The sequence below is a fragment of the Clupea harengus genome, chromosome 12, assembly GCF_900700415.2.
Source record: "Clupea harengus chromosome 12, Ch_v2.0.2, whole genome shotgun sequence".
Taxonomy (NCBI): Eukaryota; Metazoa; Chordata; class Actinopteri; order Clupeiformes; family Clupeidae; genus Clupea; species Clupea harengus.
Genome location: NC_045163.1, coordinates 645,449 through 767,344, shown reverse-complemented (window position 1 = coordinate 767,344; position 121,896 = coordinate 645,449). Strand labels below are relative to the sequence as shown.

At 41.3% G+C, this 121,896-nt stretch overlaps 4 protein-coding genes and 1 long non-coding RNA gene across 7 annotated transcripts; 3 read left to right on the top strand and 2 right to left on the bottom strand.

Moving 5' to 3' along the window:
- The first annotated feature begins 901 nt into the window (after positions 1 to 901).
- On the top strand, positions 902 to 18,882 carry LOC105902434 (uncharacterized protein KIAA2026). Its single transcript, XM_031577849.2, has 9 exons — positions 902 to 3,042; positions 3,655 to 3,855; positions 4,095 to 5,557; positions 9,795 to 9,974; positions 12,960 to 13,039; positions 13,560 to 13,649; positions 14,388 to 14,503; positions 14,609 to 14,790; positions 14,870 to 18,882. Exons 1-9 carry the CDS (start codon positions 2,420 to 2,422, stop codon positions 18,139 to 18,141), a joined length of 6,207 nt encoding a protein of 2,068 aa, XP_031433709.1. The 5' UTR covers positions 902 to 2,419; the 3' UTR covers positions 18,142 to 18,882.
- Positions 10,789 to 12,063, top strand: LOC122133370. 2 transcript variants are annotated; one of them, XR_006152717.1, is made up of 5 exons: positions 10,789 to 10,807; positions 10,882 to 10,921; positions 11,034 to 11,073; positions 11,306 to 11,345; positions 11,384 to 12,063. It is a non-coding gene; the product is annotated as an uncharacterized LOC122133370 (long non-coding RNA). The 2 variants fall into 2 exon arrangements; XR_006152716.1 differs by lacking the exons at positions 10,789 to 10,807; positions 10,882 to 10,921; positions 11,034 to 11,073 and adding an exon at positions 11,255 to 11,271.
- On the bottom strand, positions 18,433 to 21,650 carry mlana (melan-A). Its single transcript, XM_012830003.3, has 5 exons — positions 21,239 to 21,650; positions 20,964 to 21,040; positions 20,319 to 20,415; positions 20,011 to 20,130; positions 18,433 to 19,370 (listed from the first exon to the last, which is right to left on the bottom strand). The coding sequence occupies exons 2-5, from the start codon at positions 21,029 to 21,031 to the stop codon at positions 19,302 to 19,304; spliced, it is 354 nt and encodes a 117-aa protein (XP_012685457.1). The 5' UTR covers positions 21,032 to 21,040; positions 21,239 to 21,650; the 3' UTR covers positions 18,433 to 19,301.
- A 13,865-nt stretch (positions 21,651 to 35,515) lies between these two features.
- Positions 35,516 to 66,822, top strand: LOC105902417 (endoplasmic reticulum metallopeptidase 1). The gene is made up of 15 exons (XM_012830002.3): positions 35,516 to 36,018; positions 38,888 to 39,192; positions 43,212 to 43,339; positions 43,798 to 43,903; positions 46,432 to 46,578; positions 46,727 to 46,819; positions 53,059 to 53,271; positions 54,170 to 54,390; positions 61,807 to 61,981; positions 62,081 to 62,271; positions 62,551 to 62,703; positions 64,514 to 64,716; positions 65,581 to 65,696; positions 65,829 to 65,992; positions 66,177 to 66,822. Exons 1-15 carry the CDS (start codon positions 35,747 to 35,749, stop codon positions 66,342 to 66,344), a joined length of 2,655 nt encoding a protein of 884 aa, XP_012685456.1. The 5' UTR covers positions 35,516 to 35,746; the 3' UTR covers positions 66,345 to 66,822.
- Positions 66,823 to 74,531: 7,709 nt separating this feature from the next.
- ric1 (RIC1 homolog, RAB6A GEF complex partner 1) lies at positions 74,532 to 118,894 on the bottom strand. 2 transcript variants are annotated; one of them, XM_031578337.2, is made up of 26 exons: positions 118,226 to 118,894; positions 111,027 to 111,134; positions 109,916 to 109,995; positions 107,182 to 107,289; positions 106,084 to 106,226; positions 104,081 to 104,217; positions 103,458 to 103,549; positions 103,151 to 103,239; positions 100,613 to 100,757; positions 100,432 to 100,480; positions 99,712 to 99,849; positions 99,183 to 99,389; positions 98,898 to 98,936; positions 98,456 to 98,566; positions 98,162 to 98,251; positions 97,005 to 97,165; positions 93,413 to 93,551; positions 93,112 to 93,228; positions 84,091 to 84,822; positions 83,479 to 83,637; positions 83,152 to 83,324; positions 81,743 to 82,038; positions 81,269 to 81,463; positions 80,968 to 81,145; positions 80,490 to 80,678; positions 74,532 to 78,816 (listed from the first exon to the last, which is right to left on the bottom strand). In XM_031578337.2, exons 1-26 carry the CDS (start codon positions 118,364 to 118,366, stop codon positions 78,537 to 78,539), a joined length of 4,296 nt encoding a protein of 1,431 aa, XP_031434197.1. In that variant the 5' UTR covers positions 118,367 to 118,894; the 3' UTR covers positions 74,532 to 78,536. The 2 variants fall into 2 exon arrangements, with proteins under 2 accessions (XP_031434197.1, XP_031434198.1); XM_031578338.2 differs by having other exon boundaries at positions 83,152 to 83,288.
- Positions 118,895 to 121,896: the final 3,002 nt, after the last annotated feature.

Genomic DNA, 121,896 nt, shown 5'->3' with positions numbered 1-121,896 from the left:
CCCTTCACTGGGGTGTGCCCCTTCAGTGTCAAGGGATTGAAATCTTTACCTGCAAAATGGGACACCACTCGATGCGTCACTGTAGGCTACGTTTGCCAAAAACTCAAGGCAAACAGTGTTCCTATGTTTGCGAATTTGAACACACGTCAGGTTTTCAGGTTTTGGCAAACATATTTACCCACGTCATAATAAAATAGCGTTTTTTACATCCTAACGTTAACGTTACTCAGCTACTCTCAGCAGCATAGACAGACGTTAATTTGTGAAATAGCGATTTTTTTCTAACAATCATATTCTACTCAACTGTAAGGAATATTATTTTGCATAATGATCAGCTAGATATCCCGATGTGTTTCACATTTTTTAATAGTTATTTGCGAAGATATACTACATTTGTAAACTTCTTTTTCTGCTCTGGCAGCCATCTTTCTTCAAAATGTTTGGAGTCAGTGGGTTACCAAGGTGTTCGCAAGGCATCCTGGGAAATGTAATCTTTCCCTTCAGCCGTAGTCTGCCTCTGATCGCACTCCGTTTGAAGGGGTTGTTTGAAGGGTTGAACAACACTTCCCCTTCGGTCTAAAAGAATTGGGACACCCTACCCCTTCACGCGAACGCGCAAACGAAGGGGAAGGGCGAAGTGCTAGGGTGAAGTGGTAGTATTGGGACGGAGCCATAGACTGTGCCCAAAATCACCAATATTCTAGAACATTTTGCCCTCTTTTTGCCAGAACTGAGCCCGGATGGATCTAAATATCTGTATGATGTGGCCACTACATTGGCATGTCAGTCCCAGTTCAATACAAATCGTGCAGCACCTTGGCCCAGTTCAGCAGAAAAGGTGACCAGTCGAATACAGTCGATTCTGCAATAGATGAAATTAGAAATTAGTAAGCCTGTGTCAATGTATTGCAGCAACCTTAATGGCCATTTGTTCCCTCGCTGATGACAATTACATACAGTAGCCCAGAATTAAAATTTTGATTGATCATTAAGTCCTTCATTTCCTAAATGCTGTATATAACAACAGATCCGCTAAGTCTGGCAAGAGGTGAGACTGCTGTGTCATGTATGACGTCTATTAAAAGCCATGCGTGAGTGATTCCCCCATCTCCTTGCATCCCTTCCTTGTTTCTTTCACGTTTTTTCGGAGGGAGGGACTAGGACATAACGAAAAGAAGGAAGGGAGGATTGACAAATAAGGAATTGAAATGTATCCTATATGTCTACGGTGACAACAGGGCTTACGTCAGATCCTCACGCCAGAGGCGTAAAGAGTACTGTAAAGGGTTGTGGGTTTTAGCATGTCAGTTTTGCAAGCTATCTAGCTAGATCGCTTTGTAGACGTCTGCTCAGAGTCTTCATTGTGTAACGTCATAGCATTTGTCATCAGTGCGCAAATCACTTTTGTTTTGCTTTTCAGTGTGTTTTTTGTAATACAACTTGTGTCGGGTATATAAGCCGAGTAGCTAGCTTTGGTTGGCTAATGTTCTCGAATTAAATGGGGTCGTATGTCTTACGTTGTTTATAGTTAATGCAAGCAGTCAAGTTAACGTAACCGGTCTAGATGGAAAATGTTCTAAACAGTATGACAGTCCTCACTGTAACCAAAGTAAACGTGACCGAGTCAACAAAGATTAATATTAAATCATGAAAGAAGTTGGGTTGTGTGTAACGTTACTCATGTACCTGGAGAAAGTCTAGCAGGCCTCAGAGTTTAAACAATAACATCCATATCTAGGCGGGCTAAGCAACAGCTGTAGCCTGAGCACGAGGCTCTATCTCCGGTCCCTGAGACCAATCGAACGCGCCGACTGAGGTATGAGAAATGGCCTTTAAGAGATGACATATCCTAGCTAACATAGCATACCTGGCTGACTAGACAAGTAGCCGAACTGTTTTTGTAGCTCGGTGCAACGAATGTGGGTATATTTAGTTAAATTGGACTATTGTGTAATCATGTCTTTTAGCGTTAATGTACTTGGCGGATAGCGTTACAGGGTTTTAACGTATTTGTCGATTCATGAAGTTTGTACTGGACTGTTGGCGTTAGTTACAGGCTGACTTGTGTTTGACTTCATGCTAACTTCTATTCTGAATTATATGGTGAGCAGGCTAAACTGACAACACATTTTTAAAGGGCTGTTGACCACTTACGTCATTCGGGCAATGTTATCATTAGCACTTTGTTTGATGCTTCGCTAGCTTTTTTTTTTTACCGAAACAAGCCAACGGTTTGTTATGTGACAAATTGTGCACGATGATTACAAGTATGAGCCTATTTGATGCTAAATGATCATCTGTAACCACGTTCCTTTTCTGCGTTGTCCATAACAATCAATATGCCCATACTTTTCTGGCCTGTTCATTATGTTATCGGTGTGTGTCAAGCTGTTGTAGGAAGCTGCTTAACTACACAGTTATGAAGGTGCAAGCTGACACAAGTCAGGCAGAATCTGGTAGCTTTTCAGATGTATCCTCAAGCCACACGGTCTACCAAAAAGATATGGCCGAGAAGATCGACTGTCCTAGACGCCTTGTTTTTCACAGTTCCAACATAAGCTATCAACTTCCCAATGGGAGCTCAGCTTCAGGCACGATGGTGAATAACACAGCTCACAGTAAATGGAATGACTTGGATATTAGGGATGAACTGACAGTAGACTCAGAGGACAGCGGGTCTTTGTCTGAGGTTTGCCCATCGAATGCATCCAGAAATGATGACTTAAGTTACGAAGTGCAACAAGCCTACAGAATATTCCATGATTTCCTCTTGGAGAAACACAAGGCCCTTACAGCTCCCTTTTGGAACCCAGTAGGTGTACAGGAATACTCACTTGCAGACTCTGCGCAACAAGGAATGTGTCTCAGGAGAATAGATGAAAAGTTTGTGAACCGGGAATATGACAATATCACAGACTTTGTGGCTGACTTCAGGCTGATACTTGAGAACTGTTACAGGTTCCATGGGGTTGACCACTGGATTTCCAGACAAGCACAGAAAGTGGAGATAATTCTCGAACAAAAACTTACTCTGCTGTCAAGGTAATCTGCTTGCATTATCTTCAAGTTCAAGTTCAAGGAAACTTGTGTATGATAGGCTGTTATATATAAGTGTATATGTACACTTTTTCTAACAACCTCAGATTCATTTTCATGGTATTGGGTCATGTCAATGAGTGAGAAACTCACATTGTATTCCCACTACCTTCCCAGGCTACTCACTATGTATGTTTATGCTCTGGGTAGGAAACGTCGCAAAAATGTGCGCGATGTTGCCAAATATGTCACTGAAATACATTAGGTAGCCAGCTAAGAAGTGTTTTTCTTTTCTTTTAAATCAGTTTTTTTTATATGGTGTACACACACACACACATGGAATATTCATCTCTGTGTAGAAGCTTCTTGTTCAATGAATACAGCAGGGTCCCATTTAAATGTTAGTTGCTGATTGCAGACCCCTGGAGTGTCGGAGGCTCAAAGAATCTTTTCTCAGTGAATGGCCCTGTGAGCAGGAGCTTCAAGTCTCAGCGTACCTTAGAGAATGGAGATCTGTGCTTTTCATTGGGCTTTCATCTTTTCCCATATGACTATGCTATGACCACAGACGAATGAAAGTCATTTGAATCATTAACTGTCTTTTTCTCTTTCTCATAGGGTCCTCCGGGGGAAAACGAGTCTGACAATAACATCTAAAGGCCGATTTGGCACGGAGGATGAGAAGGGACAGGTGGGCTCATCCACCAGGCGAAGATCTGCACCTCGTAGCTTGGCCTCCATAACACTGGGAGGCAGTGAGTCCATCATGGTGCAGGTTCTTCGTTTAGAGGAGCAACAGAGAGCTAAAGAAGAGAAGAGGTATAACGCTACCCTGTGCTTCACAAGCAGTACAGTTCAGTCATTCATTTGAATAAGTATGAAATATTATAAATGAAGTGTACTTGCTCTGTTTGTATGTTTTGCAAATAAAGTGAGTTAATGTTGGTAGGTAGTTATTGTAATCCAGATGGGTTAACTGGAGAGAACAGTATTATAATGACAGTGTTTACAATGCCAAGTTACATTGTTGCCCTTTCCACATGGTACTCTGACCACAGGCAACGAGAGCAGGAGAAGAAGGAGGCTGAGGAGGCATCAGCGAAGGAGGTGGTGGAGTGGGAGCTACATCTTCTATCTCAGGCGGCTCCGTGGCCTCTTGATACCCTGTGGGAGCTTCCTGCTATCGGCCACTTTCTTTGCCTGGCCCAGACGGCCCTCAACCTGCCTGAAATAATCTTCTTTGAGTTGGAGCGCTGCCTGCTCATGCCACGCTGCAGCTCTTTCTTGGCCAAGATCATGACCTCACTGCTTTGCCAGCCCTACCGTAGGTCCACTCTGCAGCGCAGGCCCCCCCTCACTTATCGCCGCTGGGAGGCTGAGTTGCGTCAGCAAGTACTGGGCTGGTACGACTATATTGGCCAGGCAGAGAACCAGGTCGCCTGTGCTGAGCAGTTGGGACTCTGCAACCAGTTCTTCCAGATACTTGGAGAGACGAGTCCCTTAGAGGAAGCAGCCTTCCACCTGCTGCCATTCAACCAGCGTGTGTGGCTCTTGAAGGGACTCTGTGACAATACCTACCAAACGCAGAAGGAGGTACAGGATGCTGTGTTGGGACAACCCATTCACGAGTGCCGGGAGTCCATCCTTGGATACGACAGCCATGAGAATGTCTATATTCACTTTCCACACTTCTGCGGAGCTGACCTGCGGATCTACTGCCAGAGCCCCTGCAGCGCTCCTGATGGGCCCCTGTCCCCCATCTGTGTGAGGAAGGTAGACAGTAACAGACCAGTCAAGTCATCTTTGGGATCTAGTGACATTATGGTAAGCACTGCGTCTGAAGAAAAGTGTGACTATGAAAAGCACAGAGGAGATTGCTTCCGAGAAGGGGGAAAGGAGAGAAGAGCTAGCCTAGATAAAGTTAATGGTGTGGGAGAATGCAGGGGTGAGGTTGAGCATAAGAGACACAGTGCCTTCCTGATTAGCTGCAGAACAGACACGTGCAGCTCTTGGGCTGCCGAGGAGGAGCAAGAGGGTGTGGAGAAGAGAGTGCAGCTGAAACAGGATGTGGAGCCCTCTTCTAAAGGTGAGCCGTGGCTCCTGATGGGAAACCACTGCTTTACAGGAAAGTCATCACCAAACCTCTCAGCCACTAAGTTCCAGGATGGGTTATTAAAAGCTGAAGAAGTGTGTTCTCGGGCAAACTTACTCCAAGTGAGAGGCCAGGGCCCTTGCCCTGAAAGTTCCAGAGCTGCTGGGGCAAAGTCAGAGCATACCTCCTACAGTTGTTGTAAGATCCAGCTTGATCCCCTAACCTCCAGGCCTCACCAGCAGGCAACCCAGCAGCAAATACACACACAAAAAAAAAGAAAGAAAAAGACAATCAAGGAACTGGGGACCAAAGAGCTTCAAGACAAAGCAGGTTCAGTGAGGATCAGACAGGTCATAGCAGCCAAGAGCACTCTGCGAAAAGCAGCCTCTACTATTAAGAAGAAGGACAAGAGGAAAAAAAGAAAGCTAGGTAAGCAGGGCAGAGTACCTATATAAGTGTGTCTGTGTGTGTGTGTGTAAAAAAAAGAAAGCTAGGTAAGAAGGGGAGACTACCTATATAAATGTGTCTCTGTGTCTGTCTCTCTGTGTGTGTCTGTCTGTCTGTGTCTGTGTTTAAAAAAAAAAAAAAACTGTTAGGAAAGTTATTGGCAAGCTAGCCAACATAGCTATCACAAATAACATTACAAAGAAGCCGACGCAAGAGCACTTATTGCTAGCATCAATGTCCAAGCGTGTTATAACAAGCTTGCTAACAAGATGACTTGCTAGCGGCTAAACTTAGCGAAACCTGTTGAAATTTGCTTACTTTGTTTATGACAAACTAGCGAGTCAACAACTTTCCTAACACAGTCAAACATCAAGCAAGTGCAACACAAGACAAACCAAGACAGCAAATAAGTTATTGAATAGTCCAACAGAAAGTAGCCCCCTACCTGGCGGCTCCAGAAACTCCATAGTGTTACTTTAAAGATTTGAATCCAGTGAACTTCAGCAAATTGCTACTCACGGTTGTCTAGCTGTCTGTTGTGTGTGTGCATTCAAGAAAACACCGGTGTTTGTACTAGGGCTGGGCAGTATATAGACGAGATAAAGATATAGGATGACAGTGTACCATTCACAGCGATATAGTTTGATGTTGCATTACATAACCCATTCCTTCTGTCAAGCTGAGTTTGCTCCTCTCTCTTCTCTCACACTCTCACCCCCACTCTCCCTCTGCGTCTGTGGAGGAGAGAAGGAGAAGAGAGAATCAGGAGCAAGCAGATGGATTCATCCACGTATCAGAGGATAAAACATATTAGCACACATACGGCATACCTACATAAGACATGATTCCATGAAACAAAAGAAAGTGTTTATATATATGAAATATATAGAATTAATAGTGGATAAAAATGGAGAGAGCCAGCATTCAAAGTATTGGTTGTAGAACACCTTAGTGGGTATACAGTGTCCTCATAAGGTTCCTACAGCTTAGTGGGTATACAGTGTCCTCATAAGGTTCCTACAGCGAAGTGGGTATACAGTGTCCTCATAAGGTCACTGTTACAGCTTAGTGGGTATACAGTGTCCTCATAAGATTAATATTACAGCTTAGTGCAGGGGTCGGCAAGTAACTTGGGCCGCCGGCCAGTATTTTTCCTCGCCACTAGGTGGCGGGCCAAAGTCTGGGTTACTGCATATTAAGACGCTGCGATAGGTGCACTCGCAACAACTAGGCCTACATGGAGAATGGATAGGTCTACTACAAATAACTAATGATAATAAACCATGTGAATGAGCCCATTGGATGTCTGTTTGAATAATTTAATTATTTTAACGAACTCTGTCTTAACCCCCTGTCACTATAGCCTTGCCTATTGTGAATAATAGCAATGACGAAGTTTTTTCAACATTGAGCCTCCTAATTAGACCTAGGCTACTACTTAGAGTCCATCTTAGACTACTTTTATTTCGAAATAGTTGGTTGACGCACCTCCTTACAATGTTTATTGTTTGGGAAAATAGTGTGCAGAGAGAAATTAGCATACAATGTCTTTGTCAAAAGGTCTGAAGAGGAAAGTTGACAACGACAACAGAGCCTATTACACTTTGCCTTCATCTTACCCGGCTTCACTAATGGAAAGCCCATGTGTCTCATCTGCAACAAAGTTGTTGTGGTTTGCAAAGGGTACAATGTCAATGATCAGGCTATGTCTCTTCAATTTAAGGAGTGATGAGGCTGGTGCACTCAATAGCACGCTATCGACTAACATTACCTCAGACAAGGTAGCTAGCTAGCAGGTTAGCTGGCAAAATAGTCTTACAAAACGAGATGACGATACAAATTTTAAAAGACGTTTTTTCTGACTTCCATAAACAGAAAACACAGCCGATTACCCACGTTGTCATTATTGGTGCACAAAAACAGCTCTCACTGACGTACACCGGTGCTTGCTTTGTAGTAACAAAGTGACTTGTCATTTCTATGAGTGAGGTAACGTTAAAATTCGCTTTATTGAACGTCCTTCAAAAGTCCCCCAATAGAAGTGTCATGGGTTTACGATCCATTTAAATTTCATTGATCTACCGATGTCAATTCAGAGATGCTAGTTATAAACCAACCGACACTTCTCTGTGACAGCCATACGAAGACGTTACGAGAGGGTTGCCTTGCCAGAACAAACAGGAGGATGCTAGATAATATTACTATTTCTAATACGTTTTTGAAATTTGACATCAACATGGTCTGTCATCCAAACGTGGTGGCTCGTCATCGTTGGTGCACATAAATACTGTCTCATCCAGTGAGAATAGACGCGGGCGTTTAGGATTACTAGCCATAACTGTAAAACACACTGTTTCTCCTCAGGCGATCTGTCAGTAGTGAGATGTAGCGATAAAAAACTTCAGAAAAGTCAATGACAGGAAACCCAGTTTTCGGTTTCAAAATAAAAGTAAAATGTTAATCTAACCATTAGCGGGGTATTATTTCATGAATTAATGTTGTAGTATTAAAAACTGTCTCTTTAAAAAAAACTGCTACGATCGGAATAATTTGACGGGCTCAAAAAATGAACTGGCGGGCCACAATTTGCCCGCGGGCCGCCTGTTGCCGACCCATGGCTTAGTGGGTATACAGTGTCCTCATAAGGTTACTGTTACAGCTTAGTGGGTATACAGTGTGTTCATAAGGTTCCTACAGCTTAGTGGGTATACAGTGTCCTCATAAGGTCACTGTTACAGCTTAGTGGGTATACAGTGTGCTCATAAGGTTACTATTACAGCTTAGTGAGTATACAGTGTGTTCATAAGGTTACTACTACAGCTTAGTGGGTATACAGTGTGTTCATAAGGTTACTACTACAGCTTAGTGGGTATACAGTGTGCTCATAAGGTTGCTTTTACAGCTTAGTGGGTATACAGTGTCCTCATAAGGTCACTGTTACAGCTTAGTGGGTATACAGTGTCCTCATAAGGTTCCTACAGCTAAGTGGGTATACAGTGTGCTCATAAGATTAATATTACAGCTTAGTGGGTATACAGTGTGCTCATAAGGTCACTGTTACAGCTTAGTGGGTATACAGTGTGCTTATAAGGTTGCTTTTACAGCTTAGTGGGTATACAGTGTCCTCATAAGGTCACTGTTACAGCTTAGTGGGTATACAGTGTCCTCATAAGGTTCCTACAGCTAAGTGGGTATACAGTGTGCTCATAAGGTCACTGTTATAAGGATAAGCAGAGCAATGTATGATGGCATTTGTGTATATTACGGTTAACTAGGCTGGCATACAGTGTGTATTAGAAGCAGAGTAGAATTTGTGCCTAATCGTTTGGTGGGAATGGGTTTCTATGGAGCTAAAATAGTTTAAAATGTCTCACAATTCACAAATGTATTTCCTGATTCACATAGAAATGTCACGCCATTCACAAATGTAAACCCTGTTACATTTCTGTACAGACTAACGAACGTGCATTTACAAACTGCTCATCATTTGTGAACATCCCTGCAGTTATTCCTTTCTTGACATGGCTTGATTCACAATGCTTTTAAAAAAAATAAATTCAAAAGGACATTCTCTGCTGCATATCGAGGGTATGACTGAATGTGACCACTTTCCATTGGGTGGACTACTTCCCCATAGTGGACATGTGCACACAACTGATTACACAAAGTATAGAGTTGGGCTGAGGTCCACAAGTCTGAGACCTTACAGCCCCGAGGTGACTTTGCTTTAAAACCGTTATTGCATTATTTGAGCTATGTATGAAGTTAAAAGAAGGTCGTTATTCTTCTATCCATCCTGCCCAGCAGTTATCGACATGCACTGGAAAACAGGCTGATTTCAAAGTGAAATAAAGGTTTGTATATACTTTTTTTGTATTTTGTATTTTTTTTTAATCCAGCACAGACATGCACTTTGTGAAATGATTGAATGCTAACATTAGCTAATGTTTGATGATAATAATAATTAATTTCATTTGTAATGCACTCTTCATTCAGAAGAATCTCAGAGTGCCATAATGCTTAACAGAGCTAACATTAAACGCCATATAGTGTTATCCTGATGTAAAGCCTATTTTCAAAGTGTCATGTTGGTCCAACTAAATCAGTGAGATTAATTTAAGAGACATTTAAGACTCACTATGGTAGAAGAGCTCCTTTAGCCATTTCTGACGAATGTAAACAGTGACTGATGCCTGCCTATTTTGTGTTTGATTGACAGGTGGTCTAGTTACACCAAAAATGGATGGAAAAGTGGAATTCTCCCTCATGATGGAACGTTGCATTTGCTTTTTAAAACCAGGCCTGTTATGTTGTGAAATAAAAGTCTTTCTGTCTAACTTGTTAGATTTCTCCAGCGGCATGGTTAAAATAGCAATGTTAACCCATTTGGATGGGTTAGGTTGACTCATTATTGGGTTGGTCCTAATTACCCACCGGCTGGATGAAAATAGCAGCTGATATTTGCTGTGTTAGTCTAATGGTTACCCAGCGGTTTAGAGTGCACTCTGCAGCTGCTCTACTTCAGAGCAACCTGCTTGAGATGGCGGGTCGGATGATTGGTCATTCTTTCAAATATTATTAGTTCAAGAATGTTCAATGACGAGGGGTTTAGTTATACTGTATTCCCACTTAGTGGTCAGCTACCAGATGCCATTGAAACGTAGAATCCTCTTTTTGTAATCAGTTGTGTGCAGATGTCTGTTATGGTGTAGTAGTTCACATAACTGGACACTGCTCAGATGTAAAACAGTCTGGTCACATTCATTCCTGCCCTTGAATTTACGCTCATGTGGTTGGCTGAAATGATTGGAGACACCTGATAGGCTGCAGCGAATGTCCTTTTGAAAAAATGCATTTGTGAATCGAGCAGTGTCAGGGAAGTGTCAGAAATCCACAAGTAAATGCAGGGATGTTCACAAAGGGCGAGCGGTTTGTAAATGCACATTCGGTAGTCTGTCTGTCAATGTAACAGCATTTACATTTGTGAATCACATGACATTTATTTGTGAATTGTGTGAAATGTATTTGTGAACCACAAAATACCTTTGTGAAGCATGTGACATTTATTTGTGAATTTTGAAACTATTCTAACTCCATAGGTTTCTGCAGGTAGATTGGGTGAAGACTTGGGCAGTATCCCACAGTGGAGATAGTCTAGAGTAGGAGGGGCAGACAAGAGACAAAATGAGTGGACAGAACGAAGTTGCCTTATAAGTGTATATGTAATTATAGGTTATGGTGATGAGCCTTATAAGTGTATATGTAATTATAGGTTATGGTGATGAGCCTTATAAGTGTATATGTAGGTTATGGCGATGAGCCTTATAAGTGTATATGTAATTATAGGTTATGGTGATGAGCCTTATAAGTGTATATGTAGGTTATGGCGATGAGCCTTATAAGTGTATATGTAATTAGGTTATGGTGATGAGCCTTATAAGTGTATATGTAATTATAGGTTATGGCGATGAGCCTTATAAGTGTATATGTAATTATAGGTTATGGCGATGAGCCTTATAAGTGTATATGTAATTATAGGTTATGGTGATGAGCCTTATAAGTGTATATGTAATTGTGGGTTATGGCGATGAGCCTTATAAGTGTATATGTAATTATAGGTTATGGCGATGAGCCTTATAAGTGTATATGTAATTAGGTTATGGTGATGAGCCTTATAAGTGTATATGTAATTATAGGTTATGGTGATGAGCCTTATAAGTGTATATGTAGGTTATGGCGATGAGCCTTATAAGTGTATATGTAATTATAGGTTATGGCGATGAGCCTTATAAGTGTATATGTAATTAGGTTATGGTGATGAGCCTTATAAGTGTATATGTAATTATAGGTTATGGTGATGAGCCTTATAAGTGTATATGTAGGTTATGGCGATGAGCCTTATAAGTGTATATGTAATTATAGGTTATGGTGATGAGCCTTGTAAGTGTATATGTAATTATAGGTTATGGTGATGAGCCTTATAAGTGTATATGTAATTATAGGTTATGGTGATGAGTTGTCACAGCCATCAGCATTTGTAGATAAAGGTCCTACTATATGGGACACAACAGAGACAGGTCAGTAAACAGAATATCTCTTGGAATGACAAGAAGACCTGCACCCTGTGTGAAGGGGTCTTGGTGGGCAGTAGGGGACAATTCATTCCCATTTTGTGCTAGGCCATTTAGAGCTTTGTATTAGAAGAAGTACTTTCAAGTCAGTTCTACTTTTGGGAACCAGTGCAGAGAGGAGTGTACAGGTGAGATGTGTTCAAATCGTTTTAGTTCTAGTAATGTGTGAGCAGCGGCGTTCTTTATTAGTTGGAGGCTCCATCTGCTTAGATTGAATAAGTAGGCTAGCTGCTTTCACTATTACATTTGGACCATACAGGACTCACACATTTCCTCCCTGACACATCTGACTTTTTCACCTGATAATGAGGCCTACTTCCATTAGTTAGCGTCCTGACACAACTGACTTTTTCACCTGATAATGAGGCCTACTTCCATTAGTTAGCGTCCTGACACAACTGACTTTTTCACCTGATAATGAGGCCTACTTCCATTAGTTAGCATCCTGACACAACTGACTTTTTCACCTGATAATGAGGCCTACTTCCATTAGTTAGCATCCTGACACAAGGTGGTCGGCTATTACTACACTGAATTTTGGGAGTGTGACACTGTCACACGATGAAGACAATTATTCTTTGCCTTCATTTATTTTTATTATTTTTAGCCATCATTATTAGTTTAATTCAGTTTTACTTTTACATTTTCTTTTAATTTTATTTCAGTTGAAGGGGTAATGTATAATCCGGTGGTCAAATCTAATCAGAAAGTTTCAGGTGTTCCGTAGCAACATCTTACTCGCTGAATGTGATTGAAGAAGATGTGAATGAGAAGCAAGAAACCCAATGCCAATGGCAACGGTCATTCATTTTTTGCTGTGGTCACTATAAAGAAATATCAGACCTCCGAATGTTGGGTTGGCCCATTCAAATCAATAGAACATTCTGCATCAAGAGCTGTATAATAGGTGATGATAATGTCTACAGTGAAATGCCTGTCATTATTCATACATCATAGAAGTATGAATGCTCTATTATGGAAAACAGATTAGTCATATATTTGAAATATTTTAGTGAGTTGTCTTGATTGTATATACTGTAAGTGATGTATCACATTTGTATGTGTAGTTGTCAACAGCATGTCAGAGCATTAAGAAACTTGGTTGAAAGACACAGCACTTGAGTGGAATGCTTTATTACTGAACATTAAAACTACAGCATACATACATCAGTAGTTGTGTTTTTAACTCATCTTTAGCTATAGCAACTGCTGTTGAAAACTGCTGACGATAATAGGCTACTCTCCCTTCACAGGGAAGAAAGTAGAACGCAGAAACATGGCAGGAAAGAAGAAGAAAGAGGTTCTGTCTCTGCCACTTGAGCCCACATTTAAGGTACTGCTCAAAGATGTGTTCTGGGCACATACTCTTCTTTGCCCTCGCAACTGAAATGAATATTGTGATTACCTGGAATCCCCCCTTTATACTAGGAGATAGATATGATAGGTATTCAACATACAGTATGGCCATGGTAAGTGCTCAAATATGTAGTGTAGACACATTATATGTATTTAGTTATTGTGGTCTTTGCCTGTAGATTTTAAAAGTATGGGCGCTACAGCTATCATTTTGTCACATTAGAATTTCACTGAGGAAAGCACAGCACTTTATGACACTTTATGGCACCTCTCTTGTGAAGAAAAAAACCAAGACCACCTTATCATTCAGTTAATAATGACAAAATACTTAACTGTACTGTAGAGAAATAGTTTATTTTGTGCCTATGATTAGGGTTGCTGGTTATTTGTAATACTGAATGATTTGTCAACCATTATTAATTAAAAAGTAGGCTAATGTGGTATTATGAGTCCAACCCCATGCATGTACACAAACACACATGTGTTTCTGTTTGCAGTTGGTGTGCACCAGTCTGCAGGAGCTGAGGGAACTCATCAGTAAGACGGAAGATGAGATGGATGAGCTGGAAAGCACCAAAAAGAAATCTGTAAGTAAGAAAGGGAACATTGCCGTTGGAGGCATATCGTCCTTTATTCTATATCCTTAGACTCATTTGACATGTTATACTTAATGGCATTGTTTTTATACTCAGTGGCCACTTTACTTATCCCACACATATCCCATTGACCACCATCATATACTGTATGTTGATATTTGAACAAAAACCTAACAAATCTATATGTGTGTGTTTTAATTCTATTCTGGCATTTTTTCTTATTCTATTTACCATTTTACCATATCATACTTTCAATGCAAATTGTCTGTGCCTATGTAACCACTATAACATTTTTATTTTTAAAGCCGGTATTTAACCAGTTTGAGGTATATTATTTGTAGGTCACCAGTTTTTATAACATCCTATAATGTATTTTGATGGTATATGGTCATATGAAGGGACGGTTAAAAACAGTAGTTCTGTGATCTAGATTTGAAAACCCCGCAGAAATTTAAGAATAGCTTTTACAGCCCAGTGTGAAATTCTTAACTTATGGAAAGCAGTTTGTTTACCTATTTTGTGTAAAAGACCTTTACAAATAAAGTGTATTATTATTGTTGTCATTTACATGGCAGGCAAGGCAAATTGGTGTTAGTCTTGGGAAGTTTATACATAAAACGCAAACCTTTAAAAAGACATGTCATAAATGTTAGTCGCTGTGGCTTGCTAAATACAGTATTTGTATTGAACTCACTAGGTTAATGTGGCCATTTATTTCATCTGTCTTAGGGGAGGTGGCATTACAGAAGAGAGGCTGTGAAAGAATTACACATCACCCTTATTAGACTTCTAAATGAACTGTCTCCCTGGGAACCCAAACTCATCAGAGCCTTTCAGAAGAACAGGTTAGAAAGAACACATGTCTTGTCTTTGCCATAGAGCCGGAACTGTCTTTGAGCTTTTCTTATTTATCTTATGTTTCTTCTTATTTTGTGTCACTTCCTTCTCAGGGCACGATTGAAGAAGGACAATGATGATTTCAGGAAACATCCCGACTATGATGATTTTGTTCGAGAGGAGTTGCAGGTGGAAGAAGAGATCAGGCCAACCAAATTCCTAAACTCACCAGTTGGTCTTCCTAAGGGGATTGAAGAGAATGACAGAGAGAAGAATCTTGGGGAAATAGTAGTTGGTACGTAAATTGTCGTAAAAATGAATGTCTTATTATCAGTAGTTAGTGTAATTTCTGATCATACCACTGCTGTTTTCAGATGGTTCACAACTACTTGAGGCAGAAACTATGGGGAGCATCTGTGCTGTCAGACAGGATCCCCTCACTCTCACCAAGTACCAAACATCCATACGCAGCTCTGAGCATCAAAGCGAAGACGACCAGAATCAAAACAAGATCAAGGTGAGCACTGAAGACTCTGCAGTCCTTTGCAACAAGATGGAAGACTGGTCCAAAAATGAAAATTCAACCACACCCAACCAGCAGTTCTCTGACACAAACCCTGCTTTGAGCATACCAGTGGCAGGTGTCCATAGAAATTACACACCAATCCAAGCATTGCTAGCAAAGAGTGTGGGAAACAAAGTGACCTTAATTAGGCAAACTCCAGCAAAGGCTGTACATCATATGCACCAGATTGAAAGCAAGGTTTTCCCCCTTGCACAGGTAAATAAACTCACACAAAACCCTCAAATTGAACTTCCCAAATCAGCTCCATCTATCAGGCTACCTATCACATCTACATCGGCACCTGTTCCAAAAAGCCCATTGCAGATGGTATACAAGGTACCAGGGGGGTTGGGTCTCATCAGAAGGGATGGCAGCCCACTGAAGTTCACAGTTCAACCAGGGATAGAGCAGGTGAATGGAGGAAAAATAATGCAGAAGGTAGTTATCTTGCCTGCAAATATGCTCATCCAAAAATCAGAAGACTGTAATTCTGGAGAACGAGGGGGAAACCCTGGTGGTAAAACATCCTTCAGCAGCACTCCTGGACTCAGTGTACCCGTTCAGCATGTCGCTCCACTTCAAGACTCCCACGTTGAGCAGGTGGCCTCCCCATTAGGCTCTTTGAATGTGCATAGTTCACCTACACTGTCCTTCAAGGGGAACAAACCCCTTAAAGTTGCAGCTCCTGAGCTCAATTCAAATAGGTCCAGTTTGGGTTCCAGTGCAGATCCGAGGCCCAGTGAATCTGGTGATGCCAGGCAAGAGCTGAAGACTGTGTGCATCAGAGACTCGCAGTCTATCCTCGTCACAACCAGAGGGGGAAATACTGGCGTTGTTAAAGTTCAGACGTCTGACACAGCTGGCACGTTGTCTGCTAATCCTGTTTTCACTCTTTCCCCACAATTCCAAGCTCTTTTAGTATCCTCGTCATCTGTGGCCGTCCGCTCGTCAGCAGAACCTGTGACGACTAAGACAATATCTAAGCCCTCCACCGTAAATATCACTTCCTCATGCATAGGAAAGCCAGCTAACACCTTTGGTAGTTCTTCTAGCATAACTACTCAGAGTGTAGTCACTAGCAAATGCCTATTACCTGTGATTTCACAGGCCAGTGTAAATCTATTGGCATCAGCTGTTACAGATTTCCCACAGATTCCCCAGAGCAAACGTGTACTCCAGGCTCCCCAGAAGAGGGCACATCCAGAACACAGGCTTGCAGATCAGGTTCCATTTCAAAAGATTTTCCTTGTCTCACCCTCAACAGGTGACTCATCAAAGAACATTACCCACTCCACCGTCACATCAGTCGCACCAGGATCAAGACTTATGTTCATTAGTCAGAAGTCTGTCTCCTCTCTCTCTACAGTTACCATTCCCAAACAAACCGTGGCGGCAAATGACATTGAGGCCCCAACTTGTGGATTGCATACAAAATTATCTGCTGATGCTTCAGCCCCTGGCAGCAAACTTGGACTACCTGAAGTATATGCCAAGAGTGTTCCAGTCTGTGTGTCCGGAGCAGGTGCAAGTTCAAGTAGGTTTGTGTTTGTTCAGAGTGCCACAAGCAGCAGTCCACCTTTGACGGCAAACGCTAAAAGAAAAGCTGATACTGACCTCTTTGGAGCTCCTCCGCTTCTATTAACTGCTGGACATGCGCCACCATCCGACCTCAGCTCCTCCAAGCTGAATGACGCCTCCTCCTCAGTAGTCCCCAGTCTTTACAAGACAACAGTGCAGACTTCAAGTACTTTGACACCAGCTGTTGTTGCCCCACCACCCACAAGTAACCTGAACATTAAAGACCAAGTTCTTTTGGGGGGACCACATATTCCTTCCCTTGTACCACACTCTCCTCTTAAATCATCAGCAGTAATACCCCTCAGGGTTGTTCCCCCTCTATCTGTGGGCAGGAACACTGTTGCCTCTCAAACCACCTCCATCAGGCCGTCTGTTGAACCCAAATCTTCAACTACTCCCATGCCACAGAAAATAGTGATAAACACCAGTGCTCCTCTTGCCCCTGGCACCCAGATCCTTATCAACAATGCAAGATTTGTTGTGCCTGCCCAGGGCCTTGGACCTGGCAGCCATGTTTTATTGATTTCTAGCCCTTTGTCTGCAGCAGAACCTCGACAGGGTGCTAATCTCACTCCAGCACCTCCTCAAGGGGGGGTGAGTGCTGCAGTTTTGCCCTCATTACAAGGACATAGAGTTGTGACACCAAGAACCCAGCCCCCACATGCAGTGCTTAAACTACCCGTACCCCATGCTGTAAAGGTGGGCCAGCTGGGACCTATGCCTGTTGCTCTTGGTCCACCAGGAACACCTGTGAGAGCACCATTGCCAAGCAGCAGTTCTTGCACTGCACAGATTTCACATTTATTAGGGGCAGCTGTGTCCGCAGGGAAACGGAATATGTCAAATGTATTTAAGTTTCCCCCTCTGTTGACTTCTGAAGAAAAATGTTCAACTGCTACATCTGTTGGAATGATGAGCGACAGTGTGACGCAGATGTCCGCCGCACCCTCACAGATACAGGGAAGCCCTCCTGCTGTAACCAAGCTAACCCCTTTGCATGCAGCATCTGTGAGCACAGCACCTAAAGCCCAACTGGTGTCCATGGTGGCCCCATTTGGGAGTGTAGCGACAACAGTTACTATGCCTTTTGTAAGTAGCTCTGCATCTAGAATGCAGGCAATGCCTGTTGCCACGGTACGGCCTATTGGTAGCACCCTCAACAATAGACAGACAACACCTATCACAACTGTCTCTCCATCAAGCAACACAATCATTATGGGCCCATGCCAACCTGTTAGTAATGTCACACCAGAATCCATTGATGGGGCTGTGGTTCTGGGAAACTCTTCACAGAATAAAGGAAAGACTTCATTCCAGATATCTGCTCCATCAGTGCTAACAGGCCTGTCACACAGTAGACTTCTGCTCAGTCCAGATGGAGCCATTTTGAACCCCATCAGAGATCCTGCACTCGCTAGCATACCTGCTGTGCCCACGGCAGCACAGGGGCATGAGCCCCAGCACTCTAGGTGGTTTGGGACAGACAGCCTACACAGGACATAGTAAATCAGTTGAAATGATCACAACCCACCCAAGGAGGACCCATCAGATGAAAAGGATTATGGTTAACATACCCGACCAACAATATTCCAACTTTGATAAGCCAGTAAAAATAATCTCTTAGTGGAATCCTCCAAACCCTCAAGTCCGACTGAGGAAGCAGCAACACAAATGCCACTTCAAAGCAAGTACATACAGACACATTTAGGCAAACAGATATTTAACTGTTCATTATTTTACAAAGAAAATGTACTCTGATGCTTGAAAGAATCAAAAGGCCAGTAACACGTTTAATTGTGGTCAGGAATATTTTTTTAATTTAGTTTAATGCCAAGAAATAGGGCTATATGTAAAGCATAAAAAAACACTGTGAGGTTTATTTCACAGGCCTAACACAGTCCTGAACATCATAAATACTTCATTCTCTGGAAGGCTTGGCATCATTGTTCTTATGACCTTAATTTGAGTGAACTTGGTGGTGTATTTGTACTGAAAATTATTTCATTTATATTTCATTCAAGGCCAATCTCTTTTCACAACAGAATGACTGGAAGTACAGTAAACAAGCATTTCTGAAAATGGGGGTACATGACTATGTAATAGTATGTTTCTCAAAGTTTCAAGTCCCTAAATGCTTTAGTCCAGTTATTTATTACATTTTTTTCAAGTATTGTGGCTATTTTTGGACCACTTGCATTATTGCAGATGTTGCTGCATTGAAATAAACAATGCTTTGTACTCTAACATGGTTGCTGCTGTTTCAGTGAAATCACTGTTTTCCAGATTGACATCCAAGATAAATTAAATGTATGTGCTCTTGGAACTGAACTAAAGCATATGTTGTAGACGTACAATTCACTGCAAAAAGGTGATTTGCGCAGTTGTCACTTCTGCTCTTTTATTATACGGTTGCTGATAAAAGGTCTTTCAACATCAAGGTCTTCCAACAACATTACTGTACATTTTGTGTAAGCTGCTAAACTGATGCAAGGTATATACATTAACATAAACAGGGTAAGTACATCGTAAGGACTATCTAAATATTGCTCCAGATAACTTTACACTGATTTGTTTGGACTATTTTTATCATCAGCTTGGCCACACTACTTGTTAAAATGGGAGTCCAGATAAAAATCAGTTTGTTTTGATCTGACGCTCCCTCATCAAGGTGAGTAAGGGGGAGGTGGTAGGCTTGAGGCTATCTTCTCATAGGCTGGAGGGGCGTTGGGTACCTAGGGTTAAAAATTGAGAAAATCATGTCACATTAAACCCTTAAAAATATGCCCTTTTAAAGATTTAAAGTCTTTGCTGGCGAAAGCTTGTTGATATTTAAACTCAACAGCCAATCAAATTTTTTACTGAGTTTGACGGTGAGAATTTTTCACTGAATTTGACAGTGTGATGGATTATAATCAAGGACAGCACCTTTAAGCAGGCCTAGAACTCTTATAAATGCACCATTGTAAATATGCTACTGAAAACATTTTTATTGAACAGTTCACCATTTACCATGTAATTTTACATGAAAAAAAGTTATTATGTCTGAACTATGGACCAAGCATTTTTGAGAGTGATTACAGAGTGATTATTCCCAGTCCCCCTCCCCCTAAAATCCACCTCATGTAATCCTGGCTGTCCAGCAATGTAACACACTTGCTTTTCTACTGAGAGCATTGCAAAAGTCCACGTGCCTTCCTCATTCCACAAAGCATAAAGTAGGATTGAGGGACAACAGGCCACAGTCTAAGCAGCCTAACTGGGTTAACAATGATTTTGCTTTTGAGTTTTAGTCAGGATGCTTCACAGCACAGAGGAACTTTGTTCTGTTTTAAATCTGAAATAATCATTCTGAAACACTTTAAATCAACCTACCACAGGTTGCAGGTTACCAAAGTCAGTCATTGGAACTTTGTTCTCCTGTGCGGCTCCTCCCTCACTGTACTGACCCGTATTCATTGTGTTTCTCAATGGCTGGACACTGCTTCTGGGATTCTGTGGTGGAAACAAAGATAGTCCAAATAAAAGATGGCAGATTTTGCTCAGCAATACCCTAAACTGTTGTTTGAATGTGCCTTTACACTGAATACAACAGGGGAAACCAAAGCTGCTGATGTGAAACCACAGGGAACAACTCACTGATCAGGATATTTGAGATTAGGTAAATGTAGCCTACATCTTACCCGTATCATTTTGTAACCACTCCTCCTTTTGAAGTACCAGCATCCCAAGAGGAGAAGGGCCACCAAAATAATCACCAGAAGAGCTATGCCTGCCGCTCTGCACACAAATACTTAAAATCTTGGTACAGGTAAAATATGGTACAGAGCCACACCAACATGGCAATGCAGGCATACAGAAGAGTAAACTTCTCATTTTCATAATAATATTTTCTGAATAATTCTGCTTTTCTTTAAGCAACGTGTAAAATCGAGGCACAGTGAAGAAAACACTTAGTGGAGCAATAAGAAACACAAGATTGTTTTAAGATGTCTATTGACAATTCTAAAAGGGGTGTACTGAAAACACTTATTGGAGCAATAAGAAACACAATATTGTTTTAAGATGTCTATTGACAATTCTAAAAGGGGTGTACTGAAAACACTTAGTGGAGCAATAAGAAACACAAGATTGTTTTAAGATGTCTATTGACAATTCTAAAAGGGGTGTACTGAAAACACTTAGTGGAGCAATAAGAAACACAAGATTGTTTTAAGATGTCTATTGACAATTCTAAAAAGGGTGTACTGAAAACACTTAGTGGAGCAATAAGAAACACAAGATAGTTTTAAGGTGTCTATTGACAATTCTAAAAGGGGTGTACTGACTCTTCTGCCCGAACGTAACCACCGTGTCCTCTGCTTGCAAAGTGGACATTGAAATCGCCGCGCGGCATTCTGATCAGCTGGGGAAAAAATTCTATATTAGTCTAGGCTACAGAATAGTCATCCGTTATTGAGTTTGTGGAGTTAACCATAAACACATTACGCTTATTTTCCATTGCCGTCGTTCTCACTCAAACTAATGTAAAGCTAAATTAGATTTAAATTATGTCTGCATCTCAAGAAGTGTTTTGTTGTGACTGGATCAAAAAAAATCTTACCTTGATTGGATAATTAGATTGAGGAAGGAAACGGGCAGCTTTGTAAGTGCAGAACGCGTCCCAAAGAAGTCGGTCCTCTTCAACTGGAATCTTTACTTGGTCGGTTAGGAGGGAGAAACCCTCGCAGCAGAAATCCTCATGACCGTCACGGGTTCGACGCTCAAACTAAGCCATTGAAGCGAACTAATTAGCGTGACAGACCCTGTGGTTCAGAAGACCACATGGGACTCGTGCAAATTGTCTGATGACTCTCAGAGCCTTCGCCTTACAGCTTCATAAAATAATTACGACAAGTTTACTTATCGAAACTGTGGTAGCCTTAGCCTAGATTTGGCTAGGCTTGCATCTCACTGGTTCAGAGATTTAAATAATTTCTGATCTGTATATTTCCCCACTATCAGAGATTGGCACACATAAAACAGTATCAAATGTACTCAAATAAAATAATAGCAAGGCATTTAGCAGAGGCCCTTTTCAGGAGCAATTAGCAGTAAGTATAGTAGTAGAAGCAAATTTCCTAGATCTCTAACTTCACAAGCAATGTCTCTGAAACGCTGTCGTATAAAGTTGCATTTTAACATGGACGATTGAGGTTTGATGTGTTACTGCCAATGTTTGGCGCGAATGTGCTTTTAAGCAGCAGAAAGTTGTAGCACAGTGTTTGGTTCGATAGCATTGGAACTGATATAGATCAGCATCGCTGCTGTTTGGTGGCAACAATACATTATGAGGCAGAAGGACACGATACAGTACACGGCCCAATTCTGTTAAGCAACCCATTGTGTTTCTACCTTGCTGCTTATTCATTTTCATCTTCTTTTTTCTGCCATTGGAGTCTATGGAAGCCCCTAGAACCGTAATGTAAACAGTTTTTAAATTTGGCACCTTTACTGGGGACAGTCTCATGATTCTTTTCACCAGGTTTCATGACTGCGCCTTGAGAGCTCTAGCGTCACCAACAGGTCAACTCACCCAAGTATGCCTGATGTTCAAAAATGAAGTGCCGTTGGATTCTTTGTATCAAGCCAAGTTCACCATATGATGTCACCTTATGCCATATTGTATTTTCTGAAAAAGTTTAATCATTTTTCACAGGTCACATTTTTTTTAAAATCTTCACCAAAATTGACACAGATTATCTTCAGACCAACCTTCACAAAAATTAAATGGATTTTCAATTTTCGAAAGCATTCGTCCATAACAGCCAATCGAATTAGGTGGCAAAGCTGTCAAACAAGAAGTGAGGTCATATCTCAGCAACGCATTGATGTATCAAAACCAAACTGGGTATTTAAACGAGGGAAATCAATTGAGGAAGTTCCAAAAAGTGTCGTTCGAAGGCCATGGGGAACTGCATTTTGGCTAATAACTGTTGTTTTGTGTTTGCCTTAAAAAACAATCATTGTGTCTGCCTGGTAATAGCCCACTGTGAGAAGTCCCAAGGCCGAGACAAGGCAACTTGTCATGTGAACATAATTGATGCGGCTTCCATATTGGATTTTATCAAAAGGTTTAAAAAACTTTCACAGGCCAAATATTTAGTAAAATGTTCACCAAAGACCAAGCCTCACAAAAACGATCATATGGATTTTTCATTTTTGAAACCGCTTCTCTTTAATAACAAATTGAAATTGCCGGCAAAGTCGTCAAACAGGTTATTAGGTCATATCTCTTTGATATATTGACTTGGGACCCCTTCTTGAGGAACAAATGACGCATTTGACCACTGGGGGTCGCTGCTGCAATAGGCACCTTATAAAAGTCGTTGTTAGGTGTTGTGATATCTTGGGATATCCAAAGGATGGGACGTGACAATCTATCGTGTTGACCAAATTTATGTTGCCGCAATATTGGATTTAATCAGAGACCTTAAAACGTTTTCAGCGGACACAATAGCTGACAAATCTTCACCAAATCAAATCAAACCAAAATCTTCAGACAAAGCTTCACTAAAGTTATTTTTTTAAACGTCCATCTATTACAGCCTTTCAAATTTCGCAACAAAGCCACCAAACAGGAAGTGAACTCAACAGTGGTCAGATGACATGAAACTTGCTGTGGGTGCTTGCTGTGGCCTTGACATACAGTAATTACATCAAGTGTCCATAGCAACTATTCCCTGCTTGGTTGCTTAGCCCCCTCATTGCTGCTTGCAACTATATTTTTGAATTTCTTTCCCTCCTAAAATGCGTTGGGCTATGTTTGGCCGTTTCTGGGCCACAACTGGCCCAGGGACCAAACCAACACTCTTTTTACAGTGTGTGGGCCAGATCTGGACCAGAAGAAAACAACAAGTGTCATTTTACAGTGTGTGGGCCATCCATATCATGAATCTTACATGTTCGTCATACCTGTCCATCCATATCATGAATCTTACATGTTCGTCATACCTGTCCATCCATATCATGAATCTTACATGTTCGTCATACCTGTACATCCATATCACGAATCTTACATGTTCGTCATACCTGTCCATCCATATCACGAATCTTACATGTTCGTCATACCTGTCTCCTAGTGTGTACCTAGGTCTCTAAACATGAAAAAAAAAAAGTTTAAAAAAGAAATGAGAAAACACGTCTTGACTGAGGATACCTCTGGGTATTAACAATATGTCTCATATATTCCAGATATGGACCAATTATGTTCTGTATCTGTGGCGTGTCATAAGAAATATGTAGTCAAAATATCTTGCCTGCACCAAATATTTGCTGTACCTTAGGCTTGTTAAAAGTACAACTTTGTACCCTTTGCTGTCAGCAATGATTTTGTACCATTAAAAGCAAAGGTCTGCAATTATCACCTTAATGACCATTTCCGTACCTTACAAGGTACTTTTCTGACAGCTGTACCTTTGGGTACAGAAATTATATCTGGATTGCGCACTGCTATTGTATCCTGCCACCCTTGCTATGCTTGTATAACTAAAAATCCCCATACACCTTTGCCTGCTAATGCCAGTGCCTGTGAACACATTGTTCCTCATCACCATATCCATTAAGTACTAATACGCATATTGGCAGCTGAACTCTACCCACTCACTTTGTCTCCTTCTTCCCCCTCTAGTCAAGACTATCTTCGCTGTGGGATACTGCTGTAGCCTCTCCGCCTAATCTACTGTAGAAACCCTCGGCCTACATTTACTCACCCCCATCACACTGTCATATACATATACCATTTACATAGTTTTCTGTTCCATTAGCCTACTTACCCTTGTAATAGTAACCTTACGAGCACACTGTATACCCACTAACCTGTTCTCCAAAACTTGAATGCTCTCCCCCCACCTTATCCTCTACCAATTTTGTATGTATTATGTTTATGTATGTATTGTGTACATTTATCACATGTATGCTAGCATGCTCATCCTGATACGTCTATGATGAAAACAAAAACATATCAATTCAATTCAATTCAATTTTATTTATATAGCGCCATAACAATAATTCAATTCAATTAAATTTTATTTATATAGCGCCATAACAATACAATTGTCTCTAGGTGCTTTACAGAGCCCAGAGCCTGAACCCCCTTAGTGCAAGCACAATGGCAACACGGGCAAGGAAAAACTCCCTGTTAGTCAGGAAGGAACCTTAAGCAGAACCACGGCACATAAGGGGGGACCCATCTGCTTGAGGTCGGCCGGGTGGAGATAGGAAGGGGGGATGGGGGGAGGGTTGTGTGACAGAAGGGGATGGGGAAAAAACAGGTGTTGTACATATCTTGCATTTGGTAGGTGTACATAATATATATACAGACATCCGGTGGTAAATACATGATACAAACAAGACCAGTTTAGTGGGTATACACTGTGCTCATAGGTTTACTGTTACAGGGGTAAGGGGAGTAGGAACAGAGAAACATGTTGATGGTGGCAATAATATATATTGTATATAAATGCTAGCATAGAGAGACTACAGCAGCGTCCCATAGCGAAGATAGTCTGGATTAGGAGATGAAGAAAAAGAACAGAGTGAGTGGGTAGAGTTTGGCTGTCAATATGAGTAGATGAGGAGTAGTGGGGGTGAGGAGCAATGTTTCCACTTCCATCAGCAATTGGAACATGCTACAAGGGAGAGAGAACATTTTAGTTAGTAGACATTTATTTCAGAAATAGATAAGGAGATACCTTTGGGTAGTAGATTTACGCGCCCCCAGAATGGGCAGGGCAACCTCCATGCCTCCAACAAGGAGGAAACAAGAAAACTAAACCAAACTAAACAAACATACATATACAAATAGTGACAAAACACAACAAACAGAAGAAGTTAACAGTACTAAAGAGAATGTGTGTGTATGAAACCAAAAGAAAACAAAAAACGCCCATCTTTTATTATTATTATTATTATTATATATCTATTAGGGCTGTCAATAGATTAAAAAAAATTAACTAATTAATCGCAAATTTTGAAATTAATTAATCGCGACTAAAAGTTTTTTTTTCTTCTTAAGACTAAATCTTATAAATTAACGAGTAATCACTTCATACAGCGTGTATTTTAGACACTGTTGTTTAATTGTAGTTTTTTTAAAAAACACAATGGTGCCCCTCGACGGTAAATCGTAAGAATTTCCCCTGAAGCAATTCGAATCACCTCAATCAGCCCACTGTCCTCAACTATGTTGATGGGCCGACAGTCACCGGCAACCCAAATGGCAACCTTTTCACGGACTCGTCTAGTTATTTTCCTAGAGAAGTCATGGAGTGTGGGTTGGCGATCATCTAACCTGGGACTGCTTTCTGTCAGGTGCTTTGCATTAAGGTGATAACTTCAAGACGAGCTGCTTCTGTGATAGCTAAATTCAGCTTGACAAATGCTACATACAACTTTAGGTTTGTCGATTGTTCCGTCATTTTGGCTCTTAAACAGAGACTTTCCGCCCAACAATCCCTCAGCTCTCTCCATCTTCAACTATCACAGTGGTTCTCAAACTTTTTCTGTCTTTCCCCACTTTGAACAAGGGGGGCTATTCAAGCCCCACCTGTCCCTCATCGCTCCCATAAAATGGTAGGCCAAGTCTGGCCTGATGTAATTCCCAATCCTCTCCCCACCTCTTCTCCGCCTCGCTTCCTGTCATAACTTCATGTCCTTTCCAAATAAAGGCATTTAAAAAAAAATATATATATATTATTATTATTTGTTTCTCAAAAAAAAAAAAAAAATATATTATTATTTTTTTTTCTCAAAAAAAAAAAATATGTATATTATAATTTTTTTTTTAAAGTTGCGTTAATTGCGTAAAAATATTTTATCGCGTTAATCGCGGCCGCATTAATCGCATAGATTAACGCGTTAACGCTGACAGCCCTAATATATAGATATTACCACAGGTATATATATATATATATTTTTTTTTTAACTCCTCAGTCAATTCCAGTGTTCCAGGAGAATACGTTTTCCCCATTTATGTGTAACCCTATCACTCTCATCCCCAGCAATTATGGCTTCCAACATATAATATTGTTTAACATATTTCTTAAATATAATTTGATTAAGCTCATTCTTATTTTGAGATTTAAAAATGAATGCCTTGGCCAGAAGTATTACTATGTTATGCAACCCATTGCCACCCATCTTCAAATCACCCACAAGAACTATACTGTACCTGATTGTTTCCCCTTCCCTTCTGCCCCCCCCCCCCCCCCCCCCCCCCCCCCCCCCCCCCACACACACACACTTTGTTTCTATCTCTACCCGGCAGGCTTCAAGCAGAAGGGGCCCAGGGAGTTTTTCCTTGCCCCTGTCGCCATTGTGCTTGCTGTAAAGGGGTTCAGGGTCTGTAAGCGCCCTGTAAAACTCTTTTACCATCTATGCTCCAGACCCGCTGGAGACGCATGTGGAGATGCATTCTAATGCCAGGTATGACCTGAGGTAGTACTTACAGCTGTCCACTTGTGATCGGACACCCAAGACGTATGTGAATGCCAAGTGTGAACTGTAATGTTTAGCACTGCCATAAGAAGGACCTTTATTGTGAAATGCACTTGAACCGGAAACAGGGCAGTAGATTGTTCAGTTCCGTTTGTCGCTACACGATGGTAGTCTCCACCCGGTCTACCCGTAGAAACCCTCGGCCAATTGCACCCACCGCCACCGCACTGCCGTACACTTACCCTACCTCATACCCTATGCTAGCATTTATATACAATATATATTATTGCCACCATCAACCTGTTTCTCTGCTCCTACTCCCCTTACCCCTGTAACAGTAAACCTTTGAGCACAGTTTATACCCACTAAACTGGTCTTGTTTGTATCATGTATTTACCACTGGATGTCTGTATATATATTATGTACATCTACCAAATGCAGGCTATGTACAACACCTGTTGTTTCCCTTCCCCTTCTGCCACACAACCCTCCCCCTTCCCCCCTTCCTATCTCCACCCGGCCGACCTCAAGCAGATGGGTTCCCCCTTATGTGCCGTGGTTCTGCTTAAGGTTCCTTCCTGACTAACAGGGAGTTTTTTCTTGCCCGTGTTGCCATTGTGCTTGCACTAAGGGGGTTTCAGGCTCTGGGCTCTGTAAAGCGCCTAGAGACAATTGTATTGTTATGGCGCTATATAAATAAAATTGAATTGAATTTAATTGAATAGTCCTTTGGGGGATCGTAGTCCCTCACATTGCGCATGCGTCATTTTGCGACACTGTCGACTGCTGTCGACAGCGAAGCCGTGCGCGCATGCGTCACAACGACAGATCCGTTTTCAATCATGGGGAAAAGCGACGAAAGGCAGTTTTTGAAAACATGACCATTTATTTAAAAACAAAGAAGATGTCACAGTGGACAAAACAGATGAGGTGGAGGATCAAAAAGTCTCTCCCCAGTTTAGTTTCATATGTTGACGTAGAGCCTTATGCAGTTAGCCGTTTACAACATAATTAAATATAACATTAAATATACCCACATCATGCGTTAAGACAAGCCCCATATGTTGACGTTCAAATCGTTTACAACATTATTAAATATTACGTTAAATAAACCTACATTATGCGTTAAGACAAGCCAGATATGTTGATGTTGATGTTGAGCCTTATGCCGTAAACCGTTTGTGTCTGAGCATGCGCAATTTGAGGGACTACGATCCCCCAAGGACTACCATCGTGTAGCGACACCGTTCTGCTAGCAACGATAACCCACAATAACCCCAGGAAGTAAAACGAAACGAGGAAGTAAAATTAGTTTCTTGTATCAAATGAAAGGTTTTTACAACAAACAACCCTGTTAATCGACTGGGTAATATAAAAACCTTTTTTATGCAACGAGTTTTATTGTTCCATTTGTCCTAATGATCGGGAACATAGTTAAAAGCGTGTCTGAAAGTTATAGTAGCCTATTTGTCATTATAAAGTCCTAATCTGTCTACTCGCTAGATCAGACTTTATAATGGTATTTTGTTAACTGTGCATTATATTAACTTGCTTTAAAACAAGGTAAGATATAGTGAGTTAATTTTAAGTGTACAGGATACTTTGATAATGACTAAGCTGTAGCTGAAAATTGACAAATAATATAACTTTCATAGTAACATCAAAATGGGTTAAAAACGATTCACTGATGTTACAAAAGTATGATTTTCTTGTTTAAATATAGGGAACACTGACTAAACAGGCATCATTGCAAATATTGTAGTAAGAAACAGTAAAACACACAACAATCTGCTGATAAAAGGATTATGTCTTCATTAAAGTTGGTTGAACATGTTCAGAACACTGTAAAGAAAGGGTAAAAAATGTTTAGCAGTAATTATTCTGGCCATTCACTGTGAAAAAACACTTGACACACAGATCACACAGGTGAAAAGGGATTATCTCCAATGCCAGGGTATTGCCATGTGACACGTATCAAACTTTGCTGATGAAACTAAAGATTGTGTCTCAATGAAAGGGGGCTGGAATATGTTTAGGACATTCCAAACATTAAATAAAATGTGTGAAGTAGTTGTGATTTACGTCCCTGAATGCTCCACAATACTTTAAACATAGGCCTACACGCAGACGAAAATGTATTATCTTCAATGGCAGGGCCATATGACACGTTTCACACTTTGCTGATGAAACTAAAGATTGTGTCTCAATAAAAGGGGGGTGGAATATGTTCAGGACACTCCAAACATTAAATAAAATGTGTGAAGTAGTTGAGATTTACGTCCCTGAAGGCTCCACAATACTTTAAACATAGGTGATCAGACAGGCGAAAATGCATTATCTTCAATGGCAGGGCCATGTGACATGTATCACTTTTTGCTGATGAAACTAAAGATTGTGTCTCAATAAAAGGGGGGTGGAATATGTTCAGGACACTCCAAACATTAAATAAAATGTGTGAAGTAATTGAGATTTACGTCCCTGAAGGCTCCACAATACTTTAAACATAGGTGATCAGACAGGTGAAAATGCATTATCTTCAATGGCAGGGCCATATGACATGTATCACTCTTTGCTGAAAAAACTAAAGATTGTGTCTCAATGAAAGGGGGGTGGAATATGTTCAGGACACTCCAAACATTAAATAAAATGTGTGAAGTAGTTGAGATTTACGTCCCTGAAAGCTCCACAATACTTTAAACATAGGTGATCAGACAGGCGGAAATGCATTACCTTCAATAGCAGGGCCATGTGACACGTATCACTCTTTGCTGATGAAACTAAAGATTGTGTCTCAATGAAAGGGGGGTGGAATATGTTCAGGACACTCCAAACATTAAATAAAATGTGTGAAGTAGTTGAGATCTACGTCCCTGAATGCTCCACAATACTTTAAACATAGGTGATCAGACAGGCGAAAATGCATTATCTTCAATGGTAGGGCCATATGACATGTATCACTTTTTGCTGATGAAACTAAAGATTGTGTCTCAATAAAAGGGGGGTGGAATATGTTCAGGACACTCCAAACATTAAATAAAATGTGTGAAGTAGTTGAGATTTACGTCCTTGAATGCTCCACAATACTTTAAACATAACATAGGCCTACACACAGGCGGAAATGCATTGTCTTCAATTGTAGGGCCATGTGATACCTATGACACTTTGCTGATGAAACTAAAGATTGTGTCTCAATGAAAGGGGGGTGGAATATGTTCAGGACACTCCAAACATTAAATAAAATGTGTGAAGTAGTTGAGATTTACCTCCCTGAATGCTCCACAATACTTTAAACATAGGTGATCAGACAGGCGAAAATGCATTAGCTTCAATGGTAGGGCCATGTGACATGTATCACTCTTTGCTGAAAAAACTAAAGATTGTGTCTCAATGAAAGGGGGGTGGAATATGTTCAGGACACTCCAAACATTAAATAAAATGTGTGAAGTAGTTGAGATTTACGTCCCTGAATGCTCCACAATACTTTAAACATAGGTGATCAGACAGGCGAAAATGCATTATCTTCAATAGCAGGGCCATGTGACACGTATCACTCTTTGCTGATGAAACTAAAGATTGTGTCTCAATGAAAGGGGGGTGGAATATGTTCAGGACACTCCAAACATTAAATAAAATGTGTGAAGTAGTTGAGATTTACGTCCCTAAATGCTCCACAATACTTTAAACATAGGTGATCAGACAGGCGAAAATGCATTATCTTCAATGGTAGGGCCATATGACATGTATCACTTTTTGCTGATGAAACCAAAGATTGTGTCTCAATAAAAGGGGGGTGGAATATGTTCAGGACATTCCAAACATTAAATAAAATGTGTGAAGTAGTTGAGATTTACGTCCTTGAATGCTCCACAATACTTTAAACATAACATAGGCCTACACACAGGCGGAAATGCATTATCTTCAATGGTAGGGCCATATGACATGTATCACTTTTTGCTGATGAAACTAAAGATTGTGTCTCAATAAAAGGGGGGTGGAATATGTTCAGGACACTCCAAACATTAAATAAAATGTGTGAAGTAGTTGAGATTAACGTCCTTGAATGCTCCACAATACTTTAAACATAACATAGGCCTACACACAGGCGGAAATGCATTGTCTTCAATTGTAGGGCCATGTGATACCTATGACACTTTGCTGATGAAACTAAAGATTGTGTCTCAATGAAAGGGGGGTGGAATATGTTCAGGACACTCCAAACATTAAATAAAATGTGTGAAGTAGTTGAGATTTACCTCCCTGAATGCTCCACAATACTTTAAACATAGGTGATCAGACAGGCGAAAATGCATTAGCTTCAATGGTAGGGCCATGTGACATGTATCACTCTTTGCTGAAAAAACTAAAGATTGTGTCTCAATGAAAGGGGGGTGGAATATGTTCAGGACACTCCAAACATTAAATAAAATGTGTGAAGTAATTGAGATTTACGTCCCTGAATGCTCCACAATACTTTAAACATAGGCCTACACACAGGCGAAAATGCATTATCTTCAATGGCAGGGCCATGTGACATGTATCACTCTTTGCTGAAAAAACTAAAGATTGTGTCTCAATAAAAGTGGGGTGGAATATGTTCTGGACACTCCAAACATTAAATAAAATGTGTGAAGTAGTTGAGATTTACGTCCCTGAAGGCTCCACAATACTTTAAACATAGGCCTACACACAGGCGAAAATGCATTATCTTCAATGGCAGGGCCATGTGACATGTATCACTCTTTGCTGAAAAAACTAAAGATTGTGTCTCAATGAAAGGGGGGTGGAATATGTGCAGGACACTCCAAACATTAAATAAAATGTGTGAAGTAGTTGAGATTTACGTCCCTGAATGCTCCACAATACTTTAAACATAGGTGATCAGACAGGCGAAAATGCATTATCTTCAATGGTAGGGCCATATGACATGTATCACTTTTTGCTGATGAAACCAAAGATTGTGTCTCAATAAAAGGGGGGTGGAATATGTTCAGGACATTCCAAACATTAAATAAAATGTGTGAAGTAGTTGAGATTCACGTCCTTGAATGCTCCACAATACTTTAAACATAACATAGGCCTACACACAGGCGGAAATGCATTGTCTTTAATGGTAGGGCCATGTGATACCTATGACACTTTGCTGATGAAACTAAAGATTGTGTCTCAATAAAAGGGGGGTGGAATATGTTCAGGACACTCCAAACATTAAATAAAATGTGTGAAGTAGTTGAGATCTACGTCCCTGAGTGCTCCACAATACTTTAAACATAGGTGATCAGACAGGCGAAAATGCATTAGCTTCAATGGTAGGGCTATGTGACATGTATCACTCTTTGCTGAAAAAACTAAAGATTGTGTCTCAATGAAAGGGGGGTGGGATATGTTCAGGACACTCCAAACATTAAACAAAATGTGTGAAGTAGTTGAGATTTACGTCCCTGAAGGCTCCACAATACTTTAAACATAGGTGATCAGACAGGCGAAAATGCATTATCTTCAATGGCAGGGCCATGTGACATTGCTTTTTGCTGATGAAACTAAAGATTGTGTCTCAATAAAAGGGGGGTGGAATATGTTCAGGACACTCCAAACATTAAATAAAATGTGTGAAGTAGTTGAGATTTACGTCCCTGAAGGCTCCACAATACTTTAAACATAGGTGATCAGACAGGTGAAAATGCATTATCTTCAATGGCAGGGCCATGTGACATGTATCACTCTTTGCTGAAAAAACTAAAGATTGTGTCTCAATGAAAGGGGGGTGGAATATGTTCAGGACACTCCAAACATTAAATAAAATGTGTGAAGTAGTTGAGATTTACGTCCCTGAATGCTCCACAATACTTTAAACATAGGTGATCAGACAGGCGAAAATGCATTACCTTCAATAGCAGGGCCATGTGACACGTATCACTCTTTGCTGATGAAACTAAAGATTGTGTCTCAATGAAAGGGGGGTGGAATATGTTCAGGACACTCCAAACATTAAATAAAATGTGTGAAGTAGTTGAGATTTACGTCCTTGAATGCTCCACAATACTTTAAACATAACATAGGCCTACACACAGGCGGAAATGCATTGTCTTCAATGGTAGGGCCATGTGATACCTATGACACTTTGCTGATGAAACTAAAGATTGTGTCTCAATAAAAGAGGGGTGGAATATGTTCAGGACACTCCAAACATTAAATAAAATGTTTGAAGTGGTTGAGATTTACGTCCCTGAAGGCTCCACAATACTTTAAACATAGGTGATCAGACAGGCGAAAATACATTATCTTCAATGGCAGGGCCATGTGACATGTATCACTCTTTGCTGAAAAAACTAAAGATTGTGTCTCAATGAAAGGGGGGTGGAATATGTTCAGGACACTCCAAACATTAAATAAAATGTGTGAAGTAGTTGAGATTTATGTCCCTGAATGCTCCACAATACTTTAAACATAGGCCTACACACAGGCGAAAATGCATTATCTTCAATGGCAGGGCCATGTGACATGTATCACTCTTTGCTGAAAAAACTAAAGATTGTATCTCAATAAAAGTGGGGTGGAATATGTTCTGGACACTCCAAACATTAAATAAAATGTGTGAAGTAGTTGAGATTTACGTCCCTGAATGCTCCACAATACTTTAAACATAGGTGATCAGACAGGCGAAAATGCATTTCTTCAATGGCAGGGCCATGTGACACGTATCACTCTATGCTGATGAAACTAAAGATTGTGTCTCGATGAAAGGGGGGTGGAATATGTTCAGGACATTCCAAACATTAAATAAAATGTGTGAAGTAGTTGAGATCTACGTCCCTGAGTGCTCCACAATACTTTAAACGTACGTGTCACATGGCCCTGCCATTGAAGACCATGCATTTTCTCCTGTGTGTAGGCCTATGTTTAAAGTATTGTGGAGCATTCAGGGACGTAAATCTCAACTACTTCACACATTTTATTTAATGTTTGGAGTGTCCTGAACATATTCCACCCCCCTTTCATTGAGACACAATCTTTAGTTTTTTCAGCAAAGAGTGACACATGTCACATGGCCCTGCCAATGAAGATAATGCATTTTTGCCTGTGTGTAGGCCTATGTTTAAAGTGTTGTGGAGCCTTCAGGGACGTAAATCTCAACTACTTCACACATTTTATTTAATGTTTGGAGTGTCCTGAACATATTCCACCCCACTTTTATTGAGACACAATCTTTAGTTTTTTCAGCAAAGAGTGATACATGTCACATGGCCCTGCCATTGAAGATAATGCATTTTCGCCTGTGTGTAGGCCTATGTTTAAAGTATTGTGGAGCATTCAGGGACGTAAATCTCAACTACTTCACACATTTTATTTAATGTTTGGAGTGTCCTGAACATATTCCACCCCCCTTTCATTGAGACACAATCTTTAGTTTTTTCAGCAAAGAGTGATACATGTCACATGGCCCTGCCATTGAAGATAATGCATTTTTGCCTGTGTGTAGGCCTATGTTTAAAGTATTGTGGAGCATTCAGGGACGTAAATCTCAACTACTTCACACATTTTATTTAATGTTTGGAGTGTCCTGAACATATTCCACCCCCCTTTCATTGAGACACAATCTTTAGTTTTTTCAGCAAAGAGTGATACATGTCACATGGCCCTGCCATTGAAGATAATGCATTTTCGCCTGTCTGATCACCTATGTTTAAAGTATTGTGGAGCATTCAGGGACGTAAATCTCAACTACTTCACACATTTCATTTAATGTTTGGAGTGTCCTGAACATATTCCACCCCACTTTTATTGAGACACAATCTTTAGTTTCATCAGCAAAGTGTGATACGTGTCACATGGCAATACCCTGGCATTGGAGATAATCCCTTTTCACCTGTGTGATCTGTGTGTCAAGTGTTTTTTCACAGTGAATGGCCAGAATAATGACTGCTAAACATATTTTACCCTTTCTTTACAGTGTTCTGAACAAGTTCAACCAACTTTAATGAAGGCATAATCCTTTTATCAGCATATTGGGGTGTGTTTTACTTTTTCTTAATACAATATTGTCTGTTTAGTCATTGTTCATTATATTAAAACAAGAAAACCATACTTTTGTAACATCAGTGAATCGTTTTTAACCCATTTTGATGTTACTATGAAATTAATATCTCTGATAGTTTAAGAAAACACGGGGCTAATAAGGGACTTTTATTTTGAAAAATCGTAACCGGAAGTCGCTCGAGCTCATTTGCCTATAGTTGCTCACTGAACGCTGCTAGATTGTTCCATGCACGGCCTGAGGAATAAAAAGAACTCACAGACATTGCGTATACCTGGTGGTTATTTATAGTATATCTGTGACATCTTAAATTGAGAAAAGATGCTGACTATGCCTGTGTCAAAGGAAAACAAATTTGCTGAACGTGCAAACAGTGATACCATCAAATGAGAATCCACAATTTAATATTTATATTTGTTCTATCTATTCGCTTTCAGCTCATACTACATGCATTATAGCCTATCAAATATTTTCAATACTGTCGCGTGTATCCACACATGGATACACTCGTAATCTTGCTATCTTCCTTCACGATATTTGTCCCTCGGCGTGTGCCGTCCGGAGTCCGCCCGACTGACGCAAGTTTGTCTACCAGTAGTAAAGATGGAGAATGACACGACTGTTAGGAGAATAAAACTGAACGCTATACAAAATAATTCATTAAAAAATACAAAATATGCCCATGACCAATATGATAACAACGGCTATGGGGACGTACAAAAGAAGTCCGAAGTCAACTCGTTCTTGTTAAGCGAAGTAGGGTCCGCTGTATTGGTGGTTGTATTTATTTTGGTTTTGTGGGGACTGGTTCATTTATCGTTACAGCAGCTTGTACTAGGGAGATCGACCGGGGAATTCAATGCAGTCAGAGCAAGGTAAATCACATCTTTAATTTCATAGTATGTCATTGTATTGCCTTGATAATTTGACTAAAACTGGTGTGAGAACCTGTGGAGAACTGGCTAAACTGACCTTATTCTTGCCTCTCAGGTGGCGAGCTATAGCTACTAAAATTGAAAGCAGGAAAAGCAGTGAAATGAGCATGTACATTTCCGCAACAATCTAGGAATGTAGTTATTGATTCATTTGTGAAAGTGAGTTGGCAGTAAAGCCTTCCTAGTTTTCTTGAGCCAACGTAGTAGGCATCCAGAACTTTTTATATGTTAGCTACTGACTTGCTTTTGACTTGTCACATAGAAGATGCATTTAGCAGTGTTTTTACGGTTTAACACGAAGGTTTCAATATAGTGTACTATATAGCCTACTATACTAGATTTAGCTGCCCACACGGTATTTGCAGCCTTTTGCATTTGTAAACACGACTAGGCTAGTTGGTTCACTATCCAAAATTAGGTTAAATAACATGCCACTTTACAGTAAACTGTAAATATCAACCTTGTTTGAATGAGATCTTTGCTCAGTGTCACCAAATCAAGTGAGATTTAGCTGTTTAAAAACACTGAAGGGGCACTTCTTGTATTACTTCGTGATCAACATGTGAAATCTGAGTGACATGACCCTGAGAAAATGGGAAATGAAAGTGTTTGGCGTCTCCGATGTTTAGAGGCCACTCCCAGGCTCCCCTTTGGTGCTGGTTCCTAGGTGCTGTGAGGTCTAAGCATTTTCTTACTACACTATAGGCGAAAGTATGTGGACATCAGTTCTAATTATTGGGTTCAACTGCCTCAGCCACACCCATTGCTAAAAGGTGCAAAGGTGAAGTCAAATAAACAGCTATTCCGTCACCACGGATAAACATTTGTATTAGAATATGTTGTTGTTATGTTGATCAGTGTCTTTGAATGTGGCACAATTCAAAAACTATCATTAATCTGTGTAGTTTCTGCCCCACTACATTTTCACAGTAAGGGCAGTTAATATGCATTAAGGACATCCAACAACAGCTCAACTATGAGGCCGCGGGTCACACAAGAATGGGACCACTTAAGCGGGAAGTATACTTCTGTTGACACAGTCTGTGCACATGACCCAAATTTCGTCGTCTGCACAGACTGTTGGTGCAGCACCAAAATATTGTGTCAGTACAGACTTGTGCGCGTTGACTGCACATGTGCGAAACGGACCATGCAGAATTTTGCCAATCCAGTAGGTGGGAGTAGCTGTAGATGGTGACCAGGTAGTCGAAGTGTGAAATGCAGAAGAAGGCTTTAAAACCACTGGGCTGGGAATGAGAGAGAGCAAAATAGAGGATGGATGCTTTTGACGAGCAAGTCCTGGAGGAGGTTAGGAAGTACCCTCACCTCTACAACCCAAGCCCACAGGAGTAGACCTCTCTCAGTGTTATGATTCCTGGAAGGAAATTGTCCGGACCGTGGGCAAAGAAGAAAACATCTGTCTGCACAAATGGAGATATTTGCGCAACAGATTTCTTAAAGCGAGGAGGAAAACGAAGGGCAGAATCAGCGACGTGCGTTATACTGTGATTATAGCCCCAATCTTTTACATTGTACAACGTATGCACCTTTTTATTCTTAGTTGTATTTATTCAATACGTGCACACTTTATTTATGGTTTGTCATTGCTCCACAAATGGAATTGCACGCCATTGTCTGGTTTCAATTGTGTTCGAGTCTATAAAGAAATCAGTGTTGAAAAGTTCAAGAACTGAAAAAAAAGAACTTTGTTTTCTTTTTCCTCTCCCATTTATTATCTCATGATCCCTAAGATATATCTGGTGTCCCTGTATATTAAACTGTAAATAAAGTAGTTCAAACTAGCTCCACTTCCAGCAGCTACAACAGCGACATGCCTACACACTGATGCTTCAATATTAATAACCTAATTATGTCATATACTTAAGCACTTTTACTTCAGGAGGATTTTTCATGCAAGACTTTTACTTGTGATGAAATAGTTTTACATTGCTGTAACCAATACTTAACTTTTACCGACACAAACACTTTAAGGAGTCATGTGTTTCTTTTATTCTTTATTTATTCTGGAATGATTTAGTCAACAAGATAAACCAAAAGATAAGGATTTATTCCCTGATTCTCTCTCCGCCTCCCTCTCTCTCTCGTGCACGCACTGTAAAAAGGCAATTGTTTTCTGTCACATCATCAGCTCAATATCCCAGTGTGAACTACATATGGACTAGCTAAAGCACATCTACTATACATTTTATGTAGTAGTGATGTCCTTATACCATGGTCCTATATGAGCACTGATTTCATTGTGATTGGCTTTCTAGAGCTTAAAAGCTGTAAAAGCTTAAAATGTAACATCACAACATATTACTAGCTGGTTGTCAAATAATCTGCTGAGTGCCTTTCCAATATGAGGTTTTAAATATATTATAAATGGTTATCTTGCTCTTGATTGTGTCTTTAGCTACTGTTGTTACCATGAGCTTACAGCTCAAAGAAGAATGGAGAGAGGATTTGAATAAGTAGTAGAGACGAACGAAGAATAATTACAAGTGAGAATGACACAAAGTGACTAATTTTCAGTTTTTTTTTTAGTAAGTTAGGCCTGGCCACTGTAGGAATTCACTCCTCTCCCTTCAGCGTGTAGTGTATCAGAGTAATTTACAATTAGGGATGTCTGTCCCAGAGATACTTCTGGTTTCTCTGAGAGCATCTGTTATTGTAGTCGTTATCGGATTATAAAATCAGGTAGCGCAAGTCCTGGAAAAGGGGGTAAATGTTAATTCTGTGAATGTGATGTTATTTCATGGTCTATGTTTGTGTATCCTTAACTGCCTATGGGTGTCTGTCCTGGCAGAAAACACCTGGAAAGCATCACCAGTGTGGGTCCTCGACCAGTGGGAAGTGTGGAGAATGAGGTGATCACCGTGGGTTACCTGCTGGCTGAGATAGAGTACATCAGGGAGGAGAGCAAGGCCGGCCCCCACGCCATTACTGTGGACGTGCAACGGCCCACCGGCTCCTTCAGCATCGACTTCTTGGGTGGCTTCACCAGCTACTATGACAAGGTCACGAACATTGCTGTCAAGCTGGAGCCTAAGAGTGGCGCAGAGCACTTCATGCTGGCCAACTGTCATTTTGACTCTGTGGCTAACAGCCCAGGTACAGTGCAGACTGGCAGGAGCTTCTGCATCGTCTATCTCTTCTTCTTCTTCACACTAGAGTTTCTGTCTTGCTGTCATAGCTACATGAGAATATAAAAGTGTCCTTTTTTTGGAAATGAAAATGTATCAGAACATTCATGCAAATGATAGTTTAATTTAATATGAACTGTTAGGTAGTACATAGTCAAAACCAAGAAATGGCGTAATATGTACTTTTTGGTACCAAAAAATGGTTAAATTGCGACTTGTAAGACTTTTTATTGTTGTCCTGAACATGGAAGAATGCATAAAATCCATAGAATGTACAGGGATACTGGGAACTGGTGGGTCTAGACCAGGGGTATTCTACAATGATACCTCCTCCCCATCTAAGGTTGTGTGGGGGGAGGGGGAGGGAAAGGGAAAAAAGGCAGAATCAGAATTAATATCCTGCATATCTCCACTTCCCTCAGCACAATAGTAGCATTAGGCAGTGACCTCTTTTTAGTGCCGGTAAAACATTGTTTTTTATATATAAATTAAATACATTGTAAATATAAAGCACAAGACATTGTCACACATAATAAATACATTCATTTAAACAAAAATCGAAGCTGTGGGAACCCTACTGCTTTTCCGATTCCGATCTATTTTATTTTCTCCGCTAAAAGGATTCATGCAGTGAAAACCGTAGACGCAGAAACATGAGACCTGGCTGATGGGTTGGAAATTCCACCCAGTACTCGGGCACATCAAATGACACACATTGACCTCAGGGTGGCACTGTAATAATCAATTTTACGTTTCCGCAATTATCTCAAAAACTGCTTTGCTTAGAGTCAAAATGATTTCGTCATTTCAATCTCTCGACTCATCTGCATCTTTGCTTCACTGTATTCTGCTCTAAAAATGTCCAATTTTGTGACTTTCTCTCAATTTTTTCAAAAACCTATTTTCGGCATCTCATCACAAACTGTTGGGCCCATCATCGCAAGACTTATTCAGAATCATCTTCAGACTTAACTGATCTTATGTATTTATTGACATTGCAATACGTTGATCCGTTGCGATTATACAAACAGCCTTACATTTGATCAAAATGCTGAAGTACAGTTGATGTCTTGTATCTCGCCTAGGCAGTACCTCCTACCAGTAGGAGGTACTACAACTAAAAAAAATGACAATCTTTTTTTTTTTTTCAAAGTTCAAATTTAGAACAATGGTTTAAAGTGAGATTTTCTAACTTTTCTCAAAATATTGCTTTCATAACTTAACCAATGCGCTGCCAGCAGCCAATCGAAAATCAGCAGGTTATAATTTCCACTGTGAATGTCCAATCCTCATGAAAATGTGTACGTATGTTTATGACGCCATGAAGAGGGACTAAACAAAACCTTGGCACAAAAGTGGCACTACAACAAATACGTAAACAACTGTTTGACTTTGAAATTCAACCGTACCGATTAAGGGTGCTCCGTGGTGCTGGGAATTAACCCCACATCATTATATGGCGGAGGTCTCCAGTTCGTACCCAACATAGGCTCAGCCTTCTGAACCACTGTTGCCAGGTCACCCACACGGCTGCGTCAGTGAGATTTGTTATTTTAGGGAAACGTAAGAATATTCTCAAATATCAGCAGTTACCCATGGTCCTCCTTTCTCACTTGACTCCAAACCCTGGGATGACCGGGGACTTCAAAGGCTATATCACTCCTATTCAGTGCCATCTCTAATATGCATCAAATTGTACAAAAAGTATCAATTTAACATAAGTATCTCAAATCTAAAATTAATTAAATTAATAATGTGCCCTGTGTCTCTAATGTGCATTTCCTGAAGGAAATACCAGTGCATGCAAAGCAAGTTAAAAATAACATAATAAATGTTAAGTAAAAGATCAGGCTAGTTAACGCAATTCAAGGCATGCAGAGAGAGACAAAGGAGAAAGCGGGCAAAAAGGAAGAGGAGAGAGATAAAGAGAAAGAAAGATAGAGACAGTATAGAGTGTGAGACTGAGAAGGTAATAAGAAGATAGATGGTCATTATGGTAGTGGTTGCTCGGATGTTGCTAGGTTGATTGAGGTTGTTGCTAGGGTGTTGCTACGGGTAGTTTGCTATGGTAAATTAAGTGGTTGGTTTATCTTGGTGATCTCCCATTGCTGCAAATGGACATCGTCCATGCCGGTGTGGATAATAATGGAGTATCTGCATTAAGTTTGATTCAATGTCATTCACTCTATCTCGAGAGATACAGATCAAAATGGCCGTAGGTGTTGCTAACTTAATATGTCGCAAAGTGGAATTGCCAATTATCAGAACCTTATCAGTATTGCTACTAGGGGAGAATCTATAAGAAATGGGGATGGGTTGTGAGTACGTCAAAGACATCTATTTATTTTGACTACGTCCTTGCTTTGTTGTTCCGTGTTGTGTTGAAATTCGTTGCGGTTATGCTAGTAGGCTGATTAGCGTTGGCTTATGCAACGGCATCTACTGACTGGGTTTTGCCAGTTAAAGCAGCAATAAGGAGTTCTGTTCCAAAATTCAGAAAGCTAACTACCTAAAAGGCATGGAAAAACCTTGCAAGCACCAACAACAGCCCAGTTGACACTGACATAAGCTTGCCAACACACTAACTGGTGTCTTTTGGCAGTATAGCTGGCAATGTCATGCTGTAAAAGCTTTTCTTCCTTTTTTGCATGGTTTTCCATCCTGGAACACAGAACTACATAGGGCATATCCTGGATGGCTAGTGGGAAAGACACAGGTGTTTATCTGTCCTTCACATGACCATATGCTATCAAAATGAATTTGAGGATGGTACCAAAACTAGTTGCAGATAAAACCATACCTCAAAAAGTATCAAATTGTTGCATAGTGTTACTTTAATGCAGCCACCTCCACTGCCTTAGTTTCGCTAGCTAAAGATAACAAGCTAGTTTGGTTTACAATGAGGAGACGCGATTCAAACATCTGTCCTCGCGTTCAGACTTGCCAATAGTCTACATTTGTTACAAGTATTGTGACCACTAAAGGAGGTTGGCGAAAAGCTTAACTTATTACATGCCAGGCAGCAGACAGAGCTAGCACGAGGGGATGCACGAGTAGCTAGTCGGCCAACTTGCTTGAAGGCCAGCATTTCAGAGCCTCGTCGCTGTTGAAGATAAGACATTGTTTTGTGGGTAATGAAGCTGCGAGCTGAGGTCCTGTGAGGCATCTGCTTCTCAAACTAGAGATTCTGATGTTTTAAATCCCTTTGCACAGTTGTGCTTGTCTGGGTTAGACCCAGTTTGCACTGTTCTGAGAAGGATGTGGTACACACACCTGTTAGATACCTTCAGTTTAATGTCAAAGGTTTAATGGGTACTTAATTAGAAATTTTAAATGCCATTAATGCTCTAATTGTTCCAAAGCACCGAAATGTTAATGTACATCTGGCTAAGCAAAATAAAGATCACATTGCCTAATGGTATTTGATTTTATACCACATATTGGAGATCCAGTCTTAGATTTGTCAGTCATGAATAAGGTTTTAATCTTGAACAATGGGTGGCCACACATTGTTGAGACAGAGGCTGAAGTTCCACACTCACTCACAAGCGTTTCACCTTAGCTTATCTGATCTATCCATTGTAGGCTGGTCTGCTAAATACACTGAATGTAAGGGGTGTTACCGTCTATTCATGAGGTCTTGGAGACACAAGTCTGAGCCATTTGCTGACACGTTCAATACACTCCCTCAGGATAACTCTTCTCTAAACAGAAATGATTACATTCTAACTTAAGTCCCAAATAAAAGTAGCAATTATAACTAGGTATAAGATACATTGAATTATTGACGATGGCATATACTTATTAAACTAAATCTCAAATGCCGGTCCCTTCAAGCCCAAAGATGCATAGCCCAAGGATGTTGTTTTAGTAAATCATTCTTTTGTTAAAGTATGTTTGTGTTTTCATTTCAGACACTGTGGCTCTGTGTATGTGTGTTTAGTTTGTTGACAACTGACTGTGTGTTTGTGTGTTGGCATGTTTCAGGGGCAAGTGATGATGCTGTGAGCTGTGCAGTCATGCTAGAGGTGCTCCACTCGCTCGCTAACCTGTCCACTCCGCTGCTGCACGGAGTCGTGTTTCTCTTTAACGGGGCCGAGGAGAATGTTCTGCAGGTGTGTGTAAACATAGTGTGACTCAGTGTTTCTTATCAGTACCTGACAAACCATGCTTTAACCTGTGAAAATAATATGGGTTGGCCTCAACACCGAGACAATGAGCGGCATCAGTCCTTGATTGCAGTCACTTACATTGAAATACAAGTTAGGCAGTGTGTCATGAAATGCCCGGAGTACAAGTAGATACAACATCTGGGGGGAATTAAAGATGCATACGCACTGTTAAATGCTTCTACAAAATAAAGGCGTGGTTTTGTTTAGCACCGGAGTTTAGACAACCTGCCAGGCCGGAATAGGCCATATCCACTAGCTGCTTTTGCCTTCAAAATAGGGTCCAGAGTCTTGGAAACAGGTTCAAGTTTCAGAAAACTCCTGTTTGATAATGCAATCTGATCAGATAGGCATATATTCTTATACACTTATCTTTCTGTCTTTTTTCTCTGTCTCCTCTTCAGGCAAGTCATGGTTTCATCACCCAGCACCCCTGGGCTGAGAAAGTACGAGCTTTTATTAACCTAGAGGCTGCAGGTGTGGGTGGCAAGGAAGTGGTCTTTCAGACAGGTATGTCAAACTGGGGATACTCTGTTTTATTTGGATCAATTTGGTGTGTAATTATTTTTGCCTCTCAGATGTACGTATGTCTATATATATGTTATAATCTATAAGTTGAGTCAAATGTATGTCTATATGTGTGAGAAAGAAGTTGGTGTGGTTGGTGGTTTGCGTAATGCAAGTTGCAACGCGCTATGCCTGCCCACCTGCAAGCAAGCAAACATTAATTTGATTACTGGGCAAAGTCTGTTTCATACCATGCAAACGATCTTAAGCCTTAGGGGGCCGAGGCCTGTTGTTTTAGGAGGTCTCACATGCCTTGATTTCCCCTAACTAAAAGTATTGATGCACAAGTGATTAAGACCTCAGAGAGTGAAAGGGATGCAGTAAAACAAATGTGTATTTAAATCAAGTGCAAACACACCCTTACAAAAACCTTCATTCAGAGTTGCTCAGAATTTGTAAAAAAAAAAAAAAAAACATTGTAAAGATTTCGGACCGAGACTTTTGAACTCTGAACCTGGTAAACAAAGGTGTTAGCTATACATATGTGAGTTTAGCATTCAGAAAGTGTGTGTGGTTTCATTACTACATATTTATAATTTCAGAGTGACCTGTCCCTCCCCGAAACTAGTGTCCCAAAAAATGCATATTGATGAGTTAGATGTAAACAGGCCTGGAACACCTCGGTCAAAGACAATGGCCATTACGTAATGGCCCTGGAATGTCTTTGTGGCCACTACCCCCCACAGGTTTTCTTGCCACATCATGACCCAATAGTGATCACTGAATTACCATATCCTTATCATATGAATAGCTGTCATTTGCTAATGGGCGGGTCGTTAGGAGCTGAAACAGCATTCAGACACTGAAATGTGCAAGGGATTAGTTCTAATTTTGGCAGCTTGCATAAATTGCAGGGTTGTGCACTTTCAGGTACCTCTTGAGGTTTGTTGTGTTCTTCCCACTTATTTTGAAGTCACATGGTTTCTCTCCCGTTATTGCGGTGCATTGTGTTTTATTTTCTGTCAAGTTATAATTAAAGAGTGTCCAGATATCTATTCTTGCATGTCTGGGCATCTAAGGGAGTGGAGGAGGGATACAGGACCGGGCAACATTCATTAGACATGCCAGCGTCGCGACGGAAGCGAAATTCGAAATCCCATTCATTTCTGTTGGGAGGCTCGTACGCCAGCGATTTGGGCGAAGCGAGCGACAAAAGTTGGGGAAAGTTTAATCCTATGCAAATGAGGAGCGATTTTCGCTGGCAGCGGCCAATTTAACAAGATTGTTTGGTGTTGTTTGATGGTTTGAAAATTGCAGGACTATGGCGTCGTTCGGTCGTTTAATTTGCTAAAAAGAAAGGCTGGGATCGCCTTGTAAGGGCTTGTTGTTGTTCCTGGTATGTTACATATTTAATTTCTAATATATAAAGTCTGATCAAAATCGTTTTGTGCAAGGCGCACTGCAGTTTGCCTATTTTGAGACATGTAGTGACATCTTTAAACATCTGACTGTCACGTGTAATCTCTGCTAGAGGTCTGGATTGTTCAGTCAAGCTCCCCTGACTATGTAATGTTTTGTCCCGCCCCCGCCCGTGTCTTTCACACTTGGTCCCTTCCCACTAATCTGTGCCGGTTTGATTTTGAGATGACTGAAGAATTCAGCAAAATGTGTGCAGTAGCAACATTTCAAATGAATAATTAACATAACAGCATAACATTGAAGATTTTGTTATTTCATCTAAGACCTATTTTACACAACAGAACATTGGACTGAATTTCTACAAATATCCATGCCTGGGCCGGAGGCAAGTCAGTGTGCTTTACATCAATAAAAGCAAAAGGAACATCCAAAGGAAAGTAAAAAGATAGAAATATAAGGAAAAAATATAATGATGTAAAGGAAATAATTAAATAAATATACAAAGTCCATAAAATAGAATACAAACATAATTAAAAGAACGTATAAAGTACTTAAAATAGAATAAAAGCATTGCCATGACAAGTAGTCACGGCTGTGTTTATCTCTTTTGGTACACCGACAATCATCAAATAGAATCCATAATAGAATACTTAATAGAGCTCAATAGATCCATTTAAGAGATCAGCCCGAGATGTCACTTCCCTGTCGGGAATGACTTGAGGTCTACTTCCAGAATTCTGGACGTGCATTAGAATAGTTCTAAAGAACATAGAGAAAACTGAATAAATAAGAAAGTTAATCATTAAAAACTAGAGTCAGTTGATCAGAAAAGCCTCTGTTGGGACCTAAGTTTAGATTTGAAACCGGATACAGTTTGAGCTCCTTTGATGTCATCAGGAAGTTGGAAAAAGTGAAGTGGTTGCTAGAATTTCAGCCTTTAAATCAGACAAGCATTAACCTCTGTCTTACTCTTCTCTGCTCTCTCTGTATGCCTATGACACGATCAACACACAGTTGTATTTGCAAATGAAGCATAATGCTTTCAGACCTGAGGCTTTCTACAACTGTAGCAGGGGATGAACCTGACCTAACCATGCCTTTGAACCTCACAGGGCCAGAGAACCCGTGGCTAGTGCAAGCCTATGTCCACGCTGCCAAGCACCCTTTTGCCTCTGTGGTCGGGCAGGAGGTGTTTCAGAGTGGAGTGATCCCTTCTGATACAGACTTCCGAATCTACAGGGACTTTGGCCATATCCCAGGTATGAGATGAGCACTCATTCAGTGCTAAGGCTGACCCCCCCCCCCTCCTTTCCCAGTCCTGTTTCATGTTTTACTGGTATCCGTTATTGTCCTCAGGCATAGATCTGTTTCATGTTTTACTGATCTGAGATCTGTTCTGGTCCTCAGGCATAGATCTGGCTTTCATTGAGAATGGCTTCATCTACCACACCAAGTATGATACACCAGACCGCATCCTGACCGACTCCATCCAGAGAGCAGGTGACAGAGCTTTGGTTAATGAGTGTGGAAGAGTATGTAGCTGTATCTGTCTTTTGTACATGAGTATCAGCTGTGTATATGTGCTCTGCTCTGTCTAAACATCACATTGTCCTGCCATCACCGCGCCATCATGTAGTGGTCTCATCCTTTATTAAAGTGCATGAAATGCCCTGTATTGTTATTCCTAGGCTTCTTATTACAGTGCATGAAATGCCCTGTATTGTTATTCCTAGGCTTCTTATTACAGTGCATGAAATGCCCTGTATTGTTATTCCTAGGCTTCTTATTCTTCTTCTTCTTATTACAGTGCATGAAATGCCCTGTATTGTTATTCCTAGGCGTCTTATTACAGTGCATGAAATGCCCTGTATTGTTATTCCTAGGCTTCTTATTCTTCATCTTCTTCTTATTATTCTCTTTACCGACTTCTGCGCTTAATTCAGCTTCCTTCTTTCCTTCTTCCACTCTTCTTTCCTTCTTCCACTCTTCTTTCCTTTCTTCACTCTTCTTTCCTTTCTTCTTTCCTTCTTCCACTCTTCTTTCCTTCTTCCTCACTTCTTTCCTTCTTTTACTCTTCTTCCACTCTTCTTTCCTTCTTTCACTCTTCTTTTTTTTTCTTCCTTTCTTAACTTTTGCATTTCATGCACTGGTATTTCCTTCAGGAAATGCATTTTCTAGTTACAGTGCATGAAATGCCCTGTATTGTTATTCCTAGGCTTCTTATTCTTCATCTTCTTCTTCTTATTCTCTTTACCGACTTCTGCGCATAATTCAGCTTGAACCGCTTAACGTAGAAACTTCGTTCAAACTTTGCTGCATAGGTCTTGTTAAGGACACTTATGCTATGTATTTTTCATTTTTCTAAACTTTATACTTTTTAAAATATTAAAGAAAAACTAATACAAATTTTCCCATTGACTTACATTGGGCCATTATGACATCATAATAGGGTCATTAAACTGGCTTGCACCTGTGCTTCACTGACACCTGCGCCAAGGTTCTAAGGCTCCTCTTCTCTCTGTCCCTCTCCATTCAACTGTATAACTAGGAATATTAAGAGACACCTTCCATACTGTACTTTTTTTTTTTCTATCTTTCTCTCTATCCCTCTCACTCTACTTTTTCTCACACTCCATCTCTCTGCTTCACTCCATTTTCTCTCCTTCTTTCAATATTTTCCCTCTTCACTCTCTCTTTACTGTCTTTATCCAGAGCCACTCTTGTTCACTCTTCTTTCCTTTCTTCTTTCACTTCTTTCTTTTCTTCTTTCCTTCTTCCACTCTTCCTTACTTCTTCCACTCTCCTTTCCTTTCTTCTTTCCTTCTTCCACTCTTCTTTCCTTCTTCTACTCTTCTTTTCTTTCTTCACTCTTCTTTCCTTCTTCCACTCTTCTTTCCTTCTTTCACTCTTCTTTTTTCTTCCACTCTTCTTTTCTTTCTTCACTTCTTTCCTTTCTTCTTTCCTTCTTTCACTCTTCTTTCTTTTCTTCTTTCCTTTCTTCACTCTTCTTTCCTTTATTCTTTCCTTCTTTCACGCTTCTTTCCTTCTTTTACTCTTCTTTCCTTTCTTCTTTCCTTCTTTCACTCTTCTTTCTTTTCTTATTCCTTTCTTAACTTTTGCATTTCATGCACTGGTATTTCCTTCAGGAAATGCATTTTCTAGTTACAGTGCATGAAATGCCCTGTATTGTTATTCCTAGGCTTCTTATTCTTCATCTTCTTCTTCTTATTCTCTTTACCGACTTCTGCGCATAATTCAGCTTGAACCGCTTAACGTAGAAACTTCGTTCAAACTTTGCTGCATAGGTCTTGTTAAGGACACTTATGCTATGTATTTTTCATTTTTCTAAACTTTATACTTTTTAAAATATTAAAGAAAAACTAATACAAATTTTCCCATTGACTTACATTGGGCCATTATGACATCATAATAGGGTCATTAAACTGGCTTGCACCTGTGCTTCACTGACACCTGCGCCAAGGTTCTAAGGCTCCTCTTCTCTCTGTCCCTCTCCATTCAACTGTATAACTAGGAATATTAAGAGACACCTTCCATACTGTACTTTTTTTTTTTCTATCTTTCTCTCTATCCCTCTCACTCTACTTTTTCTCACACTCCATCTCTCTGCTTCACTCCATTTTCTCTCCTTCTTTCAATATTTTCCCTCTTCACTCTCTCTTTACTGTCTTTATCCAGAGCCACTCTTGTTCACTCTTCTTTCCTTTCTTCTTTCACTTCTTTCTTTTCTTCTTTCCTTCTTCCACTCTTCCTTACTTCTTCCACTCTCCTTTCCTTTCTTCTTTCCTTCTTCCACTCTTCTTTCCTTCTTCTACTCTTCTTTTCTTTCTTCACTCTTCTTTCCTTCTTCCACTCTTCTTTCCTTCTTTCACTCTTCTTTTTTTCTTCCACTCTTCTTTTCTTTCTTCACTTCTTTCCTTTCTTCTTTCCTTCTTTCACTCTTCTTTCTTTTCTTCTTTCCTTTCTTCACTCTTCTTTCCTTTATTCTTTCCTTCTTTCACGCTTCTTTCCTTCTTTTACTCTTCTTTCCTTTCTTCTTTCCTTCTTTCACTCTTCTTTCTTTTCTTATTCCTTTCTTAACTTTTGCATTTCATGCACTGGTATTTCCTTCAGGAAATGCATTTTCTAGTTACAGTGCATGAAATGCCCTGTATTGTTATTCCTAGGCTTCTTATTCTTCATCTTCTTCTTATTATTCTCTTTACCGACTTCTGCGCTTAATTCAGCTTGAACCGCTTAACTTAGAAACTTCGTTCAAACTTTGCTGCATAGGTCTTGTTAAGGACACTTATGCTATGTATTTTTCATTTTTCTAAACTTTATACTTTTTAAAATATTAAAGAAAAACTAATACAATTTCTCCCATTGACTTACATTGGGCCATTATGACATCATAATAGGGTCTTTAAACTGGCTTGCACCTGTGCTTCACTGACACCTGCGCCAAGGTTCCAAGGCTCCTCTTCTCTCTGTCCCTCTCCATTCAACTGTATAACTAGGAATATTATTCTTTCCTTCTTCCACTCTTCTTCTTTCGTTCTTCCACTCTTCTTTCCTTCTTCCACTCTCCTTTCCTTTCTTCTTTCCTTCTTCCACTCTTCTTTCCTTCTTCTACTCTTCTTTTCTTTCTTCACTCTTCTTTCCTTCTTCCACTCTTCTTTCCTTCTTCTACTCTTCTTTCCTTTCTTCACTCTTCTTTCTTTTCTTCTTTCCTTCTTCCACTCTTCCTTCCTTCTTCAACTCTTCTTTCCTTTCTTCACTCTTCTTTCCTTCTTCCACTCTTCTTTCCTTCTTCAACTCTTCTTTTCTTCTTCCACTCTTCTTTCCTTTCTTCACTCTTCTTTGCTTTCTTCTTTTCTTCTTTTACTCTTCTTTCTTTTCTTCTTTCCTTTTACTCTTCTTTCCTTTCTTCTTTCCTTCTTTCACTCTTCTTTCTTTTCTTCTTCCTTTCTTAACTTTTGCATTTCATGCACTGGTATTTCCTTCAGGAAATGCATTTTCTAGTTCTTCTTCTTCTTATTATTACAGTGCATGAAATGCCCTGTATTGTTATTCCTTCGTTTCTTATTCTTCTTCTACTTCTTATTATTCTTTTTACCGACTTCTGCGCTTAATTCAGCTCGAACCGCTTAACTTAGAAACTCCGTTCAAACTTTGGCGTGTAGGTCTTGTAAAGGACACTTATGCTATGTATTTTTCATTTGTCTAAACGTTATACTTTTTAAGATATTAAAGAAAAACTAATACAAATTTTCCCATTGACTTACATTTAACAAGTAACTTTTCAGTAGCTAAGCTCTTTTATTGATCAAGTAGCGCAGTAGCGTCCTCGAAAGCTAATTTCTCCTGGACAGTTCTGATGTGTTTTGTCATTTGGTGGATTATTGTGTTGACAAAGCACTTAAAAAGCATCTCACATATCCCTTTCTGCAGTTTAAGTTACAACCGATCTCACGAGAGCTGAGTACAGCGAGGGCTGTCATCGTCTCATCTCCACTCACACAGCGCCTGCGCGGCCAGTCTGACTAGATAACAGCAAAATATTAAAACTTTGTATTCGCGGGCAAAACGATTTTTGGGAGAGCTAACAGCTACTTTCCTCACAGAGGAGTTGGCAACACGGACACACACACACACACATAAGGCTGTATGATGGTAGTGGTAGTCACGATTGTTTTCCTAAACAGAGGTCACTAAGCTACTATGGATGACCTAAATTTCCCTCGGGATTAATAAAGTATCCATCTATTTATCGTTCTATCTATCTAGGTCGGAGACAGTTCTTAGCGATGTTAATTTGTAAACTCATGCATTTGTTTTTCCGGTATTGGGCTATTGTTCAATAAATACATCTAAACATATTTTAGCCTTTATCTGACTGACAGTTGTGTTGGTCACTAAAATTGCATTGACTTGGCATGCAGTTTGTTTAACTGAAAGTAGCTACTAATGTATCAAGCTACTTTTGACAGGTTTTTGTAACTTAGCTTGCTACATTTTTATGAGTGGTAGCTTCTGTGTAGTGAAGCTGAATTTATTGTAGAGTAGCTTGTAGCTTAGCTCACTACACATATCAAGTAGCTTGCCCATCACTGACTAATTGACCTATTTTGATTTCTCACTGCAAAGGTCAATTTCATTTTTCTAAAGGGCAAAATAGTACATAGGACGCAGCAATTTAGCTGTTTGTCTGTTCTCAGTGCTCTTCAAGGCCAAAGAAGGTGTCCTCAGACTTAATGCTCATTACAAAGTGCCATCAATTTGTGTCTTCCAAACATGAACCACATTGGCCTTCAAATCTCCTTTGCTTGCTTGAAATGGAGCTGCCTGCTTAGTCATCAATCCTGTTCAAAATGCAGCAAATGCAGTCTCCTCTTTCTGTCTCATGATTTGTGTCAGCATTAATATCTGGAAGTGGTCTTGCTTCTGCGTGCAGCCGGCCAGGTAGAGAGGTAGAGATAGAGAAAGGAGTGAAGGGAGGGGAGAGAATCAGAAACATGGCAGATTAATTCATGCATGTATCACGATAAGAAAGCTAGCATACATGTGGCAAATGCATACGGTACCTACAAACATAAGATGGTATATTCATGATGCATACAAAATGAATAATGTGTTTGTAAAGTTACTATTTCAAGGGTAATTGGAGCAATAAAACAGAAAACTATGTTGATGGTAGCAATTATTTACATTACGGGTAAATAGGCTAGCACAGAGTGTGTAGATGTATCATGAGCGTGGTTGAGTTAATGCATGACTGTGGGAATGGGTTGGTGTAGGCAGAGGGTTTCTGCAAGTAGATCAGGCGGAGAGACTACAGCAGCATCCCACAGCAGAGACAGTCTAGACTAGGAGGGGAAGAAAGAGACAAAGTGAGTGGGTAGAGCTTGGCTTGAGAAACGACACATTTACAGATTGATTTCAATTTTGTATTGTTTCTGGGTTTGCGACCTTTTAGTCTTCATTTTAAACAGGTTTGTACTTCATTAATAAACCCATCATTTTGTCAATTTTTCTCATTACTCTTTCTCCTGTATCACAAGAAAAGAACATTACCTCAATACAATTTCTCTATATTTTGTATGTGTCTGGCATGAGTGCATTACATGTAGCCTAAGCTATGAGTGAGATGTTCATCTCAAGTGTCTTTGTATATAATGTATCTTTAATGCATCTGACATGTTTAAAACTTGTCATTTTCATGTGTATCTGTGTGTGTGTGGCTCCTCCTCCTCATGTGTATGTATGTTTGTGTGGCTCCTCCTCCTCATGTGTGTGGCTCCTCCTCCTCATGTGTATCTGTGTGTGTGTGGCTTCTTCTCCTCATGTGTATCTGCGTGTGTGGCTCCTCCTCCTCATGTGTGTGGCTCCTCCTCCTCATGTGTATCTGTGTGTGTGTGGCTCCTCCTCCTCATGTGTATCTATGTGTGTGTGGCTCCTCCTCCTCATGTGTATCTATGTGTGTGTGGCTCCTCCTCCTCATGTGTATCTGTGTGTGTGTGGCTCCTCCTCCTCATGTGTATCTGTGTGTGTGTGGCTCCTCCTCCTCATGTGTATCTCTGTGTGTGTGGCTCCTCCTCCTCATGTGTATCTGTGTGTGTGTGGCTCCTCCTCCTCATGTGTATGTATGTGTGTGTGGCTCCTCCTCCTCATGTGTATCTCTGTGTGTGTGGCTCCTCCTCCTCATGTGTATCTGTGTGTGTGTGGCTCCTCCTCCTCAGGGGACAACATCCTAGGCGTCCTTAAGCACCTGGTCATGTCCGAGAAGTTGGCTGATGCTTCTGAGTATCGCCACGGAAACATGGTGTTTTTTGACCTACTGGGCGTGGTTGTGGTGGCATATCCAGCTCGTGTTGGCACCATCATCAACTGCATGGCTACCATGGCAACATTCTTTTACTTTGGAAAGAAGTACATGCTGCACAGAAATATGGGTAGGTGATGAGATCTTTCAAAAGCATATACCGTAAATCCTCAAATAGTAGCCGGGGCTTTTATTTACTTAGGCTGCACAGCGCACCGGCTTGTCTTAGGGGCAGGCCTTTATTTCTCACGGCTCTTCAGAATGTTCAAAAAAGTTCCGTTTATTTGAATGGGGCACCCCAACGTTAGCAGGTCTGTAATTTCTTGATATTCACCACCTTGAAAAGTTAATGACGCTGTCATTGGCAACAGGTTTTGTGTTTCTAATTCACATCTTTCATATCATTCCGCAAGAAGTCCGTCATTTAACGTAGCGGAAAGTCATTGTAACTTGAAGTCAGCAAGTAATGGGTTGCTACGCAACACCTGGAACGTTAAAGTTCTATTAGCCTGAAGGAAAAAAAATTCTTAGCGGAATCACGAAACGGCAACAAAATCATTAAAAAGAGGTATTTTGGAGGAATGTCTTCTATCGTTTAGGCAAGTAACTGTATAATAACAAATTCGCCTACAACATTAAACATGAGGAGAACATATATTTATGAAATGCATTCAATTAAATTGTGATGTCTGCTTTGTGCTGGACTGATGCTGGTAGGCTACAGTAAAATAGGCTACCGGTACCTTTTTTTTTACCCCCGGCCTGTATACGGGGCCCGGCCTTTATTTGTCCGTATCGACCACGCCCCCGGCTACTATCTGAAGCCCGGCCTCTAATTGAATCCCGGTCTTTATTTGAGGATTTACGGTATGTATGAATGAAGCTGATGACGGGGCTTAACAGAAAGCAAAACTGTTTCAGGCTTGCGGGTAGTCTGTTTTACCATCAGTAACAAAGGTTTTGTTATTTATGACTATTGAATATCGTTCCATTTATTTCTCATTTCTAAGTGATCTATGTGTGTGTAGGGGGTCGATATGTCCAGGATCTGGTGATTGCGGTTGGCGTGACGCTGCTCAGCTGGCTGGTGACTCTTTTGTCAGTGCTAATTGTAGCGCTGCTAGTGACCTTGTTGGGCCGCTCCATGTTCTGGTACAACCACTTCTACGCCTCCATCTGCCTGTATGGGGCCGCCGCTACCGGCAAAATGATCCTTATTCACACTCTGGCCAAAAACCTCTATTATGGGGTAAGTGCACTGGCACACACATATGTACATATGCACAATCACTGACTTAACCCTGTACACAAATGCACCGTCAGTTCATCCAGAAGACTTTTAATGCCAATTCTATTCTAAAAATTCCACTGTTTTGTAAACTATACAGTATTTTGTTCTGCAGACTCCACAACCTGAGCAGCTCACTTGATAAATCCCATGTCCAGTTTTTTAGGAGTTAGCTGTCTTTCTGAATGTCAATGTCAATCTGAATGCTTAACCTTCTGAAAGTTTTGACGCAGGAAAACATTTGAGCAGAAAGGGGTTTTAATTTGTGGTTTGTCCTAACAGTGGTTCGTACTGAGCCAGTGAGCTGCATAGAAGAATATCACGTAAACTTTTAACATTTATTGCCTTGTAGAATTTGTGTGGTTACATTTATTGTATTGATATACAGAAATTCTCATTTATACTTAAGACTTAATGTACCAGTGTTTTAGATCATGTGTTTGGATCACTTTCAGCAGTCTTTTTCCATTCCAGACTTTCATTTTTAAATTATGGAAGTTATGGAAGCCATTTGGTTAGTGCTGTCTATCAGGCAGTGTAACTTCATTTACTTATTCTACTCTGACAGTGTGTGATCAGTATGGACATGCTCCTCTAATACTGTTCTTATTCTACTCTAATATTGTTCTTATTCTACTCTGACAGTGTGTGAGTATGGACATGCCCCTCTAATACTGTTCTTATTCTACTCTGTCAGTGTGTGAGCAGTATGGACATGCTCCTCTAAATACTTTTAATTTCTTTGTATAGTAGGGTTCTTTCTAACAAGCATCACCTCTGGTTCTTCAGCACACTGGTTCCATTTGTATAACCCCCACCAGGAAGGTTACGTTTTGGGTTCAGTTTGTCTGTCTATCTGTCTGTTCGAGCCTGATCTTACAGAAACTACCATGCCAATTGTCATGAAATTTGGTGAAGTTTTGGAGCGGATCTGGATCAAGGGCTGCATTCAGAGCATTTTTTCCCTTTCTTTAACATTGTGAGAGAGAGAGGGCATTTCTTTATCATTGTGAGAGAGAGAGGGGGCATTTCTTTAACATTGTGAGAGAGAGAGAGGGCATTTTTTTATCATTGTGAGAGAGAGAGGGCATTTTTTTATCATTGTGAGAGAGATAGGGCATTTTTTTATCATTGTGAGAGAGAGAGAGGGCATTTCTTTATCATTGTGAGAGAGAGAGAGGGCATTTTTTTATCATTGTGAGAGAGAGAGGGCATTTCTTTATCATTGTGAGAGAGAGAGAGGGCATTTTTTTATCATTGTGAGAGAGAGAGGGCATTTTTTTATCATTGTGAGAGAGATAGGGCATTTTTTTATCATTGTGAGAGAGAGAGAGGGCATTTTTTTATCATTGTGAGAGAGAGAGGGCATTTTTTTATCATTGTGAGAGAGAGAGGGCATTTTTTTATCATTGTGAGAGAGAGAGGGCATTTCTTTATCATTGTGAGAGAGAGAGGGCATTTTTTTATCATTGTGAGAGAGAGAGAGGGCATTTTTTTATCATTGTGAGAGAGAGAGGGCATTTTTTTATCATTGTGAGAGAGAGAGGGCATTTTTTTATCATTGTGAGAGAGAGAGGGCATTTCTTTATCATTGTGAGAGAGAGAGGGCATTTTTTTATCATTGTGAGAGAGAGAGAGGGCATTTTTTTATCATTGTGAGAGAGAGAGAGAGGGCATTTTTTCACATCTGCTGGCCTTTGTGCACCATTGGCCTTGGTGGAGGTCTGTGCTCCCATGTTATATTACAAGTGGAATGGTATTTCTGTGGATGGTTCTCAAAATTCCAGTCCAAGTTTCCATTAGTGAGCAGTGAGTGGGAAGATGTACCAATACAATACAAGCTGTTGTGGTAATGCTGAGTACTCCAGGGTTTAGTGTGGCCAAATCACATGCTGAAGTGCTGAAGTGTCTGCTCTTTGATTAAGTAACTTGTCATAAAATAGGCTCACTTATTTGAAGAAGGCAGTCCTATCTTAATTGTCAAGGTTCACCGGCAGGCAGGGCCGGATTAACAATTTTCCGTGCCCTGGGCAACAAAGCTCAAGGGCCCCCCCCCCCCCCCCCTCGGCCAAACAATCGCAAAGTCGCTATCATCAAGATCATATAGCTCTATACTATCAGGCTTCTGCATGGCTCAGTGGAGATGTATGTGTGTACAATAGCCTCAGCATAAAGTGCATGCATTCAAAAGACAAAACAGATGCACAACTGTGCATAACTTTTTACAATGAATCTTTCACAGAACTTGGTGGCTTGATGAGTACTTATTGAATGTTTCAATATGTAGCCAATCAACTATCTGTTGACTGCAACAGTGAAATAAAGCAGACAGCTAGAGAAGCCTTAACTTAAAACCAGAGAACATTTTAAAAATGCAAAAATGTGAAATTATCACCAGCCATGAAGCAGGCAATTAGTGTGTATTGAGTAAAAGTAAACCATTGACTACACTGTTGCATGTCATTTCAAAGTCAAGATCATGTTTATTGTATCACAATTCAACATTTGATGTTGATCACTTCACTACTATATATCCTTATTATTTTATTTAAACAAATGGAACTTACAACTGGCCTCCCTTAAAGACTGAACTCATGACTACACAAACAATTATGAGGCCTAATGACCTATCTTTACTTTTACTTTACTTCTCACATTAACACGCATATATTAATTCTAGTAACCATTCCAACCAATAACCAATTCCAGCAGTAACAATTAACACACTAGGATTCATATACACATATATATATTATATAAATTCATATAGACAAATTAATTATTTTCTCACATTAAAACACATATTATTAACTCAAACACTTAATGCCTCACAACTGGCCTCTTTTCAACACTGAACTCATGAAGAAACAAACAATTCAATTATTAGGCCTAATGACCTATCTTAGCTTTTAAAACTTCTCACATCAACACATACAGTTGATTATGTTCTCAATTGAAGATTACTCAGTGGCCTTCCTTCTAGACTTCAAATATGCAAACTCGTGCACAATATCTTCAAAATCCATTCACAATCCATTCCAACAACTTCATTTTCTATGGACAGTAAAGAAAGAGCAGAAAGTCTTGTCTGTGTCATAGTGGTTCTTAATGCATTTTTTACTCGTTTTAAAACAGAAAACGACCTCTCACCCTCACAATTTGAGACTGGCAGAGTTAAAAACATTTTAAGTGCAACATATATATTTGGGAATGTTGTTTTAAGGCCATTTGTTTCAAGAATCTGCAACATTTTAACAGGGGAAGTCTCACTCGACACAAAGTGTGTGAACTGCATGAGCTCGTCTGCTAGGGACGCATCTAGGTCTGTAGGATACGTGGATGTCAGCCTAGCAGCTCGTTCGCGCACATCACGCTCATCATAGTCCCTGTCAAATAAAACGCCAAAGAGCTCACACACATCTGTGTAGGCACCGATCCGTTTTGATAGGCAAGAAGTGAGTTTGTCAATAATCACATAATATGTTTCCACTTTGAATTTTAGACTGCCATTAGTAAAGACGACCTCCTCATCGTTGTCACTCTCGTCAGAAAATCTCTTTCTTTTTCTCCTACGTGAAATGTCATACTGATAGTCCTGTGTAGCACTGACAGATCGTGCTGATTCTTCCAGCTCTGCAAACTGGTCTCGTAACTTGCCAACATAGGAGAGCAGTGACTGTAAAAGCCGCACAGCAGTTGCTAAATCTATGTCTCTTGTTTGAATTTTGTCACTGGTTGCTTTAAATCTGCCTAGTATTCTGTCCCACACCATGGTCATCATAACACTTTCAAGTGTATCAAGTTTCGCAACCAGCGCAGAAGCCTCACGTTTGCATCGTTCTTTTTCGTCACTGTCCGAGGCTATTTTGGCCAATGAATCTCGAATTGTGCTGTAATTTTTGCATAGAGCTTTCGTTGAGTCTGCTCTACAGCTCCACCTCGTACCACAGAGGGATTTTAATGTATGGCTAATGCTAAAGTCGCTGTTTTTGAAAACTGTATTCCAGCGATAAGTTGAAGCACTGCAAAATGTATAAAGAGACTGTAGAAGTTCAAAAAAAGAGATGACATCTGCACTACAGTCTTCAATGGTATTAACACCAACAAGGTTTAATGAGTGGGCGGCACACGGTGTATAGTGGATTAGTGGGTTTACTTTTTTCAACTGAGCTTGGAGTCCGTTATACTTGCCAGACATGTTGCTAGCATTATCATAACTTTGACCACGACAGTTTGCCAAGTCCAGGCCAAGGTTTCGCACCATGCTAATGACAGATTCCGCTAAACTAAGGCCTGTGTGGCTGTGGATGGGCTCAAATCCTATGAACCTTTCAACTACTTTCCCACTTGCATTAACGAATCGGAATACAAATGTCAGCTGATCCACATGCGAAAGATCTGGGGTGGAATCGACGATAACAGAGAAATATTTCGCCTGCTTAATTTCATCTGCAATGACTTGCTTTGTTTTGTCACCCATTAATGCAATAAATTCATCACACACAGTGGAAGAGATGTATGAGGGCTTACCTTTCCCCTTGTTGCCATGCTTTACAAGGTGTTCTTTTAAAAATGGGTCGAAATGTGCAATGACCTCTAATGTCCCAAGATAATTTCCATTATGCACTGAGCCCAACAGTTCGTTGTCGCCTCTGAAAGCTAACCCCCTAGCTGCCAAAAACTTGATGACAGTAACCACACGCCTCAGTACCTCTGTCCAGTACCGTTGTTCTGCCTCACATTGTCGGACAAGTGCAGCATCCACTCGGCAAACGACTTGGGATCTCTGTATTAGAGACAACATATTCCGTCTATGTTCCAAACTTTTTTCATGGTCCCCGATCCTCTCCGAGTGTTTCCAATCGCTAAATCCACTGATGAAGGCATGTTGTTGGGTTTGGGGTGACAGGAGTTTGCAGGCATGACAGTAAACAGAGCCAGTAGATGGTGAATAAAGCAGCCATTCCCTCGGGACGACTTCGTTGTTTTGAAGACGACAATTAAATAGGTCATTTGTGAGAGAGCGGGTTCGACACCCAAGCCCAGACTCCCTCACGGATGCTGGGTACCTGCTAGCCCGGTTGTGGAAGGCAGCTGGTCCTCTGTGGATGGCCTCCTCCCTCAGCGTCTCTGTCAGGGGTCCCCAAAGTGCCGGATCTGACGGGAGTGTGAAGGTGCTGCGGGGGCTGGAGCTACCTGTGGTCTCAGCTCTTTCAGTCGGGCTTGCATCATGTTCGTTGTGATGATGTGGAGGCTGTTCATCCTCGTCGTCCTCTTGCTCTTGGCTCAGTTGGCTGTCGTCCCATGTCTCACTGCTAGCTTCCACACTGGTGGTAGCCTGACTGCTAGTGCTAGCACTAACGTTAACGTTAGCTGTTTCCACAGCCACCACAGGTGAAGGAGGGATTTCAGCGTTTCCATCACCTTTTCTCAGAGGGCACTGATTTGGAGTAAAATAATTGGCTATTTTTGGTAGATGTTTCAAATTGTCGACTAACTTCAATTCTTTTTTTCTTTTCAATTTTCTTTTAGCACTCCCGCTTAACTGCTTCTCCATCTTGCTACACTGCTTCTCCCCATAGAATGCTCTCCTCCAGCCACAGCGCTTCAAGTCACGTGACTCTCGTTCGCAGTGTCCGCGGGGTACAGCTGGCAAGCCGCAAGCGGCATTTGTGCAGGCAGCTACTAGACTACATAAACACTGTTTTTGACGTGATTTAACATAATATTTTGATCGAACGAGTTGCAATAAAGTTCTCACATTAAGGAAAGTAAAGACTGCGTTCATAACGTGATATAACATTTTAGTTGAAGTTGTCCAGGGCCCCTTAGATGTCATGTGCCCCTGGGCAAGTGCCCAGTTGCCCTAATGGTTAATCCGGCCTTGCCGGCAGGCTCAAGAAACGAACAGTGGGTGGCAGTGGAGCTCTCTGTGAACTTGGAAGTGTTATATAGACTTGGAGTGGCTGATGGATTAGCACTCCCATTCATTGCAGTGGCCTGCTGGGGCATTCACCCCAAGAAAGTAAGCAAATTGGGCCTCACCATGATTAAGGATCGCTCAGTTCCAGGGCACAGAAACTGTGCTGAAAGTTGAATCACGGCGTAGATGAATGTAGCACATTTATGAAATGGTCATGATCAAACTCTGTGCCAGATTAATGTAGCACATTCATTAAATGGTCATGATCAAACTCTGTGCCAGATTAATGTAGCACATTTATGAAATGGTCATGATACTGTATAGCATGTTGAGATCAAACTCTGTGCCAGGGGCCAGAGCTCCCACATGCCCCACCCACCCTCCACCCTGCTGAAGAACCAATTCCTCAGACCCCTCCTTAATTTAATCCACAGAATACCCTATTACATAATGCTTGAAATCCAGGAAGTCCTATCCCTACAAGATACGGGAAAGCCCTCAAATGCCCTCAACAGTAGTGTTAATGTACAACCTAGTGTATAACCTTTTAGTTATAAACTATTTCAGACATGTAGTTACTGTTTGTTCATTAAATTGTAACTCTGTCACAAAACGGCAGTTTATTTAAACTTCAAAATGAATTTGGCAAATGTATCAGCAGTTGGAATACGGTAAACAAATGGAACTACTTCATTTATGTGCAAATATAAAAAAAAGTTAAAGGTGCAGTCCTCGATCATGGCGAAAGATTGTTGATATTTAAACTTAACATACACCCCTCTCTTCACTGGCTGGAATAGCGTATTGCTCGGTCAGAGCCACTTTGTTTCCTTCCCATTGCCAGAGCCAGCCTATGTCAAAACACCACATGGAGAACCATGAGGAGAAATTCACTGAATTTCACAAAAACTATTGGATTATAAACTGTACCTTTAATTGACATTCTAAAGAATGTATCACAATAGGAAATTCAACCAAGCTATGGTATAAATGTACACACTATATATGTGCATTCAACCAAGCCATGGTATAAATATTCCAGTCTCTTCTCTTGTACTGTATATTCATTAACCTATGACCTGCAACTTTTTGGCCTTCTCAACCCATTGTGGTGTCCACCCTTCCCCTTCACCCTATCCTTCTCCTAGGCCTACCATAATAAGAGTCCCTTCACCTTCACCCCATCCTTCTCCTAGGCCTACCATAATAAGAGTCTCTTTCCCTGCTCAATTCAGTTTCATTGAAATGGAGATACATTCCACTGAAGGAGCAACTAGCGGCATGAAGCCAAATGTTCAGTTGAAATCGGTTTGAAATCCTGTCCCCTTTCTCTTCTGTGTACTTCGTCTAGAAGCTTCCATTACTGCTCTCTGTTTTGTCATTTCCTCACCCCCTTCCTGTATATATTCCTCTTTATATTCCTTGTCTATATTCCTCTCTCTGTGTCATCGTAGAACGTGCAGCAGTTGGAGCTGGGAGACCTGTTCTTCGACGTGAGCCTGGCGCTGTGGTGCTGTTCCCTGGTCTACCTCACCCAGCAGGGCTTGTGCTCTGCCTATGTGCCAATGCTTATGGTGGCCTTCCCCCTCATCACCAAGCTGCTGTTAACCAGGGAGTTCAAACAGAGAGGTGGGAACATGTGATCTCTCATCGTCTCTCATCCCCCATTCATCTATCAGTATTCTTATGTCACTCAGTCTTTCTTCTGCTACGTGTTTCCTTTCCAAGGTGCCTCAGTGAAATACTCAATCCTCTTTCTGGTGGGACTGGCTCTACCTTATGTGCACTTCATGTTCCTAATCTGGGTGGTCTTTGAGATTTTCACTCCGATCCTTGGCCGCAGTGGCACTGAGATACCTCCAGATGTGGTGCTGGCCTCACTTATCACCCTGGCAACCGTTCTCCTCTCCTCATACTTTGTAAGTTATCGTGCTGGTAGTGATATTTATCATTTGAAATGCATCTAGAAAACAAAACATCTAAATACAGCTGTGGTTAATTGTTGTGTCTTTCGCTCTGTTTCTGTTCTTCCCTCTACACACATTCTCCCACATACACCATACTCTCTCTCTTTTTTATCTGTCTGTGTCGGTCTGTCTGTCTGTCTGTCTGTCTGTCTGTCTGTCTGTCTGTCTGTCTGTCTGTCTATATACACACACATTCTCTCCTCTTCCTCTCACCACCATCCTCACTCCTAGTTGCACTTCATCTACCTGGCCCGTGGCACCAAGTGGATCCTGTCCGTGCTGGGGACTGTGTTTACAGCGGTCTTTCTTCTGGTGTCATGTGGGATGCTCTTCCCGTACTCCTCCGACCCCTCTTCTCCCAGACCAAAGCGAGTGTTTCTGCAGGTAGACCCATTCTCTGTGATTGTCAGCTTCCCTCACATATGAATATGAAAGTTGGGTTTTTAACTCAACTTGATGACATATTGACGAATGTATTATTTCTGTGGGTTCTAAACAGCAACTATATCTTTACATTCTTGTTTTACACTCACAGCTGTAAACAGCTGTAAACAGCTGAAATCAACAGCAATTGGTCTGTTTTATTATTAGTTTATCAATGTTTTATTAGTTTTATTAATTAATTGTGTTGATAGCAAAAATGTCCTTAACATAGGCTAGGTCTAGCCTGTAGTACACTGTAGACATTTATTTTATGTTCTGTGAAATATGCTGTTCATTTTTCTCGTAGAGTTAATTCCCTTTATTCACCGTAGTTTCCAGACTATTAACTGCACTGTATACAAACTGCATGACAGCATAAATGCCACACACACACACAAACACACACACACACACACACACACACACATACATACATACACACATACACACACATACACATACACAAGCTGTTCTTAGGGTTACAGTGTCCATTGACGTCAGTGTACTCCATTTGAACTTATTTAAGCAAATGTCTGTACGGTCTGTCTGCCTACGGTTTAAACGAGACAGAGATGTGCCAAGCAAAGCTTTTCAAACAGTGCATTGGTGTCTGTGAACTTGAACCAAACAAGTGATAAATGGCTTGTTATCACAGCAGTCATCCGAATTCGCCTTGGTATGATTGGCTCAGACGACACAAATTTAACGATACATGCATTTATTAATATGCCATTCTGCACCACTCTAGTGTCCTATGACTGCATACAAGCAAAAAGCCATTCTGTTAACCCCCACCATAGTGAATTCAACTGCATGGCTGTGGCCTTCACATCGTTTAAATGAATATGTGTGTACTTAATAAATCTACAGCAAGGCAAGCTTCATCATTTATTGGGGAATTGATGTAGACTATAGTGGAAGTGAAAAGGTAGTGATGGGTAATGTTCTGAGGAGATGAGTCCTGTTACTGCGTACACATGGAGAAACAAGAACGCTCAATTTATCAAAACTCGCAGAAATGACAAAATATTCACCATTTAATGGCAAAAACAGTCCCAACCAAACCAAATGTTTGAAAGAGGCAAATAAACCAGGCTAAGATTCAACACATATTTGGAAACCATCAGATGAGCTGTTTTGGCATCTACCTCAATTAATTTCCTCTTTGCCCTTATGTTTCATAAACAGAACATATATGATGACAAATTTGACTATGAGACTAAATAGTGGAAATAAATAGTGAGTGTCTGATCAAGCTTTCTATGTAGTGGAACATCAACATCATGTTCACGTTGAATATGTTATCACTATACCTATAAGATGAAGGCAATTTATTTGCAGCTCATCCGTGGTTCAAGTCAAATAGTGTACATTGTCCCTGTTTGTTTGCACTGGGTGTCAATCAGGGCATATTACATAAATAAATAATACAAAAACATACATAAAATAAGTGAACTTAATTTCACTGTTGTCTTCAGACGGCTGTAGATATCTGAAGAGGTTTCCACGTCTAGTTCCTTGGTACTGTGTCCTATGATGACTAGTTCCTTGGTACTGTGTCCTATGATGATTAGTTCCTTGGTACTGTGTCCTATGATGACTAGTTCCTTGGTACTGTGTCCTATGATGACTAGTTCCTTGGTACTGTGTCCTATGATGACTAGTTCCTTGGTACTGTGTCCTATGATGACTAGTTCCTTGGTACTGTGTCCTATGATGACTAGTTCCTTGGTACTGTGTCCTATGATGACTTGCTCTGGCCTATTTTCAGCACACGACTCGTACCTTCCATGGACTGGATGGGCAGGTTGAGCACAAAGACTCAGGGCTCTGGATCAACAGCTTTGACTACACAGCTATGCAACACATCACACCTCACATCCCAGAGATCAATGACACCATCCGCCAACGCTGCCAGGAAGACTTACCCTTCTGCGGCTTCCCCTGGTTCCTCCCCGTCAAGTTCCTGGTGAAGTGAGTACTAAGATCATGAAACTTAAAAACATCAATTGTATTTCTTGTATACTCCCGGTGCATGTACAAACAAAAAAACAAAAAGAAGCCTATTACTGTAACAGTGGCATAGCAGAATGCAGGGGCAGGGTCTTTTATTCTGTTCCACAGGCCAACAAAAGAGAACAGACTTACCAACATATGTTCATGCAAATCACCAGACAATCTCAATAGGCACAATGTGAGGCAACCTTTTCTCAGGAAGACTTCACAACGAATAATAGAAACCAGAGCCTTTTCTCAGGCAGTAAATGAGCTCCACGGATGAGGTGAGTTGGCACTGTGGGAAGCTGCCCATTAAAACGCAGACGATCCAGAGCGTTGCAGTAAACCAGGAGGCGTGACTTAGGGTGTGACAATTGCATGACAACCTAGAGGTTTTGTCCTCTCCAAACAGGGTGCAGGGTGCTCCAAGTATGTGGTTCATTGACTAACCCGGATAAGTAAACCTCCTAATGGAAGAGCTCTATTGCTTCATTCTTCTAATAAAACAAAGCCATAGGGTTCTTCTCTTAGGAGGTGTACCACTTACTCTGAGTCAGCTTATCCAGTTTAGTTCTTAAACCACACACTTGGAATACCCCCCTGGTGCAGGGCATTGTTGAACATGCTTCTTGATATTTATTAATAGAACAAGTTGTAGTCATGGAGAAGAACTTATAGGGGTACCTCTGTATATGTCGTAGTATTATCATATGCTTTTGATGTTTTTGCAAATAACAGTATTAAGTATCATAAATAACAGTATTATAAATGCAGCTTTTGATACATACATAGTTCCAATTTCATGAATGGTTTGTGTTATTTCTGGCTTTGTGTTTTTAGAAAGAACTGGTACCTCCCAGCAGAAGAAGTGTCTCCAAAGTCCCCTATGAAGTTCAGACTTGTGTCCAAACACCAGACGGAGTGGGGCACAATCCGAATGTCTTTTGAGGCAGAAGGTCAGAAAACTCATCCATAAAAAGAGGTGTCATTCAATCGATTTGTAAACAAATTGAAATGATCTATTCAATTAGGCAAATAGCCAATATCAACATGTGTCTTTTGTGTGTAACTGCTGTTGTGTCCTCCAGGGCCCAGCCACATGTCCCTGTACCTGCTCCCCCACAGTGGCGCTACTCTCACCAGCTGGTCATTGGGGGATGGCATTCCCAAGTTTGATCTCAGTGGGGAATACTTTATATTTTATTCCCATGGTCTGGAGGCCCCTGCTTGGAACTTTTGGTTTGAAATTCAGGTGAGAATTTGTTTGCCAACGAGTGGGACCAAATGCCTGTGTTACTGACTATATATAGCTGTGTGTTCCCTTTATTCATGGCTGAAATATATTGTCCGGTATTTTCTGCTGATGGTTTGAATGCATTGATGTCAATTGTCCATGTTTGTTCATGGTCATATTCTCATGTCTGTGTGGTGTACAGCCTTCAAGCACAGGACCAGACGAGGGCATGATCTCGATGGCCATCTCATCTCATTACTTCTTCGGGGAGGACAAGCTCACCCCCCAGCTGGACCTGATGCTCCAGCGCTTCCCCCTGTGGGCCTTCCCCTCTTCCTGGGTCAGCACGTACAACATGTACCGCTACTGAAGGGCTCTCCCATCCATACAGCCACGCACACATGTACACACACTCACACATTACATACACCATTACAAGGGTTTGAGAGTTTCTCAAGTTATTGCCGGTACAAAATATCACATTCACACACACACACACACACACACACACACACACACACACACACTTATTCACACCCAATCTGCTGCTGCACAAACATCCACTGGATGAATCCACCTCACACAGATGCACAAGAAACATACTCACAAACTGTTACCGTGTACATATCCTTACTGACACACACACTTACACAAAAACAACCATCACTGTGTCAACGGGCTAACATACTATGGAGCAACTTCAAAGCCAAGACAGAACCAAGTTTATTTATTGAGGACCAACCGAAATGTTTTTCCGTTCTCCACCGTGGTCTCTCTCTTCTCTCTCTCCACCGTGGTCTCTCTCTTCTGTCTCTCCACCGTGGTCTCTCTCTTCTCTCTCTCCATCGTGGTCTCTCTCCACCGTGGTCTGTCTCTTCTCTCTCTCCATCGTGGTCTCTCTCTTCAGTCTCTCCACCGTGGTCTCTCTCTTCTGTCTCTCCAGCGTGGTCTCTCTCTTCTCTCTCTCCACCGTGGTCTCTCTCTTCTCTCTCTCCACCGTGGTCTCTCTCTTCTGTCTCTCCACCGTGGTCTCTCTCTTCTGTCTCTCCACCGTGGTCTCTCTCCACCGTGGTCTCTCTTCAGTCTCTCCACCGTGGTCTCTCTCCACCGTGGTCTCTCTTCAGTCTCTCCACCGTGGTCTCTCTCCACCGTGGTCTCTCTTCAGTCTCTCCACCGTGGTCTCTCTCTTCTGTCTCTCTTGCGCTCCCTTTTCTCACACTGTTAAATCGGTCTGTGTGAAATGCCTTGCGTGATTTCCCCACTTCATGTTGTGTTATTTGGTCTGGCAAGGTAATGTTCATGTGTACAAAGAGTCATGGAGAAGGAGTCGAGTTAGGAGGCAGGGTTTTCTGAAAGCCCCCTCTTAAGTTCCCAGGACACCTCTCCTGCCAGATGGCCTTAAGAGACCAAGTGGCTCAAACAGGACTCAAGTGCTTTGAATTTCTACGTAAGCCTGTAGTCTTCTGTAGTCAGCTGGATTGTTGCTACAGAACAGGGATGTGTTAGCACCTTCATCACAACAACAGGGATGTGTTAGCATCTTCATCACAACAACAGGGATGTGTTAGCATCTTCATCACAACAACAGGGATGTGTTAGCACCTTCATCACAACAACAGGGATGTGTTAGCATCTTCATCACAACAGCAGGGATGTGTTAGCATCTTCATCACAACAACAGGGATGTGTTAGCACCTTCATCACAACAACAGGGATGTGTTAGCATCTTCATCACAACAACAGGGATGTGTTAGCACCTTCATCACAACAACAGGGATGTGTTAGCATCTTCATCACAACAGCAGGGATGTGTTAGCATCTTCATCACAACAACAGGGATGTGTTAGCACCTTCATCACAACAACAGGGATGTGTTAGCACCTTCTGAAAGTCCTTCACCATAAGACTTTACACGAATGTTGAAACAGCGATGCAGCTCCTCGCATTTAAATACATTTTCCTCGTGACTCATATGTTGACGATTATTTTTAAGAGGAGACAAAGTAGTATTGACACATCCAACAACTTCACTCACTAAACCTTCATTGGTAACCCTTCCTTTTACAGTCCCCTTATGACTAAGTATTTACTCTGTAGATTATAGTATATTATTGGGTAATGACCATGGGTAATATTTAGGTAAAACATGGAGTCTACGGCTGAAATACACTATTACCCATCAAGTCACAGAAGTCCCGTGTAGTTAGGACCGCTTTAGGAACGTAGGCAACCAACTCTTACCAAAACCTCCTTTATTACCCATCAATTCGAGTTACAATTGTAGTTATCCAAGGTTTATGTTTGTAACAGCCCTTCTTCTTCAATAGCTATTGTTCATGGCTGCACCCGTTTATATATTATAAGGGTTTATTCAATTGACCTTATACTTACCTGGTAACAAACTTCTCAAGAACAGTTTTCTATTGGGGTCATGGTACATCTTCTTGAAAACTGTGAACTTTCCTGCAGACGTTTTTACAAACCCAGTTAGTAAACTGAAACTGTACTGTAAAAGGGGGCTTTATTTGTTTCCATGGTAGTATCAGGCTCTTACCATATAATTTGTAATAGAACATTCCCTTTTCCATACAATCAACACAAACTTGAACCATATATTCTGCAACGTTAATAAAACATGACAATTTACGTACGTAAAAAAACTAAACAGAAAAACTTCAGACATTTGTACTTTATTTCATAGAAGAACTTGGCTGTAAAAAGCTAAAATAGGCTACTTTCCATCTTGAACATTAGGGGGAATTCTACGTTTCTAATTAATATTCAATAATACAGTCAAGTTATTCTATAAAATACAAAAAAACTGACGTATTTATGTGTAATGTTTTACTTACTGAGTATGTGTCATGTTTAACTAACGTTGCAGAATAAATGGTACATAAAATACACTATTCCCCATCAAGTCACCGAAGGACCGTGTAGTTGTGACCGGTTTAGGAAGTAAGCAATTGTAATTGAGTCAAACTGGCCAAATCTACACAGTACTTATTGTAGTTGATGGGTAATTGTGGAGGTTTTTCTTACCTCAGTATTTTAGCTGTAATTTCTCTGTATTTGCCTACTTATTACTTGAACTAATTACCCAATAATATACTTTAATTTACCGGGTAAATACTTAGTAATTATGGGGACTGTAAAAGGAAGGGTTTCCCTTTCATTTTGATGTTCTTGCATGCTTGTTTCAAAGCGCATTTGCACACAAGTGGTGCTTCTCACATGAGTCTGAGCCTTAACCTTGAGTGCTAAGAGCAGCTTTTATTAACCTCTGATCGAAGGGATTTCTGAAAGAAGATGATCTTCTAAACCTCACTTCCTGATTCTGCTCTTGTTACTGAGACTCAGTGCTCAAGGTTCATGTTTGGTTGCATTTATATTAGTTAGTGTGGATGTTACACTGCATTCAATTGGGAATCTGTAGTCGAGTGATATTTTGCTTTTGGTGACAGAAATGTGGGATTGTCTAAAAGAAATGACTGCTGTCTATCGCTGACATTCTGACCTGCAGGCATGCATTTGCATTGGAGTAAAGTGCTTTTCTGCTTGTGGGTCAGTATCTGTTATTTCCTTGTATTTTTTGGTCTTTTTGCAGCTGTTGTAAGTCCTCAATGTGGGACCTGATTGGATCTTTACTGCTAACAAAATGTATTTTCTCTTTAATTTTTATAATGTTAATAAGTGGCTTTGGAACAATAGAGTAAAGTGCGTGGTGGGAATCGGATGGGATTATAGGAAGTACCCTACTGTTTCTCACTTTGACATATAAGACCTTTAACTCTCTACTATCTAGATTTACTTTAAGTCTTTGAATTTGCAATCTACACAGGAGCAGGTTTATTTGCCCATTGTTTGGCATGGTTTGGAATAAACAGCAATAGTGTTCTTTTTTACTTTAAAAGCTTTCAAATGTAATGGGCTTACTGTTTGAGAAAGAATTTCCTGTCAGAACTTCCTGTGTGGTGTCTCTTTGAAAGGTGCAAATCAGACATGCATAATTCAAACTATGCAAATTACCTCTCAGCTTGGGCACGTGGGGCGCAATTCTCCCATGCGGAACCCCCCCCCCCCCTACGCACTTTTCAGTCTAGGTGTATTCTGTCCTTGACTTAAGTCTAAGATTTGGGCGCCGTGAAGGCAGGTATGTGGATCAAACCCATATTACCTCATGTAATATTAGGCTACAACAGGGGTTGATCTTCTGAACAAACACAGTAAATATTTAGTTCAATTATGGTCAAACTCAGCAATGAAGTTTTAATTTAATTGAAATTTGAATTAAATCCCACCTCTGTCGCGAGTCTGCCTTCATTTTGAAATGAAGCGCTGTGTGCGTGATCGGAGTGCATAGGGAAGGAATGCGTGGAACTGAAATGTGCGTAACTGAGGCGCACAAACAAGGACTTGAGCACTTGAGAATACAGCCCAATACAGCCTGTGGCGTGAGCAGCAGAGGAGCTTGGTCACAGCACCACCGTGACTAAAACATGACCGTTCCCACTCCAATCTAGGGGTGCTACCTCCCCAGTCTGACCTTTGACAACCACTCTTGTGTAGAGTTTGTGCGGGCAGAAATCTAAGACATTCTGAAATGGCTCCTAGGAAAGTCTGCTCCATGGTTTAATGTGGATGCAGCACCCCTACATAAGAGAGACCTGATGCTCCTCTGGGTGGGATGCTTTCTGTTTCTCTGCAGGTCATGATGAGTGTCTGGTGTTTATATGACAGCACACATTAGCTCTCCCACAGTAGGTCTGCTGTGTGCAAGGACATTGGGAGGATGTTGTTGTACTGCAGACAAACTAGGAATGAGAACATGGCTACTTTGGATGATTTAAGATAGTCACACCACGGGAGAACTAGAAAAGGAATAGCACTGTGTCCAAGTATTTAGTTTTTTTTGCTAAATACACCACTTTTTGTGATTTCTAATCAAGTTTGATCATAGTAGCTAGATATAAGAAGCAATGCTATACTTTGATTTATTAATTCAGCAACATGAACTGAATCAGATTTACCACTGAAGCTATTTTATAGTTGATACATGTTGAAAGTGATCATTCATTTTTTATTTAATTTTAACTTTTATTTAGTGTGCAGAAATGAACTTTCCAGTCTCAAATGACTATGGATTGTGAGCAATTAAAGAGTATGTTCAGTAACAGCCATCGTGCAGGGCAACACTCATCCCTCATGTTTTAAACCTCTGCACTTTTCCCCAGAGTGCATACGTTACCCAAAACCTCCATGCCTTACTTTACACTCTGCCACATGTATGAAGGTGTATGTGAATGGTATATCCTAAAAGGTAATCAACCTCAGTTTCACATGTGTAATCAGCATGGGTCTGTAAAAGGGCCCCTCGCAGGTCATCTTCACTGTACTCACACTACTGTACTCTGTACTGGAAACTGACTGTTCGGATGTTTGTGCCTAACACCACTTTAGACCCAGAGCCCCACTCATCTCCTGTGATCTTCTCTCTTCTGTGGGGAGATTGATTATATATGTGGGGTGAGGTAGCATGGCCAGCCCTGTCCTGATTAATGCTGTGAACCGTCTCCTTGTGTGGATTTGTATATGGTTTTAAGGGTTCTGTATACGAATTGAAAAAACACCATATGTTATGTGTCTTGTTTTGTTGTCACTCATATGGCTTTGTTTTGCTGTCACGTATCTATCTGAAGTTGTTAACACAACCTAAAATCAAAGCTTAATCCAGGAAAAATCTTAAACATTTGGTTTGTACTAATGTTTGAACTGAACAGGAAGATTTGTGAATTTACGGTTTTAACGGAAATGAAAACCTAAGGGATCTGAAAACATCATTCAGTGCATAAATAAGTCTTAATCTGTTGACCCATCTGACTGAGTGAAACATGGCTGTCTTGTTGAGATTTGAATATGTTGAAGTGCACTAATGTTTAACTCCTCTAATTTTTTTCAATTAAAGGCTTTTCAATTATCCACCATTCAGGTAGTGTGTTTTTTGATAGTGGCAACAAATACAGATTTACCAACCATGATGGTGCTGCTGGGTTTAAGTCAATGTGTTGCCCCACCTTGGTGCCCCTGAGGTAAATAAAATACAGCAGAAGTGCCCTCTGTTTCCCCCACAGTGGAGCAACCATGAGAATATTCCCTCTATGGTGACCACATACAGTGGGGAAAATAAGTATTTGACCCCCTGCCGATTTCGCAAGTTTGGCCACTTGCAGAGAAATGCATGATCTACAATTGTATTGGTAGGTCTATTTTAACAGTGAGAGACAGAATATCAACAAAAACATCCATAAAACTGCATTTTATAACAGTTATGAATTGATTTGCATTTGATGGCGGCAAATAAGTATTTGAACCCCTAGCAAAACATGACTTAGTACTTGGCGGAGTAACCCTTGTAGGCAAGCACAAACGTCAGACTGTTCTTCTAGTTGGTCACCAGGTTTACACACATCTCAGGAGGGATTTTGGTCCACTCCTCTTTGCAGATCCTCTCCAAATCCTTAAGGTTGCGTTTTCAATGGGAGGGAATGGGGGAATGAGGTTCAAGCCCAATATTCCACGGTACATGGCCCCATCCATAGTCCCCTCGATGCGGTGGAGTCGTCCTGTACCCTTGGCAGAGAAACAGCCCCAAAGCATAATGTTTCCAACTCCATGCTTGACGGTGGGGATGGTGTTCTTGGGGTCATATTCAGCATTCTTCCCCCTCCAAACGCGGCAAGTCGAATTGATGCCAAAGAGCTTGATTTTGGTCTCATCTGACCACATCCTGTCTCCCAATCCTCCTTAGAATCATTCAAGTGTTCATTGGCAAACTTCAGACGGCCCTGTACATGTGCTTCCTTGAGCAGGGGGACCTTGCCGAGCGCTGCAGTACTTCAAACCATTACGGCGTAGTGTGTTGCCAATGGTTTTCTTGGTGACTGTGGTCCCAGCTGCCTTGAGATCATTCACAAGCTCCCCCCGTGTAGTTCTGGAGTTATCTTGCACGTTTCGGATGATCACCGATACTGCACGAGGCGAGATCTTGCATGGAGCCCCGGACCGAGGGTGATTGACAGTTGTTTGGTGTTGCTTCCATTTGCTAATAATTGCACCAACAGTTGTCTGCTTCTCACCAAGCTGCTTGCCCATGGTTTTGTAGCCCATTCCAGCCTTTTGCAGGTCTACAATCTTATCTCTAATGTCCTTGGACAACTCTTTGGTCTTGCCCATGGTGGTGAGGTTGAAGGTGTGAAGTATGATTCTTTGGACAGGTTTCTTTTATACACGTCACCAGTTGAGATCAGGTGTACCTTGTTAGGCCTAATGAGGACTAATCTGTGTGCCTCGTGGGCACATAACTGGTCTGTGGGAGCCAGAATTCTTGCTGTTTGTTAGGGGTTCAAATACTTATTTGCCGCGATCAAATGCAAATCAATTCATAACTGTTATAAAATGCAATTTTCTGGATGTTTTTGTTGATATTCTGTCTCTCACTGTTAAAATAGACCTACCATTACAATTATAGATCACGCATTTCTTTGCAAGTGGCCAAACTTGCAAAATCGGCAGGGGGTCAAATACTTATTTTCCCCACTGTACATGTTAAATCATATAACACAATGCACGCATAACTAAAAATCCCCATGCACCTAGCCAGCCAACATAACTCATCACAACGTAACACATACAATTCCCAATATCAATTAAACTGAACTACAGACAGCACATGTTGTACTGTGAAGGAGGGCCTTTACGGATCCCGGGTACAGTATGCGGCCTGTGTTGCGGCTGTCGCCAGCCAGTTGGGCACTGTTGTGTATCCTGCCACTCTTACTATCCTAACTCAAATCTGCATGCACCATGTCAACCAACCATAACTAAACATAACTCACCATAACTAAACTGCAAGGCAGCCTCCATCTCATTTACATTACATTTAGTCATTTAGCAGACGCTTTTGTCCAAAGCGACGTACAAGGGAGAGAACAGTCAAGGTAAGAGCAATAAAAAGCATGGTGTAACAATAAATACTACTTTACATGAGAATTAGAAAAACAACGACCTAGAAAAAAGGAAAAAGAAGTGCAGGAATGTAACTGCTGAAGTGCAAGTTAAGCCTTAGTCACCCTCTCCTTCTATATCACATTGCTAAGGCTAATACTGATAAAGTGGCTATGTTAACTACTGTTAATTGTTTACCTACATTTATCTCCTTATCTGTTTATCAAATTGAAAATGACCACATTTTGGCGCTATATAATAAAATTTAATCAACATATTGAGGTGCAAATCTGGGTGCCCTTTCATTCCAAATAAAAGACATGATTTAATACCCCCTCTAGTGCTCCTCAGGTGGGACAATATCATGATGCCATGATGGACAACCGTGAGCTTTTGCATTAAATGGATGTATGGATGCATTACTAATGCTATTTATTCTCTAGGTTTGCTCAGGTCTGTATAACATGCTTAACATGCTAAATTATATAGATACCATGCTTAGTAATGTCTGTATAGAATATATGGCACAAATTGTAATACAAATCTTTAAATATCACTTTATCGTCTTTATTGATTTTAGTAAAGTTTAAGACATTTGTGCCCAGTTGAAGAAACTGCTGCGCAGAGGAGAGGCTCTGGTGTATGCATAGACACCATTTTTTATGCTCAAAAAGGTAACAGTTTTCTTCCATACATTAGACAAAGCAGTAAGAACTGTTTTAAAAAATAATTTATTCTTTATATACAGAAAATAGAAAACTAAAGTGAGTAGAAAAAAAACCTGTACAAGAGACCTGCATTTCTATACTGCTGCAAGAACGGCCTTCTGTCTCAGAGAACATGTCTGCGCCAAAGAGAAATACCTAACTGTTCTCATCACGCACACCTTTAAGCTTGAGCAGGAGCACAACACAACACCTCAACCACATCCTCACCTCACAATTTGGATTCAAAGAACGTTACAAACAGGAAGTAAATATACACATTTTCTTACCACAAATAACTCTTTAGAAAATGGTTTCTTCACAAATACAATTTTGTTCATCTGTGTACTGAGGAGAAATAGAACCAGGAGGGAGAGATGTGTGAGACTGAGGAAAGGGCCGGCTCATTTTGGTGGGAGTCGAATGTACTTTTAATGCTAACACATCGTTTTAATACTATGCAATGCACACACTCTTTGGTTTCAGTGACTTGCATGAAAAGTCTGTTTGACATAGTAGGTAGCAGGAGCCAGTGGGGCTCAGTCAACCTCCGAGGTTCACCAGGGAGAAAGAACACAAGCTAAAAGACCACTCAGATTCCACGCTCAGTTTTTTGTAGGCAAAACAAAGATGAAAAAGTTAATAATAAAGAAAAAAAAAACTGCTTGATTTTAAAGGTGCGCTAGTGGGGTCCGTTTGGGGAACATGTAAGAGAAATGATCAAAATGACTAAATATGCAAATGATCGACTGAAATAATTGCATTGCACAAAAAATATTATAATACTGATACTGAGTTCACTCCATGTATTCGTAATTCCAATGGGCTGTGTCTTCTGTCTGAGCAGGATTTGGGCTACAATGCTTTCTAGTTTCACTTTTGCCAATGCTAGGACCATGATTATCTTAAAGAATAATTATGAACCTAAAATTAAAAACACTGCACATTAACTTTAGACTTTAGGCATACTTTACATACTTTATGTACATACTTTAGATCATAAATTCATAGTTCCAGTTCCCTGTAATACACAGAGTGTACAAAAGCGTTTAGCATAAATTATCAAAGCAATGAGAAAGTAAATACCTCTAAAAAAGATGGTCAAGAAAAAAAGTTTCGATATTCTGCACGACCAAAAATAAATATAATATTGCTGCATATATGCACTCTCGATTGAAGAGTGGTTCAATGACTGGTTAATGCAGTGGTATGTAGGTAAAACAATAGCAGATTAAATAATGGTCAGTTTCTTGTTGTTCAGTGACTGAATGAGGACCACTGGTCCACGGGTTAAGAGTCTGACCTGGTCTCATGTCATGGGTTTTACTGCCAGAAGTCTGTAGTTGTGTCAAAACAATTAGTACATTTGTTATTCAATTGCTTACCTCACACTTTGTGTTTGCGTTTTAAATGTATACATTGTATAGTTGCTTATGGATCATTTTTGATTGATATTTTAATATCAGATTTCTGCTTTCAAAATCACACTAAAACTAAAAGTAGTTTCCTATTTGCACCCATTCAAACAGCAGCCGAGTCTTAAATCCTAAACCACTACTTCTGTTCAAGTACTACAGACCAGTCTTGGATGTCAGTGGATTAGCCATTTCATTCTCACTCTCCGCCCACACACACACACACAAATCCTGTGGAACTAAACTGGCATGTGATCACGATCGCCACCACTTCTACACTATTCCTGTGATCCACATTACTTTAGCGATGGATGCCGTCACATGTTCATTTCAATGAAGATTAGAATTAAAAGAAAAGTAATACTCAAATAAAACTTTACTTTGCAATCAACATGACATGTAGCGACTTGCTGAAGTCTGGCTCAAAGAGCGATTTCTCTCATTCTAATCCAAAACTGACCTTAAGTCTAGCTAGAGACTTCAAAAGGGTGTATAAAGAGTGATTTAGATCACAGGAATAGTGTTTTGTCAGTGCTGTGGAACTGATACTAGATTCACAAGATTGAAGATGATTTAAGGCAACACCCACTTGTAAACGAGTCAGACCCATCCTGATTAAACTACACGGCATCTGATCCCAGAGGTTTTGTATGCATGGTTGTAGACTGAGAGGGTCAATACCATGAAGTTCTGTCATTACATTTGAGGCCAATAATACTTGACACAGAAATCAGTGCCTTTGTATTAGCTGTGGCTGGCTAGTCCCATCTTCAGCTGCTTGATGATGCTGTTCTAAAACAGGACCAACCTCTGAGTGTGGAATAACACTGACACAAATATGTGCCCCAATCAGGCAGAGCATTTGGACCTCATGTCCCTAGGAGCAACAAACGTGTGTTTTTTTGTACAAGCATCCAAAATGAAAACACAAAGATGAATAATACATAATGGAATGTTTTATACAGCTAGACATTCCTGGCAGTAAATTGCACACCAAGATGGAAAAGAATAAGGGTGTATCTGTGTTGCATTGCCAGGACCTTTTTAAGATCATTTGGATGATTCCGAACATGAATAATTATGAATGAGCAACTGAACCAGCATTGCTCATTTCTATAGTGATGGCCAGGAGGCCAGACTGAGCCGTGATCTAGTGTGTCTTTGACTGCCAGGAGGCCAGACTGAGCCGTGATCTAGTGTGTCTTTGACTGCTAGGAGGCCAGACTGAGCCGTGATCTAGTGTGTCTTTGACTGCTAGGAGGCCAGACTGAGCCGTGATCTAGTGTGTCTTTGACTGCTAGGAGGCCAGACTGAGCCGTGATCTAGTGTGTCTTTGACTGCTAGGAGGCCAGACTGAGCCGTGATCTAGTGTGTCTTTGACTGCTAGGAGGCCAGACTGAGCCGTGATCTAGTGTGTCTTTGACTGCTAGGAGGCCAGACTGAGCCGTGATCTAGTGTGTCTTTGACTGCTAGGAGGCCAGACTGAGCCGTGATCTAGTGTGTCTTTGACTGCATGTGTCTCTTATCCCTTTCAAAGATCAATTGGGATATTGGTGATATTGGGTCACACACTATTGGGTCTGGGGAATCTGCTCTACATGGAACTGGAAACCATAATTACCACCACCCCAACACACACACACACACACACACACACACACACACACACACACACACACACACACACACACACACACGCACGCACGCACACACACGCACACACACGCACACACACACACGCACACACACACAGCATTAGAGTCCTTAGTCCTTGGTCATTCAGACAAACTGGATTGCAATATTAGGACGCGATGCATATGCTATGTGTTGGTTTGCCTGGGCCTTAAGTCTGTATATAATAAAACAAGAAATAAACAATAAACAAGAAATATTTCTATTTTGGTAGAAAGCTTGGGCTTCAACACATTATCTCTGCAAAACTTAATTTCAAATAAGGATGTCACTGTGCAAAACATAATTTGAAAAACAGCAGAGATCTTTGTCTAGTCAATTTCTCACCAAATAAGTTTAGTAAGTTCTGTATGCATCTCAATTGTGGTAAAGGGTGTATGTGTGTGGTGATCAAAGCCTGTAACACCACAAGTGTAATGAGTGTACTGAAACTATAGGGGGCGCTCTAATATGAGCGACACAGAGTCAGAGAACACAAAGACATCCTATTCCAAAGCACACAAAATCACACATGCACTCTTAGATAAAGACACCTGTCACACAGACAGACCACAAACACATGGACACTCTCCCAGCACATAAAAGCCTTAAAGCAGAAAAACAATGAAACACTTAATAATAGCAAAGAGTATTGATGGGAGTCCTGGTGTGTAAGGCTCCATATCTAGGTCTGACACCTTCTGCTTGTCTCCCCTGGGCCCCACACCTGCCTGGCTGTGTCAGGGGTGAGCGCTGACATGCTGTGGGTCAAGAGAGGGTGCAATCATATGTGCCCTCCTCTGGGCTGCGCTCCTTCTGCTCCTCCTCGGGTCCATCTTCTAGAGGTCCTGATCCAGGAGCTTCCAGGGCCAGGGTGAGCCCCAGAGGCACCGGCCCGCCCCGCTCCTCCATCCTGGGGACGGCCGGCTCCAGCAGCTTGGTCACGCTAGCAGGCTGAAAGGACTCTGGGTCGACTGGCTCCACCTCACTCTCCAGGAGCTTCTCCAGCTGGGGCCGGATCAGCTTCAAGAAGGGCTTGTACCCCAAACTGTGAAGGAGGACCAGGACACGTTACTGCTGAACACACATGTTAACAAGCATCACATACATCAGTCATACTATAAAACATACTAAAGACTTGGTCACAAGGTCACTAAAGTTGGGGTACTTGTCCCAAAGCATTTACGTATGGGGCGTGGCACGACAAAGGAAGTCCAGTTAGTCAAAAAATAGTTGAAAAGTTGTTTCAGTGAAAATAATGTCCAGTTGCATGAGTTGGAAAGTAATCAGGCTTGAGTCCCGGGTTGCGGGAGGCCATGTGACATTGAATGGCGTATTAACAATGGAATTTGGTTAAACATCTTCTGAGGTGATGCAGTGAACATGGCAAATCACTGTGGCGTGGGGTGGGGGGATATCCTCTTAGCTTTGCTCTCATTCTCTGACCCCAAAGACCTTGGAGATCATGTGGCCTTGGAGATCATGTGGCCTTGGAAATCATGTGGCCTGAGCTTTGGAGACTGGAGCACTTGTGCACCACTTCCCTGCCCCGATCAGTGCAGAACACTCTCCACCCCCACAGATCTGCACAGGTAGACAAATGATGGCATCATGAGAAGGTCACTGGCTGACATCTTGGAGCAGGAGAGATGGAAAAAGCGTCAGACCCATGTGAGACCAGCCCCATGTGAGACCAGACCCATGTGAGACCAGACCCATGTGAGACCAGACCCATGTGAGACCAGACCCATGTGAGACCAGACCCATGTGAGACCAGACCCATGTGAGACCAGCCCCATGTGAGACCAGACCCATGTGAGACCAGACCCATGTGAGACCAGCCCCATGTGAGACCAGCCCCATGTGAGACCAGCCCCATGTGAGACCAGACCCATCCATCCAGATCCAGAGCAGCCACCCTCCTCCAAGACCAGGAGCAGCCTCTGGCAGCTGGCACAAACGTGGGAGATGAGGGTGGACTTGGGAACTTGGCTCTGGAACAGGCAGGAGGAGTCGAGCTGGAAGCCAGGAGAAGATGGGCAGTCACTGGCCACCCACCAACTAGAGGACGTTGTGGTTCAGGGTCGAAATGGTTGGACACCTGACGACATGTTTTCCAAGCCGAAAGTGTCAGTCGTAAGAAAATGACTGATTGCGTTAGCATTTAGATGTATCTAATAACTCTCCTGTTGGCTAAAATCTTATTTTTCTTCAGAGTCAATATTCATGAGGAGCTCTTGAAGAGGTAAATGGCTAGACCAAACATGATGTGAAAATGGACACTGTGTGAAAATATTTTGTCCTTGCAGACACATTTATCAGCCATGTTTGTAGGTTGTTCTACTATACAACAGTTGGTGATAGATAATATACTAAGGAATGTCTTCACAACAAAATACAAAATTGTGTTGGTCACACGCCATCATTACAAATTCCCATGTTTTGGCATGAACACTTGGACTGATTCTGTCGTGTCACGCCCCATCTGAAGTGGAACCTTGAGCTGCAGACCCTCCTTACTAACCCAAGGTGGAACTTTAAACTGACTAGGGGCAGAAAGAGACAGCAATGGCAGAGACAGTCAGTCAGTTGTGGTCCATAAATGAAACATTAAAGGAATACAAATTCACTAGTCATGTATGCTTGCACGTGACTGCTTTGAACTTGATATCTGTGTGGGTGAGTAGGACAGAGAAGATGTCTAGGTGCGTGAAGGCTGACCAGTCAGATGAGGCCCAAGCGTCCACTGCCAGGAGGCCACTCCGGATGCTGAGAACAGTCTCCTGCGGGACATCAGGACAGTCCAGGAAGCTGACCACCTGCTTGATGATGCTGCTGTCCCTCAGAATCAGTCCAATGATCACACACCACTCCAGACAGCCGGCCTCCAGGAATACGTGAAGCAGATATCTGGAGCAATCATCACTGGCATTAGCACTCGTACACACGCCACAATAGAAATTACTGAAGAAAGCAAAGTTTCAAGCACAAGATTGTTATTTCAAGGAGAACTCATCATTTCTAACCTTGTCATTTGCACCTTATTTTATGGACACAAATATGAGTTATCCTGGAAAACGTTTTTGTTGATGATTCTAAACTTCTAATGGTAAGAGAGTAAGAGAGAGAAATACAATACTTCTAAAACAAACTGAAACAGTCCGTCTCAGACTGATGGAAGTAGAGTATCCAATCTCACCTGAGCTGCACCTGGGACTTATGAGGACCCTTATTGGCCAGCTCCATGGAGATGTGTTCCAGCTCTGACTGGCTCAGACACAAGGTTGTGAAGTTCTCATCAACCATGGTCCAATCACCATCCACCACGGAACTGGTCTCTGTCAGATCAGTGGCGGAGCCAATACTGCACTCCTCAACTTCAGAGGGAAACAACCAGAGTTATATATATATATACTTATGTGAGTTATAAACCAGAGTTATATATATATATACTTATGTGAGTTATAGGTGACAGGGAGAATAAGGCGACCTGTTCGTACCTTTGTTGATGAGTGGTGACAAGAAAGCCTCCTGGGTTTCAGGGACTCCATGGGAGGAGGCCAAGTCCATGTCTTTGGCCCCCAGTCCGTCCAGCCAGCTGTGGTTGGTGGGAACAGCTGCAGGCAGAGCCGCTTCCATGGTGCTATTCAGCAGGCTGTCAGCTGACTGAGACTTTAGCAGATGTGTGCTTAATACTGAGGGGAACACACACACACACACACACACACACACACACACACACACACACATTTTACTTCTTTATTTGGATTTGATAAATAAGTACATATCATGGCTAAATCTGAATTTGGCTTAGAGGAAGTATTAAATTGTAGAGAAAGTCTCAGTCAATATTGTACATTAAGGGTAAAGGTGACACACGCACGCGCACGCGCACACACACACGCGCACACACACTAATACTACAAATGTAACACATCAAATGACAACAAAGCCACACATTTGTCCACACACACCTGTCCGGCAGCGTCCATTCTTGAGTGGAGAGTTGAGTGCACAGGCGGGGATGACGGGGAAGGGCCAAAGGAAGTCGCTGTGTAAGCGCTTGAGTGCAGTGACAAAGTCATCCACACGGGCCACTCGGGTGCGCTCGCGGCACAGCCAGCCAATCAGCTCAAAGCCCAACTGTGCCGAGAAGGAGCCCAGCTCCCTGAGCCGCACCTGCTCCAGAAGGTGGCGTGCGTGCCGCCACAGCATCATGTCAATGTACATGTTCTCTGCACAGTCACCCTCCTTGTGCCAACGCTCTGCCCTGCACATGGGGAACACAGGCAAGCATTCATTCATTCATCATTAAGAAAATACTAATAACATGGGGGACACAGTCAAGCATTCATTCATTCATCATTAAGAAAATACTAATAACTTTGGGCACTTAAACATATCTAGGCAGCAGTGGTGAGAACCTAAGAAGTCATTCTGCATGTTGGCTTTAATTGTCTACAAATTACACCTGCTTTGGGAATGCCCAGCTGTAAAAACACTCTGGTCGGAGGTAATAGCATTTTTTTCTGAGTCTTTAAATGTAAACCTTCAAGTTGGTTCCAACATATGCCTACTGGGCCTTAAGCCGGACAATGTTGTTGGAAGGACTGCTGTTCAGCTCTGGACATTGGGCTGTTTGGCCACAAAGAGAGTCATCCTCCTAAATTGGAAGGAACGCAAACCAGCTTGCTTCACTAAGGAATCATGGCTGAGGGACTATAAGGAATTGCTGAGCATGGAGCGCGCAGCTTCTCTGCTGGGGTATTCATAGGCTCTCCTGTCTCATGTTTGTAAGTCACTAACTTATTTCTGCTTAATGTCATGTCTATGCAATAGTCTGCTGTCTTAAGGTGTCATCCTTGCACCCTTCCCCCATCCCCTGTTGTGTTCTGTCAACTGTTTGTTGTTGTTCTCATACATGTTTGTCTCATTGTGTTTTTATGTTTAAAAAAATAAAAATAAAAATAAAAATATATATAAAATTGTCTACAAATGGCCATGGCTAAACTGATCATGTGATCACCATCGCTGAGTATTGGAGGATGAGGGGTTAACCCAGAGAGGAGAGGCAGAGAAGAATGAGAGAGTCATTATGCCAGTCAGACATCACTGATGTACCCTTTGGTTGAGGGCCCCGAGAGCATGCTGAAGCAGTGTGTGTGTGTGTGTGTGTGTGTGTGTATGTGTGTGGGTGTGTGTGTGTGTGGGTGTGTGTGTGTGTGATCACTGATGTACCCTTTGGTTGAGGGGCCCGAGGGCATGGTGAAGCAGTATGTGTGTGTGTCTGTATGTGTGTGTGTGCGTGCGTGTGTGTGTGTGTCTGTGTCTGTGTGTGTGTGTGTGTGTGTGTGTGTGTGTGTGTGTGTGATTACTGATGTACCCTTTGGTTGAGGGGCCCGAGGGCATGCTGAAGGTCTTCTGCAGGCTGAACTTCCCAGCCGTGATGCTGTCGGCTGACTGGGAGAGGCTAATGCTTCGGTTCCGGAAGAACTCAAAGCCACCTGTTGAGCTGGGCTCCTGAACAGACAACATGGGGCTCAGGTGGGTCAGCACCTAGAAAAACAACAACCTGAAGCGCTTCACAGAACACTCAGAAAACAATAACAACAGCAAGAAAACAACATATGCTTAGTACAAATGTAAATTGATCTGATGACCTGCAATAAGAAAAACACAGGTGGCAAGAAAACCCGCAAAGACAACATACCTGTATGGTTGGTGTAGTGGGTGGAGTCTCAGCTTCTCCTGAACCAATCGCCTTGAGGAAGCGAATCATGTGACGGCACAGGTCCCATTTGCCCTGCTCCAGCGCCGTGTTGAAGAGTAGCGTGGCGTGTTGGCGGCTCACGGCTGGAACTTCCATATTCTAGAGGCAAAGCAGCCATTATCAAACACATTCATCTACATCGCCAGCCATTATCAAAACACATTCATCTACATCGCCAGCCATTATCAAACACATTCATCTACATCGTCAGCCATTATCAAACACATTCATCTACATCGCCAGTCATTATCAAACACATTCATCTACATCGCCAGCCATTATCAAACACATTCATTTACATCGCCAGCCATTATCAAACACATTCATCTACATCGCCAGTCATTATCAAACACATTCATTTACATCGCCAGCCATTATCAAACACATTCATCTACAAACACATTCATCTACATCGTCAGCCATTATCAAACACATTCATCTACATCGCCAGATTATGTGTTTGGGACAACACTTCTATTCAGCAGACTTGATTTACAACAATGACTCAACTCCCATCAGCAGCTCCACATCTTCCTCAAACAGAACGCTTACTTGAAGGATGATAAGGTAGGACGCGGCTGTGTCCAGGTCCTGAGCCATGAGGCACTCCTCGAAGAGGTCTTTAGGGTTACCCACGGCAGCAAAGAGATAGTTCCAGAGTGCATACTCCGTCTTCCGTGCACAGTGCACAATGGTCTGCAGGAAGAAGGGGAACTCTGTGATGAACTTGGCCACAGTGGGAAGCAGCGGGTCTGGGATGGGCTCCCGAGAGGTGGCCTCCTCCTCCAGCACCACGTGCACCATGAGCTCCAGGACGTGGGGGAAGTAGGGCAGAGCGGCGCACGACTGCGCCAGCATGAGCGCCTGCTCGCCCAGGTTGCGCACCAGCAGCTGCCTCAGGATGTGGTGCAGGTAGATGTGCGTGGTGCGCTCCACGGTGCAGAAGGGGAAGAGGGCCTCCAGGGGCTCGGTGACGGGAGAGGCCCCTCCTCCTACACTGTCGTAGAGCACGGTCTCATTGGTGGCGCCCAGCACCAGAGCGTCCTCGAACAGCACAGCCAGGGGGTAGATGTTGATGTGGAAGGGCAGCATGATGCGGCGGGACAGGAAGGAGTGGGGCTTGCGGTGATCGCGTGGGAAGAGGGGCAGCCACACCTTCATCCCCGCCTCGCCACACCACAACCACAGAGCCTCCAGCAGGTGGCGCTTCTTCCGGCTGCTGCGGCACGTCGTCCACACGTTCTCCACACACTGGGCCAGCACCACTGGGGGGCAGAAGGGTAACTGGGGGGGGGGGGGGGGGGGGGGGGCAGACACAAGTGGAGTAGTTATACTTCAGACTGAACACACTCAAATGATTCAGCATGAAGTGAATAACACTTCAGTCAAGTCAAGTCAGGTTGATTTCTATAGCAAACAGGAGTAGTTCCAAAGTGCTTTCTAGTCCAGGTGAATCAATTGACAGTAAAATAAACAAGAATATTAGAATAAGAGGTTTTATTTTTTATTAAAAGATATAATAAAAACATATAAGACGTATAAAAGCAATACAATTATGCCCCAAAACCCTTGAATAACCTCTGAAAGACTGACTGAAAGCACCAATAAAAGAAAAAGCCTATCCTCTGACTGGACTAAATGCAACAAAAAGAAAGCATCCATGCAAGCAGGGCACCCCCAACCCGTTCTACAGAACTTGGACACCCCCTCCCTCCCCCCAGATAGCGAACTAGCTAGCTAACGAGAGAGATACAACTATTATTATTACTGGAAGTTTGCTTGAGGCATATCTTTAGCTTTTTTATTTTTGGAACGGAGACCATTATTTAAATTCAATTCAGTTCAATTCTATTTATATAGCGCCATAACAATACAATTGTCTCAAGGCACTTTACAGAGCCCAGTATCCCAAATCACATGAATTTGTAAAATATAAATAAATATGCCTGTGTCCAAACACTACAGCATCAACAACTTATTCATTATGATATTTATTAAAGAAAAATGCAATTTCCTTAGATGGAAACTCACTCAGGTATAACCATGGTACCACTACGTAGGCTACAAAATATACATAATATAATCTGAATCTGAAATAAATAAAGCAGCCACAAGATGTCACTACAGCAACCTACAACATGTTTCCCCCTGTTCCTCTGACATGGTTTGGTCTATCTTCAAAATGTATTTTGTCTTTAAATCATCACGTAACATTTACACAATTCAACTGGTCCTCTTTCACCTGTTTAAGCGGCCATCATCATCATCATTCAACCTTTCACTACTTGGGCCAGTTCACACATTAGCTTGGACCCCAATTATCACTGCTTGTGGCTATATTTAAACTCATGATAGTGTATACCCGTCCTGTTAGAAATGATCACTGCTTGTGGCTATATTTAAACTCATGATAGTGTATACCCCTGTCCTGTTAGAAATGATCACTGCTTGTGGCTATATTTAAACTCATGATAGTGTATACCCCTGTCCTGTTAGAAATGATCACTGCTTGTGGCTATATTTAAACTCATGATAGTGTATACCCCTGTCCTGTTAGAAATGATCACTGCTTGTGGCTATATCTAAACTCATGATAGTGTATACCCCTGTCCTGTTAGAAATGAGCACTGGGGGGCTTCCGGTTGGACCATGAGGCCACTAAGGCCACTTTTGATCGTCAAATTTAATTTACAAAACATTACATTTCTATTGAGAAGATATATACAGCATATTGTCCGAATATACCGAAAATATGAGCAAGCAAAGATCTTCGTCCACGGCTACGCCAAGAACCACTGTTGCTAGCAAATGACGCCATGGCTAGTCATGCTAGTGAGGAAACAATAACTCCAAACGAAGTTTCCATTAGTGAACTAGTTGCTGAACTGGGAAAACAACGAACTTCGCTGAAAGAGGACATTTCTGCCTTAATTCAAGAGTATATTGCCCCTCTCCAAGCCTCTGTGAACACTTTGAATGAGACTGTAACACACTTCCAGACTTCCAGGCTAAATGCAACTGAAGCTCTTGCAGGTGACAATTTCACTGCATTAAACGTTGCGGAAAAAAAGATGCGAGCCTATTTGACAAATTGGATGACCTTGAAAATCGCTCTAAACGGGCTAATCTTAGGATCTTAAATGTTCCGGAGGACATCGAGAGAGGTCGGCCTACAGTGAAGTTTGTATCCAACATGCTAATGGAGGTGATGCCAGGAGTTTTCGACAAACCACCTGAACTGGAACGAGCACATCGCTCTCTTGGCCAAAAGCCCAAAGAAGAACGGCCACCCCGGCCGTTTGTGGTTTGCTTTCACCGGTTTCAGGAGAAGGAAAAGGCATTGCGGTGGGCTCGGGCGAACGACATGAAGTTCCAAGGCACTCCGCTGAGGATATACCCAGACTTGTCAGCAGCATTGGCGAGAAAACGCGCAATATTTAAGGATATCAAACATCTCTTGTATTGTACAAGAAGAATGTGCGATTCAACTTGCTCCACCCTGCACGACTTCGAGTTGAATTTGACAAGCAATCATCTTTTCTTCACCTGAAGAAGCGAAAAAGTTCTATGACCGCCGAGTTGCCACTCACACACAGACAGATGGACATGGGTACCAAAATGATGGTGATTAGGCTAAGTTGGTCTCACTATATGGGTGAAATAGAATGGAGATCGGTAAGTTACATAATGTGTGTTATGCATATGCCAATTTACGGAGTGATGTTGTAATTAGAGGGTATTTATTATGTTGTAAAGTCATCTCAGTATTCTATCACTTAACAAGTTCAATCTTTGCTCGAATGTTGTTACTTAACTAGTTGTTTAAGTGTACTTGTTGAATAGGCTAATTCACTTGCGCTGAGTCGGAATGTTGACTGCCTGCGTTTACTTATTTAGCATAAAGGGGAGCTACGTGGGGAGGGTAACGTGAAGATGGACCATTGGAAACTGAAGCACTATAGGGCTACGGTTCGTCAGTGTTCAGAGGACGAGCCTAGCTTAGGAGGGGGCCTGCAGTCTGCCTATGTTCATGAGGCAGGCATAGGCAAGTTGTGTGTTTTGTTCGAGGTTGGGATGGCAATAATTACTGACCCAACTGTCGTTTTATTTTGCACTGAATGGGGTTTAATAAGTTTTGTATGATGCTTATGATTTTGGAGGGTTCTGAAAAATGGTATGGGGCACACTTTCTCTCATTTTCCTTTTTCTTCTTAACACAAGATGTCTGACAATATAAGTAATGCAAGGTCTGAAGTAGGTGTAACACCCACTCGTTTTGTAACTTGGAATGTAAAGGGTATGAATGGGCCGAATAAAAGAGCAGGAATATTTTCCCACCTAAAAAGGTTAAAAGCAGAAATAGTATTTTTACAAGAAACACATCTGAATATAGCAGATACATTTAGGCATAGAAAGAACTGGGTTGGACAGAGTTTCCATTCTAACTTTAACACTAAAGCACGGGGGGCAGCAATACTAATCCATAAAAAGATATCGTTTACTCCATCCCAAACGATCTCAGATCCTCAAGGACGGTTTGTAATATTATCAGGGTCTCTCTTCAACACTCCAGTCGTACTTGTTAGCGTATACGCACCAAATTGGGATGATGTTAGCTTTATTAATAAACGTACTTCTCTCATACCAAATCTAAACTCACATAGGCTCATTTTTGCTGGGGATTTGAATACTGTGACAGACCCAGCTATAGGCCGCTCCAGTCCTAAAACTAGCACGCTCCAAAATGTCACAAGTTCTTTTTGAATTCATGGATAAAACCAGATGTCTTGGAGATTTTTCTATCCGCATAAAAAGGAATTTTCTTATTTCTCACACGTTCACCATACATACAGTAGAATAGATTATTTTTTAATTGACAAAACATTTCTTCCTGCCGTAAAGAAAACAGAGTACACTGCAATTGTGGAGTTTGATCATGCACCAGTGACTCTTGATCTTTCATTTTCTCAAAACTTATCACAGCGTAATGCCTGTAGATTAAACACAACCCTGCTGGCAGACAATCAGTTTTGCAAACTCATATCTAAGGCAATAGATGAGTTTTTGACATTTAATAAGTCAGACTCAATATCCCCATCTAATTTATGGGAGACACTGAAAGTCGTCATAAGAGGCGAGATTATATCATACACCATTTCACGCAATAAAGAGAGAAAGCAGAAAGAGCAACAACTTATTACATCAATTAGAAACACAGATCAGCAGTATTCCACCACCCCAACTACAGAATTACGTAAAGAGAGGATTGCACTGAAAACTCAATATGATTTATTATCAACAGAAAGAACTGAGAAGCACCACTTGTGGTCAAAAGGTCACTATTATGAGCATGGAGAAAAAGCAGGCCATCTTCTGGCCTACCAGCTGAAATGCAGATCTGCATCTCGTCTGATTCCACAGATTCGTAATACTTCACAGTTATTGACCATAGATCCATTGGAAATTAATAATACGTTTCAAAAATTTTACTCAGACTTATATACATCAGCATTTCCACATGATATCTCAAACATGACAATTTTTTTTTAGAAAACTTAGATATTCCAAGGATAGACAGGAATGTTAAAGACAATCTTGATAAGCCTATACTGCTGCAGGAAATTGTTGATTCCATCAAGCAAATGCAAACTGGTAAAATTTGTGGGCCCGATGGAATTCTACAAAAAAATTCTCTACTCAGCTTGCTCTCATTCTCCTTGAAATGTTTAATCACTCTTTTAGCCAGAAAAATCTACCACTGAGTTCGACGGAGGCATCCATTTCACTTATTTTAAAACCAGGCAAGGACCCACTTGAGTGTGGGTCGTATCGGCCTATTTCTTTATTAAATGCAGATGTGAAGATTCTGGCTAAACTTCTTGCCTCAAGACTAGATAATGTAGTATCCCAGGTCATCTCAATTGACCAAACTGGATTTATGAGGGGCCTTCACTCCTTCACAAATATCCGCAAACTCCTCAATGTTTTGCACTCTCCTGCTTCTAGGGGGGTACCAGAAGTGGTGGTCTCTCTGGATGCTGAGAAAGCATTTGACAGAATTGAGTGGGGTTACCTATTTGCTGTACTAGAGAAATTTGGGTTTGGCCGTACATTTATTTCTTGGATCCACCTTTTATATACCTCTCCAAAAGCATCAGTAATAACAAATAAGTTAGTCTCCCAACTTTTCCCTCTGTCAAGGGGTACACGACAAGGATGTCCCCTCAGCCCTCTGTTATTTGCTTTAACTATAGAGCCTTTGTCAATTAAGTTCAGAACTAGGGATGGGAATCGAGAACCGGTTCTGGTTAAGAACCGGTTCCCAGTGGACCGATTCCTTGGAATCGTTAGCCAAAATCCTTTTCGATTCCGCTATCAATACTTAAAAAATTATTAGTTTTTCGATTTTTTTTTTTTTATTCTGGTATCGATGTAAGTGCAGTTTAGGTAGGTCATGCGCACGCAGCTTTGTTTTGTTTTAGACTGCAGCCAACATGGCGTCTAGGCAGAGGCGTTCAAAAGTGTGGTTATATTTCACGCAAAAAAACGACCACAGGGCCACTTGCAGTGCTTGCAAAACGTCTCTTTCTTCAAAGGGGGGGGGGGACACTACCATTACTCCGAAACATTTGTCCATACTGCATGCAATAACTTTGCAGGAATGTCGCGTTTTTGAGCGCTATGGAGTGAAGATAACGTTAATGAATCTCAACCAAGCAACAGCAGCGCGGCTAATGTTATCGCTTCATCTGTTAATATTGAAGGTAAACTCTAACAGTCTATTGTGTTAGTGCCATTTGTTTCATTGTGTAGGGAGGGATCCCTATTTTCCAGGCTCCCCCATCTGATGAGATTTTTGAGTTTAGATGTTTTATTACAAAAATTGTATGAAACCCATTACCAAATCAGTCATACGTAATCTTGAATGAGTTTGGGCTTTTCTCTGGTTATAAGTTAAATCTGTCCAAAAGTGAATGCTTTCCAATTAATAATCTAGCCCTTCAGATATCAGACAATGACCTTCCTTTCCGCCTGTCAAAGTCTGGCTTTAAGTATTTAGGCATATATGTCACCCGTGTTTTCTCTGACCTTTATGGAAAGAATTTCAGAGTTCTCATGAACAAATTGGAATCAGATTTGAAGAGATGGTCTGTGCTTTATTTATCTCTTGCAGCTAATTGTTAAGTTAATTGCATAAAGATGAACGTTTTACCTAGATTTCTGTACCTGTTTCAATGTCTCCCAGTTTTTCTGTCTAAAGCCTTCTTTCAGTCATTGGATAAATCAATCTCTTCATTTCTGTGGGCTGGTAAAAAAACCAGAATCCGCAGAGAATTTTTGGAAAGACCTAGGGACTAGGGCGGCCTAGCACTTCCCAACATGAAGAAATACTACTGGGCATCCAATGTACAAAAAGTAATATTCTGGTATCAGGTTCCAAAACTGGATTGGTGCAAAATTGAGGCGAACTCCTGTCTGTCTACCTCACTCTCTGCCTTAATTACGGCAAAATTACCATTCTCACCATCAAAGTTCACCTCAAGCCCTGTAGTAACTTCCACTCTTAAAATATGGGCACAATTCAGACAAGCATTCAAGCTTACTGAGCTCTCAGTGTACAGCCCTATTTGTAATAATCACCTTTTCCCCGCAGCCAGACTGGATCACACCTTTACCCAGTGGCACGGAGATGGTCTTGCTACATGTTATAACCTTTACATAGATGGTATTTTTGGCACCTTCACAGCTCTTTCTGAAAAGTTTCAGCTACAGCGGTCAGATTTATTTAGATACTTTCAGGTCCGTCACTTTGTTCAAACCAATAGTCCAACCTTTCCTGCCTTACCAGCAGACTCAGGACTTGAGACAGTTTTGAGGGCTCCTGTGCAGCATAGGGCACAGATCTCAAACATCTCAAACATAATAACTTCCCTTCAAAACATATCATTAGACCACCTTAAGGTTAAATGGGCTGAAGAACTTGGGATGGAAATATCTGATGCAGCCTGGAACTGTGCTCAGACTAGAGTAAATGGAACGTCTTCCTGGGCCCGTCTCAGTCTGATACAGTTCAAAATCTTTCACAGAATCTGCTACGCAAAATCCAAACTATCCAAAATTTACCCTGACATTGATGACAGGTGTGAGCGCTGTAATACTACTCCAGCTGATATGGCCCACATGTTTTGGACTTGTCCTAAGTTAAGGGAATTTTGGTCATCTGTTTGCAAACTTTGAATGATGCATTTGGTACCAAAATGAAACCCTCTGCAGAAATGGCCATCTTTGGAGTGTTTGTTAATGAGATCACAATGGCCACACATCATAAAAACGCTTTTGCTTTCGCCTCCCTTCTGGCCCGTAGAAGAATAGTTCTAAAATAGAAATCACCTAACCCACCAAAAGTTTCTGTTTGGCTCAGTGACCTGATGCTATTCCTGAAATTAGAGAAAATTAAGTAGTTCACCAGAGGATCAATTAAAACTTTCCACAAAATATGGGACCCGCTGATTTCATATTTCGACAGGCTAAACACTCTCCCATAGGACCATAGGGCCCTGGCTGTCTTATCAAACCTGCATAACAGAGACATGTGCTTTAAGTCAACTGTGGAGTGCCTCTTCCCCACCTTTTTCCTTTCCTCCTCTATTTATCTATTTATTTATTATTTATTTTGTTAAAATTTTGTTTTGTTTTGATTGTTGTTTTGTTTTTTTCAGTATGTGGGTGGTATGGGTGGGAGGAATTTGTTTGAAATGAGAAAAACAATTCAAGACATTGTACTTAAACGTATCTTGTACTGTACTACCTTTCTTGAATAAAAAATAAGATAAAAAAAAAAAAAAAAAAATGATCACTGATTGTGGCTATATTTCAATTTCATTAAAAATATTTTAAGTGTATACCTCTGTTCTGTTAGAAATGTCCATGCTCTTATATTGCTTTAAAACATACTCTTGCCTTGAACTAATAATCCTACATTTTATACATACATGCATATTTCTCAAAACATTGTAAATAAATGCCAGGTACATTTCCTCAAAGAAGCTCATATTGTCCCTTATGTATACATTTCACAAAATGCATTTCAATCCCTTTTTATGTCTATTGCACAATACGAAAGTGTTGGAGATCTTAGGGCTGAGCTCAGTAGGAAGAAAGAAAATATGGAAACATGAAAGATTAGGATATACTGCAGTGGAGATTACAAGACAGAAATTAGAGAAAATAAAAACAGCCTGTTTAAAAAGCTGTTTAAAGTGTTCTGCCACAGCAGTATGGTAAGGCAAGGATCCTGTTTTGAAACTGAAGTCTACACTACTAAAAGACTAAAACTGATCAAATACAAAACTATCCATACGGTGGGCTTTCGATGGTTGAACCGTCTTATGGACTTGTGGACACCTGCTAAATGTTGTTATGGTTTTTTTGTATTGGCCAGGCTGAAGACAAATGTGTCTGTGATTTGTTGGGACCACACCCCCCCCCCCCCCCCCCCCCCCACCCCCCCTTACGAGGACCACACACCCCACCTACGAGGACCACACGAGGTTGCCATGATGCCATACTTACCAACTTTTTTTGACTGAGCGTTGGGTCCTTGTCCCGTACCTGTGGGCCTGAACGGTCTCTCTGTAGCATAATGAGCTGTCCTGCCAGATTCAACAAGATGCTCTCTGCTAGGCAGGCCTGACAGGCAGACAGAAAGAGCAAAGGTATGAGTATACAAGTATATATGTATCTAACAGACAGAAAGAGCAAAGGTATAGGTATGACTATACAAGTATATATGTATCTAAGTTAAACAGGGTATACAAGTGAGAGGATTGATGAAGAACATAAAAGAGTGTGTCTGATGGAGTGACTGCCTCACCTGCTGAGGGGCTTTGAGAGTGATGCCCGTCTCCGTGCGCACTGAGGTCAGTGTGACAGACACCACCAGACCCGGGTGAGGGATGTAGCGCGACATGGACACCTCCTGAAGCAGCTCCACACAGGTGGAGGGGGTTGAACTACATGGGAGTTGGAGGATTAGAAACAGTGTTTGAGATAAGAAAACTGGAGAACTGACTGAGTTGACAGTGTACAGTGTGTCCAAAAAAGCCATCGTTGAAAATGATATACCGTAAATCCTCAAATAAAGACCGGGATTCAATTAGATTCAAATGTTTCAGCCTAAAAGGCGAATTTGTTATTATACAGTTACTTGCCTAAACGATAGAAGACATTCCTCCAAAATACCTCTTTTTAATGATTTTGTTGCCGTTTCGTGATTTCCGCTAAGAAAAAGATGTTCTTCAGGCTAATAGAACTTTAACGTTCCAGATGTTGCGCAGCAACCCATTACTTGCTGACTTCAAGTTACAATGACTTTCCGCTACGTTAAATGACCGAACTTCTTGCGGAATGATATGAAAGACGTGAATTAGAATTGCCAATGACAGCGGTCATTAACTTTTCGCAGTGGTGAATATCAAGAAATGACAGACCTGCTAACGTTGGGGTGCCCCATTCAAATAAACGGAACTTTTTTGAACATTCTGAAGAGCTGTGAGAAATAAAGGCCTGCCCCTAATACAAGCCTGCCCCAAATACAGGCCGGTGCGCTGTGCAGCCTAAGTAAATAAAAGCCCCGGCCACTATTTGAGGATTTACGGTAAGTGTGGCACACATGTGACAAGACAATTTATATGATTTTATATTGTGGTAACTTCTCAGAGGTGTAGATTATAAGACGTCAGAGGTCTGGTAAATAAACAAACAAACAAACAATAGGGCAAGAGAAGCTCTGCGACACTAAGGTTTCAGTGATGTAACAATGGGATAAAACCCTTGGGTCTTAGATCATAGAGTTTCAGCTCTACAAATCAAACAAGTGAAAAGAGATGTTGTGAGAGAGAGAGTAAGATAAAAGATAGATAGAGTGAGAGAGGGAGAGTGAGAAAGATAAAGGATAGATAGAGGGAGAGAGGGAGCGAAGTCAACTTCTTATATTGGAGATGATGAGATTATGCAGCATAGAGATGGAATAAAAGAGTGAACAGAAACATTGAGTACACCTGTGATATCCAATACGCCTAATTGCATGAACATGGAAAGCAATAGAACATGGACTGTAAACAGAACTTTCAGAACTTTGGACCTATATGGGCTGATCTGCATGGCTGCATCACGGCTCCACATGGAGCAGATCACTGGCAGGCTGAAGGACCTCACCCTGGAGGATCACCCTTGGCTAAAGGACATGACAAGAAGCCTGATGAATATTGGGTGCACATTCTTTGGTCAGATCAGAACCAGATCAAATGAGTTCAGCTCAGATGGGGTGCAGCATGTTTGGCGTGATCCTGACCGGGTCTCCCACACTGAATGCATAGTCCTGACAGTGAAGCATGGAGGTGTGATATGGGGCCGCAAGAGGGCTAAAGGTGTTGGACCTTTTTGAGATGACATTTATAGATGGCACCTTGAATGCCAGTGGATATCCCACAATGCTGGCTGACAAGATGACTCCTTGTCTCCAGAAGCTTTGCAAAAGAGGAATAATTCCAGAATGATAACTATCCAAACCACAGTTTCTTTCTAAAGAAGGAAAAAGTGAAAACTATGACCTGGCCAAGTATATCGCCTGACTTGAATCCAATAGAGCACCTTTGGGGTCTTTTCAAGAGAAAGGTAGAGCAACACAAGCCATCCAGCAACTAGCAGCTGAAAGAATTGTCTGAAGAATGGAGAACTGAAGAATAGCAGAATCACCTTACAGTAATTACTATTAACAGGGACTTCTCATTGAGGTCACCAGGATTGAAATTACAACAAAAAATCTATTTATCAATGGTACGTAAAAGTCCCTTTAGTAGCTTTTAGTTTTCTTTATTCAATTACTATTTTGGCCAATAGAATACATGACTAGGCTTAACAACAGACACATAATTGGCAAAGTTATGAAATGAGATATGGCAGTTATTACTGATTCCATTTTGCTTATGTTTTTTTTTCATGTAAAGGGTATTGTAGCCTACATCCAGTAGAGTAAGCTGGCCTACACAAGTTGGTGCAAAATGTGTAACGGATCTGAGAACGAAGGTCCAGAGAGAAAACTTTTCATAATAATAACTACGAGTTCAGAAATGTTAGCCTGTCAGTCCTGTCGCAACATACTTCACACTTCTTTGTCAGTGTGACGCCCCGGCTTTGCCGTGCCGTTTGGGGTTACACCTCTTCCTCCCACTGCTTATTGACACTAGGCTCTGGGGTTCTATTTGTTTATGCCTCCTGTTCTCCGTTCAACCTGTAGGAGGAGCTGAGTTACAGGCTGTGGCTAATCAGGGGCGGGGCTTCAGGTGATGGCCATCACTATATAGCCGGTGTCCCGGAACCTCAGAGGAGGACTCTTTTCTGCTCTAGCTGACGCTGGAAGGCTGGCTGCAGTATTCCCATTGCCTAACTTTATGCATTACACATAGTCTACATTACTGACGCGCATGACACTTTGTTTTACCGTTCCTCTCACTTACTGACCTGTGTATATTTTGTAAATAAATGTAATAATTGTTAAACATTACCCAACGGTGTCTTGTCTTCCCTCTGTCATGGCTACTGCGAGTTAAGTAGTCGTGACAAGTCAGCCATGTGGTTGTGTTTAGCAGCAGTGGGCTACAGCCAGCACATGGTGAGAGTACACATACTGTGTAAGAGCAGCATGCAGCACGTGTTGTGGCTGTTGCCAGCCAGTTGTGCACTGTTGCTGTATTCTGCTATCCTTGTAGAACTCAAATTCCCGTGCACCATGTCAGCCAACAGCCAAATGTCAACCACAGCATGAATACAATAGGGCTCCAGACTGCGCATGTTGTACTGTGTAAGAGTGCATTTATGGATACCGATATGGAAACTTCCCACACACTATGCCGGGCAGCCTCTCCCTTTTCATCTCCCTCTTTATCACATTTGCTTCTTCACAAGATGCAACAATGTAAAAGCCATGATTTAGGCTCATTACAAACCACTATTAGCAGACTAATAGGCTACACTCAGAGACAGACTACAAAACATCATCACACTTTACAATTTCCAACATAAACATTTGACAGCATTCACTCCTAAGACAATAGTCCTACCCATCCCCCCCTCAGAATAAGTGTAAGAGTAGGCTAGATCACTTTTTTTGTCCTACTCTGCAGTGTATTTGTTCCCACAATTGCCTTGTCCTTAGTCCGAGTTTGGCGTACATTTTAAAATGCAACTGCCAATGAGAGCAATTATTCAATGGTCTTAACCAGTCATTCAAAGTTCCTCCCTCCTGTCTCAATGTAAATAATGGACTGGCAGCACACACTCATCAAGCAGCTTCTGCCAGGCTGCCAGTTTCACTATGTGTGTAGACTTACCTGTCCTTTATTAAGGCTAGTAGACAAATGTGAGTTTTTCGGATTTCTGTAGCTGTTTGTCCATGTGGCACTGACCTGTCTTGATTTCTGCTGATGCTGTAGAGGCAGATTGAGCAGTCTGCCCTGAAGAGCACCACCATGTTGCGGAACACATTGAGCAGCAGCGTGTCTGAGGGCAGCTTGGTGGTGCTGGCAAAGGCGTTGTCCAGGTTTGAGGCGCGGGGGTACAGTCGCAGCTGGAGGACACGGGACAGGAATGAGGTGTGCAATCAAGTGCAGGGCAGTACAGTTACCCATGACTGGTAGTGCTCAAGAAAGCAGAAAGCTAAATATCAGAACTACCCAGGACTATCCTCGAAAAATGACCAAGTGTCATGTAAAGACAATGAGCATCAGGGAAGAGAGCTTTAGTAGAGATAGAATCACATCCCTGAGACGCCTATGAGGTTGTGTTAGTAGATAGAATCACATGTCTGAGACGCCTATGAGGTTGTGTTAGTAGATAGAATCACATGTCTGAGACGCCTATGAGGTTGTGTTAGTAGATAGAATCACATGTCTGAGACGCCTATGAGGTTGTGTTAGTAGAGATCACATCCCTGAGACGCCTATGAGGTTGTGTTAGTAGAGATAGAATCACATGTCTGAGACGCCTATGAGGTTGTGTTAGTAGATAGAATCACATGTCAGACGCCTATGAGGTTGTGTTAGTAGATAGAACCACATGTCTGAGACGCCTATGAGGTTGTGTTAGTAGATAGAATCACATGTCAGACGCCTATGAGGTTGTGTTAGTAGATAGAATCACATCCCTGAGACGCCTATGAGGTTGTGTTAGTAGATAGAATCACATGTCTGAGACGCCTATGAGGTTGTGTTAGTAGATAGAATCACATGTCAGACGCCTATGAGGTTGTGTTAGTAGATAGAACCACATGTCTGAGACGCCTATGAGGTTGTGTTAGTAGATAGAATCACATGTCAGACGCCTATGAGGTTGTGTTAGTAGATAGAATCACATCCCTGAGACGCCTATGAGGTTGTGTTAGTAGATAGAATCACATGTCAGACGCCTATGAGGTTGTGTTAGTAGAGATAGAATCACATGTCTGAGACGCCTATGAGGTTGTGTTAGTAGATATAATCACATCCCTGAGACGCCTATGAGGTTGTTTTAGTAGAGATAGAATCACATCCCTGAGATACTATGAGGTTGACTGGCACTTTCTTACCTCCTCCTGCTGATCAATGAAATTGTAACAGGCAATAACAATAAAGTCAGTCCACCAGGCCAGGCCCCCTGTCACAGTCAGGTTCTGCTCCTGAAACACATCAAACACAAACCCACACAATCTTTCAATTCTCTATGTGATTGGTTACATTGTTATCAAAGAAAATCTCAGTTTTGAACTACACAGTACGTTGGTGCTGTCCATACGACAACAACAGAAAGGTGGAAAAAAGACAAGTGGTACAATACAGTTACAAGGAAAAAGAGGAAAATGGAGAACAGAAGTGACAGATACCTGGGTGATATTCCCAAAGAGCTTCCATTTCCTGGTGTATAATGAGTAGTGTGCAAATCCACGTTTCCCAGCTACAGCCATACACTGGCCAGCAGAGTCTATGACTGCAAACTAGAGAGTGTGAGCGCAAATTAGTGTACTTATTTACACTAAACACTGACACCCACACACACACCATTAACAGATTTCAACACACACACACACACACACACACACACACACACACACACACCATTAACAGATTTCAACACACACACACACACACACACACACACACACACACACACACACACACACACACACACACACACACACACACACACACACACACACACACACACACACACACACACACCATTAACTGATTTCAACACACACACACACACACACCATTAACTGATTTCAACACACACACATACACAACTGATTTCAACACACTTACCCGTATGGGCCAGTTACTCTCTAGATATGTGCTATGCATCTGTAAAGGAGAAACATTCACCAACGTCAAACACCACAGTATATGTCATTTGAACTCATTTCTCTATTGTGACAAATTATGATAGCCAAGTGGCCAGACAAAGAACAAGGGAGAGAGACGTATTTCAGTTTGGCCAGCATGTGTGCTGACAGACAGCTGGAGTGGGCTAGTTCCATTAAGACTTTAACACAGACATCTGGCTGTACAGTCCCAAACAGACCAACCCACAGATGTGAATGGACTCACCTGGACCACATGCCAGTGTTTATGGCCAAGTAAAGTGCTGAGTCCCTGAGCGAGGTGTGGGGAGGAGGCAGAGAGGGTTGGGGGCCTGTGATGGGGGCTGTTCTCCTGGTGCAGCTGTGGCTCAGGGATGCCCTGGGCCTGGGTGGAGTCTCCACACGTCAGGTAGAGCCGGTCCTCACCGTGGAGGAGCACCTGCTCCTGGTTACTCTGCCAGGAGACGCAAATCAGTGCCTTTAGATTAGTCGAACTTATTGACATGAGCTTCTTGTACATTTACAGATGGCCAAGCCCATTTGAAATGTGGACTAAAAGTGTGTGTAAAACATCCTGGTTCTTCTGGCTCCAGCCACACCCACATGTACCTTCCAGACAACCACATAGTGAATGAGACTCACCACTGCAGTGCCAATGACTGGAAAAGGCACGGACATCGTGAGCTTGTGTCAAAAGAAGTGAAGCAACTACACGTCTAGCAACGTGCAAGCCAAGCTATAACAGCATGTTTGTTGAGGTGTGTGTCCGTTCCTACCGTGCATGGGTTGACTGTGAGGGCACTCTTGATGAACTGAAACTGCAGGATGCCCGACTGTTGGGGTGTAATGGGGCCGTCCACGCCTCCTTCACCCTTGCCAATCACCCAGAGGTGGTAGCCCTCCGCACCCCAGCACTACAGGGGCAAGAACAGGCCTTTAAAACTTGCACTTTAGATCATTTAACTCTCACTTTAACCACAGCCTGGTGCACTTTAGATCATTGGCAGCTAAGATTAACCAGCAGCCCAGTATCACGCTGACAACAATACAACAATAGACAGCCTACATGAATATACAGCAGTCCTTAAAGTAAGACTGAACTACAGCACATCCAAGATGCAATACGTCTGGATGTAGAATCGACAGAAGGAAATCCATGCAACTTGTAGTGAAACTGGTGATGAACTGTAGACTGTACAAAGTGATTGGTACAGAGTACAGACTTCAGTGTATATCTCAGTTTTGGAAAGCTCCATAACTCAAATGACTTGGCTTAGAGTCCTAGAGAATTTGGCCAAAACCCATATCATATCTTGCATAGCTAGAGTTACAATCTCCCTATACTCCTCACCAGTTCAAACACTGGAATACTAGAGAAAGATCTGATAGTAAAAATAATAATAATATTATAGAATAGAATATTCATATAAATAATAACCTGATAATAAAAGTGTATCTATCTATCTAGATAGATATGAACTCTCCATATATCTTACCATAGAGCTGATCTTTAATTGCTCCTTCTTGGTGCCATCGGAACGATAACTGCAGGAAGAACAAGACAGAGAAAAAACAAATAAGAGTAGACCTGGCATAGTGGGTACTATGTGTTTTGACAGAACATAAAAGTAAGATTAATTTACTGTGTGTGTGTGTGTGTGTGTGAGACAGACTCACGCAAAATCCTCCCCCAGAGTGCATATGAGCTGAGATCCAAACACACTCCAAAGAGAAAGGCCACCGCGTTCCCACGTCACCATGACAACACTGTAGTCTGGTGACCAACGGATCATCTTGACAGGGCCTGTTTTATTCCACACATCTAAGACAACACACACGCCACATCACTCAATGCAACAGGGACAAAAATAAAAGCCCCAACTCTAAGAATCTTCCAAGGTGGCCATCTTTTTGAAACGTTACACATATATGATCACATATATCATTTCTACTTTTAAAAGCAAAAGCTGTATTACAAGCCTTATTGTAGAAATACTGTGTAGAAATAGCATGTCATTTTCTTCTCTGTTCTAGCAAAATGGTTTGGAGACCTTGAGAGAAATGATATGACAACCTTCAGGGAAATGTACTTTTTCAGGTTTTCTGGTGAGGTGTGTCACAACAACATCAGTCCAGTGTCATTCTGAGATATACCGATTTGAAATGAAAATGACCCTCATATTGTTCCTCACATTTGGCCATCAATACATGCTTTAATCTATAATGCATCTGTCTCCAAAATATTATACTGTAAAACAACCTATAAATATGACTTTTTAAGCCAAATTAATGCGTATGTGTTTACGTTTACGAAATGGCTATATTTTTCTTTCGGACACCTGTTTTAGTCAGAGCCAAAGTCTCTGTTGTTTTCCTGGGTCTGATCACATCATGTTTGGTATAGCCATTTACCTCTTCAAGAGCTCTTCATGAATATTGACTCAGAATCTAAAGAAACATAAGATTTAAGCCAATGGGAGAGCTTTTTAGAAATTAACTATTAGATTTAAGTCAATGGGAGAGCTTTTTAGATATGAACTATTAGATTTAAGCCAATGGGAGAGCTTTTTAGAGGTACAATAGGTACCACCCTCACACGGACAGCACCAATCAATAGAGGTACATTGACTCTGGATGGGCATGTTAATGAAAGTGGGCGCAATTGTGCATAAGTGTTAATACTCTCCTCCCAAGGGCCACTATCAGAATGTTGGTACTATCCTGACAACAGCACACATCACTGATTGGATAGGCATCAACTATTCAACACAACAGTTGACTACAAGGAGGCGCCACACAGTGTGGAGTCTACCACAGTGGCCAAAATAAAAGTCAGTTTCAAAAATCAGTTACAAATCAGTCTCATATACTAACTATCAATTTGGACCTGTGATCGATAATGATATCAATACCTCCAACCAAAATGACAAAATCAATCCTTCTGTCTTTAGTCTCCGCTAGTCTCATGTTTCTGGGGTTCACTGACTTCCATTCACTTGATGTGCACTTATTTGCATAACTGCTCTTTATCCACGCTGTTGAACTTATATATGCACCCTTTCACTTTTATAATACACTACCACACCTGAAAGACGTGTACACTGGTTCAGTGTCTGTTTCTCAACATATTCCTGCACAAGTAACAAACTTATTTCATAGTGATTTCAAAGAAAAATACAAATATGCATAACAACTGCAAATTATAGTATGCAAAAATCTGCCAAATTAAAAGTAAATCTGTTAAGAATCGTTGTTCCAAAATACTTTACAAGTTTAAATTAAAAGCATGACAGAATCATCTGAATCCAGGCCCAGAGCTCTTGTAGCCGGGCTGGCCGCACCGCTCCACCCCTGGAGGTTAAAACAGCGGCTGGCCGCACCGCTCCACCCCTGGAGGTTAAAACAGCGGCTACATTCAAGTTCTATTCAAGTTCCTTATTCCCCGTTTCAGAATCATTTCCTGGATCCTAAGCAGTCTAATTTGTCCATTCATATTCGTTCATATTAACACACCCTAGACACTGCCAACTGTTAAGATAGCTTCCTAACATACAGTTAGACAGCTGGAATAGCTAAGGTTAACAGACATGAGACCTTCACTATGACTAGGCCATGAATTAGTGCACTCTTTGAGTCCCTGTGCTGGACATCTGTACTGGCAGTGCGGACTGTCTTGAGTATGTTATACTTCTCATGAGGGTTCGCACTCTTGAAAGCGACAGCTGTGTGGAATTGGTCATTTGTTACCTATTGCGGATTGTTTTAATCTAATATTGTTACAGATTAACCAATTCATTAATTTCACACAACTAATGCAGTAAGTAGCATGGTCATAGCAGATGATGTGTCGAGGTCAGAGGTCAGATACATGGAGAGTGAAGCACATGAATATTGGATGTGTTATTAGGAATTTGGGAATTCAAATTCAAACTCTTATTTGCCAGCCAAGGCTCAAAAGCATGTGCATACACTACATGTTTTAGCGCACGTTCTGCCATCTAATGCAAATATGAACAAAGACCTGGAAGATACCCCTACCTCACTTACATGGATATATTAGTGGAGCAAATACAGTTCAGTGATCCACAAATACCTGTGCAACTTTGGAAGGGTCCATGTATGTATTTTCAATGAATCATGTTCACTTCAAATGAAGATGAAAAGTCAACAAAGAGGCCCATGTTTGAATTCTCTCCAAAACTTTATCCAAGTTACCTGGGTAGTGTTTTGGGGTCAGCTCCAGTTTGTGGGACAGCTGCATTGATCCTGTCGTGGACTCAATCATGTACACCAACACTGAACCACTAAAAAAATGAAATAAAACAAAACACCCATCACAAATGTTTTAATATTCTGGTATGAAAAGAATAGCTATCTGGACTCTGAACTGCTGAGCAAACATACCTTGCAGCACGCACGCACACACGCACATACATACATACATACATACATCAGTAAACATACCTTGCAGAAAACATACATTCATACATTCATATATACATACATACAACAGCAAACATACCTTGCACAGCCAAATGCCATCAGTCTGTATTTGTTATTGACGGCCACACAGGTGCCATCAGTCACATCTGCTGCCCAGACTCCTTGCAGCTGCTAAAAGTACAGAGAATGTCAGACAAGCATGCACACACACACACACACACACACACTATGTAATCATAGCACAAAAACACACACAAAAACACACACACACACACACACACACACACACACTATGTAATCATAGCACAAAAACACTACCAGCCATCACAGCTGAGTTATGTGGTGGTGACACTATTTTCACCTTGTTCAGCGCACTCAAAATATTTCAAAACCTTTAGCCCTCAAGACTAGACAATTCTGGCAAAAGGTTGTTGATAATTGAGCTCAACAGCCAATGAAATGACACCCCTCTCCTCCGTGTTCCTGAAGCAACGTGTTGATTGGCATGTCACAGAAAATGTGATTTTTCATTTTGTTTTGAGACATGTGCCTCATGCTGTTTTGGACTGTTTACTGAGGCCTATTCCTTCTATTGTCTGCAAATCACAAGAATGTCCTTTTGAGGATTAAGGGGACCGACTCCTTTTGAGTTTAGCCCTATAGGCAAACAAACTAACACACAGACAGACACCTCACACACACATCAGCAGTAAATCTGTTGGCTGTCGGGGTGATGAAGCCAAGTCTTCCGTCATCAAAGACAACAGCAAAGCCGTCCAGCGTTACACAGTACTCCATGTCTCGGATGTGGACCCCATCAAGGTCTAAACACGGCCCACCTGTTGGCACACACAGACCTCATAAATATATAGGTTTTAAATGGTCCACCGGTTGGCACACACAGACCTCATAAATATATAGGTTTTAAATCTTACACACTGTAAGAAACAAACTGACATCCATTACAAGCTAAAACAGAAATGTATATGTGAGAGGCAGAAGGGCGCACACACACACACACACACACACTCGCACACACACGCCACAAAACAAACCCTATCCCAGACACACATGGCAGCACATCTACATAGGAGGCCAAAAGCATGGAAATCCCCAGCCACCCGGCAGGACATGAAGAGATAGAGATAATAAAAGGGGGTCTCAAAAATACCTCCATATAAAAAGTCAGGTCACATTGGTTCAGGTGTGTGACTAATGTCATTGAGCAAACCTACAGCAATGAGCCACCAAATCACTTTATGCAGACATACCCACAACTTTTCCCCAAAATATTTAACTTAGAAAATATTTAAGTTTAACTAAATGATTAAATGAAAATGTTTAACTGTTAGAATGTAGAAACAATGTTAAAGATTGTCTAATTGTTTAAAGAGGGGAATGCCATGAAACGTTTTGGGAACCACTGATGTAGCTGTTGGGTTTAGACCCAGACCACTGATGTAGCTGTTGGGTTTAGACCCAGGCCACTGATGTAGCTGTAGGGTTTAGACCCAGGCCACTGATGTAGCTGTAGGGTTTAGACCCAGTCCACTGATGTGGTCACCAATTCATTATTTTCATTTTGCAGCAGGTTTCTCAATTACTCAAACCTGATAGAACCGAAAATCGCTTATTTTGTGTCATCTAATTCTGTAAACTCATAGACCTGGATGTGTACTCTGTCTGTCTCACTGAGACCTGAACCATTGGCATTAGAACCCCTTCCCCCCCAGATAGCTTCCTTCCTGCCATCACCTTTTGTCCTCTGTTCTCACCCCTACCCCCATTTCTTCACATAGTACTGCCCATTAATGGTGGTGGTTAATCGTTTTGTGCAAGAATCAATCTAGTGTCTCTCTGTCATTCGGTTAGAGGTTTTCTGTAATTTTGGAAACCCATTTTCTTGGTCAAGTAATGATGTGTATAGTGTTCCAGGAAGGTATTTGAGACTTAGCAGCAGGACTGGTGTGCCTCTGGCTCTTTAAATAGACATCTAGCCCTCATTGAGGAAATCCTGTATTTGTTCAACTGCCACCACCTCTGGACCCATTGTACACTGGGCTACTGGATCTGGCCAACTCCTGATGTGGTTTCAAGGCTTTTCAAGATCAATTGCTTAGGCTTGAAGTTGGGACTTGAGCTGGAGCGAATTAAACAGGAAACAGATGCACTGTACAGCACACTGAAGAAGAGAAGAGAAGAGAAGAGAAGAGATGCACTGTACACCACACTGAAGAAGAGAAGAGAAGAGAAGAGATGCACTGTACACCACACTGAAGAAGAGAAGAGAAGAGAAGAGATGCACTGTACACCACACTGAAGAAGAGAAGAGAAGAGAAGAGAAGAGATGCACTGTACACCACACTGAAGAAGAGAAGAGAAGATAAGAGAAGAGAAGAGATGCACTATACACCACACTGAAGAAGAGAAGAGAAGAGGAGATGCACTGTACACCACACTGAAGAAGAGAAGAGAAGAGAAGAGATGCACTGTACACCACACTGAAGAAGAGAAGAGAAGATAAGAGAAGAGAAGAGATGCACTATACACCACACTGAAGAAGAGAAGAGAAGAGAAGAGAAGAGATGCACTGTACACCACACTGAAGAAGAGAAGAGAAGAGAAGAGATGCACTGTACACCACACTGAAGCAAAGAGCAGAGAAAAGGCGGTATGGTAAGTGGTGTGTGTTAGTGAACTCTGACCTCTGGATGACTGTAGGTCCAAACTGAATGGGACGGTGCAGAGGCTGATGGTCTTGTGGCCGTTGCTCACTCCGTCCCAGTGCAGGATGTGCAGATAGCCATCAGCTGTAGCTACCAGCAGGTCCTCCGGCATACTCTGGAGACTACAGGGAGAGAGAGCAGACGCAGACGCAGAGACAGAGGGAGAGGGTGCCAGAGAATTATATATACATAACTAGAGACAAGTATGGCTGAATGTGGTTTAAATGTAAATGTAAAATAATATAATGTTAATATATTGTAGATTAACTGACTGATTATCTTGGACTACAAAAACAAGTACATGAGACTAAAAAGCACTCAAGCACTGTAATAAGTGAATGAGATTAAAAAGGCATTAACCAAAGACACAAGATTAAAAAGGTATGCAAAGGCCAAGGCATTAATATATGAAATAAAACACAATGGACCTCATTCCTGTTCCACAGTTAAGAAATGTCTTGCTTTCGCGTTGCCTGTGGATTCTGTCTGCACACGGTCTTGTGGTTGCATGCCCTTATAAGGAGCTGGCGGGGCGTTTATGTATGCAAAATCAGGTGTACGAGAACGCACGTTAAATTTAAGAATCAGTGGCATTCCTCATTCGGGGGAGCACAGCTAAGAACACTTTGGCGGTTTAAGAACACATTTCCAGGCGTTCCGTTCGAAGTTCGTAAGAAGACATTTAAAAAGACACTTCAGAGAATGTTCCAGAACGAGGTCCAATGTGAGGGGGTAATTCCAAATGATTACAGAGAGTGATAAAGTATAGAGTGCATTTGACAAAGAGAGATGAATAAATACATTAAAATAGATATATACAGAGTGAGTGAAAAGAGAGAAATAAAAAAAAATGTAAGAGATGGAATTAAGGGTGAGTGACTGAGTGAGAGAAAGAGAGAAAGAGAAAGACAAAGAAATACAACTAATTGAATGACAGTGATAGTAAGAGAGTGATAGAGTGATTGATAGAGAGAGTGAGTGAGGGGAAAAGAGATTTCAAAATGTTAGATAGAGAGAGTGAGTGAAAGACTAAGTTGGTTAACTTGAGATTGTATATGAGTACATAAAGGTTTTGACCTGGTGATGGGGGCCTCCAGGTCAACTGGTTTCTTCATCTCTAGACTGAGAGCAGGAGCACATTGTTCCTCCTTGTACCCAGGAGTTACCTTAACACGCAGACTGCCCCTACAAACACACAAACACACACACACACACAAACAAAATAAACAAGTTTGTGACTCAGTTTACTTCTATTTTAAATAAATCATGCGTTTTTCATGAGCCCACCTTCCTTCTAAAGTTAAGTGCTGTGGGCGTGATCAGAGCTTGTATGGGAGAATACGCGTAACTGAAAAGTGCTTAACTGGAGGCACGCAAAGAAAGGACTTAAATGCAGCCCACTGTGACGTAGGATAGCTAGAATAAACATGCTAATTATTCCTTCCTAATAAATTAGCTTTAATGAGCATCCAATCTGAATGTGATGGTAATTATACATCCATACACATTGTGTTCATTTTAGTCAGCTGTGTTTTGCATTAAAATATGTTGAGATTAGATCCAGGAGTGTTGTGGATATGACATTAGGCTGCATGCAAGGAACATACCAAACTATAGTTTGCCATTGTTATATACAATGCAATGTGACAAACTTTATTTGGGCTATTTGCTAATTATAAACCAATACAATAGGGATGTCATAATGGGTGTGTGCTGTAATCGATTGGGCGATTGGGCTGGTTCAGTTTTTACATAGCTAAATCTCTTCATTTAGATAATTTTCAATGGGAAAATAAATGACAAAAAACAAGAGAGACGCAATAACTTGTCTATCACAAATGTAAAACTAATTTCCCACAAACGTAATAATTGTTTGCAAGAAGTTATTACGTTTGTGGGAAGATACTTTTTTTATTACATCAAATGTACTCATAGCGAAATTATACCGGTTATAGAATTTACTTTTGTTATATTAGTCGTAGAAGTCACATATATTCGCCATCTAATGAAATTTGCTCAAAATAAAATCCTTATAATTCATTACATTTCTTAACAGAGGCTTGTGGATAATAGTGATGTAAAACCTGACAAATGCTATATTCTCATAAAACAGAAGTTGTATTTCCCTCTCAAATGGGGTACAATATACCTTATTCCTTTTGTGGGAAGTTATTACATTTGTGGGATTATCATGTTTACATAGTGCAGATTTGTATTACGTTTGTGGTTTATTACATTTGTGGGAAGTGATTACATTTGTGGGTGTAATAGACCATAATCAATTAAATCAGTGATGATGCTACAAGAAGGCTGGTTATATTGCTGCCTTCAATAGCACAACATCCTTCAGCCACATAAACGTAATTGCAAAAGGGATTTAATAAAGAATTAGCCCTTTAAACATGATAATTTATTATTTCTGTACATCACTTTATACTGTATATATCATGTAGGAAAAATTATTCTTTCAAAAATGAGGACATTTCTCAGCAATTGAAACGGTATTTACCAGAAACTTTGCACCACTTATCAACCCTAATTATACGTGAGTGCCCACTATAGCTAGAGTTCAAACTCTTATCCTTTAGTCGACCCTTCTTGTTTTGACTGAGAAGTAAATGTCCGGTTGCAGACCTCTGCTTGTCATAGCTTGTAACAGCCCCAGAGTAAACATGGATGATGTCCACATGCGACGTGTCCAACACTTAGTGGCTGCTCTGCTGGGATAATAAGCACATCCTTCTCCTCTCAAGCAGAATTTTTAAATCAAGAAATCTCAAATGAATCACCTATATGCTTGCTCTTAGATTAGATTTAAAGCCTTCATGGCTTTAAAATGGCTTGAATGGAGCTCTACACCTTTGCCTCATTTAGTATCAGCGGATCAATGAATAAGCAAATTAGCCCCACTTCCACTCAGCCCTCAGCCGCTCACCTGCAGCTAGGACTCTGCCCCTCAAACACACAGACCTTCTGTTCTGCTAGCTACTGTCCACACACAATTGCAAGTGGTAATATATTCAAACCGGAAACCTACTCCAAAGAGGAAGAGCGAAGAGTACAGGGCAGCCTACAAGTCGATGTGTTAGAATGGTAATGTATTTTATGTATCGCTGTCTACGATGTTAGAAACGTAACGGTAATTGAGAACACAAGCTGGACTACGTTATCAGACAGCTAATATTGTGTCGCTAATGTAAAATAAACTTTGCTGCAGATCGCCAGCTCTGACTTGGCTAGATTAAAATGATAAACATCCAAATGAACAACTCTGAAAAAAGCCATCTAGGTCAACATAAGTAATGTCGTACTATATTATGTGTATACCCCTCCCTCCTGACAGGCAGGTTTATGGGATTGGTTCCTTAGGTTCGTGCCATATTGCCATATCCAGGTTGGCCACTTAGATAGTAGTCTCCGCCATCAGTGTATGAATGGGTAGATGTCTGAGGCATTCTTCTATAAAGCGCTTTAAGTGCTCTACAATATAAACTATATAAATGAAGGGATAAGCTGTTTCTGAGTCAGGGATGGAGCACGACGCTCAGGATTTGTTCATGCAACTGAACTTTGCTAATTAATTATGTGCTTTTCTGATGTATTTGCATCTAACCAGTCAAACGTCAAATCTTTTATAAAACTATTTTCTTGATGCTACAGAGGAAACGTCTATGGCGATATACATCGTTATTGTTTTATCGGCCCGGGCCTCTCTTCAAGGTTGAGTATTGGGCTCTGTACAGAACCCCAATAGCACATTTAACCTATTTTCATTGGTACTGCATAAATAAATAAACCAAATTGAACTTACTTGGGGTAGACAGGTTCATAGAGGTATTTATCATCAGCGCTTCCAAGCACATCAAATAAAAGGATGTATCCTTTGGAAGCCTACAGAGAGAAAAAAATGATGAGTATGATGGTCAGATTCATTCACTCAGCTGAAGCCTGTGTGGAGGTAGTGTTGACGTATGGAGCTGTTTATCAAATACATAACATGTCTGAGGTCACCTTTGAGTGAACAGACAGTCAAAAGAGGAACCTAGGCTGGGGTACAACACAGGTACAACCCCTCCTACTGTGGGACAATAGAGTCTTCTTTGAAGATTTGCTTATATAATTCTTCATTTACTTTATTTAGCAGGTTACTTAAGAACTGGCCAGCCTGAAACAATAGTGTGAGGGGAAAAGAAGGGAAGATAAACCAGCTAGAGAGACCTTAGACAGTCCTAGGGATGCATTGGACCTGGAAGATATCCTTAATATTAAACATGTCCACCAAGCTCAAGGGGGGGCCTAATTATATTATTATTCAATTATTAAATAATGACACTGGAGCTCTGAGGGGTAGTTGGGCCCAATACCTCGGCTCAGTACGGGGTCTTGACTAGAGGTACCCGTCAGGAGACAAAGAGAAAGAAAGAGGGGAATTGGGCACAGTACCTCGGCTCAGTACGGGGTCTTGACTAAGAGGTACCCGTCAGGAGACAAAGAGAAAGAAAGAGGGGAATTTTGTGACCATATCACACAGGGCGTCATTCAGTGGTTCTCAATTGTTACCCTACTAACTGAAGGCAGGTTGGGTGCCATTTATTTTGTAAACTCTTTTTTGTCCTGTTTTGGGTTGGTTAAGGGGTACAATTACATCACAGGCAGGAGTCAGGCACCAGATTCAAAAACTTTGGTGAGTGTAATATTCTGATATTTTTTGAATAGATCAAATTGAATAATTTAATTAATTTCCCCCCTAAAATCATTAAGCACTGGCATAGAGGAACATATCTAGGGGACCACCTCCAATGCAGAAAGACATAGAGGCTGCACTCAGGAGTTACATCAAGGGTTCGATATAGGAAGCCCTGGTAGAGCTCCAGAGAGCAAGAATTAGACAGCAAGAGAAAAAAGGTCTTAACTTTACTCACCACCACAGCGATCATGGAATCGTCTGGCTTCCATTCAGACTGTTGATAAAATCCAAACCGGGTGGCTGCCTTTACAGACTCGATGTAGCTCACTATTAGGACACTAGGCTGTGAGAGATACAGGGTGGGAGACAACAGGGTGGGTGGGTGAGTGATAAGCACAGCATAAGGCAGATTACAATGTTTCTGGTCCAACACACACAGGGTCACTATTCACAAGCAATGGTGCTGAAACTGTCGCTGTCCATCGCTGAAAAGTTACTCTCTAGAGAACAGTTGGATTCAAAGCTGTTGCATTCAACGTAGAGAATATAGTTGAGACACCTACATGTTATTTTTGAGAAAATTAGTTAATGCACCAATCCATATATATACATTGTAGTACATACAGCTGCTGTTGAACATGACTCAGTTTGCCAGTGAGTCGGGCAGGCGGCTTCAGTTTGGCACACACTCATAGTTCCGCAGGTCATTTGGGACTGATTGAAATATCACCCAATTCTGAGGTATATAATTCCAAAATTAAAATCTGATATTGCAAAAAGTGGTACAGTGATTAATGTAGCTGTTTTCCAAGCAGTTGACCTCGGTTTGATTCCAGTCATGCGCCATTTTGGGGGCAGTCATGGCTTAAAGATACAAGCTTGTACCCTGGACTGGAAAGACACAATGGGGGAGGGGGTGCTTCCTGGGTGTCGTGGCTGAAGTGGCTGCTCACTGCTCAGTGTGTGTGTGTGTGTGTGTGCATGCAAATTGGAACAGTTTGGACAGTGGAACATGCAACTGAAAATCCTTCAGTTTGAAAAAAAAAAAAAGAAAAGTCTATTAAAGTAACAATTTGACACTATGGTTTTATAGGCAACTAGTTTTGGTACCATCCTCAAATTAATTTTGATAGCATATGGTCATGTGAAGGAGGAGAAACACCTGTGTCTTTCCCAGTAGACATCCAGGATATGCCCTATGTAGTTCTGTGTTCCAGGTTGGAATGAGACCAAGATATTTTCCTTGTATGTGGAAACCTACTTGGCAATTTGGATTCTGAGATGGGTGATGTGTCAGGCAGATGTGCCAGAAGTTATTCCAATTTTGTCAACAGCTATAGCGAGCTAGGCTTGGTGTAAGTGCTTTGATGTAGCGAGCTAGGCTTGGTGTAAGTGCTTTGATGTAGCGAGCTAGGCTTGGTGTAAGTGCTTTGATGTAGCGAGCTAGGCTTGGTGTAAGTGCTCTGATGTACAGTTTGCATAGTAAACCGGCAGTGTGATTTCAGAACTGGATTGCAATACACAGAAGACAATTCATTCGTGGAAAAAAAGCTAAAAAAAAAAATCACTGCCAATCAGTGCCCCCCCCCCCCCCCAAAAAAGCAGGTGAGCAGACTACACTTTCAAGTAAGAAACTCCTCCTTTCTGAAAGAAATAAAACCCAGTGTCTAACATCAGTGAGAGATTCAAACCCACCATTCCACCTCACCACATCTCTGCCTAGAGCTGTTACGACAGTATTTTTGCCAGTTGTTAAACACGTTCTGTTCAGTGACTCATGAATACTCAATTTTCACAGTGGTATGACAACCAATGAAAACTGAACAAAGGGACAAAGGGACACAGGCGCATCACACCCAAGATGATGTGAAGCTGGTATTTACAAATAAAAGCAAAGGGGGTTCAAAGTAAATGTCCAAACTGTGTTTCACAGTCCTGTATTCAACACATGACATACCTCTCAATCCTATTAAAAGCTCTGCGGCAGCTGAATGTCCCTTCACTTTTTGGTTGTGCATGGCTGCTCCAACTGTCCAGAACAATGATTTTAGTGACTTGCCATGTTCTTGCTGGGAGCTATGTGCATCACATATTTTGCTGCATGCACCTTTAAAATGGTCAAAGCTATCTCTGGTTACCACTGTGGTATCGCATTTGTTTGTAAATATCTCATGTGGGAAAAGTTTTAAGAGCGGTTTAGAATTCTGTAATGGAGCCCTGACCCCCATTGTGCTTGGGTTGATGGCTGGTAGTGGCAAACCTGCTGATGAGAGCAGGGACAGAGAGGGAGTGTAAGTCTGAAGGAGGTCTGTGAGATAAGCAAAGGAAAGATTATGAAGAGCTTTAAATGTTAATAACATTTTAAAGTGAATCCGTTATGACACAGGGAGCCAGTGTAACTGAATCAGCAGGGGTATGACATGTTCAGTGGACTTTGAACATGCAATAATCTGTGCTGCAGAGTTCTAGATGGTGAAGTAAGTGAATACATATGTTGGGGGTGCTTGCCAGGATCACAATGCAGTAGCTAATGCGTTATGTGAGTGAGTGTTGCGTTAAAAGCAGGGCGTAGTCTAGAGATGTTTCGCAGAGGGAGAAGGAAATCTGGGAGACACTATTTATATGAAAGGAGAAAGAGGGTGCTGTCCAAGATGACACCAAGGCTCCTAAACTGAATGGAGCAGGGCATGGTACAGCCGTCTATGGAGAGGGTGAAAGTGTTCATCTTAGTAAGAGCCAACAACAAGTAGCTCAGTTTTATCGCCGTTTAGTTTCAAATACATTTCAGTCATCCATAAGATGATGTCATGAAGACAGGCAATAATCATACTGGGACGAAGAGAGGCAGTGGGCTTTGTAGATACAGTATGTAGGGGGTGATAATGGTTCAGGAGGATGAGAAATAGGACAGGCCTCAAAACTGAGCCCTGGGGAACCCCCTTGCTGACAGCTAAGCTCTCTGACTTGCAGCCCATTATTTGGACAAACTGTCCTGTCAATGAGGTGGGATGTGAATCACTGATGTACACCGTCACAGACTCCAATGGATGTGAATCACTGATGTACACCGTCACAGACTCCAATGAGGTAGGATGTGAATCACTGATGTACACCGTCACAGACTCCAATGAGGTAGGATGTGAATCACTGATGTACACCGTCACAGACTCCAATGAGGTAGGATGTGAATCACTGATGTACACCGTCACAGACTCCAATGGATGTGAATCACTGATGTACACCATCACAGACTCCAATGAGGTGGGATGTGAATCACTGATGTACACCGTCACAGACTCCAATGAGGTAGGATGTGAATCACTGATGTACACCGTCACAGACTCCAATGAGGTAGGATGTGAATCACTGATGTACACCGTCACAGACTCCAATGGATGTGAATCACTGATGTACACCATCACAGACTCCAATGAGGTGGGATGTGAATCACTGATGTACACCGTCACAGACTCCAATGAGGTAGGATGTGAATCACTGATGCACACCGTCACAGACTCCAATGGATGTGAATCACTGATGTACACCGTCACAGACTCCAATGAGGTGGGATGTGAATCACTGATGTACACCGTCACAGACTCCAATGTCGGCTATCGGTTCTAGGAGAAGCTTATAAGGAATGTCAAGGTGAGGTGTCAAAAGTTGCACAAGGAGGATGAGTATGGAAAGTAGTTCAGCATGAGCAACTTAACCAAGGCAGTTTCTGTGCTGTGTTCAGGGCGAAATCCAGAATGTTATGGCTCAAAAAGATAGTTGTTTTTTGATAGGTGATCCTGGAGCTGGCATCCACTATCCTCTCAAGAACTTTTGATATAAATGCTCCATAAATAAAACAAATGAATGACACAATGATAGTGATGCTACATGACACCACAAGTTTAACCAAAATAGCTGACAATAAGTGACAATAAGTCTGTGCCATTTTTAAGGTTATGATGCTTAGGAAGCTAGATGCTGGGAAGCTAGATAAAGTTTATAATGGATGTGTGACAATCACACGTAGTGACATCACATCGTCACAGGATGGTGCACTGGGATGTGAAACTGCCATCAACAAACTTGCCGCCTGTCCTATTTATCATCCTCCTGTTGGTGGGGATGTCAACACAGTAATAAGATTGTATTGTGTCTCACTACAGTAAGAGTTCCTCTACTAATTATATGAATGTCAAGTTTCCATAACATCCTCTTTCAGCATCAGGTCATCCTCATGCGCCATTCTATCCATGCTTCATTGTTTTATTTGTTACAATGAAGTTGAGCTAAAGAGGGATGCTTTAACTAGTCTAGTGCATTCAAACCAACATCACTGTTATTGAGCTATTGCCAATACTATTTGATTGTACTGTTGCTGTGTGGAGTGGGACATAACACACTTTGAAGTCAGCTCTCCATTTAGTAATATGCTGTAGTGGTCGCAGTATGTACTCATTTTGGTGGGAACATTGTCCTCACCATGTCAGACATATTTCTCATTGGCTTGTATTAGCTCTGCCCAATACGAAGTCGAACATGTACATTTTTTTTATGAAATTCTTTGGATTCCTTTTGAAGTTTGGCTGGTATAAACTAGACATTTGTGATGATAAACTGCATAGGAATAGCCTAGTGGATAACTGGCAGGCAACTGATTTACTTGAGACGCAACACTAAACCAGATGAAGGGGCTTTATGGTCAGGACACAGTTGCTTAGACATCGATTCACCCTGCCACGAAGATCATAACAATTTTGGTTACATGCCAAACCGATAAAAGACATTCCACCAAAATATCTATTTTTATGTGATTTTGTTGCCATTTCATGGCTTCTGCTGAGAGAAAAAAGGAACAAGTGTTTCTTTGTGTGTTTGTGTACGCACACAACTTGTAAAGTGAACTGAAAATACGTCTGAGGACAGTATGTTTGTGAGGATGTTTCAGATCGGAATAAGTTACTGGTAAGGCTCTGCTATGACAACAATGCTGCTCTGTAATGCAATCTTGCTAGCCATTTCATCTCCCTAACTTCACTGGTATATTAACAAATTAGTAAAGAGATATTACTTAAGTGTTCTACACTAGCCATTCAAGCAAAAAGGACACTTTATAGGATTTTATCTTTCCATGTACAAAATATTAATTTTTTCATGTCACACAGGTGTAGTGGTACCTACATAATGGGTACCCGTATGTCAGTGTATTTATCCAAAACCCTATTGCAAATCTCACCATTAAGGTCACAAATCTATCTATGTATAATAAAGATAGTAAAGACCAACAAACATGAAAATAAAAATCAATAAAAAGAGGTCACCATAACAACAGGTGACCATAACTCGGTGGTCTGGCTATTCAACCTCTAAACTGAAGTGCATGTTCAAACAAGACATAATCACGGGGCGTGGGTTTTGTTTTCATTCCAGTCAAGTTTATCTTAAGGTTGCATGGGAGGAAGGATAGCCCGTCATCCTAAACTGCAGCTTGAACTGCTTGAAAAATAACATAGCCTCATTGTATAATAGTTTTATCTAGCAATACAAAAGGTAACTTTTAGTTATAGCAAAACAGTTCGTATGTCACTGTATACTGACATAAAACAGCAATGTTTAAAATGATACATTTATTTATAACTTATATGCATTTATTTAAGTTGTTGGAGAATGATCAAATGAAAGGATAAGACATTATAAAATATGTATAGAGTTAAAACGAATTCATAATGCAAAGTTTGACTTCTTGCATGGCTGAAGAGAGTGGGGGCAGTGCACCACAATCAAACAGGCAGAGAGAGAAGCAACAGCAAGCTGGAGTATGTTGGAGAACTAGCTTGGACATGCAGATGGGGTGACGGTGTGCATTATTGATTTGAGAGCACAGTAATAATGCATCCTAATCTAGCCTAGTTCTAAGTTTCAGGTTTCTATGTTTATACAATTATGTCATAGCTAAGGCATAATCAACCTACTGTTAAGCTATCACCTAGCGTTAAGCATGTTATAATCAAAGTATCTCACACATATACGTGATATAGCTTAGGAATCGAAATATGTTATCAGCACTCTTTTATACTCTCCTGTCTATTAATGTTGTTAATACAATTGTCTTCTTTTCTTTTTTTCTGATGGTTAATTAGGATTTTCAGATGTCATTAATTGATTTTGCTTAATGACTCAGTAATTGAGAATATTACTAAAATAATAATAAAAAATAATACTAAACGGTAGTTATTGAAAGCCAATAAAATACTGGCAGGCTGAATGAATATATGTGTAGCAAGTACACTAAAGGTGACCAAATATTCACAACTCATCAAAGTGAAAGATATTGATTAGTTAAAGCAAACTCTGCTTAACACGTGAGCATACATTCATAAATCCTGGCCCCTGAATGTCCCTATGTTCATTGCCTGTATCCACCTCTGTATCTGCCAGAAGTGAACCCAAAGGGTAGCTAGAACTACTTAGGTAAGCACCAAGAACAAAGGCGCAACACCTAAATCTATTTTAACAGTGGAAGTGGACAGTGGAATTCACAGGAACAAAGCACTGCTCTCTCAAGTCTAACCATTACTAACACAATAATGTTAAAACAGTCCACCACAGACAAAATGCATTAAACACACATCACTAAGTGCAGTGAGGTCAAGTAATCAAGAACTATCAGGCTAGTGTCTTGAAACGGGCAAAGGTATATGTCCACTACATGAATGTGTTGAGGTATTGACAACATCCCAGATCATTCAGCCTTTGAAGGTGTGTGGAGATTAATTGGAGTTTCATTAGGGACCCTACTACTGTGACAACTAGCTTTGGGTAAAACGTTTTGATGTTACACACCAAAAACTTAAGGTTCACTGCAATTCGAGTCTTGGTAGAATCTTACAAGCCACGCAGAACATCTGACAGGCCCACAAGTTACATCTCACGACATTCAAGTATCATTTTCATCAAGAAACAAAAAAGCTATGGTTTTAGAATAAATTCAGAATTGTTTAAAGCTCCATTTGATGATCTTCTACATTCACGACAGAAAATGACCACTGGACTGAAATCAAAAGGTATCGAAATAGACTCTAATGTTCGACTAGCCTACAACACTATAGGCTACTGCATTGGAATGGATCCTCCGTTTCAGCTGGAAACGGAAGTTACATAAATTGTGGTCATTTTAGGTCAACAATGTGAGAAGATAATCGATGAACCATGTATACGTTGTTGATTTTAATTCAGAAATGACCTTGTTCTTCCAGTTTGCAAAAATACGGCAACCTTTTCGCTAGCGCAGGCATGAACTTGAGGAGTTAAAAACTCGGTGACGCGGCACTACAGCAGAACGTACACACACCATCTAAATGAATTCTGCTGTGGCTCACCAAGACTGATCAGCTTGTGAGAATAGGACCAGTGTATCGTTATTATTATAAGGACACTCACCCGGCTAAACCAAATACTCAGCTGAGTTTCTGACAACACCGCGAAGAGAACCCTCTGGTAGCTGGGCTGAATGTGGAACGGTTCCTCCGCACTTTTCAAGGGGCATAGAAGCCTTCGGGGCCAGCCAGTTAAAAAATACATGACTGACGTTAACGTTATCTTTTTCAGCTAATGTTACACGGTGTTCAGCGTCTTGTGGGCTAACGTTATGCAGGTACTATATCCAGGGTGTGGGACTGAAACTGAACACTGTGTGCATTAATAGTTTGAAACCTGTTCAATTTAACGTTAATCTACAGCTCTCCGGCGGCGGTACAACATTAGCTTGCGGGATAACAATCCTTACAGCTAAGTCCCACAAGCTAAACATAAAAACAAACGAGAGCTTCGATGAGAAGGAAGCAGCATCACAGACACATAACTCCTGAAATTCCTTTTAGTAGCACAAGTCTCTGTTATGCCCATTTAATCGCATTCACTTTTCTACACGGTTTCTGACTACCAAATTTCTCTGTTAAGTCTCTCTCCGTCGCCATCTTGAATGTCTGTTTATCTTCACTCTGATTCGCTCTCTGAAAATGCGCCTCTCCCCCGCCCAGTCTGAACTTTTGCAACCAACGTCATCTGCCTCGTGATGTCACTTCGCCACTGTAAAAGTTCACATTATAATAATAATAATAATAATAATAATAATAATAATAATAAAACATCACATTAATATAGCGCTTTTCACAGTTCTCAAAGACGCTTAAAATAAAGACATAAAAAAAGACAAGAAAAGAACAAAAAAAACATGTGTGTGTGTGTGTGGGGGGGGGGGGTTAGTTGAGGAAGTCATGTCTGAAGAGGTGGGTTCTGAGGGCCCTTTTAAATGCTGACAGTGTGGGGGCATTTTTTATATGGTGTGGTAAGGAGTTCCACAGGGAGGGGCGGCGACTGAAAACGCCCTATCACCCCAGGTTCGGCACTTGGTCCTCAGTATTTGCAGGAGGTTAGCATCTGCAGACCTGAGGCATCGGGGGGGGGGGGGGGGGGGGGGGGGGGGGCATGTTGGTGGAGGAGGTCGTAGAGGTAGGGGGGAGCCAGGTTGTTGAGAATCTTGAAATGTATCCTTTGTTTAACCGGGAGCCAGTGAAGGTCATGGAGGACTGGGGTGATGTGGTCACTTGAGCTGGTATTAGTAAGTTGGCAGGCGGCAGAGTTCTGTACGTACTGCAGAACTCAGGCCTGTATGTTTTAAATGCATGGATGAGTGTTTCTGCAGCAGTGGGTGACAATGAGGGTCGGAGGTGGGCAATGTGGTGGAAAAAGGCTGATTTGGTGATGTGGTTGACATGGGGCAGGAATGAGAGGGTGGGGTCAAAGGTGACTGCCAGGTTATGGATTTGGGTGGAGGGGGTGACAATGGCCATCAATATTGAGTGCGAAATCCTGAGTGGGAGTCTGGGCCAATTATTAAAATCTCAGATTTATCGCAGTTGAGGAAGTTTGTTGTTTTAGGAAGTTAGGGATCGTGAAGACCCAATTGGGTTGTTTTTAACCCAACCGCTGGGTAATTATTGGACCAACACAATGCTGGGCTATCTTAACCTAGCAAAATGGGTTATCATTTTAACTCAGCTGCTGGGTTATTAGGATTAGCCCGATGCTGTGTCAACCAAGCCCATCCAGTTGGGTAACATTGCTATTTTTACCCAGCCAGATGGGTTATTTCACCCAAACCAACAACTATTGCAACTTCAAACCATATGCTAGTTCCTATTAAAACACAATACTTCGTCTGTAACAACTTAACACTTTCACTGAGTTGTAAGTCACACCTTCTCCTAACAGCTCAATGTATAGGCTAATGTAGCCTCATATCGATTATCTAGGCTAATATTCAAATGAGCGGTAGCCTACACAGTCAGATAAAACAAGTTACGCAGAAAGATAATATATTTTTATTTGAAAATAGGCTTTACCTCAGGATGACACAGTAATATGCTGTTTAACAATTTTAATGTTAGCTCTGTTTAAGGCTAAGTATTGTTGACTATCGACAAAATTAGCTAGCAAGCCACAAAAGTAACAATCATTTTCAATCAGTATTCAATCATTTTACGAAGGGCATGTCTGTGCTGGTTAAACAAGGTTACAAGTATAGATACAAATGTTTATTTCACTCTGTTTTCCAGTGTATGTTGAAACCTGAAAACTGCTGAGCATGACAGTTGGAAGAGTAACAACTGTTTTTTTAACTTGTTACAGCTTAAATCTGGGGTGCCCAATGCGTCGATCGCGATCGACCAGTCGATCGCAAAGCTTATGGTGGTAGATCGTGTCATTTAAAAAAAAAAAAAAAAAAAAAAAAAAAAAAATTTAAATAAAGTTTATTTTTTATTTTTTTTTATAAATCGCCAGATCACAATGGAAGTGATTTAAGGTTACCTTTCTTAGAGAACAGATATAGCTTTTTCGTGTATTAAACTAAATAAAAAGCCTTATGTTATTTAGCTGTGAATAATGAAGGAAGCAATAAATCCGATTATTATCCAAACCCTTGAGAGCTGTTGCCATGGAGATTTAACGTTACTTTCTGTTTGAAGATAAGGTAGCAGCGAGTGTTGAAGAATAGATGACTTGAAATTGCATGACTTTAAATTAATATATGAAATTGAACAACATCAACAACTTTACGGATAAAATAAATAAACAAGGATAGCAAAACAGATTGATACGCATAGAATGAGAACGGCAGAAACGCAGGCAGGACGTCAGATGACGAGACAGATCACAGTGACACAGGCTGTTTTTTCCCCTCATATGTGAAGGCTGAGACATTCATAACATTTTATTCAGTCTTACTGATGGTCCTTCTGTAATGCCAACAGGTGCACTGTGTTGTGGATAAGTTTTGTAGTCCTGGTAATCTTTTGTTTAGCATTTTTGTTCTTGATGAATGAATGTTTGTTTATTAATCAGTTATTTTTCAACAAATAACTCAATTTCGATTACAAAGAGGAAAATTCGCAACAAACACCTAAAAACACAGCAACTTTCATCTGAACTTTTTTGAAAAACTCCCTCGAAATCAAGAATTTTAGGCCGCAACTATCTCAAATAATGTCACCAATATCACCATGATTCCTTTAAGTGTCTGTGTCGGTGCCCCCCCCCCCCCCCTTTTTTTTGCCATGGATAGTCTCTATTTATGAACATGTTTTGTGGTAGATCATTTTTAGTTGGTCATTTTAAAAGTAGATCACAAGCCAAAAAAGTGTGGGCACCCCTGGCTTAAATAATGAAACAAACTGAGTGACCAGTTATATCCTTTTATATATTTTATATTTTGGTGAGTCCCGCAAGTCATGTCTTTCTCCCACTCCAGCACAGGCTTAACAGGCCGTATACATGCCAGTGAAGCAAAATTCTATATCCCATTCATTTCGGTTGGAGGTAGGCGATTGTGACGTAGATGAGTGAATTGGGGGAAGCGATCGCAAAAAGTTGGGGAAAGTTTAATCCTATGCAAAGGAGGGGCGAATTTCAGAAGCGGCCAATCAGATTGTTTGGTATGGTCTCTGATGATTTGAAAATTGCCGGACTATGGCGTTGGCGAGTATGGTCATTTCATTTGCTAAAAAGAAAAGCTTGGAGAGCCTTGTAAGGGGTTGTTGCTGTTCCTGGTA

Bases quoted from the DNA above. Each gene is read 5' to 3' on its own strand.
- LOC105902434 (XM_031577849.2), top strand. From the start codon at position 2,420: ATGAAGGTGCAAGCTGACACAAGTCAGGCAGAATCTGGTAGCTTTTCA. The intron at 3,856-4,094 runs GTATAACGCTAC...CTCTGACCACAG, and splicing joins AGAGCTAAAGAAGAGAAGAG to GCAACGAGAGCAGGAGAAGA. The intron at 13,040-13,559 runs GTACTGCTCAAA...TTCTGTTTGCAG, and splicing joins CACTTGAGCCCACATTTAAG to TTGGTGTGCACCAGTCTGCA.
- mlana (XM_012830003.3), bottom strand. From the start codon at position 21,031: ATGCCGCGCGGCGATTTCAATGTCCACTTTGCAAGCAGAGGACACGGT. The intron at 20,131-20,318 runs GTAAGATGTAGG...TTTCCACCACAG, and splicing joins GTGGTTACAAAATGATACGG to AATCCCAGAAGCAGTGTCCA. The intron at 19,371-20,010 runs GTAGGTTGATTT...TTTTAACCCTAG, and splicing joins TTGGTAACCTGCAACCTGTG to GTACCCAACGCCCCTCCAGC.
- LOC105902417 (XM_012830002.3), top strand. From the start codon at position 35,747: ATGGAGAATGACACGACTGTTAGGAGAATAAAACTGAACGCTATACAA. The intron at 64,717-65,580 runs GTGAGTACTAAG...TTGTGTTTTTAG, and splicing joins CCCGTCAAGTTCCTGGTGAA to AAAGAACTGGTACCTCCCAG. The intron at 65,993-66,176 runs GTGAGAATTTGT...TGTGGTGTACAG, and splicing joins ACTTTTGGTTTGAAATTCAG to CCTTCAAGCACAGGACCAGA.
- ric1 (XM_031578337.2), bottom strand. From the start codon at position 118,366: ATGTATTTTTTAACTGGCTGGCCCCGAAGGCTTCTATGCCCCTTGAAA. The intron at 82,039-83,151 runs GTACATCAGTAA...CCCCATGTGCAG, and splicing joins TCGGGCCCCTCAACCAAAGG to GGCAGAGCGTTGGCACAAGG. The intron at 81,464-81,742 runs GTGTGTGTGGAC...TGTTCCCCTCAG, and splicing joins GAATGGACGCTGCCGGACAG to TATTAAGCACACATCTGCTA.